Source organism: Salvia splendens, chromosome 12 (assembly GCF_004379255.2).
Source record: "Salvia splendens isolate huo1 chromosome 12, SspV2, whole genome shotgun sequence".
NCBI lineage: Eukaryota > Viridiplantae > Streptophyta > Magnoliopsida > Lamiales > Lamiaceae > Salvia > Salvia splendens.
The window spans coordinates 8,176,122-8,286,134 of record NC_056043.1 but is presented as its reverse complement, the minus strand read 5'-3'; the positions used below and the strand labels follow the sequence as shown (position 1 = coordinate 8,286,134).

At 40.6% G+C, this 110,013-nt stretch overlaps 10 protein-coding genes across 11 annotated transcripts; 4 read left to right on the top strand and 6 right to left on the bottom strand.

The window, feature by feature from the left end:
- Positions 1-8,439: 8,439 nt before the first annotated feature.
- Positions 8,440-29,339, bottom strand: LOC121758654 (MAP3K epsilon protein kinase 1-like). Of its 2 annotated transcripts, XM_042154031.1 has the most exons (24): positions 29,086-29,339; positions 28,851-28,985; positions 28,668-28,688; positions 27,797-27,870; positions 27,609-27,699; positions 27,441-27,524; positions 26,984-27,085; positions 24,691-24,822; positions 24,383-24,454; positions 23,684-23,787; positions 22,522-22,606; positions 21,966-22,355; positions 20,905-21,225; positions 20,769-20,813; positions 20,006-20,185; positions 19,821-19,904; positions 19,122-19,213; positions 18,955-19,038; positions 11,718-12,589; positions 11,056-11,444; positions 10,846-10,980; positions 9,829-10,235; positions 9,198-9,312; positions 8,440-8,838 (listed from the first exon to the last, which is right to left on the bottom strand). In XM_042154031.1, the coding sequence occupies exons 1-24, from the start codon at positions 29,143-29,145 to the stop codon at positions 8,662-8,664; spliced, it is 4,251 nt and encodes a 1,416-aa protein (XP_042009965.1). In that variant the 5' UTR covers positions 29,146-29,339; the 3' UTR covers positions 8,440-8,661. The 2 variants fall into 2 exon arrangements, with proteins under 2 accessions (XP_042009965.1, XP_042009966.1); XM_042154032.1 differs by lacking the exons at positions 27,609-27,699; positions 27,797-27,870; positions 28,668-28,688; positions 28,851-28,985; positions 29,086-29,339 and having other exon boundaries at positions 26,984-27,066; positions 27,441-27,487.
- Positions 29,340-38,536: 9,197 nt separating this feature from the next.
- Positions 38,537-40,650, top strand: LOC121759422 (glutamine synthetase N-1-like). Its single transcript, XM_042154993.1, has 4 exons — positions 38,537-38,727; positions 38,882-38,969; positions 39,788-39,892; positions 39,983-40,650. The coding sequence occupies exons 1-4, from the start codon at positions 38,696-38,698 to the stop codon at positions 40,073-40,075; spliced, it is 318 nt and encodes a 105-aa protein (XP_042010927.1). The 5' UTR covers positions 38,537-38,695; the 3' UTR covers positions 40,076-40,650.
- LOC121759421 lies at positions 40,593-41,574 on the bottom strand. The gene is made up of 3 exons (XM_042154991.1): positions 41,091-41,574; positions 40,922-40,955; positions 40,593-40,786 (listed from the first exon to the last, which is right to left on the bottom strand). Exons 1-3 carry the CDS (start codon positions 41,295-41,297, stop codon positions 40,593-40,595), a joined length of 435 nt encoding a protein of 144 aa, XP_042010925.1. The 5' UTR covers positions 41,298-41,574.
- Positions 41,575-43,521: 1,947 nt separating this feature from the next.
- LOC121757483 (serine/threonine-protein phosphatase 7 long form homolog) lies at positions 43,522-44,895 on the top strand. The gene is made up of 3 exons (XM_042153022.1): positions 43,522-43,661; positions 43,915-44,744; positions 44,848-44,895. Exons 2-3 carry the CDS (start codon positions 43,920-43,922, stop codon positions 44,893-44,895), a joined length of 873 nt encoding a protein of 290 aa, XP_042008956.1. The 5' UTR covers positions 43,522-43,661; positions 43,915-43,919.
- Positions 44,896-45,207: 312 nt separating this feature from the next.
- LOC121759420 lies at positions 45,208-46,477 on the top strand. The gene is made up of 3 exons (XM_042154990.1): positions 45,208-45,460; positions 45,545-46,272; positions 46,348-46,477. The coding sequence occupies exons 1-2, from the start codon at positions 45,287-45,289 to the stop codon at positions 46,259-46,261; spliced, it is 891 nt and encodes a 296-aa protein (XP_042010924.1). The 5' UTR covers positions 45,208-45,286; the 3' UTR covers positions 46,262-46,272; positions 46,348-46,477.
- Positions 46,478-46,827: 350 nt separating this feature from the next.
- LOC121759419 lies at positions 46,828-49,927 on the bottom strand. The gene is made up of 3 exons (XM_042154989.1): positions 49,818-49,927; positions 47,053-49,662; positions 46,828-46,970 (listed from the first exon to the last, which is right to left on the bottom strand). Exon 2 carries the CDS (start codon positions 49,655-49,657, stop codon positions 47,111-47,113), a length of 2,547 nt encoding a protein of 848 aa, XP_042010923.1. The 5' UTR covers positions 49,658-49,662; positions 49,818-49,927; the 3' UTR covers positions 46,828-46,970; positions 47,053-47,110.
- Positions 49,928-53,439: 3,512 nt separating this feature from the next.
- LOC121757481 (putative late blight resistance protein homolog R1B-16) lies at positions 53,440-55,613 on the bottom strand. The gene is made up of 4 exons (XM_042153020.1): positions 55,377-55,613; positions 54,547-55,176; positions 53,813-54,472; positions 53,440-53,760 (listed from the first exon to the last, which is right to left on the bottom strand). Exons 1-4 carry the CDS (start codon positions 55,611-55,613, stop codon positions 53,440-53,442), a joined length of 1,848 nt encoding a protein of 615 aa, XP_042008954.1.
- A 26,419-nt stretch (positions 55,614-82,032) lies between these two features.
- LOC121758291 lies at positions 82,033-92,755 on the top strand. Its single transcript, XM_042153703.1, has 7 exons — positions 82,033-82,393; positions 82,466-82,899; positions 83,134-83,319; positions 83,648-83,755; positions 84,130-84,333; positions 84,407-86,307; positions 92,178-92,755. The coding sequence occupies exons 1-7, from the start codon at positions 82,318-82,320 to the stop codon at positions 92,719-92,721; spliced, it is 3,453 nt and encodes a 1,150-aa protein (XP_042009637.1). The 5' UTR covers positions 82,033-82,317; the 3' UTR covers positions 92,722-92,755.
- A 182-nt stretch (positions 92,756-92,937) lies between these two features.
- LOC121758292 (glutamate-1-semialdehyde 2,1-aminomutase, chloroplastic-like) lies at positions 92,938-95,841 on the bottom strand. Its single transcript, XM_042153704.1, has 3 exons — positions 95,571-95,841; positions 94,600-94,773; positions 92,938-94,175 (listed from the first exon to the last, which is right to left on the bottom strand). The coding sequence occupies exons 1-3, from the start codon at positions 95,745-95,747 to the stop codon at positions 93,108-93,110; spliced, it is 1,419 nt and encodes a 472-aa protein (XP_042009638.1). The 5' UTR covers positions 95,748-95,841; the 3' UTR covers positions 92,938-93,107.
- An 8,283-nt stretch (positions 95,842-104,124) lies between these two features.
- On the bottom strand, positions 104,125-106,098 carry LOC121757480 (pentatricopeptide repeat-containing protein At1g50270-like; the record flags this gene model as incomplete). Its single annotated transcript, XM_042153019.1, has 1 exon — positions 104,125-106,098. A coding segment is annotated over exon 1 (1,974 nt), but the record flags the coding sequence as incomplete, so codon positions are not given.
- Between the last annotated feature and the right edge of the window lie 3,915 nt (positions 106,099-110,013).

The window sequence follows — 110,013 nt, the reverse complement described above, 5'->3', positions numbered from 1 at the left end:
AGAAAGACTTATTAATATCTGTATCAAACACTTCAAACGTCTTTATTCAAATATCTGTTTTGCTTGAGCCGCTCTACCATACTCTACAAATTGTAGAAATAGTCAATGACTTAAAGAAATATCCTTCTACACTGGGCTCTTGCGCTTTCAAAGATGGTTGAAATCTTGCACTCAGAGGGATTGGATTGGATTGGATTGGATTGGATTGGATTCATGCCCTTTGATTTTGTTGAGTGAAGTGAAGTGAAGTGAAGTGAAGAAATAGGAGAATTGGAAGAGATATAAGAAACAAAAGGGGTGACCAAAAAAATCGAAAACCGAATATCCGAATCGAACCAAATCGAAATTTTGAAATTTGGTTCGATTTTTTCGATTTTTCGGTTCGGTTTTTAAAATACAAAAAATTCGATTTTTCGGTTTGGTTCAGGCGAAAAAAAAAACCGAAAAATTGAAAAAATGAATTATATTTTAATTATAATATTATATATATGTATTCTATTAATTTAATATATTATATAATACTCTATTTTATATAATATGTATTATATATATTCTATTAATTTTATATTATATATATATTTATATTCTATTAGTATATTATAAAATAAAATATACTATTATATAAATATATAGTCCATATTTTTTTCGGTTTTTCGGTTTTTTTGAAAATTTCAGTTTTTTCGATTTAGTTCGGTTTTTGAAATTTGGTTTTCGATTTTTCGATTTGGGTTTTGAACTAAATTCAGTTTTTCAGTTTCGGTTCGGCTTGGGCAAAAAATCGAACCGAAACCCGAATGCTCACCCCTAAAGAAAACTAGAGGAATTGATGAGATGTGAGAAATGAGATAAAGGAAATATTTATAGAAGGTTGAAATATATAAACAGAAAAATAATCAATAACATTTGCTGTTGGGATTTACGCACACAAGGCTTTCACACCCTCAATAAGATCACACACACACTCACTGTTGTATGAGATCACACAATGCAGGAAACACACACACTCACACTTTGAGTATTGAAGATGATAATCTTGGAGAGAAAACTGGAAAACTCTTTATTGATAAAACTCTATCCTAAACTACATACATGGTGAGCTATTTAAAGCTCTATAATCACGTAGCAACTGCTACTAACTAACTACAAGAAGAATCAAGAAAGCAAGAAGAATAACCGCTACATCTCAGCTAACTAACTGCTGCTCCAACGGCTAGTTCGGCTAGGTTGCTTCTACCTTCTCGGTTCAAGACCGAGCTCCTTCCTCGGCTCAATACCGAACTCATTCTCGGCTTACAACCGAACTCTTCCTTCTCGGCTCATTCCAGCTCAACGCCGAGCTTCCATACCGAGCTTCCTTACCGCTGAGCTTACCGACTTCTGCCTTCTTCTTCTTCTTCTTCTCGGCTAGTTCCAGGCTAGTTCCAGCTCGGTAAGCCGAGCTTACCGAACTCCTTTCTAGCCGAGCTTCTTCCAACTGAAATGAGCACTCCATTATTACAATTCTCCACCTGAGGGCTCATCTCAGTTCTTGCACAAACATTGATCCATTTCTTGCAATGATCAAACTTGTCTCTACCTAGAGACTTTGTTAGCATGTCAGCCGGATTGTGCAAGGTGTTAATCTTAATCACCTTCACTCTCCCCTTTTCAATCTCATCTCTAATGAAATGCAACTTTATGTCTATGTGCTTGCTCCTTTCATGAAAACCCGGATGTTTAGCCAAGCACATAGCTGAGCTGCTGTCACAATGAATCACCATTGTCTTTTGGTCAAAACCAAAGTCAGAAATCACTCCCTGAATCCAAAAACTCTCCTGTACAGCTGCAGTGAGAGCTATATACTCTGATTCTGTTGTTGAGAGAGCAACAACACTTTGCAACCCTGACTTCCAGCTGACTACAGTTCCAAACATGGTGAAAAGATAACCTGTTTGGGACTTTCTGTTGTCCAGGTTTGCAGCATAGTCTGCATCACAATAGCCCTGCACAACCTCCTCAGATTCACCTTCCCAGCCATTGAACACAATCCCCCAGTCCTTAGTTGACTTCATGTACCTCAATATCCACTTAAGGGCATTCCAATGCTCCTTTCCTGGGTCTGCCATGTATCTGCTAGTCACTGAGATAGCATGAGCCAAATCTGGTCTTGTACAAATCATAGTGTACATAACACTTCCAACCACACTAGCATAAGGGATAGCCTCCATCTCATCAGCCTCTTGCTTAGTTTTAGGGGCTTGTTCCTTTGATAGCTTAAAACTCTGGGACAGAGGAGTTGATGCAGCTTTTGCATTTTCCATTTTGAATCTCTGCAACACTTTCTCAATATAATCAGTTTGCAGCATCCACAGCTTCTTGCAGCCTCTATCTCTCTGAATATGTATGCCTAGGATCTTCCTTGACTCTCCTAGATCCTTCATTTCAAAGCTTGACTTCAGATCTTGTTTAACTTTCTGAATTTCTGTCATAGAAGGCCCTGCAAGTAGCATATCATCCACATAGAGTAATAGGTAGGCAATGGGAGTCTTGCCTGCCTTCTTGATGTAGATGCAATCATCATATTCTGACTTGGAGAAGCCAATCTTCTTCATCTGTGCATCAAACTTCTTATTCCACTGTCTAGGACTTTGCTTAAGTCCATAAAGACTTTTCTGTAACAGGCACACCTTGCCTTCTTCTCCAATCTTCACATAGCCCTCTGGCTGTTCCATGAAGATAGTTTCCTCTAGATCTCCATTGAGGAAGGCTGTCTTCACATCAAGCTGTTGTAGCTCCCAGTCAAGCTGATTCACCACAGCCAATAGAATCCTAATCGAAGTGTGCTTCACAACAGGTGCAAACACTTCATTGAAATCGATTCCCTCCTGCTGTGTAAAGCCTCTAGCCACCAGCCTTGCCTTGAACCTGATTCTGTCTTTATCAGTGGTTTCTACCTTCTTTTTAAACAACCACTTGCAACTGATCAGCTTCCTCTCCTTTCCATCTGTATTCAGCTTGGATTTGTCCACCAAAATCCATGTTTTGTTCTTGAGTAAAGACTCTATTTCCTCATTCATGGCTTCAATCCATCTTTCTCTATCTTTACTCTGCATAGCTTCTTTATATGTGAGTGGATCTGCACCATCAATACCTTCAGCAGCACACAGAGCATAATACACAACATCAGAGAACTTTGTTGGTGGCCTTGTTTCTCTTCTAACTCTGTCCCTTGCAAGCTGATAGTCTCTGATAGAGTCTGATATAGACTCACCAGCCTGGTTGCCCTGAGTTGGAGCCTCTTCTTTATCTGAATCAGACTCACTCCCTGAGTCAATAACTCCACCTGCTCCTAGGCCAACCCCCACAGGCTCCACCTTGAAGAAATCACCCTCATCTTCATTGGAGTCCGGCTTATCTTTCAGGAATGGCATCTGATCCTCCAAGAACACCACATCCCTACTCACCAAGACCTTCTGCTTACCGGGCTCAATGCACCAGAGCCTATACCCCTTAACACCTCTCTGATACCCCAGCAAGATATATTTCAGAGCCCTAGCTTCAAGCTTACTTTGCCTAGCATGAGCATAGGCTGCACACCCAAACACCTTGTATTTTGAGTAGTCACTATGAGCTCCATACCACATGTAATCAGGAGTTTCAGGTTTCAGGGCAGTAGATGGGCATTTATTGATGAGATAGGCTGCTGTATACACAGCCTCACCCCAGAATCTGCTGCTCAAACCAGACCCAAGAAGTAAGCACCTCACCCTCTCTAGGATTGTCCTATTCATCCTTTCCACAACACCATTTTGCTGAGGATTACCAGGAACAGTCCGGTGCCTCTTCATACCCTTCTCTTTACAGAACAGATCAAACTCAGCAGACAAGAACTCTAGGCCATTGTCTGTCCTTAAGCATTTAACACTTCTACCCTTCTCTAGCTCAACCTCCTTACACCATATCTTGAACTTTGTGAGTGTTTCAGATTTTTCTTTAAGAATATATACCCACAACTTTCTTGTATAGTCATCAATGATAGCTAGATAGTACTTTCCTCCACCAATTGAACACACCGGTGAAGGCCCCCAAAGATCACTATGTATGTAGTCTAAAGGGGCTGTAGAAGAGTGAATACCTGTAGGATAGGGTGCCTTCTTAGCCTTTCCAAGTATACATTGCTCACAGGGGTCCATCTTGTTGAAATCTCCAGAGATCAGACCCTTCCTGATGAGTTCTTTCAAGCTTCCTTCGGCTGGGTGGCCCAATCTCTTGTGCCATAGCATTATGGAATCATCTGACACTGCATTGCTTTCTCCATCAACAGCCTTAGCCTTCAGATAATAGAGAATATGCTATCTGTCAGCCTCCATCATCACTGCATCTCCAGATTTCACAAACAATTTTCCTTGACTCATCAATATGGTGAACCCTTTCTGTTCCAGCATTCCCAATGAGATGAGGTTCCTCTTTACTTCTGGAATATACCTTACCCCAGTTAGGATCTTTATAGAGCCATCTTGTAGGCTTAGCTTTACCTTCCCTATTCCTTTGATCTGACAAATGTGGTTATTACCAAGAACAACCGTACCCGATGCTTCTTGAAGATCATGAAACCAGCTTCTATTGGGGCACATATGGAAGCTGCACCCCGAGTCCATTATCCACCTATGACTGACCCCACTGTCACTGATATTCATGAGTTGAGCAGGGGGATCAGCACTCTCCACACAATCAGATTGATTGTGTCCCTCTGAGGCCATCTTTCTCTTCCATGCATGACAATCTTTCTTCAAATGTCCAGGTTTCTTGCACCAATAGCAAGCTCTGGTTTCCTTCTGAGCATCTGAACTTGAGGGTTTAGGGCCCTCAAACTTCTTCTTGAAGTTCTGCTTCTTGAACTTCTTCACATTCAGGGCCTCTGCAGCTTGAACATTGGAGCTTGCAGAGCCTCTGTTGGCTGTCTTCTGGAGTTCTTTGGCCATCAAGGCTGAATAGACTTCTGCATAGGTGATAGGTTTATCTCTTCCATAGATAATTGCATCACTTAGCTGGTCATACGAGCTAGGCAAGGCATTCAATGTGAGAATGGCCTTATCCTCATCTGAGATCTTGACATCAACAGATCCCAGGTCATCAATGATCTTGTTGAACTCCTCTAGCTGCTCAATGATGGACCTATCTCCAGAAAAACTATAGGCATACAGCCTCTTCTTGAGATACAGCCGGTTTGCCAAGGATTTGGCCAAGTAAACTTCATCTAACTTGTCCAAGATCTCCACCGCAGTCTTGGCTTCTTGAACTTCCCTCAAGACCTTATCTCCAAGGCACAGAATCACTGCAGAATGTGCCTTGAGCTGCATCTCCTCCATCTTTGCCTGAGCCTTTTCATCAAGCACTGGAGCCTTTCCTTTCTCATCCGGTTTTGCAAGAACTGCCGCCAAGCCTTGTTGAATTAAAACCGCCTTCATCTTCATCTTCCACAGGCCATAATCATTCTTGCCTGTGAACTTCTCTGCATCAAGCCTTGCTGCCATCTCTGAAACCGTTTGATCCTCTGCAAATCAGCTTCAATATCCCTTTCCCACAGACGGCGCCACTTGTTGGGATTTACGCACACAAGGCTTTCACACCCTCAATAAGATCACACACACACTCACTGTTGTATGAGATCACACAATGCAGGAAACACACACACTCACACTTTGAGTATTGAAGATGATAATCTTGGAGAGAAAACTGGAAAACTCTTTATTGATAAAACTCTATCCTAAACTACATACATGGTGAGCTATTTAAAGCTCTATAATCACGTAGCAACTGCTACTAACTAACTACAAGAAGAATCAAGAAAGCAAGAAGAATAACCGCTACATCTCAGCTAACTAACTGCTGCTCCAACGGCTAGTTCGGCTAGGTTGCTTCTACCTTCTCGGTTCAAGACCGAGCTCCTTCCTCGGCTCAATACCGAACTCATTCTCGGCTTACAACCGAACTCTTCCTTCTCAGCTCATTCCAGCTCAACGCCGAGCTTCCATACCGAGCTTCCATACCGAGCTTCCTTACCGCTGAGCTTACCGACTTCTGCCTTCTTCTTCTTCTTCTCGGCTAGTTCCAGGCTAGTTCCAGCTCGGTAAGCCGAGCTTACCGAACTCCTTTCTAGCCGAGCTTCTTCCAACTGAAATGAGCACTCCATTATTACATTTGCAAATCGGTAAAAAAGAAAAAATAAAACAAAAATTAAAAAATATACCATGGCCAAAAAAGAAAAAAAAAAGTCAAAAGGAAGTCAACGGGCGCACAGTGACAGACGAGCCTCACACACACGTGATTGGTCGAGAGGCCATGCGATTTCGCACATGTGAGTGCGGGACAAATTATCCACCCATAGCTATGATTTGTCCCGTGGCTCATGCCAGCAACCCTTCCCCCAAGGGTATGGCTCCATTTTTGCACCGTTGTGGGTGCCCTTGATAACATGATTTTTGAGGGGTAATTACACCACATGTACAAAATGTTTTACCATTGTTTTAATTTAGTACAAAATGTTTTAACTTAATATAAATCATACAAAATGTTTTACTAATGTTTTAAGTTTATACATTCAGTTAAATCCTTCTTAACACCGTTAGTTTCTTCTCTATGTATCATCTTTACTATATATATTATGTCATAAAAGCATAATATTCTAAGGAAAAAATTTGTAAAACACAGAGAAGTAGGAAAAGCTATGGGTCTGAAATTAAGAAGCAAATCGTGAGATCTCCTCCTCCTTTCGAAATCTTCACAGCAGCCATCCCCAACCGGTTCTGTGATTTTTTTTCCAACGTTCCCTACATAGATGTGTCCAAACTCTAAACCATATTTGTTGACTTTTCTGATGAATCCCTCGGAAAGAGAAGATGAGAGGTTTGTTGATTTTTGGAATATATGGGTGAAGAGTGGTTGGAGCATGTTCTGTTGTATTCCGGCGAAGAAGTAAGGTGGATATCTTGTTACATTCCTTTTAAAACCAATAAATTGGAACACAACTAAATAAGCAACATATAAAATGAGTAAAAAGAAGTCACTGTTGTACTAGTTTTCCTTGGAATATTAGTATGCTTTTTATGTAATAGATGTAGTAAGATGATACATAGAGAAAAACTAACGGTGTCAAGAAGGATTTAACGAGACGTATAAACTTAAAACATTTTGTACTAAAGTGAAACATTGGTGAAACATCTTGTATGTGTTGTGTAATTTTCCTGATTTTTGAAGTATGAATAAATGATATTAGGTCTGACAATTTTGACACGACGCGATAATTCAACACGAATCTGAACGAAATTAATAGGTATGGATCAAGCCTTATTGGGTTTGTGTCCTTATCGTATAAAAATTGAGTTTGCTGTTATTCAGGTTGTCACATAATGAGCAAGCTAAGTAGGTTCTTTTGAGAATACTCCCTCCGTCCAAAAAAAAGGACATTTAGGACAACACGAGAATTAATGTATAATTGGTAAAAATAAGAGAGATGAGGAAAATGGTAGTTAAAATAGTGTTAGTGAATAGTGAGATCCACATTATTGTTAGTGTTTTATGGTGAATCCTAGTGGCATAAATTGCAAATAAATTGAAGTATATGAGTGACGAGTATGAGAAAATTTCCATAAATGAAAATGGGATAATTTTATGGGACGGACGAAATGGGAAAGTATCCTTGGAGGGAATATATAATTATTTAGAAACAATATACTTAGTTTAAATTAAATTTCTAATAAACTGTATTTATTACTCCATATGATAATAAATATATAAATACACTCAACTAAACAGATGAGCTTTTAATTATTTGGAATAAGGAAGCTCGAGACCTAGCTTTGATTAGGGCCGGGGGAAAATATCGAAAAAATGATATATCGCTCGTATCGTATTGAAAAATATCGAAAAATTATTGAATTTTCGATATATCGTAATTTTCGATACGATACGATACCGTATCGTAAGTTTTCGATACGATAACGATATGAATTTCCTTATATCGCGATATATCGTTTTATATCGAATATACGATATATATCGTATATATAGAAACATATTGAAATTCAATACATATTAAAATTTAAAATTATAAATATATATAAATCCATTTAATTGTACTTGGCTGTGTTTTTTTTTATTATGGAGATAAGAGTGTTGAAGTTTTATTAATTTTTGTGTGAATTTTAAGTTTTGAAATTATAATTTTCGACATACAGGTATTCGATACGATATCGATATTGATATTATCCATATCGAAAGTTCGATATATCAAAACTTTCGATACAATAACGATATAAAATTCTTTCATATCCATATTTTCGATACGATATACGATACAACGTTTTCAATACGAAATCTCGTATCGACCCACCTCTAGCTTTGATTATACATCCAATATGGACGTAAGTGTCAAATGTTATTAAGCTATTGTATCGGCAATAAGAAGTAAATTTCACATTTTGCATTTAATACAAGATGATAAAAATACACACACATTATGTTGCTTTGTCACTTCCGTTTGCAGAGAGTAATTACAAAAAAATTGACATAGATAACAATTTAAAATTAGCAAAAACATCGAAAAGGAAAATACAGCAAAAATGCGAGGGTTGGGAATAAGAGAAACTCTACAAGCGAAAAAATTTAGTAAAACAATTTACATTACAAAACGGTGTTGATGTGAAGAGCTTTGAGAAGTGAAGTAGCCATTTGTTTAACCAAAACTTGGCCTCCAGAACTCTGTCCATCTCTCCTCTCCTCGATCAAATTCTTAAGTTTCTGAGGCAGATCATTCTCCACAATCAGTTGCTTTGGACGAGGGTGGTGCTCGTATACCGCCTGAACACAAAACACTACATCAAAACCAACCCCTAACAATACAAGCTTAGCCACAGATACTAATTCTACGTATGACTGGTCTTTCAAAATCTTTGATAACTGAAAGCAGTGGAACATGAGAGCGCTCGATTGGGATAGCATTTTTTTTCATGATAACCGCTATGTACAACCCCATTACATTGGTCAATGACATACATGGAAGTGTTAAGAGTTCTGTCTGATGCTACCTTCACAATTTTTAGTTTCACACAAATTTCCCTACAGCGCCTAGTAAGAAAATAACATAACACAGTTTTCCTAGTATCAAGGCATTTTTAATTTTTCAGGATATAGCACAATATGGCATATAAAAGTCACACCTTTATTAACTTAAGCAAATTCAGACGAGCTATTGCATCTGGATGATCAAGTCTCGAGATAAGCAGTGGTGTCAGCCCATTAACGGCCAGAGTGGTGTTTATTCGAGAAGATTTCCTGCATCATAAACCGTTGTGAGATGCACAGAATAAAGCCAGATGCAATTGTCTGTTACATGAGTAGCAAATCAACAGAAGGTGCATATATGGCGACTAAACCACTTCCCGGATTTCTTATATCCTTTTCCCAGACAGGAATGCTATAACCCACATAAAGTTAGCTGCTCCCATTATATAATCCAGAGAATACTAGTTTCGCTATAAAGTGAGTTGGCCATACTCAATCTGGAGAGAACGGAGTGCCATTCACCAAATAATTCTAATTCATTCTCTATTCTCTTAATGATTCTTATTTTCTACAGAAAGAAATTCTATTTCAACCTATTATCAAATTAATAATTGTTTTGCCAGAAACTCAAGTCAATATAGCAAATTCCAGAATACCCATGAGAAGTTATGCATCACTTAGTAGATCTTAATCAAGCTAATGTTATATCTTTAAGAATACTATAAAGAGCACGAGGGAACATAATATATAAAATACAGAAGATACATGATATCAGGATAGACGTACGTGATAATTTTCAAGAAGGGTTCTAATATGTGCAAGAAGTGTTGTTCCGGACAGCACTGGAAGAACTTAACCAATTTCTGGACGGCATCCTTTTTGAGCAAGGCTTGTTCTACTTTCCTATTCTCATTGTCGTGCGCCAAGCATACAGCAATAGAATCTAGTGAAGTCACAGACCAGATATTATCTTCAAGAAGGCTAAGATACACATCCAGTCCTCCATGAGCTCGCAGCTGCTCCCTCGAATTTCTTGATGCATGAGCCATATCACACAGCAAAGGCAATGCACACTGTCTTAGAGGAGAATCTGACATGATGAAATGCATTAAGTGGGGAATGATCCCATTTTCTGCAGCTTGCTCCTGTCTCCTCTTGTTAATCTTACATAGGTTGAATAGAGCATTAAGGACCTTCAGCAAACAAAAGAAGCCGGACAATGTCCAATGAGAAAGATCAAGTATACTGGAAAAAAAATGAAATAGTTCAAGAAAATTAAGCGCTTAGTTTAAAAGACAATAAAATAGAACCACATGGTTTGGTATTTGGTCAACTGCATGTACCGAATCATATTGAGTCTTTATCAAGTAAACCCAACTACCTAAGACACCGCCTATAACTATGACTATACTTCACGTTCAAGCATACTCAAGAAATAAATTTTAAATGCAGAGATGGGCGAGAAATTTTATAAAGATGTGTTTCTTTCTCTGCTTTATTCTGACAAAATTGCATCTGATTGGAGCTCTTTTAGTGGCCAATTTCTGGATTCCTTTATGAGTCTCGTATATCCACTAGAACTACAACAGGAACTGACCCATAAGCAAGCCCTGCCATCTCAGGTAAGTTGCTTCAATTATATACAGAAATACTAAAAGTAATAGCACCCATTGCCTATACTACAGCACTTGAACCATGAATTTAATTTATCCAGAGTAGCCATTCCCACGAGTTAGTAAGAGGGTTGAGTATAATCACCCTACAGTAGAACATAAGTAAAAAAGAATACAAACAATGTCTCACCTCATGATGTATTTGTGACACAAGGGAACCTTCTTTGAGATCAAGATTTGGGATTAAATATTTGATAGCATCAGCTCTTTGAAGATGTTCTAAGCAATGTGGGTCCGTCGATAGATGGTTTATACACTTCAATAGCTGAAGGAACATGATTATGAGAACATTTCACCAGAAACAGAACAAATGCTAAGAGAAGAGAAACTTTTACTATACCTTTAAAAGAATCGGGGGTTCTATCTTATTAAACATTTGGAAGAGACGACTAAGCAAACTTTGGCTACACATATAAGATTTTACTGCTGCGTCTGCTGCAGCAAATTCAAATAGAAGGTCTGCAACCTTTTCCAGATACTCCCGAGCAACATCAACATTCCATGGTGAGACCATATGGGTAAGTAGTCCGGACGATGTCGCACTCCCTGGTCTGGCATTCAGAACTCCTGAACCAGATAGCACACCAGATGCTCTCTGTGATGCGAGTCCAGAAGCAGCAACAGTTCCCCCGTTCGATGTCAGAGGTCCATGTTTCTTATTAGCTACTTGAGGTGAACTTCTAGGCAACGAATCCACATTAGAATTTTCCCTTCCTTTTCCAGAGACCTCTGGAAAGAAACTAGAAACTATTAGGGTCGCAATAAGTTAGTGCTTATAACTGAGAGAAAGCTACAATGGCTAAAATGACCATTCACAAAGTAAAACTACCAAGCAATATGTCCAAGACTCAATTCTCACAATGAATCAAAACTAAAAGATTCTAAAGCAATTTATCCTTCAGGCATGTAATTGTGGTACTAGTGTCGGGTATAAAAGAGTAAGTCAGAGAGCGAATCTCAAGACAAGTAGCCAACCATGCAAAATGAGCATATATTGCTCACCTGCAAATTCAGCCATCAAAAAGTCAAGACCATTTGTTTTCTTGTCAGTTGATCCATGTAAAAGAGGCAAAATACTTTCGTGTTTCTCCATGTGTTTCTCCATCCCTGTAAGATGTTTCACATACTCAAGCTGCCCCGAGAAATGGCGTGATGGAGGTTCTTTATCCAACAAACTCAAAAGGGGTTGAATGCTCTCTTGCTGACTACCAGTGTGAGCAGCTGATCCATTTGTTGCGACATCCATGGATTTTGGAGCCTTATCCATGGATATTCTTCCAGTTGCTACATTAGCTCCTCTTTGCTGCTTTAGGTCAACTTCAGCTCTCGAAGGCTCATTCTTCCACCTGTCTACACTTTCCCTGTCTCTAGTTGGAAGGTGATCCTTTATTGCCGAATTGGATAATCTGTCCAAAGACGCAGGATCTGTGACTCTTGAACCACCCAATGCCTCTACATTAGAAACACTGGATCGAGGCCTATCAGCATCTGAAGCAATAAATCTCAATTCAGGAGAGTGTGATGCAGATGCATGCGAAGGTTCTAACATTCCAGTTTGTGAAATATGATCTCCATGCTTGACTTTAAGGTGATCAGGCAGGTCATTCCCATAAAATGCAGAATCTATTCGCGTAAATGGACTGTTGGAATCCAGAGCATCAGATCTTGGTCGTGAACTTAAACCATCTGGAGCAAACCCACCACCAGAAGCTATAGAAGCTAGACGGGTTGCCTCATTCAAACTATAAAGGGTATTAATAAGTCTGAGTAGTATCCCATTCTTAGCAGCTATACGACAAAAATCATTTCTAGAGGTTGACTTTTGAAGCTTAAAAACTTGCCACATGCCATCAATAGCCATATGAACCATTTCCCTGGAATTGAGATAACAAAAGTAATTAGCATACCAATAGGTAAACCAAGACGAGTACCTCTTTCACAATAATATAATGACTCAAAAATATGGACGAGTTCCAAAGATAATTTACTAAATGGCTATAGTACCCCATAGCTAGTCTAGATGAAATACTAAATGTCTTTTACACAAACCAAGATGAGTACCTCTTTCATAAGTGCATATCATGTCATCAGTCCAAAATAAAATGCCAGTACCATAACTGTTTGGCAACAGATGACATACAGTCACATTTTCCTAACTGACATCTTATTAGATAATTTATCTTTGTTTACTACTCATTTGGTAGCCCAGATAAGTAAACAAAGAAACCCGTTGTAGCAGCCAGGAACGTCCTCATCCGTCTCGACCACCAGCCTCCTTCATCATTCTTCCCTTCGTCGAACACAAGAAAACAACGATGGCCACCGTGAGCCATTTGAATCGAATCGGAAAGCACAAGACAACGACGAATCCACTGTGAGCTCATCTCCTTTACTCTGGTGATCTCGTTCCAATCGAAACGGCTGCGGTAAGACCCACCATTCGTTGAGCATACAACAATACCACAACAAGCGGAAGCAGAAGCAGGTGGAGGCTGAGGTGAGGAGATAATTGGAGGGATAGGAAGAGCAGAGAGAAGAGTATACAAGAATACCACCACAAGAGCAGAAGCAGGTGGAGGCTGAGGTGAGGAGATAATTGGAGGGAGAGGAAGAGCAGAGAGAAGAGAGAGTGCAGGGAGTTCGAAGGTTATTTTAGCCTTAACGGATTATTGTAAGGCCATTTTTAGTATTTACTTAGGTTAATCTATTCCAAAGTGTAAACATTTACATTGCCAAACAGCTTATTTTATTTAACTTGGTTTTATGACTAGGCTACCGGTAACATAGATATACAAACTATCACAATTTTTAAACTTGCTTTATACTCACTACTCTATCAAACACACCCTTAAGTGATTAAAAATGCACCCTAACTACTCTACCAAACTGTAATAATGGAGTGCTCATTTCAGTTGGAAGAAGAAGAGAAGAAGAAGGAAGCTCGGCTTTGAGCTCGGCTTTGAGTTCGGCTTTGAGCCGAGAAGACAGTTGGTCTTGAGCCGAGAAGCAAAGGAGTTCGGTTTGTGTACCGAGAAAGGAGTTCGGTTGTGAGCCGAAGAGAGTGCTCGGTTGTGAGCCGAAAAGAAAGTTCGGTCTTGAGTCAAGAATAGAGTTCGTCTTGAGCCGAAAAAGAAGAAGCAACAGTTCGGTCTTGAACCGAGAAGGAAGTTCGGCCTAGAGAAACTAGCCGTTGGTGCAGCAGTTAGTTAGCCGAGATGTAGCAGTTATTCTTCTTGCTTTCTTGATTCTTCTTGTAGTTAGTTAGTAGCAGTTGCTACTTGATTGTAGAGCTTTAAATAGCTCAAAACCATGTACGTAGTTAGTAGTGAAAAATCAATAAAGAGTTTTCAAGTTTTCTCTCCAAGATTACCATCTTCGATACTCTAAGTGTGAGTGTGTGTTCTTCTGCATTGTGAGTTATCATACAACTGTGAGTGTGTGTGTGATTCACCTGAGTGTGTGAAAGTCTTGTGCGTATTGAATCCCAACAAGTGGCGCCGTCTGTGGGAAGGGGATATTGAAGCTGATTTGCAGAGGATCAAACGGTTTCAGAGATGGCAGCAAGGCTTGATGCAGAAAAGTTCACAGGCAAGAATGATTATAGCCTGTGGAAGATGAAGATGAAGGCGGTCTTGATTCAACAAGGCTTGGCCGCAGTTCTTGCAAATACAGAAGAGAAAGGAAAGGCTCCAATGCTTGATGATAAAGCTCAGGCAAGGATGGAGGAGATGCAGCTCAAGGCACATTCTGCAGTGATTCTGTGCCTTGGAGATAAGGTCTTGAGGGAAGTTCAAGAAGCCAAGACTGCGGTGGAGATCTTGAACAGGTTAGATGAAGTTTACCTGGCAAAATCTTTGGCTAACCGGCTGTATCTCAAGAAGAGGCTCTATGCCTATAGTTTTTCTGGTGAAAAATCTATCATAGAGCAGTTGGAGGAGTTCAATAAGATCATTGATGATCTGGGCTCTGTGGATGTTAAAATTTCAGATGAAGACAAGGCCATTCTTACATTGAATGCCTTGCCTAGCTCGTATGACCAGTTGAGTGATGCAATTATCTATGGCAGAGATAAGCCTATCACCTATGCAGAAGTCTACTCGGCCTTGATGGCTAAGGAACTCCAGAAGACTACCAGCAGAAGCTCTGCAAGCTCCAATGTTCAAGCTGCAGAGGCCTTGAATGTGAAGAAGTTCAAAAAGCAGAACTTCAAGAAAAAATTTGAGGGCTCTAAACCCTCAAGTTCTGATGCTCAGAAGGAAACCAGAGCATGTTTTTGGTGCAAGAAACCAGGGCACTTGAAGAAGGACTGCCATGCCTGGAAGAGAAAACTAGCCTCTGAGGGCCACAACACTTCTGATTGTGTAGAGAGTACTGATCCCCCTGCTCAACTCATGAATGTAAGTGATAATGGGATCAGTCACAGGTGGATAATGGACTCAGGGTGCAGCTTCCATATGTGCCCCAACAAATCTTGGTTTCATGATCTTCAGGAAGCATCAGGGACTGTAGTTCTTGGAAATAACCATGTGTGTCAGATCAAAGGGATAGGGAAAGTGAAGCTAAGTTTGCAAGATGGTTCTATAAAGATCCTAACTGGGGTGAGGTACATTCCGGAAGTGAAAAGAAATCTCATCTCATTGGGAATGCTGGAGGAGAAAGGGTTCACCATATTGATGAGTCAGGGAAAGATGCTTGTGAAATCTGGGAATGCAGTGATGATGGAGGCTGACAGAGAGCACATTCTCTATTACCTGAAGGCTAAGGCTGTTGATGGAGAAAGCAATGCAGTGTCAGATGATTCCATAATGCTATGGCACAAGAGATTGGGCCATCCAGCAGAAGGAAGCTTGAAAGAACTCATCAAGAAGGGCCTGATCTCTGGAGATTTCAACAAGATGGACCCCTGTGAGCAGTGTATACTTGGAAAAGCAAAGAAGGCACCCTATCCTACAGGTATTCACTCTTCTACAGCCCCATTAGACTACATACATAGTGATCTCTGGGGCCCTTCACCTGTAAGCTCAATTGGTGGTGGGAAATACTACCTTGCTATTATTGATGACTACACTAGGAAACTGTGGGTGTATATACTGAAAGAAAAATCAGAGACATTCACAAAATTCAAGATATGGTGTAAAGAGGTGGAGCTAGAGAAGGGAAGGAGTGTTAAATGCCTAAGAACTGACAATGGCTTGGAATTCTTGTCTACTGAGTTTGATCTGTTTTGCAAAGAGAAGGGTATGAAGAGGCACCGCACTGTTCCTGGTAACCCCCAGCAAAATGGTGTTGTGGAGAGGATGAATAGGACTATCCTAGAGAGAGTAAGGTGCTTGTTACTCAGTTCTGGTCTGAGCAACAGATTTTGGGGAGAGGCTGTGCATACAGCAGCCTATCTCATAAACAAGTGTCCATCTACTGCCCTTAAGTCTGAGACTCCTGATTACATGTGGTATGGAGCCCATAGTGACTACTCAAAATACAAGGTGTTTGGGTGTGCAGCCTATGCTCATGCTAGGCAAAGTAAGCTTGAGGCTAGGGCTCTAAAATGCATATTGCTGGGGTATCAGAGGGGTGTTAAGGGGTATAGGCTCTGGTGCATTGAGCCTGGTAGGCAGAAGGTGGTGGTGAGTAGGGATGTTGTGTTCTTGGAGGATCAGATGCCATACTTAAAAAGGAAGCTGGACTCCAATGAAGTCGAGAGTGATTTCCTCAAGGTGGAGCCAGTGGGACTTTGCCAAGGAGCAGGTGGAGCCTCTGACTCAGAAAGTGAGTCTGAACCAGAGGATGATGGTGCTCTAGCTCGAGGTAGAAAAATTGATGAGCCTACAGCAGATTCTGCCAGAGAATACCAGATAGCAAGAGATAGAGGCAGAAGAAATACAAGACCACCTGAAAGGTTTTCTGATGTGGTCTACTATGCACTTTGTGCTGCTGAGGGCATTGATATTGCAGATCCTCTCACATATAAAGAAGCCATGAAGAGTAAAGACAGAGAAAGGTGGATTGAAGCCATGAATGAGGAAATGGAATCTTTACTCAAGAACAAAACATGGATTTTGGTGGATAAATCCAGACTGACTACAGATGGAAAAGAAAGGAGGCTGATCAGTTGTAAGTGGTTGTTTAAGAAAAAGATTGAGACCACTGATAAAGATAGAATCAGATACAAGGCAAGGCTGGTGGCTAGGGGCTTCACACAGCAAGAAGGAATTGATTTCAATGAAGTATTTGCTCCAGTTGTTAAGCACACTTCGATTAGGATCTTGTTGGCAGTTGTGAACCAGCTAGACTGGGAGCTACAACAGCTTGATGTGAAGACAGCCTTCCTCAATGGGGATCTAGAGGAGACTATCTTTATGGAACAGCCAGAGGGCTATGTGAAGACTGGAGAAGAAGGCAAGGTGTGCCTGCTACAGAAAAGTCTTTATGGACTTAAGCAAAGTCCTAGACAGTGGAATAAGAAGTTTGATGCACAGATGAAGAAGATTGGCTTCTCCAAGTCAGAATATGATGATTGTATTTACATCAAGAAGGCAGGCAGGACTCCCATTGCCTACCTATTACTCTATGTGGATGATATGCTACTTGCAGGCCCTTCTATGACAGAAATTCAGAAAGTTAAACAAGATCTGAAGTCGAGCTTTGAAATGAAGGATCTAGGAGAGTCAAGGAAGATCCTAGGCATACATATTCAGAGAGATAGAGGCTGCAAGAAGCTGTGGATGCTGCAAACTGATTATATTGACAAAGTTATGCAGAGATTCAGAATGGAGAATGCTAAACCTGCCTCAACACCCTTGTCCCAGAGTTTCAGATTATCAAAGGAACAAGCTCCTAAAACTAAGCAAGAGGCTGATGAGATGGAGGCTATCCCTTATGCTAGTGTTGTTGGGAGTATCATGTACACTATGATTTGTACAAGACCAGATCTTGCTTATGCTATCTCAGTGACTAGCAGATACATGGCAGACCCGGGGAAGGAGCATTGGAATGCTCTTAAATGGATATTGAGGTACATGAAGTCAACTAAGGACTGGGGGATTGTGTTCAATGGCTGGGAAGGTGGATCTGAGGAGGTTGTGCAGGGGTATTGTGATGCAGACTATGCTGCAAATCTGGACACCAGAAAGTCTCAAACAGGTTATTTGTTCACCATGTTTGGAACTGTGATCAGTTGGAAATCAGGTCTGCAGAGTGTAGTTGCTCTCTCAACTACAGAATCAGAGTATATAGCTCTCACTGCAGCTGTACAGGAGAGCTTTTGGATCCAGGGAGTAATTTCTGATTTTGGTTTTGACCAAGAAACAATGGTGATTCATTGTGACAGCAGCTCAGCTATATGCTTGGCTAAACATCCGGGTTTCCATGAAAGGAGCAAGCATATAGACATAAAGTTGCACTTTATTAGAGATGAGATTGAAAGGGGAAGGGTGAAGGTGGTTAAGATTAACACCTTGCACAATCCGGCAGATATGCTAACTAAATCTCTAAGTAGAGACAAGTTTGATCATTGCAAGAAGTTGATCAATGTTTGTGCGAGAACTGAGATGAGCCCTCAGGTGGAGAATTGTAATAATGGAGTGCTCATTTCAGTTGGAAGAAGAAGAGAAGAAGAAGGAAGCTCGGCTTTGAGCTCGGCTTTGAGTTCGGCTTTGAGCCGAGAAGACAGTTGGTCTTGAGCCGAGAAGCAAAGGAGTTCGGTTTGTGTACCGAGAAAGGAGTTCGGTTGTGAGCCGAAGAGAGTGCTCGGTTGTGAGCCGAAAAGAAAGTTCGGTCTTGAGTCAAGAATAGAGTTCGTCTTGAGCCGAAAAAGAAGAAGCAACAGTTCGGTCTTGAACCGAGAAGGAAGTTCGGCCTAGAGAAACTAGCCGTTGGTGCAGCAGTTAGTTAGCCGAGATGTAGCAGTTATTCTTCTTGCTTTCTTGATTCTTCTTGTAGTTAGTTAGTAGCAGTTGCTACTTGATTGTAGAGCTTTAAATAGCTCAAAACCATGTACGTAGTTAGTAGTGAAAAATCAATAAAGAGTTTTCAAGTTTTCTCTCCAAGATTACCATCTTCGATACTCTAAGTGTGAGTGTGTGTTCTTCTGCATTGTGAGTTATCATACAACTGTGAGTGTGTGTGTGATTCACCTGAGTGTGTGAAAGTCTTGTGCGTATTGAATCCCAACACAAACATTCCCTTAAGTAATAAAAAAAAATGCACAATTATGACAAGAATAGCATCCATGTAGATTTACCTGTACTTTGCGTAATCAGCCTCTAGAAAGCCCACTAATATAGGTATACCACGACAAGCAATAAACATTTGCAATGTCAGAGAGCTGGAATACAAAAGACCAAATATCACACATCGAAGCAGAAGAATATAGATCAAGAGAATAATACTCAGGAGATAACATTTAACCTTGATTGGCAAAGTTGTTGGAAAAAAAATGCTGCTTCCATGCGCACCTCCCGTGGCCGATCATGCACAGCAAAGCTCATCACAATGGGAATCTGGAACATTTCTTATATAAGTACATTACTCATCACAGAGTCTGTACCAGCAATACAAAAAAATAAAAAGCTCTATAACAGACTTTATTTATGTGATTCTCCTCTCTTTAGAAGGGGACCAAGCAAGTTACAAGTTGGAAGAAATTTTGTGATCAAGATATCAGTCATCATCATTACAATTTGATAAAGAGGAGATCATTTATGGTCTAAAACTATCCATAGTATGCCATCACCCACCAGATATCAAGTGATTTCTATAAATACCATAACCAGTCCTAAGTAGGTAACTTGACGAAAATAATGGCTAGTGTCGGAATCCTAATATAATCAGAATACTAACCAGTTATCCTAAGTAACTCAAATCAAAAGTTTACAGTCACAGAGTGAAGCCAGCGTACATGGATAAGCATCAAGAAATGAGTTGGTATTTAACTTTAAATCAGAAGTTTGTAACAAAATATAATGCTTTATGCACCTTTATTGACCCTCATCATAGTTTAAGTGAACCTAAACACTACATATTCCTCGGATTACATTGACTAACATCTTCAAACTTTGACCCACACAACCCAAAAGAGAGAAGTAATTAAATTTGCAGAGCACTTACAAGACCCACAAGACAAGCATTCTCCTGAAATTCAGTATTATCTTTAATTATTTGATTCAGAACTTGTAGAACTGAGCATATAACCTGAAATGAAAGAAACAGATCAGCCACACAAGAAGGTACAAAAGCACATGCATATAAAGCAACAAGGTAACGGACTAACGAACTTCATGCAAGTTACATACGCGAGTTCTTGGAACCTCAAGCAGTTCCATTAGAGGGAGCAAACCATGTTGTGTAATGAAAACAATCTTCTGCTCTGGTCGCTGATGAAAGAAAGTGGTCAACTTCTGACAAGAAGATACTATCACATCTTCTGGTTCATCTGGCCTCAACAAGGACACCAATTTGTTGAATTCAACAGCCTGTGCAAGAGAAACGACATAAGAGTTAAGGAATTGCATCTATTTCTGCAAGAGAGGAACAGAATCACAACAAAAATTGAAAAACATATGAAATTTGGCCACACCACAAGTAGGACCAGGATACAAAAAACTAATTCCATATCTAACAAGTAGATCATTAAGGTAACCCACATTAATTTCTCAAGAGATACATTATGCCTATGGTCCAAGAAGCAGAAAGGAGTTTTAACACTGGGGAAAGCATCCGTCAAAACTCTTTTATCAAACCCATAGAATATAGCAGCCATAATCATCAGTATGCGACCCATTATGTCGATATATTTAAGCACAATAATGACAGAAAAATAGGAACACAAAACATAGACAGGAGAAAAGTTTATCAAGTGAAAACTGGTGCTCAAACCAAGTCTCTCTCCCTTTTTAACGCAATCGTGTCTAGTAAGCCACTGTGAAGCAGTACCCATCAACAAATAATCAGGACAACCTTGTAGCAAGTTTTAACACAATGTTGGCATTTAACTTGGACAAGAAGAGAGCATATAGAATACACAATGAAAGCAATTCAGCAGGAGAACAAATGTACCTGTAGGTGAAAAAGATTTTCTGCAGGCAATTTATCTTCAAATACCTGACAAGCATGTTAAGCATAAGATAAAAGCCAAGGGGGAATTTAGATAAGAAAGTAAATTCCATTTTATATAATATATAGTCAATCTTACCAGAGTATCAATATCAATTACATCTTCCTTTAAAACGCCCATCATTAAGCGAAGGAGGTCGCCACTAGCCTGAACAGATTCATTCTCCATTTGTTTCTGTGCAATTGTAGCCCTTAACTTTGTTGCCAAGTCATTCTTACCACCATCAGATACTACATTTCCTTGAATTACATTTGAAGATGATGCAGAGGTAGAGGCTTCAGCTACCCGGTCCTCCAGATTATCCAAGGGATGAAACAAATCCTCCAAAGAAGCATCACCTGGGGAGTCACTGAATTTACTAAGTTCATTGCTTCCTGAAGTCATTGGTTCCTTCACAGCCTGCACAGGTGGGAACCAGAATAAATTAGAGCCATTATATCAGTATGCCTAAAGCCCCGGTAAATTGGCATTACTGACAAAATTATAACACTATTAAGGGAATGAAGAAGCAAACAATTGATTAAAAGAGCAAGACTAGGAAAAACTAAATTACAGGAAAGAATACAAGAATGTATCACGTTTTAGCACAACCAACATCCTTTATGTCTTCACTGCCAGTCTGCCATGAGCATGCTGCATAACCAAATAACCATACACTCATTCAACAATTACAGATTCAAGGTGTTACAATTTATTGAATATCGCATTTCTGATTACAGATTCAAGGTGTTACAAGCTATTTATAACCCATTTCTGCTACTTTCTCTAATATAGTATGTAATTGTATTCCGACCTAGAATAATATTCATTTTTAAGTTGCTGTGGCTAAGGAAATAAGCGGTCTTAAATTACCAGACAGTCAATTACTCCATACCAAGCAGACAAATACAACAGTGTTCAGTCTCACGTGCTGCACATAAGTAATTTACCGGGAACTCAAAAGAGAAGCAAATACAATGACCTCTGAATCTTCAAATTTACAACTATAAATATGAGAGTACTGAAAGCTTAGAAATTTACAAAAAAATCCACCCACACAACTATCCCTATTCCACATAGCCCTGCGCCAAGAAATCACTTCCAGCAAAAAAAAATGTGCTTAATCAAAAGGTGCAAAGGATCTGAATGGTCAAATTTACCTTCCTTGGACTAGATTCTTGGTTCTTTTGACCAAAATTAAACTTCCCATGAATGATACCAACTGCACTTGCTTTTTTTTCAACTTTTTTGGCCACGACAGTTTTCTTTGTAGACTCAGCACCTTCGACCTCACCATTTGTCATCACTTCACCCTGCTGATTTAGGTTAGGTCTCTGGTCTTCAATCTCTGAGTCATGACTACCCAAAAGTTTGCTCGAGCTGGTCTCGATGGGTGATTTCTCATGGATAACAAATGTGGGAACTTGATCTGAAATAGTATCTTCATCAAGGTTGTTTGTTCTTTCCTCAGTAAGATTAGTTTTTGAGCTGTCATCGTCGTAAGACTTGCTGACAACTGAAGTCTCCGAGGATGACATCTCTGTTTTATCCTGAAAGCAAAAACAGGATTTTAATATAAAATTATCAGTTAAAGCATCATCTTCAGAACAAGCAAAATTAGGCAAATAGGACAGAGTACTCAGGGTCAGAGGTTCAACTAATAAGAGGATAAATCAAGCCACATAACATGAAAACTTCAAACAATAATTACTTTACTTTCTCAGCGGAAGAGGCTTCAATATTATGCCCTTGTTCACTGCTACTTATACTAGCACCCCCAGCTCCAACTTCATCAATGTTCCTGCACAGATTTCACCATTTATGCTTAAAATTTGCATCCTTTCAATTTCGACAGTCAAAAGATCTATGACAGATTGAACAGAAGGAAAATAAGAACATGGAAAAGAAGGCATTTCCATACGTCAGTGAAGAACACCAATGTAAAGAAATGATGTGCTTCAACTGAACCACAAACTCATAGCTACATGCAGAGGAAGTAAGAGTGTCAGAGACAAGATTTCTCCCAAGTCCCAAGCACTATAGTGTACCCCCTCGGTCCGCGATATAAAGTCCCATTTTGTCATTTTGGTACGTCCGCTTAAAATCCCCATTTAGTATTTAATTTTGGGTAAGTGGACCCCACACTGCACTAAATTTCACAATCACATTCCATTATAAAACTAATACTAGTATATAAAAGTGGGAGCTAGATTCCACAAACTTTTTCCACCCGCTTTCTTTCACATTTCTTAAAACCCGCACAAGCGGGACTAAATATCGCGCACGAACAGAGTAGAACCTAAGTCCATAGATACAACAATTAACAATAGTTTCGTGCATTAGAAAATCAGGTCAATCCAATAAACCAAAACATCTCCCAACAAGCTATATATACTAAGGTCATAATATGAACTATAAGGCCCTTAAGGCCAACTTTCCGAGATTGTAGATCCTGTGAAGCACTACAATAGAAGAGAATCTATTCATACAGAGCAAAACAGTTTAAAATTCACCATAGCATATAGTATTTTCCATACAGTGTTACAATTGATAGACATAGCATGGTGATAACCCAACTTGGGTAGCTTAAACACACATCAATAACATTCTAGACAATATTCTGAGCATCAAAACTTAATAACCAAATTCATGGAATCAATTACTGAAGCCTCAAGACAACAAATATCCACAAAACTTCAAGTTGATAGACTAAATTCCAAGGATGACCTAATGGAAGCAAGCATGCATTACCTATTGCATTTTCGTTGAGTTAACTCAATCAAAAAAAGGAGAAAGACCTTTTTTTGAGTTTTCCTATGTCAAAAAATTATCATATTGGTGCTTATCCTCAGGGACAAAGAGAGAACTAATAGACTACCTCAAGGTTCCACTATGACGAAGAGTATTTTGTAGAGCACGCCTTGAGTTTTTAATCCAAGGGTGTGAAAGTAATGTTTTTGCATCTGGCCTCTGTCCAGCATCCTGAAATGTAAAATTAAATGTCTGTCACTCTAATGGCACTAACATGTAGTTGTACCCTCCATATTAACTTCTCTTTCCTGCTAACAAAGCCATCAAAATCCGAAAACACTTCTTGAATTAATCATAATCGTGGCAAAATCCAGTATACCCACCCACCCCCCCAACAGTCCACACACGCAATTTGTGAGACAAGTGGAGTGAAAAAGTATAAAGCAAAAATTTTGTGATCTAGGCCTTTAAGAACGCCTTATTCACTAGGAGACACAATAATCTGTCTCTCCAGAGATCAATATAATCTTCAAAAGACAATACCCTGCATATGATTAGCTCTATATACTCAACATAGACTCTCGTTTGCTATTTCATATTTACTTCAGAACAGGTTATGTTTTGATGGAATCATGGAGACAACAGATATATTAAAGTTTTAAACAAGGAAAAATATAGTATATGGAAGTGCAGTAAAGTGATTAACAGAAAGAAAAAAAAAAGGGACCAGTTTCTAATCCAAAATGGTAAGAACTTCCCCGCAAGTAAACAGTCAGATAATGTCAAGGAAGGCCATATTAGATATATATAGTGATTTCCAGCTGACCTTTTTAAAGCATTGACGCAGGAAATCCGTAATAGCTGGAGATAGGCTATCTGGAATCGGAGGATTTTCATCCTGAAACAATAAATGAAGTGCCAGCTTGAGTAAAGCAACAGTAACAGAGCAGATATATGAGTCCATATAAACAGTTTTCACCAGTACTATAATTTGCATTTGATAGGGTTACTGCAAGTTAGGATGGGAAGGAGAATAGATAAAAGTAGGAGAATAGATAAAAGTAACTATACTGACCAGAAACCATGAACTTCGATTCAAAAGAAATTGGTAAGAACTTCTGCTACCTAACCTACCTGTACAATCCTAAAGAGGGCAGGCATTGGCTGCAGATCAAAGTATGGTGGAACACATGTAAGAAGTTCAATTACAGTGCAGCCTACACTCCAAATGTCAGATGCAGCACAAACTCCTGACATTTCAATGACCTGAAATTGGCAAAGACAAAAAGTGTTCTTTATCATGCATCGACTTCCAGAAACTGTGAAAATTTGCATAAAACATATACTACCTATTTACAACAAAACCTCTGTTGTTCTTAATAGAAAGACAGTAAGCATGTGAAGGTATTTATAAAATACAACCAAGAAATAACACCAAACAGAAAAGATTGAAAACATTCATAAATTGCAGAGCTCACATCTTATTGTCACACATTTGTTCTTTTCCTAAATTAAGATGGGCTAAACCACAATTCTACAGATTTTAATTCAGAAGCTTCCACAAGGGAGCACTGTGTTGCAAATCGTGTTCACCAGAGGAGGTCGAAGGCACAGGATGCCCTCACCTAGGGTCAGGCTTTCCTGAGTCTCTTGAATTATTTCTGATTCAGACTTTATTATTGTTTGTCTAGTTGGTTTTTTGTCCTCCAGGCTCCAAGCGAGGGTTCTATCTAGCAAATAAAAGAGGTTACTCCGTTGCAGGAGAACCTGTCTATGGTTTTCTTTGATCAGAACAGAGTGCTTGGTGCTTGGGTAGAAAAGGGTTCTCTTCTGAGTTCATTATTCTCCTTGTTAGTCTTATTATTAATCATCATTCTTCAAAGATTTGAGCCATTACAGTTGGTTCTCTTTATCTCTAAAATACTGTTCATCAAACTCATCAGGAACGGAAGAAATTAACGGATATGTCATCAAATCGGTAATCATTTAAGAAAACAGTGGTTTCCGTCACAGCAATTGCAATTCCATCAACTTGTATTCATTAACATTGTAAAAATACAATCAATTTGACAACAGAGCAGTTCAAGCCTTCCACTAGCATTCATAAAGATAAAATTGATTTCTATGTTACAATTACATATAGGTCCAATTACTTTATCAGCAACTAAAATCATGGAACACGATAGACAGTACTATCAAACAGGCAAAAGCAGGTACAACTTTAATGCAATTTCACTGTGATCACCATAATATGAACTACCATCAACTGATAGTGCATTAGTTTCAGTGTTGTTAGGAAGGCGCATAGGGTGATTAAGTAAAAATCCAGGGCGCGGGATGACAGGACGCGACCCCCACAAATCTTGGCCCACTAACAGATGCAGGTTCTTCTTTTCATGATACTCACGAAGAATTTGAATTGAAGAAGAAAGAAGATTTAATTGAGAAGGAGAGCAGAAGAAGGATTATTTAATTTTCTTGAGAAGAGGAGAAGAGCTGGAACATTCATTATTTTGGAGGAATGTGAGAGTTATTATATTTGGCAATATTTTTGGAGATGAAGGGATTCAGATCAGATATGAAGGGAGAAGATCTGTCATTAATTATATTCAAGTTATTTTAGTAAAAAAAGATTTGAAGACTTCAGGATTTAGGGATTTGAAACCAAGGCCAAGTCACCCCAGGCTCGCACTATGAATATCCCTCGCCCCAGACACCTCAGGGCGACTCCCCTGGAACCGGGCTTTTGATAACACTGATTAGTTTATTAACGAAAAGTTTCTCCTAACAAAAAATAATACTCCCTCAGTCCCCGATTAATTGTCACTCTTTGAGCGGGCACGGGTTTTTAAGAAATGTAAAGAAAAGTTTGTTGAAAAAGTTATTGGAATGTGGGACCCACTTTTTTATATTGGTTTTATAATAAAATGTGAGTGAAGTGAGTTAGTGGAATGTGGGACCTACTTACTATTTATGGTAAAAATGAAGTGTGACAATTATTGAGGGACGGACCGAAATGGAAAAGAGTGACAATTAATCAGGGACGGAGGGAGTAGTTAGCTACTCTGTTCTAACATTTTACGACCCTAATGTTCTAGTATACCTAACAATAACATCCTAGTTTCTGTGTAAACTCAGACTTGCTTTATTTCTGTGGCCTACTTGGGTTAGATTTCGCAACACGAATCTTTGAGCACTTACAATTAACTCACAAGCCTCCCATCTTTCTTTCCGACTTTATATTATTTACTACAAACCCCTTACCCGTTCTACAATAAAACAGTTTATATGGTGGATTAGAATCATTAGATACCAAAGGTGTATATTACTAAGCTTTCTTAACATAACATTAGTAGAAATTAGAAAAGAAATACCAAATGCAGAGAATGAAACTAAACCTCAAATGCTAAGAAAGAGATTAATATACCTCAGGGGCCATCCAATAAGGTGTTCCAACAACAGAATGAGTGTTAACATCTGCTTCAGTAAGTTTTGTAGCAACCCCAAAATCTGCAAGTTTGACAAGGCCCTGAAATTTCAAGTTAGATGAAGGGGATACTGGTTCAACAGGCTTTAATTTTAATGTCATAATCTATTCCGATTGGGAGAGGGGGTTATACTGATACATTTGCATACAAGTATAAGCACATGCCAAAGCAAACAAAGGCACAAGATTTAGAGGAAGCAAAAAATGTCAAAAATCAACGGCCATATATTTTTATCAATGAAAAATAAAAATCCCCAAACAACATGCAATAGCTAATCAAATTTTCAAAGCTTAGCTAATTTCCAAAGCAGCACACAGAGAAAGCAGATCGGTTAAACAAAAAATTTGAGCAAATTAAGTGACACAAGTCACGAAAATTGAACAAGATTAGGTGTACCTCTTTTGTTGTCAGTATATTCGCCCCCTTGATATCACGATGAATCACACCTTGTTCATGCAGGTAAACCAATCCTTCTAACACCTGATTACATCATGCTAGTAGATGTTTATGACCGAAACATAACAACACAAACCAACCGATAAAGGATGAGGTTTGTTGTGAAACCTGAGCTATGTAAACAGCCACCAATGACTCTGGAAAAGGCCCAAATTTGTTTGGCTTTATTATGTTTGCAAGAGATCCATTCTCCACATACCTTTTAGCAAAAAAAACAAAAACTAGCAGGTTATGAAAAATTGTGGCCGTGAATAGGCAAGTAAGTTGCAGAAATATATGTCTGCGTCGGTACTTACTCAAGTATTATGTGAAGATGAGATTTCGTCTTCAAAGATCCCAGATATTTCACAATATTCTTATGATTAAGATTCTGGAAGAGAAGGACAAAATCAAACAATATAAGCAGGAGACAATGGCACAGCATTTGATCTATTTTCAATTTTTTTAGAATAAATAATGAAAAATCAAATTGTGAATGCGGGGAAGCACACTCTAGCACCATCAATAGCACCCTTTTTACCATCAAGGCTTTTGCCTCAGCCCCTGTCAATCTAATTATCGGTGTTTAGTTTTATAATTTAATATATCAATCTATTTTAAGATAACTATTGATATTAATTTGCAGTATTTCAGATTTAAATAATACTTTCGCGTAACAATAAAAAAATATAATTATATCTAGACTCTATTCCAAAGATCCGAGCGCCTTGTATCTCTCTGTCTTCTCTATCTTCTTACATAATTTTAAGTGAGCTCTCAAGGTGGGTATTCACATCCGATAGCTGCTAATGCGGTAGCAACACTTGTTGATTTTAAATTTTTATATCAGAAAGCTGGAAAATTACATGATAATTAATGCGCTACATTGCATAGTAACCATGTCATTAACTAGGTGCCACTTGTCAGAAAGTTCTAGTTCGCACGCATAAATTCTGAAGAATCATATCTGTCAGGGGTAACCATAAAAGCAAACAAACATTAGAGCCAGTCGTTTCTAAGCAAACGGCCCGAAAACTATGCATTCTGGATAGGACCTGAAACACGTAAGCTAAAAGCGCCAGTCGCCACCATGCACGCATTAAACAGAAAGTTAATTGATGCGACTGAATACACTTTATTTTAGCAGGGAGATTAAAAAAAACGGAAGAAGATGCGGATTAAGTTTACCTTAAGCAGATCAATCTCTTGCTGTCATTTTTGTACCATCACACGAAGAATGAAGTCATGCAATGGAAAAGAAAATCAGCAAAGAGTCCGAATTCATAGAAGTCACAAGCAAAGGATCAAAAAAAGACCAAGTTTAGTCACATTAACTAAATAATTTGAGTATTTCAGAAGGAGAATTCAGACCATGATGATGTTGAGATCCTCCTGAGCAATGTTCTCGAGGGAAACTTGCTTGATTGCAACAAAATCTCCATTCTCCAAATCCAAACCCTTGTAGACTCTTCCATAAGCCCCTTTCCCTATCTCATCTCCAAGCATCTACAATCAAAATTAAGCCAGAAAAAAAATCTATAATTTACCTAGAAGAAAAGAGCATAAAATCACAAAATTGAGCTCAAGAGAGATTGTAACAGCTTACATATTTGTTATCAAGAGTTTTTGATTTGTGGAAAGCGGAAGAAGTCATTTGCCGCGCCATGTCCGCGAGTTCTGACTACAATGGAACCCTAATTCGCGGAAAATTCTGCTTTCATTTGATAATCATAACAATGTGAATATAATTGTAGGTGTGGGATTCGGAAAAGCAACCCACGACGAATTGATGAGAAAACAGCAGACAGCAGAGTGATTTATCATGAGATTCTTGGCCGTTCAGATCAGCGGCGGAGTACGTAGGAGAAGATCATGTACTTAATTTCTTATTTTCACATTACAATAAAATAAAGGGTAAATTTGTCAATTAGCAAAAGTTTGCTGAGGCCAGCCTGGCAAACACTCATATTCAATTGCTAATCCGTTAATTTTTCCGTTACTGCACCGACCTATACGAATGGGGAAAAAAGTTCCCTCCAAAATTCGGACTTAGCTTCAGTAATAGTACCATGGGATTAGGGCACCCACAACCGTGCTCGCTGGGGGATTAGGGCACCCACAACCGTGCTCTTGCCAGCGAGCACGGTTGTGGACTCGACCCCACTTTTTCTATTTGCTCTCTGGCAAGAGCACAACACCCACAGTTGTCCTCTTCCGCAAGGAAGAGCACAATTCAATTTAAAATTCAATTAAACAAAAACATTTCCATAAAATTAAAATTCATTACAAACCACAATAAATATTACAAATTACAAATAAAATAAAAAAGACATAATTAAAATCCTAAAAGTTAAAAATTACATAATTAAAATACTAAAAATACCTAATAATAAAAAATTACATAATTACACTCCTAAAAATTACATAATTAAAAGCTAAAAATACCTCCGTGGACGACTACTCATCCGGCGGCACTACCCCCAATTGTCTTTGGAGGCCCAATATCATGGCCTCGTGCGATCGAAGTTGCGAGGGGGTCATAGTGGACCTATCGGCCATATTGAGTTGGGCCAAAAGCTGCCACAACGAGTTGGTGGGGGTGGAGGTGGCGCATATAGAACGGGAGCGGGAACTGGAGCATCGGCGGTTGCAGCCGCGGCTCGACGGCGGTTGCAGCCGCGGTTCGACGGCGGTTGGCCGCCGCCTTCTTCCTTCTTTGCGGTCGGCGTTGGGAACCGCTCGGGCCGGCGTCGGGGCTACCCAAGTTAGCTCCAGCGAGTTGGCTAGCCACTTCTTCAGAGACGACGTCGGATAGGAATACCGACCTTGACCGTTTGGAGGAGCCGCTAGAGAAGGATGTTACGCCTCCCATATACTTCGGGTGCGTCCGCGTCTCCTGCCAAACGTTGAGTTACTTGAACGACTTGTAGTTCATGGATTGGTAGGTGCTCAACGCGGCAGTGATGATGTCGACCTCACTCCGGCCGTTCCCCGCATTCCGCTCTTCCTGGAGGAAATAGCCATTGAACTTGCCAATTTCATCATTGGCTCGGTAGATGGCGTTGCGCACCATACTCTCGTTGCGCTCGATTGTTCCCGACGGCCGGTTTTCATTGTACCGGCGAGCGATGCGCCACCAAAAGTGATTGCCGGATTGGCTCGTGCCAACCACTGGATCTTCGGAGATTTCCAAGTACGCCGTGAGCAATTTATCCATCTCCGTCGGAGTGTACGGTGTGCGGACACCGCGAGTAGGAGGAGTCGGAGTTTGGGAAGAGGCGGTCGGCCTAGGCTCCGGTGTCTACCCGTATCGCCCTTCGGGGGCACCTTGGTCGTCGATTGGGTATGGCCGGTAGCCACCCGGAATGCCCGAACTTTGGGTTTGAGGAGGGGCCGAATATTCCGTTTCCGGACTAGAAAACGGTTGTGAACCGAACCATTCGGGGTTCCAACCTTGGGAGGGCGGTGGGTCATCGCCTTGGCCGACATTGTTATGTTGTAGGAGTGGAAGAAAGATTGAGAATGGATATGAGATAATGAAGATGAGAATGAGAATGAGAATGAGAATGGAAATTAGAGAGTGTAGATGAGAATTGTGTAGTGTGTGGTGAATTTTTTTGTGTGAAAGTGGGGTATTTATAGATGAAAATGTGTATTTTTTAGGAAAAAAATTAAAAAAATTAAAAAATGATGGAAAACGGTAAAAAACGGATATATATTTTTTGGGAAGTGGATTTTTTTAATCGGTTTTTTAAATTAAAAACCGATTTTTAATTAAAAAAAATTAATTCAAAGGCAACGGCTATGCCGTTGCCCAATCGCGTGCCGCCACGTCAGCTGCTCGCTGGCACAGACGTGCTCGATGCATCGAGCAGTGTCTTGCCAGCAGTGGAGCTCGTCCTTGCCAGCGGCACGGACGGACGAACGGACGCCGTCCATCCTCCGTTGCAGATGCTCTTACGGATTAACCATATGGGGACTTTTTTCTGTCTATCTCCTCGTTTCTATACTATATATGGGAAAGCTGAAAATTGGTGAATTAATTCGATTTGAATGGTATTATAGGAATTTAAATAAAATATGCTTTGTTTTGTTGATGGATTAGTCCATCTTAACTAAGTATTTTGTAAAGATAAATATTTTTGAATATGTGATTTAGCTTGCACGAGTGTTTGGCATAATGTGATAAAAATTTTGAAATTTGATTGTGTCATTGGTATCGTGACAATTCAGTAGTAATTCAGTAGTATAAGTATTGTTACCTTTTAAATATTTATATATAACAGTTATGTCGGTTCATTTTATTCCCTATCTATTTCACCTGGTTTTTCTACCATGTTATACAACAATTATTTTAATTCTGATCAATTCTAAACCTCCAACAACGAAAATAGGCAAAGGAAACTGATTCTTGCACAAATTCGCAAAGATCGAAAATTTATTAGTTAAACTTTCAATCGAAAATAATCTTTATTTGGTGACTGTTGTACAATAGAAACGATGACGGCGTGCAGCAGAGAACGAAACAACATATAAGTAAGTACAGGTAAGTTGGAAAGCACAAACACCTACGCTAATTTAATAGTACTTCCCCATCAATCAAGGTTGGAGAGAAAGATGCGCGAGTAAAAAAGAGGAAAAAAAGTGGCAGCACAACTATAAATGAACGAATATGGGCAGTGACGGCTCCGGCAACAACAAAGAACATGAACAACAGTGAGAATGAGCGGAAAGAGAGAAAATATACATATATAGTATTTGTTTATGAATAAATATGTTTCTATGTAATTTGATAATATTCTACTGATATGTTAGTAATATACTCCTAAGGCCATCCACGATAGGAATAGCCCAGCAATAGCCTAGCCATAGCCTAGCCACTGCCACATCATCAGCACTAAAAATCCTCCTATCACATCATAAATAGCTCAGCCATAGCCTAGCCACATCATAAATAGCCCAACCACATCAATAGCCACATCACTAATAACAATTGTATAAAATGACATAATTAACAATCACACAATATACGGAATTTAATTTACGAGACATATACGGAAAACATTAATAATACTATTAAAAATTTAAAAAGTACAATAATATAAAAATATTACAATAATTAAAAAAAGTACAATAATTAAAAAAAAGTACAATAATTCACTCCTCGTCGCCGCCGTCGTCTCCTCCGTCGTTGTCGCCACCATCGCCTCCGCCTCCGTCGCCGTCGCCTCTACTTCCGGCAGCTTCCCTCCGTGCCGCCTCCAAATCCTCCTACATGCTCAGGAGCAATGTTTGAAGCAAACTCTTCTCCACGGGGTCCACCGCCGCCCGCCATTCGGCCATCGTCTTGACCATCTGAGCGCGCGTTTGTTGACGCGCGAAGAATTTGAGATCCGCTGTGGATTGGCCAAGGGGGGATGCCGACTGGACCTCCTGTGAACCCTCGGCGACCCCTATCGCCTCCCGTTGAGCCCGCCTGTGCCCAACCGGGCGAGTACGGCGAGCAAACGAACGAGGGGTCGGGACCTCCTGGGCCGTCTCAGGGAGGTCGTGGGAACCACCGCTACTGCCGCTGAAATCACCGGAATAGTTCAACCGTTGCTTCTTCGGCCAGCCAGAGTCGACACCTACTCGGAACTTCTCGGAGTCGTTCAGCACAAGATAGCAGTTCCAGTAGGTGAAGTCCTTGTACACCCCCCTTCAGGGGGAAAGCTTTCTCCGCTATCCTCCTGCAGTCGTCCTCCGTTTGCCCACTGCTCATCATGCGGAGGGCGTTGGTGTACAAGCCCGCAAATCGGGAGACCGCAACCCTGATTCGGTCCCACGCCTTCCGCCAATCCTCCCCATTGCGTGGCCTCCCCTCCGGGCAAAACCTCTGGTAGGCTGCTGCTATCTTGCCCCACAAGTTGACGATCCTCTGGTTGTTCGAAACGAGAGGATCGTCGCAAACACTCACCCACGCCTTGAACAGCGCGACGTTCTCCGCGTCCGTCCACCTCCTCCGTACCGCGTTGTCGTCCTCACCCGGTTGCGAGGACTCGCCGACCCTTTTCCCCTTGCCTTTCTTCTTTGGGGCGCCCCGACCCCGCCCTGCGCCCCCCGTTTGAACGGGAGCATCCGGAATACCGGAAAGATCTATCCCCAAGTCATCGAAGGAGAAAGTGTCAAACTGGGCCGGAGGCGCAGCCTCCGTTGGCGTCGATGTGTGCGACGAACCAGTCGAAAAATCAACACTGGGGCGATAGACGTCCCCCGGCGTCCCCTGTGTCGCCGGTACCCCCCCGGGCATCATCTGCATTCCGGGTGCCCACCCCGGCATCTGGACACTGGGTGCCCACCCCGACATCGCCGGAAACGCCCCCGGCGGACTCCCCCCCGCTGGTATCCCGGGCATCATCTGTTGCCACAGGTACATGTTGTAGTATGAGTGCATCTGACTCGGGTGCATCTGACTCCATCCACTACCCACGGGGATCGGGGGAGTTTGAGATCCGCTACTCCCTGAAGTAGGCTCGTTGTTGAGATTCATTTACCGTTGTTAATCTTGTACAGAAATTTAGATAGAGAGTACTCGTTAATACAAGTGGTGCGAATGAAAATGACAGGCAAGTCGCGTATATATAGTGTTTCGTAATAAAAAAAAATTAAAAATTCGCGCTAGGCGATCCGGACGCTGCAATAGCGCCTAGCGGATCGCCTAGCGCACCGCCTAGCGCCGCGGAACCGCCGAGCGCTAGGCGGTTTTTTTCCGCGAAATCGGCTAGGCGGTTGCAATAGTTCGCCTAGCGCACCGCCTAGCGCCAGCGCTCGGCTAGGCGGTGCGCTAGGCGCTATTGTGGATGCTCTAACAACTTATCTATTCGTCTTCGAGCTCGAACAAATGTACGATAAATTCAAACGGTCAATTGCTTACCTTATAAGTAAAAATAAAAATACTCCGTATACAAAAGTCTACTGCCATTTATAAGGACGCTAAATTAGAGACGAAATCAGTTGCGTCGTAAATTTTTCAAGAATAGATTAAATTTAAGACGCAACAAAATTGCATCCCTAAATTAGAATAATTGTGTCTCTAATCATTTTAGTTAAGGACGATGCGTCTGCAATAATAAACATTTATCCCTAAATTAGGGACATATAAAATAATTGCGTCCGTAATCATTTTAATTAAGAGCATCAGCAGTGGCACGGAGCTCCCGGAAGAATTCCCAAAAACACCTCCTGCCACGTCATACGGACTTCCCACTGTACAGTGGCGGAATTCCTCGCGGAATTTCCGACGGACTTCCCACAATAAAAAAATTCACAAATTCACAAATTAAACCATTTCCGGAATTAAACAATTTACGGAATTAAAATTTCGACGCGAATACGGAGAAAATGCAAACATACTTCATTATGAAAAAAATACATAATAACTAAAAAAAAGTACATTATTATTAAAATAAAAACCAGCTTCTCACTCCTCGGATTCCCCGTCGCCGTCCCCGCCGTTGCCCCCCTTCTTGTCGTTATCCGACATCTCGCCGAACCCCAAATCACGCCGCATACTGTTGAGGAGGGGTTTAAGCTTCCGCTTGTAATGGGGGTCGGTCGCTTGGCGCCATTCAACCATCGCACGTGACAAGATTTCATATGCCGCGATGCGGGCGAATGAGGGGTTCTCGGGATCGTTTTGGGGTGCTGCCGATTGGGCCTCGGCAGATCCGCTGGTGCTTCCCCTCGACATCCGCGCCGCAAACTTTTGCCCAACCGAGCGACGGCGGCGGGCCGACGATGTGGGTGTGGGAAACTCTGCCTCGGCGGGGGGAGTTCCGCGGAACCAGCACCGCTACTGTACTCTCCGGATGCGCTGATCTTCGTCCGCTTCGGCCAGCCAGATTCAACACCCGCATTGAACTTGGGCGAGGACTGTACCACAAGATACACCTACCAATATTTGAATTCCCCAAAGCCCTTGTCAGCGTCGGGGAACTGCTGATGAGACAACAGCTTCATATCCTCGGCAGACATGCCGCTAGTTGCCGAGCAGAGGTTGTTTGTGTAAATGCCAGCAAATCGGCTGAGCTGCCTCTTCAACCGATCCCACTGTTTCCGGCATTGCTCTGAGTTGTGAGGCTCCTCCCCTGGCGGTTTGAATTGGAGGTAGCTTTGGGCCTTTGGCTAATGCGCCACCACATCCGATCGATGTGCTGGTTCGCCCCGACGTATGAATCCTCTACTACACTGATCCACGTCTTCGCCAACGCAACGCACTCGTCCATGATCTAGACGGTATTCCTGTTCCCGCTGGATCCCTCCCCCACCTCACCACCGTACACCGGGACGCCCCGTCCCCTGCCCCTCCCTCGACCGGTCCTCCCACTCCTCACTGTCGCCGATGATGCGTCGGTGGGAGAATCCCGGATCGGAGAAAGCCCCAACTCCTCGAGCGAGAACGTGTCATTGCCAGTGAACTGAGTTTCGAGATGAGAACTCGTCGGGTTGTCCGTCGACAGTAGGTCCATATAAGGCCCAATAGACGTTGTCCACCGGCGATTGGGGGACCCCCTGCCTACTCCTCCCGCAGCGACAGGCGATCCCTGCATCATCCCGGGCATCATCATCCCCGACATCTGGGGCATCATTCCGGTACTCGCCCCAGGCATCATCTCATACCACTGCGGGTACATGTTGTAGTACTCGAGCATCATTCCCGGTGGCATTTGAGATTGGGGCATCATCCCCGGCATTTGAGGCATCGCAACGGACATCGGCGTACTCCCGTCGATAGGAAAATGTGGCGCCGGTGACTCGCTCGAGGCGGGGGAATCGCTATCATGGTGCTCCATTGTTCTTCGAAAGAAATGTATTTTTAGAGAGACATACTCGTTAATACAAGTGGTGCGAATGAAATTAAGTTCAACGGGACGTATTTATAGAAATTAAAAAAAACATTTAATGCAATAAACGGGAATTCCGCGCGGCCGTCCGTGGGAGTCAACGCAATAGCGGACGTCAGCACGGAATTCCCCGCGGAATTCCACGGGACGCCGCGGAACTGCGAATTCCTCGACGGAATTCTGTATCCGTGCATGCCATGCTCAATGGCGGACGTCCGCCACGGAATTCCCGCACGCCGGTGGAAATTCCGCGGTGACGTCCGCTACTGCTGATGCTCCAAGGACGTAATACATGCGTCTCTAAATACAAATGCAATAATAAACAAACACAACCGCATCTCTAATATTTCTTCGGCTCTATCTCAGATTACAACAATCCACTCGATTCTCCTATTTTCTGCTCCGGATCCGGAAAGGATTACCTCATACATTTGCATACTACATTTTATAATACACCATTGAATAGTTGACAAGTGGATCCTATTTAAAGCTTAAAAAAGTTATTTCTAAAAATTATTTCCTTCACATTCGTGCTACCATATTTAATCAAAATAATTTTGTTAACTCTGGTTAAAATAATATTATAGATCAAATTTTACTTTTTTAAAAAGATTTATATAAAAGAGTGTACGTTTACGTATTCTAAAAAATATAAAAATGACAAAATTTTCCTTTATTTTTTATTTTATTTTATTTTATTATGATGATTTACTTTTTAAAAAGATTTATATAAAAAGAACGTCTCTCTTATATAAAATAAACTAGAGGTTAACCAAATTTTATGTTTTATATAACTATTATCTTAATATAAATAATATAAATATATATTCTATAAAAATAATTGTACATTTTTATTGAGTTAAAAAAGTTGACATAATTAGTTGACTATATTTTTAAAAATCCGGTCTCATTATACTAGAATCAACCAATTATGTCAAACTTTTTTTAATTAATTAAAATTTTACAATTATTTTTATGGAATACTATATTTTGTATATTATTTTGTATTTCGACAATAGCTATATAAAATATGACATTTGGTCAAATTCTAGTTAATTACATTTTTATATAAAATCGACATCTTTTACAAATATTAAAAATTATATAATCCCCATAAAATTAGAAAATAAATAGTAATAAATCAATTCTTAAATTTTTTGGAATACATAAAAATTTAATTTTTTATATAAATATTGTGAAGTAAATAAAATTTGACTTATTAAATATTTTTAACAACAGTTACGTAACTTCTTTGATTAAATATAATAAGCAAAAGTGCATGAAATAACAAAACTACTTTGATTAAATATGGTAGTAAGAAAGTGGAAGAAATAATTTTTAGTAATAACTTTTTTACCATAAAATGGGATACACTTGTCAAATATTTAGTAGTGTATTATAAAATGTAGTATGCAAATGTATGAGGTGATCCCTTCCAGTTAACTTGTAGCTGTATTCCAAAAATATAAAAATTTATTTATTACTATTTATTTTCTAATTTTATTCAGATTATATAATTTTTAATATCTGTAAAAGATGTCGATTTTATATAAAAATGTAATTAACTAGAATTTGACCAAATTTCATATTTTATATAGCTATTGTCGAAATACAAAATAATATACAAAATATAGTACTCCATAAAAATAATTATAAAATTTTAATTAATTAAAAAAGTTTGACATAATTGGTTGATTCTAGTATAACGAGACCAGATTTTTAAAAATATAGTCCACTAATTATGTCAACATTTTTAACTTAATAAAATTACTATTATTTTTATAGAATATATATTTATATTATTTATATTAAGATAATAGCTATATAAAACATAAAATTTGGTCAAGCTTTAGTTTATTTTAGATAAGAGAAACGTTTTTTTATATAAATCTTTTTAAAAAGTAAATCATCATAATAAAATAAAATAAAAAATAAAAAAGGGAAAATTTGACATTTTTATATTTTTTTAGAATACGTAAATGTACACTCTTTTATATAATTTTTTTTTAAAAAGTAAAATTTGATCTATAATATTATTTTAACAAGAGTTAACAAAATTATTTTTATTAAGGAAATAATTTTTAAAAATAATTTTTTTAAGCATTAAATACTGTCTACTCGTCAACTATTTAATGGTATATTATAAAATTTAGTATGCAAATGCATGAGGTGAGAGGTAATCCTTTTTCGCTCCGGATCCCCTGTCGCGTAGAACGTCCCTTCTCATGGCGGCTCCCCTGCCGCCGCTCTCACCGGAGAATCTCCGTCTTTCTCAGAAGCAATCCACCCGAATTCCTCTTTGATTGGCTTCGCCGAGAAATTGATAGGAATTTCATGAAATTTTGTTTTGTTGGAATGATTTTCCGGTACTTCTGTGACCTATCTATTTTCCATTTTCAATAATTCTCCATAAATCAATCGAATGAACTTAATTATTCAGATTCTCTGTGTTTTCATGACTCTCGCATCGAAAATTTTCTCTATAATTGCTGGATAAAATTGTAGAATCTACTATCGCAGAAATTGGGAAAAATCAAGTCTGCAAAGCGATGCAGAGATCTTGGATTGCTCGAGCTCCGCCGTGCGGAATGAGGTTGAAGATGGCATGGTTCGTACCCTTCCATACTGTATATTTTAGAGCATATTCTGATTTTTTTCATATTAGATGTTGATTTAAGGAAGTTGGTTGATGGAGATGCTAAACATCATGATAATTTGTGATATAATTATTAATTGAATCATGTTTTAAAAATAAATTAGTTAAATTGACTTCGAAGGACTTAGATTACAATGCGTAGTGCTAAACTTGATGCTGAAAAGAGTTTTGTAGAACTGATATTAGCTGGAAAAATTAGTATGTAGTAGCATTTATGGAGAGGATTGTTAGGGTTTTGGAAATCTTGAAGCTATGAGCAATGACTCTTGCTCAGTTTGAGGTTGTGTTGAACAAAAAAATAGGATAAATCTGATTCAGATTTGGGGTTATACATAGTTCAGTTTTCATTTTCTTTGTTAATTTTTCGACGAGCTTGTTAATTGCTAAAATCCATCTATGATGAGCTTGATCTAGTGGAAAAAGAAGAAAAACACTACATACTAGCTACTTACTGTTGGTAATGAGCAAGCTTTAATTTGTTGATGTCATTTGAGTTGAATGCTCTACATGGAAAATCGATAATGTTGGCGCTGGAAAATGATTTCTTGTTCAAAAATCTATATCCATTAATAAAGTAAGTATCAAATTGTCGTTAGATTTCTATGGAAAGTACAAGGTTATTCTGTACATGAATTTTGACACCTTGATCCCTCCATTTTGGTGTACCTCTAAACATGATCAACTTTTTCCATTACTTAGGAACATGCTGTATGAAACTTTGCATTATGCACTTGAATTGTTTTCAGAATGAGACTTCCTTTTTATTGTAGGTCACGTGCGATGCGCACACGCCTACAAGTCACCCAATCCCTACAAATAACAGATACAATGCAGCACAGATTTTCAGCAACCCTGAAGCTTGCAGAAGAACCATGGTAACCTACCAACAGTTCAGTTCTATTCTGGTGCAGAATACATTTTCGCATAGCATGCTTATTCTGATGTTTTTCTTTTCTTTTTGATAGCATGGTAATGAGCAAGAGAACACACTATTGCATAAGAATGTTAAGTGGCCTCTTGGATGGCAATCTAGTGGTTATCACCTCAACCTCAGGTGATTGTCACTCAAATAGTTTTGCCGGTTGACCTCTTGCCAGAAAACAAGTGTTTTGGTTTGAGAGTAGGTATGACTCTATCTGCTGCTCCTCTACGAGCTTCTTTGTTCTGGTTTTTACTGCACTTTTAGCAATCTTAATAGCCTTCTTTTTATGAGGAGAATCTTTGAAGCCCTCTCCAGGGACAACTTCACCCGCTGGTTATTTCCGCCACTAATTTCCCTTTTTTTGTATATTTAAAAGCGTCCCAAATGTTTTAAAAGCATCCCAAATATATTGGAGACACGTTTTAAAAGCGTCCCAAAAATTTATTCACTGACGCTAGTTAAAAGCGTCCTTGATTAGATTTGGCACGCTCCCACTGAGGACACTTTTTAAAGCTCCCACTAAGGACACTTTTTAAAGCGTCGTGATTTATTTAGATACACAAAAAACGTCCTTAATCAATTTAAAAGGCGTCCTTAGAACTCTTTTTTCTTGTAGTGGTGGTAAGTTAATTTATGTACAAACTATCGTATGACTAATTATAAACATGAACATTATACATATCATTCATATCTATGACACTCTTATGATGATGAAGTGCATGCCAATTACATCTCCATCTTTGCCATATTGGATATTCATCAAATCTATATATGAGTTCGTGACTCTTCTTCAATTCCAAAAGCTTGTTCCACCGATCGATCGAAGGTGCATTCATTGCACCTATATCTGATATGGTATTTCATGATATCATTTTATTAATATCAATCTCGATATATGAAATTTACCTTACAAGCATTACTTAGCTATAGCACTACATTTTTAGGGGATATAAACTATAAACTGTGATTTTGAAGTACTTACGGTGTAATTTGGGTTCGGCTTTCTCGCAAGTTTCCTGAAAAACAGAACATATTTTCCAAGTTACAATCACTCCAAACAAAAATCGTTGTACAAATTATTAGTTTGTTAACATCATATATATACAAGATTAAATTTTATGTCATTCTTTGTATCAAGCTTTAAAAATTACTTTAACTGAAGTGGCAAGTCGAACTGTGTCTTGTATTAAAGAATCCAGATCAGCTTCATATCCAGGCCTCACATAAATAACCTGTAAATACAATCGAAATGCATCCAATCCAATCCAATCCAATCCAATCACATATATACATAGTCCGTAGGATTGTATTATATGCAAAACACAAATCCAGAACACCGAGTTCATCACAAAGATCATTATTAGTGAATGTTTAGTTCATTATAGAAATTTTGGATTTTTAAAAGCACAGAGTTCATTTGCATGTTTTAAAAATATGAATTTTTTGTAATGAACTATACTAAGAAAAAACTAATAATGAACTTCATTTTTTCTTATATAAACCCCGTATTTTGGTTCCACCTTTTGCATTTAAAATTAGTTTGAAAGTATTAATAATATACTCCCTCCGTCCCAACTTAATTGTCACTCTTAGAGTGAGCACGAGTTTTAAAAAAAGTAAAGAAAAGTTTGTTGGAAAAGTTAGTGGAATGTGAGATCCACTTTTTTATATTAGTTTTATAATAAAATGTGAGTGAAGTGAGTTAGTGGAATGTGAGGCATGCTTATCATTTATGGTAAAAATGAAGTGTGATAATTAAGTTGAGACGAACCGAAATGGAAAAGAGTGACAATTAAGTTGGGACTGAGGGAATATATTTATAGCAAATTACTTATACCAGGAGTACAACTAATAAATAAGTAATTGAAAACTTAGGGAAGGATCATCTCCTCCAATATCAGGAAGTTGATTAGATGATTCCCTAATTGTTCTCGTTGATGGGAGAATCCACGCTTTAAATGTCGCGTTAATCTGTCGGATAATAGTTAAGTATCGAAATCTTTCAATTGTGTGTATGTGTGTGAGAGAAAGCAAGAGATGATACATCTCGGAGGTAAGGAGAGCAGCAATTGCAACATTTTCTGGTGAATGACGTGGTGCTCTGATTCAGGGTTTAGAGATGGCTATGGAGCTCTTTACTCACATTTGGATAGAGCTGGATTCAGCGGCTCTGGTTAGGTTGTTATCAGCTGGATATCTTGGCTCCGTAGATTTTTGACATCATATGGCTTTGATCCGGAGCATGACATCTCAGCGGCACGTTCGCTTCTCACACATCTTCAGAGAAGGGAACTAGGCTGCCGACTTTCTGGCAGGTAGGGGGGTCCAGACCCCTGCACTTACATACTTTGACCCTATCTCTGCGCCTCGGTACTTAAAGACACTCGTTAGGATCGACCAGCTGGGATATCCTAACTTTCGTTTTCGACGTAGAGATGTGGATTGAGCGTGAGCTCACGATGGTTTACCTTCCTTTTTATCTACCTCTTCCTTTTGTTTATTTAGCTTTTCTTTGCGTTTTGATATCATGGAGGATCCCGGCTTGTTGGACCCCTGGTTTACATTTTCATGTTCTTATTTTCGATCTTAGTCACTTTTGGGCTAAGATCATGTTGTTGGAATATTATATTTTGATCTTATTTACGGGTTGGGGGTCTGCTTAAAAACCCCGCTCACAAGGGGCGTTTTTTTTATTTTGAAAAAAAAAATGTGGTGATCCTTCCTTGTAAAGATAGCCCAAAACCAGCATGCTATGCCACAATAATCAGATACAAAATCATGTCATTTCCATGAATTGATTAATTAATCAGATCCAATCGCTTAATTGATAGCAATCTGTATGCATTAATTACCTTTTGAACGGAAAGGTTTATAGAAACATTAGTATCTTTGTGGACACCATCGTCATCTGAAAGATCAAGCAGTTGTAGGTCTCGCAGGGAAAATAAATACTCTGAATTCCAATTTCCATGCCATTTTGCTTCCGCCGTTGATATCGCGATCAAACGCGGCTTACTCTTCTTCTTCTTCTGCACATTTACATTACAAATTATGAACGAAGAAGATGCAGATTTGGTGAATTATAAATGCGAGAAAAAGAATTAATTAATCATACCGTTGGAAATTAATTAATTTCTGCTGGCGGAATTGGTACGGAGATGAGTTTGGGATTATCAGATGAAAATCTGTTGATTATGTTAGCGGAAAATGAAGAAATCCAACTACAACTATCTCAACTCTCTTTCCCTCTCTAACAACCCCACTTTCATAACCGGGTTTTTTCTTCTTTAGTTCTAGAGTACATTAATCATTCCTCGTTTGTACTGCGTTTTTTTTTTGTTCCGGATTTGGGAGAGACGCATGACCCTCATGCGTCTCTTTTTAATGAAACGCATGACTGTCATGCGTCTTTTATAGAGACGCATGAGGGTCATGCGTCTCTCATTTTTTTTCCGTTTTATTTTGATGACGCATGAGAATCATGCGTCTTAAAAACAGACGCATGACGCTCATGCGTCTTTTTTTTTTTTAAATTTGACTAGAGACGCATGATGCTCATGCGTCTTAGAAAGAGACGCATGAGCGTCATGCGTCTCTACTTCGAATTAAACCAGCGGCGAAGGCAGTAGCTCCTCACTTACGAACGCAGACAGCAAACACTCACGGAGGCGGCGATTTCTTCCTAGATTCGGCGAAAGAAGACGATTTCGACTTGTTTTCCGGTAAGTTTCGTTCAATCATTCTACTTGCCTTCCTTATTTGTTGTTAATTTGCATAGATTATTTAGATTTCCCCTAATGTTTGTAAATTAGGGTTAAAAACGAATAGCTCCAATTTGGTTGATTTTTTTGTTGTTTAGTTAAATGTCTACGATTTTAGTGGCTAAATTCATTCTATTGTATAATATTGGTATGTTTTTGATGATTGTCGTTGTGATTTTGTATGTTTTTTGGTTGTGATTTTGGTTGTACTTAGATTAGATGGCGACTTCAAGTTCTACTGGACATTTATTGTATGGACCCGAAGACCCGTCCGTGTTAAATATGCAAAAAAATCACATTTCAAATAAACTGATGAAAGGGGGAACAACCCAAGTATTTAAAGTCCGAAGGACTGAAAGTAAGACTTGGGACGCCGTGATTCACGAGAATGTAAGATATTGGCTTGACGTCTTTGGTTTCAAAGGCGTGATCGATTGTGGGAAGCCAATGAAGGTCGACAATGAGCTGATCACGGCGTTGATTGAGCGTTGGAGGCCGGAGACACACACATTCCATCTACCGATCGGTGAGACGACGATCACCTTGGAAGATGTGCAAGCCATCTGGGGCTTGAGGGCGGATGGCGTCGTTTTCACGGGTCGTGACTATCATGACAACTTTCCAGATTGGACCAGCAAGTGCCGCGATCTGTTGGGATGGATACCAGATTCTTCCACAGAGACAAAGCAAGGTGGTTTGCTGATGACCGCGCTGATCAACCAGACAAGGATGCCTCTGGGTGATGACCTGCCTACTTACGTATACATCCAAAGAGCACGTATCCATGCCCTAATTTTATTAGGAGGTCTCATTCTACCGGATACCACGGGGTGTAAGGTGCCATTTATGTGGTTGAATGGGCTTGGGGATCCGGAAGAGGTGAAGAATATAAGTTGGGGAAGCGCGGCATTGGCCTACCTTTATCATTATCTATGTGAGGCTTCCATGGATAAGAGAAAAGAGTTGGGCGGCCCTATGATCCTCCTGCAGCTATGGGCGTGGGAAAGAATGCCCACATTGAGGCCTGCGTTCATAGGACCAAAGGTGCACGAGCCATATACACCATGTGGCGCCAGGTATATATCGAAATTTTTATTTATTAATGCATATTGGGTGAATTTTTTTCTTACATCAATTTTATGTATAGGTGGAGAGGAACAACGCAGATAGGAAATGCTCCAAGACACTCGGTTGAGCATTACCGTGACCAATTATCTCTGATTAGACCTGGCCAGGTGAATATTCTTTCGGTTTGGACTTCGTTTATGAACTTATTATGAAATTAATTTGGCATTTGCAATGTTGTTTTGTAGTTTATCTGGACGCCGTACGCACCTTTCACACTGCCTGACTACTGCAATGATGTGAATGGATGCTCTTTGTGCGAAACCTACTTGGTATGTTGGGCCTATGTCGAGGCCCATGAGCCTGGAAGAGTACGCCGACAGTTCAATCGGTACCAGGATATACCGCAGTCCGTAGACAGGATGCTAAGGAACGTCGATCATTTGGGCAAAACTGATCGGCGTGGCAAGAAAGGCAACAACTGGGCAAACACGCATCAGTTCTACATTGGGGAGTGGGACATGAGGTTCGAAAGGTTCCAAGCTGCCCAGTATGCCGCATCGATGTCCATGGATATCCCCATGAACCCGGGGTATATGGCGTGGTATAACAGGATTACCGTGACGTACATGACTCAGCCGGGGACACGGGCCACTACTGGGATGAACGAGTCGGCTGCTTCGATGAGACTATTTGTAAGTTTGTTATATTAAAATATATGCTTTCATGTGATATAGATTGTTTAGTACTGATAAGTGTGTGTATCATTTTGTGTCTAGGTTGAGGGGTTTCAGCAGGTTTTCCATTTAACTACGGAAGACGAAATGGACCCACGAGTGCGCCAGATTCGGGAAATTGTTAAGAATGTCCTCGAATCTACGAACAACACGGATGTCATGGAGTACCCCGCTTCTCAACATCAGGATGTGGTCATGCCTTATGAACCAGAAGTAGTTCCACGGCGTCGTGGAGTGCCTGGTGTTCGGACTGGGGGACACGGCTACACAAAGCAGTTCAGGATGTCCCAGCCGGTGCCCGATTATGTAGCACCAGAGACGCAGTATCAAGTTCATGACCCACCCCAGTGGTATTCATACCCGGCGCATGAGTCACAGTCACAGTGGGAGCGTCCCCAGTATTCTCCTAGCCAGCCTGAGCCCGATTGGCATCGTCGCCCATATTCACAAAGCCAGGACGCGCCGCAATGGAGTGGGGCCCGAGCCTCGGTCGATTCATTCTTCCAGAATTATCAGGTAGTGCCTCCTGTACAAGCTGAAGAAGAGGATGATGATGAAGGAGTAGAAGAAGATGACAACATTGTCGAGGCACATGAGGAAGAAGACGTTCAGAGCATCGGTATCCAACCTCGACCTGCTGCAGAGGGTTCATCACGAGGCGGGGTTGGGAAGCTCGTGAGCAAAGTGTACAAGAGGTTGTCCTCCAGGAAGAATAAGGGAGTTGAACCGTCAAAATATACTCCATCAGCGTATAAGTAGCAATTTTTCAGGTACTTTGTTTATTTAAGTTTTCATATCTATGAATCTTCAATTGGTTACTAATTTCATTAGTATCTCCATTCCAGGAAGTCGGGCAGTGAAGAATGAGGGTGGAATTGTCCCAGGCATGATGGTGGAGTTGCTCGAATTGATGTAACTGATTGTGCATTTGTTGCATATAACATGATATTTGGATATGTATGTTATGGTTTGGTGCTCAAATTCATGTTATTTATGTTTATCTTATATTCTTCATCAAATGGAAATTATTTATATCAATTCCACTGAATAAAATAAAAATGGAGGTATAGTTGAAGTATAATCGGGCGATCGGGCGAATTCTCTGTACTCTGCCTGCTGAAAAGTTAGAGACGCATGAGCATTATGCGTCTCTGTATAAGACGCATGACCCTCATGCGTCTCTGTATAAGACGCATAATGCTCATGCGTCTCTAACTTTTCAGCAGGCAGAGTACAGAGAATTCGCCCGATCGCCCGATTATACTTCAACTATACCTCCATTTTTATTTTATTCAGTGGAATTGATATAAATAATTTCCTTTTTTCAATACAACCATTTATTTAGATTGCAAACTCAATCAGTACAAAATATGTCCAAAGTTCAGTTAATACAAAGTCTTCAATTCATTCCAAAGTCTTCAATTTCTAACACGCTTTTTGTCCAACACTGTCTTCACGTACACAAGCCCTGTTACAACAGAAAGAGTACGATTTCTCATAGAACGAAAATATAAAATATACAAACATAAAAAAATAAGGTACAAAAATACCTGCGCTGCAAATGTGAATAACCCCTACATAACACGACCGACTGTGCAGTTTCTTCGGTCATGTCCTTCTACCGCAATTCCTGCACTTGCGGGGCGCTCTCGGTTCATCTTCCTCGCGGATATCCATTTGATTAGGAATCCTCCTTGTTCTGCCTCGTCCGCGCTTTCGAGGAAGCAACTGCTCAGGGGTGATACGCAATTTCCATCCAGGATTTGCCCAATAGTCTTGGTGTCTTGGGGCTTGAAATGAGACACCATAGTACTGTGCTTCCCATGTAGCTTTGTGGTTGTGTTTATCAATGAGTTCAAAAATAGAGTTACCTCGATCTCTGGCAACGGTGCACGCATGTGAACAAGGGACTCTCCACATCTGCCACTTCCCACAACTGCACTTTGAATCCATAAACTCGACTTCTTGTCTGTTATCGCCCTTTGCCTTTCCATTTTCAACACGTGGACGACTTCGAATTTGGTAATGACCTAATTCTCGGGCGACTACTGAACAGTAATGCATTTGCCCCTTCGCATCATTCGCAACAAGTTTGTCCCTCGCCCAGGGGGTCAACCGACCTTCGGTTTGTTGTATTTCTGTCTTTCTATCTGCCCACCATTCAACTGTTCGCCAAAATGTCAGATCAACCAAAGCTCTTATTGGCAACTCTCTTACACCTCTCAGTACGTTGTTGTAGCTCTCTGACATGTTTGTCGAGGGCACCCCCCATCTCAGTTCATCATCGTAGCAAAGAGACCAGTTCTCTTTTTTGGCTTTGTTGAGCTCGTGTATCGCAATAAGACTTTCCTCCCGTAGTGCACGTCGCCTTCTCACGTACTTGCGTACTTGAGTTGTGACACCCAATGCCCATATCATGCCTTTTGCTTTTCCTCCCTTACCCTTTAGTTTTGTCAAGATATTTTTCCTCACATGGATCAAACAAAATTTGTGGTGACATATCGGCGGCTTTTTCCATTCATCTGAACGCATAGCCTTGAGGATTCCTTTGTGCCTATCCGAAATGATGCATACCTCCCTTTCGTACTTCACCACATGAATTCTGACATGATCCAAAAACCACTCCCAGCTGTCGCCAGTTTCTTCATCAACAATAGCATATGCAATAGGCAGACATTTCTTGTTTGCATCAACACCACAAGCAACAAGCAGCTTACCTTTAAATCTTCCTCGGAGGTGAGTTCCGTCTATTGTCAAAACTGGTTGGCACTCCTGGAAAGCATGTATAGCAGGCCCAAGTGCCCAGAACACGTAATAGAAGACTTTAGTACGGCCCTGGCTCAACAACTCGTTATGCCTCCACTCAACAATGGTGCCTGGATTCCTATACTGCAGTTCAAGCATGTAGCTTGGCAAATCCCTAAATGACTCCTCCCATCCACCAAATACAATCTCTAAAGCCCTTCTCCGTGCATACCATGCCTTCTTATAACTGACTACCACATGAAATTTGTCATGAACAAAATTTCTTACGGCGGCGGCACTAAACTCGGCATTTTTTAGCAACTGATGGCGAATACACAAAGCAATCATTGGTGATGAAAAGTTAGCATGTCCTCTATCATTACGATGACCTTCACAACTATGGCGTCCCCGCCACTTCCTAATCTCCCACATATCATCATGGGCCATGTGTGTAACAGACACTTCCCACCGACATTCATTTGCTTTGTCAGCGTCGGTCTCGCTGATAATAGCTGTCCCATCTTCTGTCCTCCCATTTGGATATTTGCACACGGCATGCCACCTTCTTAATTTACTCTCAACCACCCTAAATTGCCGGTGTTGCCTCAGACTCCACATAGTAATAGCAGTCTTCACATGCAGCTTGCTATCAAATTTTGTTCCACCATTAATCCGATATGGGTGTTCTTCATCCCAGTACATGGTACTGCGTTCATTACCAACTTCAGGTACCTCAGTACGACCACTTGGCAGTTTGCGAAAATATTTCAACCCAGTGTGAACATATTCTGGAAGTGGTTGTTCACCTTGTACGACGGGTTTATACACTACCTCCTCATCACTAGAGTCAGCACCGGAATCATCACTTAAAATATCATCAGACGATGATGACGATAATTCTGGATCTGCAAGGTCTCCTCGTACAACATCAACATCAGCATGTTCTTGTACATTCTCTTGAGTATTCAATCCAACATCTGCAACGTCTGTTTGCTCATTCATACCGCAGTCGATGCTCATAGGTTCAAACCTCGTAGATGAACCAACACCATGATCAACAATTGGTGGGATTAAGGCATTTCCAACAGACGAATACTCAACAAATAATTCAATATGCCGAGTAGAATTTAGAGCCGCATTGAACATATAAAACACACTTTGATCACTGTCAACCGCAGTACATACATAACTCGTACCGGTACCCAAGAAACAATGCCTCCAAGATATTTCGATGAAGTGTTGGTTGGAATCTATTCTTATCTTAGCACATATCATTCCTACTAATTCAGATAATGAAACACATGAATCCAATACGATGGAAGCTCTCGCACGAGGAGGATCATAACAAATGCCCACATGAGGAAGTTGATATATTCTACCACCCCAATATAAACTCACGAATACTTGCATGATTTCTGCAAAAATAAATATACAAACCAACAACAATTAAAGATAAATTTTTTCAATAAACCCTAAAATAGTAAGTTTACATAAATTTTTCAAAAACCCTACTAATATGCAAATAAACAACAAATAATGGAGCAGTGTTGAAAGATTGAAGGAAACTTACCGAAATATGACGGGAGTCGCCAAGAAATCGCCAAGGAAATCGCAACCTTTGCTGTCTGCGTGCGTGAATGAGGAGCTACTGCCTTCGCCGCTGGTTTAATTCGAAGTAGAGACGCATGACGCTCATGCGTCTCTTTCTACGACGCATGAGCATCATGCGTCTCTAGTCAAATTTAAAAAAAAAAAAGACGCATGAGCGTCATGCGTCTGTTTCTAAGACGCATGATTCTCATGCGTCGTCAAAATAAAACGGAAAAAAAATGAGAGACGCATGACCCTCATGCGTCTCTATAAAAGGCGCATGACAGTCATGCGTTTCATTAAAAAGAGACGCATGAGGGTCATGCGTCTCTCCCAAATCCGGAACAAAAAAAAAACGCAGTACAAACGAGGAATGATTAATGTACTCTAGAACTAAAGAAGAAAAAACCCTCCACCGTTGTGGACACCATCGTCATCTGAAAGATCAAGCAGTTGTAGGTCTCGCAGGGAAAATAAATACTCTGAATTCCAATTTCCATGCCATTTTGCTTCCGCCGTTGATATCGCGATCAAACGCGGCTTACTCTTCTTCTTCTTCTGCACATTTACATTACAAATTATGAACGAAGAAGATGCAGATTTGGTGAATTATAAATGCGAGAAAAAGAATTAATTAATCATACCGTTGGAAATTAATTAATTTCTGCTGGCGGAATTGGTACGGAGATGAGTTTGGGATTATCAGATGAAAATCTGTTGATTATGTTAGCGGAAAATGAAGAAATCCAACTACAACTATCTCAACTCTCTTTCCCTCTCTAACAACCCCACTTTCATAACCTTATCTTCCTGCAGCCTCGGTGGCTGGCACCAAAGGCTCCATTGACTCTCGAGCGTCTAGTTATAAAGTTTTGTAACTATTGTTTACATTTAAATAAATTTAAAGATGTAGTTCCATTTCTAATTTTGTCATGAAATCTACTGGTCATTTTAAATTGTTATCCAGACTCCACGTAATTTAATTTTGTTGGAATACTTAATCGTCAAAAATTGACTACACATAACAGGTAATGTATTTTTTCGGCGTGTTACAAAATCCGAATTAACCTAATGAACTAATCAAAATTTGGAATATGGATGGTTATATCTACGGTCCTATTTGGAGTAAAAAATTTATGATCCTTCCATATTAAGTTGGCATGACTTAATGTATCTTACCAATAATTCCTTGACAAATGGAAATTAAAACCCTCATGCCACATTAATTAAACATCAATTCAATAAAACTAGGATATTGACACCTAATATCATGAAACTTTTAAAAAGTTGGGTTTTTCCCAAGAACTTTGAAATTGACAAATAATATCACGAACTTTATCCCGAGTTTGTGTTATTTCCTACCAATGAAAAAATTCCGGCAAATAATGTCATGATGCAGATTTTTTTCATAATTTCTCGATAACAACTTCGAGAGTTTTAAGATTTTCAATCTTAGAGAATAGTTTTTCTTGAAACACACCCTCCAAATTTGTTCTTCAATCTAATATAGTCGAAATTTTTTCATTGGTGGGAAATAACAAACTCGGGGGTAAAGTGCATGGTATTTTTTTACCAATTTCAAAGTTCATGGGAAAAACCCAACTTTTTGAAAGTTCCATAATATTAGGTGCGAATATCCCATAAAACTAACTGCACAAAATAGACATCCACTAATCATGAAAAGTAGCATTATATTACTACTGCTATTAAATATGGAAATTGTCATCATAGAATAGACGTGCAATATACTATAAGACATGTGTATGTATATATATAAAAAAGTAATCATATTAATATTCTTTTCATAACAAGAAAAAAAATTATTCCTTAATAGTACTAGTTTGAGATTTTATTAGTGAGACTTTTTTTTTCTTATTTTTTATTTGTATATATACAAAAATTTTATATATATAAAAATTATGACTATAATATTATATTTTGTTATCATACTCTTAAGTAACTAATTATAAATTTTAATATTTTCTTATATATTTTCAATAACTTTCAATATATTTCTTGATTTTTTACATGGTAATAAGAAAATATTCAAAATCATAGTTTATTACTTAATATGCTAACAAAATATATAAGTTATAGTCATAATTTTTATTTGTATAAAATTTTTGCATATATAAATATAAAATAAGAAAAAAAGGTCTCTTAATAAAATCTTAAAATAGTACTACTATCAAAGAGTTGTAATATGATTTTTTCCTTGACATGTAACGTAATATGATTACTTTTTTATGTGAAATGTTATTACATTAAGAAGTCAATATACATATATATTGTAGGAGTAGTATATTACACGCCTATTATATGAATGCATCCATATTTAATGGTAGTAATATAATGTTACTTTCGTGGATGTCTATTTTGTGCAGTTAAGTTTTATTGAATTATATTTAATTGACGTGGCATGAGGAGCTTTTTTATTTCTATTTGTCAAGAAATTATTGGCAAAGTACACCAAGTCACTATGACAACTTAGTATGAAAAGATCATAGAATTTTTACTTATTTATTTGACTTTTTATAGATCTTTATTAAAAATAATATTACTATTGTTAGGAAATTGTCACGCTATGAGTTTGTAGTGATTAAAATGAGGCTTCTGAATGCATATTAAATAAACTGGTAAACAACTACTACCTCCGTCCCCAAAAATTTGTCTCACTTTGACCCGGCACGGGTTTTAAGAAATGTAATGGAAAGTGAGTTGAAAAAGTTAGTGGATTGTGAGTCCTACTTTTATATATTAGTTTTATAATAAAATGTGAGTAAGAATGAGTTAGTGGAATATGAGGTCCACTACAAAAAATGGTAAAAAGTGAAATAAGACAAATTTTGAGGGATGAACGAAAATAGAAAAATGAGACAAATTTTCAGGGACGAATTTAGTATGATAGTACTAATTTTAGAATAGTATAATCAGGATGCAACATCTTAGGAACTATACATAAATGATGACAAGATTTGTAACAACACATGATTTATTTCATGTTTTAATTAAACCTAGATACTTAGGTACTGCTAATATGAATATTCACCTCATCCTCGTCCTTCATTCCGGCCGCCGCTACCAGCTCTAGTGCGGGCAGGATGGTGGCCTAGTATGAGGAAGTGTAGAACGAGGCAATATATATATGGATCTCCAGGTGCCACTCACTCTTGTACCTCCCATTGCGAAACACCTCAACTCGATAACAATGGCATTCTTGATAGGCCGCACATCATCTTTCAAGATATGGAAGAGGAGGACCACCCCTCCCCAGCATCCGTGTGGGCCCGAAGCCCGTTCGCCTTTTTCCGGCAGGGGCTGACCTTGGTGCCGAAGATGGCTGCATGCATCTACATCTTCACCAGCATAGAGAGGGCTCCAATGCAAAGATAAATGTTTAATTAACAGACACACATAATTTATTATTGTGTAGGTTGAAGCAAAATAGAAACTCAATTTACTACTAGTATAAAAATGAGTATATTTGTATAAAAATTATAAATATAATCAATGCACATGATATGCATATTGATATAAATATAAAACCACTGTGCATTCATTCAATTAATCTTCAAGTTGCAGAAAATGGAAGTGCGATCAGATCACCATGGGTCCGTGTTTGCAATACAGAGTTTGAGATCGTAGTTGCCGTTGTCAGATTGTTCCTCCTCAATCCTTTTTGCTGAGGCCACTACGGATCGGCTGCATTCTTTGAACTCGATTAGTTGAAGTCTTGGAATTTCTCCAATGCCGTTAGGGATTTCCTCTACAACTTTAAAAAGATATAGAAAATGCAGTGATGGGAACTCATCTCCATCTGCTGCCTCCCACTCTTCATCACATGTCTCCTCCTCGCTTTTAAACTCGCAATCACTTATTGTGAGCACTTCCTGCTTATGCAGTGCACACAGTCCTCGACACTCCTGAATTTATCCCACAAAAATAGTTTTTTTATATTACAAGGAAATATATAACTTTGGAACGACAATCAGGAAACTTTATAGGAGTAGTTCTCATAAAATAGCATCTCAATATTTCGAGCTTGTGAAGATGGCAAAGATCAATTGCCATGGTTGTAGATCGGAAGTCATCATCAATTGCCAACTTTTTTATATTCGGACCATCCTCTTTAGTTAGAGTTGTAATTGAAATCATTTGCATCTTCTTCATAACACTATAGTTCATTAATTCCTCATCTTTTAACAACTCAAATTCACGCACCTTGAGATTTCTTAACTGAGAGAGTTGCCACAACTCAGATGGCACATCAAATCGGCAATAACCAATCAAGGTTTGCAAATTCCACAATCTAGATATTCCTCTAGGTGTTCTTGACATGCAGTCGAGACCTAAGAAGCGTAGGTTCACAAATTCAAATATTTCAGTTGGGAACACATTAAACAACATATGCATTAAATCCAACACCCTTAGCAATCTTGATGCTGAAAAGACACCTAATGGAAGATCGTCACTCATAGAACCAATGCATATAACAGATCGAGTAAGTGCTGTAGACTCTTGTGAAACATTAACAACTTCCATTACAGTTGATGTGTCGAAACTCACACGGCGTGGGTTAGACAATGTGACCTCTGGACCATTCTTCACATATAGATACTTGTCTTCATCAGATTTCTTATGCACAGATCCCTCAACATATCATGCATGTGGTAACTCTTTGGTTTTCCACACTTGTTGTATTCTCTAACCATTAATAGATTTCTATCTACTAGAGACTTAAGCCAATCCTCTGCCTCTTCCTCCAAACTTCTTTCCCCGTTTGATTTTACAAATCCTTCTGCCACCAATAAACGTACGAGGTTGGAGCCTCTAATCTCGTAGTCTTCAGGGAAAGCTCCAATATATAAAAAACACGGTTTCAAGTGATTTGGCAAGTGATTATAACTTAAAGACAATATACTAGAGCATTGCTCGTTTGATTCAGCAATTGCTGCTATTACATTGTTCCCAAGTTTTTCCCAAACATGTTTTGATCTTTCGATCTTAGATAGTAGCCCTCCAATCACACTGATAGCTAGAGGAAGCCCACCACAATCATTGGCAATCTTTCGACCAATATCTTGCAATACAAGAGGACAATTCTCTTCTCCAAACGCAAGCTGGTGGAGTAGATTCCAACTTTCAAACTCGCTAAGCAATTTAACCTGATGATGCGAACTCAAAGAGTCAGCATAGTTCGCCACAGTAGATTCCCTAGTGGTGATCACAATGCGACTCCCGTTGTTGTTGTTGTCCTGGAAGTACATCCTTATCTCATCCCAGAAATTCGTGCTCCATATATCGTCTAATACAATCAAGTACTTTCTACTGAACAAGCTCTTATGTAGCATAACTTTTAACTTATCATTATTTTGATCACATTCTTGTCCAGTTATGCAACGAAGAAGGCTTAAGATAATTTGTGGCATATTGCAATCTTGTGAAATTGTGGCCCAAGCACGATAATCAAAGTGATAAGCAATCAATGGATCTTCAGAAAGCTGTCGAGCAAGAGTGGTTTTACCTACTCCACCCATACCAACGATGGGGATAATCTCCAGCTTGTCTGCATGCTGGTCAGCCGTTCCCTCAGATGCATCATATCAGCATCAATTCCCACAACAATACTCGAACTCGATGGAAGCAACAGATGAGCATCAATTCCCACCACAACATTCGACCTAGATGGAATGCTATCCTCCATCTCCACGAGCTTCACTTGTTCCATAGCATAATCAAGTTCTTGAAGCTTCTTCTTATCCTCCACTTGCTCCATAACAGAGTCAAGTTCTCGTATTACTTCCTGCAAATCTGGTGTTGTGATACGATCATATCCATATCCCAATTATTTAGTTGCATATTTGATTTACCATATCTTTTCCATATTTGTTTAGATATTTGTTTCTTGTTCATTAAGTTAGTAGCATTATAAATAGGAGTTATTGTTATCACTTTATTCAATTCAATGAATATATTATTTTCCACAAACTTGTCTTGAGTAACAAGAATATCATATTTCGTTTCCCAATTGTTGTTCGTCGGAGAACGTCCGAAAATCAGCAATCCGTGGTCTATCTTTCGAGAACGTCGAAGGTTCGATCACCTTATCTCTCCGAGAAGTTAGCCATCCGGCCTCGTTACGGAGGACGTCCGTAACAACTGGTGCTTTCATCCCGTACTCATCCTCCATATCAAAAAAAAAAAAAACAGTCGCAGCACCACCATCACAGCCACGCCTAATCCTCCACCTTCTTCATCAATAACCTATTCACCACCAATATCCTTAATAGAAGTAGCTCAATGACAATCTCCTCGAGGGCCTCCTAACATGAGGACGTCCAGCGCTGGATCGGATGAACGTATACCGCCGACGGGGTTCCTCACCGGAGGCAATGCGCAAGTCACAATCAGAGACTCTTCGCGCCGCGCGTCCACAAGCGCTTCACGCGGCGACGATCAGTCGCGATATCCGCGGCGCGATTTCCAGGCGGCCTCCGAGGCGCCGCACGATGTGGCAGGAACAACCGCGATTTTCTCCACCGGGTTGGAGAAGATCTTGGCGCGATTTGACAGAATGGAACTCAGGCTGGAGAAGTTGGAAGCGCCCGAACCTGATCCCCCCTATTTCTCGGACGAACTTGATGACGAAGGGTATCACTCCCCGCGCGACGCTTGGGCGGCAGAAGACGATGTCCACCGGCCTTTCATCCACGGACAACGAGACCGTGGTGGGGATATCCATCGTCGACGAGGCGCTGCCCGCGCATTACATTGACGCGACGGCCGTTTTCCGCAGCAGAACGTTCATCGGGCGTCGTACCGCGATCGCCCCGAGCCTCGGCACCGCACGTGCTGGGACAGGCCGCAGGACCGGTACCTGGGGATGGACGAGTCCGAACAACAACACTATGTGGACTTCTATTCCGGATCGAGGCGTCGCCGGACTTGCTGGGATCCGCCCTCCCGCACATCCGGTGGACGTGTGGAAGAGATTCGCGCTCCTCCGCTGTCAGAACCACCGCCACAGCCTGTACCAGAACCAGAACTGTTCTATGGCCCGACGCATCGTGGAGCATCTGACACTCCCGCGTCAAAATACACGACGCGCCCCTCTTTCGGCCCCCGGGGCTTTCTTCACGCTGATTCAGACGTGCCGTCGCGATTCCCACCTAGCTCGTATACTGGACAGCAGCGAGAGCAGCCCCAAACCTGGAACCGGCACCTGCACCCCACATTCCCAAGCCCTCGTACCCCCGCACATCCACAGCTCGTTCTCGACCAGAAGCCACCGCTGCAGCACGTGCTCGACCAACAACCACGGCCAAGTCGCCACCGCGCTGCACCGCCCCCGCCGCTGCACATGGATCAGCAACGATCGTCATCCTGCGGCCATCCTACGACTCACCTCCGTCAAGCTGCGGCCTACCTCGAATTGCCCACTACTGTGAAGCAGCCCCTGCTCCAACGCCCGCCCTCCTGCCTGCGTTCCCCGAGCCTCCACTCCGCTACGAAGCTTGTTTCTTGTGAAGAGAAATACTTGGAGAGGGATGCAAAAGTGTTGAATCAAGTTGACTTGCGGCTCAATGAAAAGAAATTAGTAGATGATGAAGTACGAGCTATAGAGGTGGATAAAATTGATGACGATGATGGTCTTCATGATTCAAGTAAAAAGAATGAGGAAGAGGCATATGTAGAGGAGGACGATTCCATAGAGGAAGTGCTGAAGGTCATCTCCTCATTCCCTGTTGTTCAAGTGCAATCCAAATCTATTGTTGAGAATTGTTGGGGCAAGAAAGGAGATAATGCTTACGCCGGTTTGTGCATAATTGTTGGTGTCTATGTGGATTTGAGTATTAGTGATGTTACAAGTATGAATCATCGATCAACATCGCCCGATACCGATGCAAGGTTGATCCCTCCGCGCAATGACATGTTGGATTCGAACATTCTTGGAGGCGTGAACAACCTTTTCGATTTGGCAAGGAATTTTTCCAAAAAAATCGGGTCTCCTTTGTTGATTTTTGACAAAGGTGATAAATGGAGATATTCAGTTGTTCGATATGTGTTTGATCCAGGAGGAGACGCCTCGCCAAAGCTTTGGCTTTCAACTCTCATAAGTGGTTCGTGGTTCCCACCTTGAGGACAAGGTGTATTTCAACCGTGGGGGAGTTGATACGATCATATCCATATCCCAATTATTTAGTTGCATATTTGATTTACCATATCTTTTCCCTATTTGTTTAGATATTTGTTTCTTGTTCATTAAGTTAGTAGCATTATAAATAGGAGTTATTGTTATCACTTTATTCAATTCAATGAATATATTATTTTCCACAAACTTGTCTTGAGTAACAAGAATATCATATTTCGTTTCCCAATTGTTGTTCGTCGGAGAACGTCCGAAAATCAGCAATCCGTGGTCTATCTTTCGAGAACGTCGAAGGTTCGATCACCTTATCTCTCCGAGAAGTTAGCCATCCGGCCTCGTTACGGAGGACGTCCGTAACATGTTGACAAAGTGAATCTCACGCAATTAGATCCGGAAAGCATTTGATCAACCATGTGGGATTCAAGAATGTCTTCTGCTCTCCAAACTGTCTATTTTGGTGAGTGAAGATTTATCAAGGATTTGTTGCAGAGAAGTAGCTTTATTCAGGAGGTAATGGAGTTGAGGGTTGTTTTCATCAACAATCCATCGTGTTTGGTCATGATTTAGGATTCCTTCAAGAATGACGATGAGGGGTTGCAGATTGTAAGCCATTTTTCAGATATCTTCTCGCTTAGAAAACAAAGCTCTTTGCAAATTGCAATTGCATCTAATTGTTCATTAATTACAGTGGGGAGCATCTCATTTTGGACCTCAAATAATTCAGTGGACTCCAAAGACTTACAATAGAATGATAGATAAATGCATGAATAGACAGAGTCATTCATATCTTACATTGTTTTATCTTATAAAATATTAAAATACATTGTTAAATCCAAATATAAAAAAATCGTAAATCTCATGTCTCAAAGTCTCAAAGCAGGGACGGATCTATAGTATTGTGAGAAATGCCCCACCTCATTGTTCTTATAGCATGTATATATATATATATATATATATATATATATATATATATATATATATATATATATATATATATATAAAAGGGTGTGGTAAACTACAAACCCCCCTAAGATACAAATTATGCAAACTTTAATCCTACACATTTATTAGAAATAATCAACGGTTAGTATAGATTGTATACATAATGTCAACATTACCTATATAATTGTTCACTAAGGGTAATTTAGTGATGTAACTAAGCAGCCCACATAATTAGGCGTTAAGTTGTGATTGAGAATCCAGTCAGTTACTCCTTTTCAACACCCACCCCTTAATCACGTTTCTTTTCTCCCCTTTCCTCCATTCGAACCCTTCGATAATCTACTGCAATCAATCGCGTTTCTTCAAGGAACCAAGCCTCCAGCAATCGTTCGAATAATCGGTGTTGACGCGACCTCTGCTCCGGTGACATGAGTGCTAATAATCGGTGTTGACGCGACCTATGCTCCGGTGACATGAGTTCTCCGGTGACCTTTGCACCAATTTTAATCTTCGTGATTTCAATTCGATTTTGAAAGTTAGGTAGAGGAATAAAACATTATCATGTCAGTATCATATTTGTAAATTATGCGTGCAAAGTTCAACAGCAACATACCTGAAATGTACCAATTCTCTATACATAATCTCATTAGCCATCATAAAAAAAAGTTCAATGTCAGCAGTGGATAATGTCAACAGAATATTTGGGTAGTGTGTTTACTTTGCAATGTTAACGCCTAATTATGTGGGAATGTCAACAGAATATCAGTAGAACCACAATGTCAACAGAATATATATATCATGGGCAGTGGATAATGTCAACAGATTATTTGGGTAATGTCAACGGAATATCAGTAGAACCACAAAGGCACCACACAAATGGCAACACGAAATTGGGAACATATCTGGAACAGATCAGTGAAATGTTATTGACAAAGTTAAGGAATGGTTGGAGTGAAATGAGGGCTTTTTGTAACCGATGCATGAATCACATTCCATAAACACCCCCCGTGACATAATTTGTGTTAAGCGTTGACATCCCCATATGCATCCCAAACGTGAACCGTTGATCAATTACAAGGAGTGTGTAGGATTAAAGTTTGTAGTTTGTATTTGAAACGAGGATTTTCTTCTTTTATCGAGTGTGCACAGAAATAGATCACTGCAAGCGCTTGGTCAAGACACCACGCTCCTTAAATCCACTAGAGCACAAGGTCTAGGAACTTAAGAGAACATAAAGTGCTTGGTCGTTGGACACACATCGACTCCCCTTCAAAAAAATATAAATCCCTCAACCCGAATACTATGAATTAGTATAGGGAAGTGGGGTCGATCCCACAGAGATGGACTCGCAAAGTAGTGCTCAGAGACTTTGGACAGACAAATGGCTGCTGCCACGCAACAAAAGGGTTGAGAATTTTAAACTAACTCTAGACCTAGGCAGAAAATGTAAATGCTAGACCTAGGACATGTTAAACTTGTAAATTCAGACTTCGACAACAAGAAACATAACCACTTCCTAGACAGTGTAAACAACTACCTAATCTAGCTAAACAGAATATGACTGAAAGTGGGGACCATAATTCCAAAAATGGCAAGTACGGAAAGAACTGCAGATTAACAAACTCTGACGCTAGCTCGCAGCAAAATGCATCCTCTCAACCAAATTAAACTTGCAGATGAACAAACAGAGCAAAAAGCGAGATTCGAACAGAATATAGAGATTTGGTCGTCGTTATCTTGCTGCAACTCGGAAACACATCAGATCTGCGTACACTAGACGGAATGAAAGAAAAAACACGTAAACTAAGCATGAAAATCAGATCGAAACTACTCAGATTCACGTCAGAATGCTTGATCCACTCCGGATCTAAGACATCCGAACCCAACAACCAACAAATCCAGCAAATCCAACCAAAATTCCTCCACAATCCAACTCCAATCTCCCAGATCTGACCATTAACCTGCAATAACTCAGTAAACAGCTGCGAAACGCATCCAACTCAGACAAATTAAAACTCCAAAATCTCAATAAGCGAAACGATCAAACCAGAAATCAACACAATCGCCATAACGGAAAATCAAACTTGCATTTAAACCAGAAACTATTCGGTGAAAACAGCGAACCGAGCTTCGAACAACGAAGCTCGGCAGAGTAAGCAAAATGCGGAAAGCGGAAAATAAATTGTTTCTTCGCTCCTAACAAGAGCGGTGTTACACCATATCGGAAGCTAAGATGAAACCCGAACGTGCGAACTGAGATCTCCTCAAAACTAGTATCAAGTGTGTGTGTGGGAAAGTGAACTAAGCAACAGGCTGTGGTGAGGTCTCCCCCGGGAAGATCCCTCCAGCTTGCATGCTTCTGCCTTTTATAGATGCGGACATAGCCCTTGAGTCTTCGTAGAAATCTCTATTCTACCCTTCAACTCTGGAGCTTCCTCCGTCGAGCAATTCTCTTCATAATCGTTCACTAAATCGCCAGTTCCTCGACCTTGTGATTTTTTGGTCTTCTTTCCTGGACCTGGCGAATTCCTTCACACACCTGGCTTAAAACGTGCGTTAGTCCTAGTAAAATCACGAATTAAATCCCTAGACCCATGCATGAAATTAGCCTTATCAAACTGCTCACACTTAAACCATGCTTGTCCTCAAGTATGAAAGACAAGAAAAAGAAATAAGGCGAATTTCAATGCACGGCCCCCCCCAAGTACTATTCTACAAACAAAACAGACTCCTAGACCTAGACAACTACAACACGAAACACATAAAAATCACAAAAGAAAAGAAAACACATAAGCGCATAAACTGGTATTTTCCTAGCAGCCATCCCCACAAGTTTAAGGTCAATCCAAGCGTTTACAGCCTCAGATTCCTCCCCTTCCCTTCTTCTATCTAGTCGAGTTGTCAGTTCGTCAAGATAGCCTTCTGACTTCCCAATTGTTAGATTCACTCGATCACTCATTCCTCACCAGGGATGTTAGGATCGGATCGCTCTTAAGTTAAAGTTACTCCACTGATGCATCGGGTTATGAGAGTTTCTCCTTCCTACCGTCTCCTTTTTATTCCTGGGTCTGGTTACTACTGCTTCCTGCCCTTAAATTTTTTTTTTTGTTTTTTTTTTTCCTGGACTTCGTCCAGCTTATACCTCCGGTTTTATTATTTTAACTCCTCCCCTGGACTTCGTCCAGCTTATACCTCCTTTTCCTGGACTTCGTCCAGCTTATACCTCCAGAAACCCTTTTTTTTTCCGTCAGACTCTTCTCCCTAAGCATCAAGTGGTAGCCCATTCTTTTTACAAGTTAGCTCAAAGTGTATAGGCTTATAACTCGCTCTTATAGTAGGGCTGCACAACTGGGTTATCTAAGGCATCCTCTATCGTTCTCACTTCATCCAACTGACTTTGATTTATTAAGAGAAAAGGATTCACAATTTAGCATGTATTTTCTCTTCAATTACTCTCCCTAAGGGGCTTTTTGCTATTCATTTTACCAGTTATGCAAACACGAAACCTAAAAAAAACTTCTACAAACTCCTAGACCTAACAGAATATGTACAAGACACTATCTGCACTAACTGCGTCCCCCCTCCCACTTCATTTATGCTTGTCCCCAAGCAATCCGTATGAAGTGGAAAGCAGGCCAGTTAGTGGCGACATGAAACGAACTCAACAAAACACAAACTTCTCACACTTAGACCAAGCATTGGGCTAAGTGGGAGAAGGAACAACATACAACACAAAACATGTTATGACATATAACCCCTTCTCACACTTAGACCAATGCCTGGTCTAAGTGGAAGGGTTCAACACATATATACAGAACCTAGCATGCTGACAGGTAAAACAGAAATAAAACGAAAGAACTGTTAAATAAAAGAAAGAAAAAGTTACTTGGGATTGAGGGGAAATTCAATTCGGTGTCTGGCCCCCGTGGGAGCCAAACTTTGGTGGCACCGTCGGCTGGGTCACCTTTGCTTTCTTCCTGGCCGGCATCTCCGGCTTCTCTGGTCTGTCATCAGTAGGTCGGGGTATGGCTGTCCTCAGGACCACGGGTCTAGCGGAAGAGGGGGTGATGTGAGGCCTCGGGCCTTGTGATGGCTTCTGCGCGGATACACTTCCTGGACTTAGCGTTGTAATGTTGCCGCTAGACCCAGGAATAGTTTCTGATGCATCCGGGAACTTTTTGTGCAGCCATTTCAGCATGGTCGTCATCAAAGCAACACCCTCCGCCATCCTGTTGGTTTGCTCACTTGACGAAACCACCCAATCGGTGATACGTCCCCTCAGGACTGCGGCCTCTTCCCTGCTTTTTCCGAATTCCATTCGGATCTCAGTCATTTCCTTGCGTACCCCGTCGATTCCTTTCCTTACCTCCTCAACTTCTTTCTGAACTCCCTGAACCATCAGCCTGACTTCGTCCTCAGTGGCTTGATCCTTTACCTCCACACCATCGGGTTCCTGCTTGACTTGTGCCTCTGACTTACCGACCTCATAAAAACACACCTCCTTCCCTCGGGCGATCAGCAACCCCTTGTTGAAAAAAAAGTCGAAATTGAAGACTTCCGGGGCTGAGCACATCTTTACTACACGGCAGGCCTTGCTGATTTTAATTACAATGTTGCGCTGCAAATAGGCCCCGAGAAGATGGCACGTGTACAGATGCCTGGACGGGTTGGAGGTGACGTGATGGCAGGCTTGGGCTAACCAATAACCCAAATGAACTCGTACTCCCGTGGCCATGCACCACGTAAAGTATAGGTCGGCGGTCGTCAGGGCGTTGTTGGCAGTGCCCATCAAGTTGTAGCTAACAAAAGTTTGGGCGAATCGCAGGACCCGATTTTCTATATGGTGTGCCTTCGAAAAACTTGTTTTAAATTGACCCACTCTTGAGTGAGTCAAGAACTCCCACGCACCTTGTGCCTGAAATCCTGGCGTCAACTTCGGCGGACCAACCATTCTGTCGTTCCACAGGCCCTCATCATCTTCTGTTCTCGTTAGCAAGCCCATCCGCAGCGTCCACTCCCGGATACTCATCCTATGTTCTTCATTAAAAAGCCTGAAAGCTATGGAATCCGCATCCAAATCGGCGGTGGATTTGAACCGGAAGGTGGAAAAGAATTCACGGGCCGCGTCGACTGGAACTTCGAAAGTGCTGTGCTTTAGTAACCAATCAAAACCGATTGCATCTATATACCCCCTGAACTCATCGTTAGAGCTAATATGTTTGAGTTCCGCCGGGTGGTACATTTTTCCGGACTTCGCCACCTTTCCCTCAGCACTCTTTTCCTTGTATATGGCCACACGTTTTGGATCGTCAAATCTTCTCATATTGTCTAGCAGCTCGTTTGTAATCCAAATCTCCGTCGGCTCAAAGTTCAGTACATCCTCGTCTTGCTCCTCCTCTGAATCACTGGACCTGGCAGGATTCTCGGGGTCCGTGGCGTATGGTACCTTGGCGGGTGGAGGAAGTGGAGATTCAGTAGATTTCCCCCTCTCCTTCTCGGTCGAGGAGGAAGCAATTTGTTTCCCTTTCCTCTTCTTAGCCCTCGCGCGGCGCCCCTCTTCGTCACTCTCCCTTCCACTCGGCCTGGGGGAGTCTTCCTGCGCAGACACGGCTGTCGCTAGGTCCAGCGTATCCTTTTCCTTTTGTTGGGCAGAAACGGCAATGTCATCAAGAATACTCCGACGTGTCCGTCTCCTTGTTTCCCTTAGATTAAGCTGCGAATCGGCCTCCTCAGAGACCTCAGTTAAATCCACTATCATGTTGAGTCCTGCATCGACAGTTTCTTGAGCACCCTCAGAATCGAGTGCTCCACTTTCCTCTGCTAACAATGGGGTTGCCCCCGTGATATAAACAGGGGTTTCTAACCCCGTAAGATTTCCTTCAGGTTGGGCTTCAGTGCCCACAGATTTTTCGGGAGTCCTTCCCGCATCAACATCTTCCTCAGTAAATTGGGCTTCATCGCCCCCAACTACGTCTAGGGTTTCCTTTTCTACATCCTTCTCAGAATTTAGGGCTTCTCCGCCCACTTGAACATCATCATCATCAACAACGGCATCCCTCTCAACAGACGCCTCCAGAACAGGGGTTTCCCCCTCAGCCCTACTAACAGTAATGGCGGTGTCTTCAACTACCGCAACAAGAGCATCTACCCCCCCAACAACACTCTCCACCAAATTCACAGCAGAAATATCAAGGTTTACTCCCTCTGAAACACCATCACCTCCAAACTTTAAAACAGGGGCTTCTTTCTGAGAATCAGAACCTAACCTGGGTTCACTTACGGCCAATAACGTCAGTCCCGCGGCCAGATCTGTCTCTACTTCGCGAATCTCCGTAATGGGTGATCCTGGAACGTCGGGCACTGCATCGTCCTCCGGCCTGGTGGCGGTTTCTGGGACTGTGTCCTGGGCAGAGGTGGTTTCTTCTGGAATAATGGTAGCAGCCTCCGGCGCGGTTTCTTGTACAGCAGTGGGTGGTGTCTCGACAACCTCCGGTTGTGTCACGGTGGTTGTTGGAACGGCTGGCATGGGTTGTCCCATTGCAAACATCGCGAACGCTTGCATCGCTTTATCGGCCCCTCCGAACTTCTGAAATAGTTCATTCATGAACTCCGCCGCACTCTTCTCGGCGGATCCAGAAGCGCTGCTAGTTCCTTGTTGGTTATCCATGGTATTCTGCAGAAAATTTTGAAAAGAGCTTGGGCGAAATTTTCAGATTAGGGTTAGAGAGAGATTGAAATTTGGGGTTTTTGATTTGGGAGAGAGAATATTTGGAGAGAGAATGAGTAATGAAAAAAATAAAAAGGCCAAAACCGATCATAGTGTAGGCATTGGAGAGGACAGTTCCTTTTGCAGGCGGGTGCAGGTGGTGACGCTAGCGACCGTACGCCTCCCCATAAAGTGCTCTTTGAAATCCGGACCGGTGCCAACTCCCTCCAAAACTCTTTTACCCCACAATTCCTTGCTCAAGTAAATTCCTTCTGCCAAAACACACTAAAAGAAAACATCAAACTAAAAACAAATATGAAACGCCGAACTCCCCGGGTCTAGGATATGACAGCATCAAAAACATTCCCGATGGGTCTGGTGTTTCGAAAATATTTTTGGAAGAATAAAATTTTTTATTTGTTTGGATTTTTCTTGATTTAAAGAAAGCAATTAAATATTTACAAAATTGTTGTAAAGTGTTCTCAAAATTTCCTGGATCAGGGTATAGTCAAACTTTTAATTACTAGACCCAGGAGATATTTTAAAAACACTTCCTTCCTAGACTGGTTAGGTGATATCAAAGAGTGCGCGTAGTGGCACTTCGTCCACTACACACAACTCTGAGCTATCCCTAAAGACCTTTATCCTATGTCCATTGACAAGAAAAGGTATGGAATTTAGTGCACTTCCCTGGATTTCAACTGCTCCGTTTGCTCGAAGTCCCATGATGATGTAAGGCCCAATCCATTTAGACTTTAACTTTCCAGGCATCAACTTGAGCTTGGATTGAAACAAAAGGACTTTCTGTCCTACCCTGAGTTCCTTGACCCGGAGATTTTTATCATGCCAAAGCTTAGTTTTTTCCTTATACCACATGGCAGATTCATAAGACTCAAGCCGTAACTCTTCCAGTTCCTGGAGCTGCATCTTCATCTCTTCTTCACAAGCCTGCGGATTCATGTTGATCTCTTTGATCGCCCAGTATGCTCTGTGTTCGATTCCCACGGGTAAGTGGCACATTTTTCCGAATACCAACCTATATGGTGACATACCAATAGGTGTCTTATAAACTGTCCTATAAGCCCATAATGCATCATCCAGTCTCTTACTCCAATCCTTCCTAGACGGGTTCACCGTTTTTTCGAGAATGGCCTTTATCTCCCTATTTGATATTTCTGCCTGGCCGTTGGACTGAGGATGATAAGGTGTAGACAACCTATGGTGGACTCCGTATTTCTTCATGAGAGCCTCTATTGTACGGTTCTTAAAATGGGTTCCTTGGTCTGAGATGACAGCCCTAGGGATCCCGTACCTGTTGAAAATGTTAGACCGCAGAAATTTGGCTACTTCCACAGCTTCGCAGGAGGTCGTAGCTTTTGCCTCTATCCATTTCGAAACGTAGTCCACCGCCACAAGTATGTATGTATTCCCATATGAAGATGGAAATGGACCCATAAAGTCCATACCCCAAACATCGAAAATCTCACAAACAATCACCGGAACTTGTGGCATTTCGTCCCTTCTAGAAATTCCTCCAATCTGCTGACACCTTTCGCAATTCTGGCAGAATTCGAATGCATCCTTATGTAATGTAGGCCAGTAGAAACCACTGTCTAGAACCTTCCTTGCAGTCTTCCTAGGTCCAAAGTGACCCCCACAAGCTAAAGCATGGCAATGATTAAGCACATCCCTTTGCTCCCACTCCGGAATGCATCTCCTAATTACCTGGTCAGCTCCCATTTTCCACAAATACGGATCGTCCCAAAAGTAGTATTTGGCTTCACTTTTTAATTTCATCTTCTGGGCCTGGGAAATTTCGTCGGAACTGGGCACTTCTCTAGTGACCAAGTAATTTGCTAGATCAGCGAACCATGGCTCTGCATTCGCCTGGCATTTCCTTTTTTCAGCATCTCCTGGACCTGTTGCTGCCATTACTTCTTCCCAATTGATAGGTCTAGGAGAATCGTTAAAATAATAAAGATGTTCTTCCGGGAACGCATCAGGTATTGCTTCATCCGTCTCACCTTGGTAAATGCGACTCAGGTGATCAGCCACCTTGTTCTCCGTCCCCTTCTTGTCTCTGACTTCCCAGTTAAACTCCTGTAACAGTAACACCCATCGGATCAACCTTGGCTTAGACTCCTTCTTTGCCAGTAAGTACTTTATCGCAGCGTGATCTGTGAAGACTATCACCCTCGACCCGAGCAGATATGGTCGAAATTTTTCAAAAGAGTACACGACTGCCAACATTTCCTTCTCCGTGGTGTCGTAATTTTTCTGGGCTTGATTTAGCGTTTTTGACGCATAGAAAATCACGTAACTTTTTCCATCAACTCTTTGACCTAGCACCGCCCCTACTGCATAGTCACTCGCATCGCACATGATTTCAAACGGCAAACCCCAATCAGGTGCTCTGATGATGGGGGCAGATACTAATCTGTCCTTCAGCAGCTGAAAAGCCTTAATGCACCCCTCATTAAAAACAAACTCAACATCGTTATGCAACAGATGAGTGAGTGGCTGAGCAATTTTGGCAAAATCCTTTATAAATCTCCTGTAGAATCCTGCGTGACCTAGGAATCCCCTCACTTCCTTTTGATTTGTCGGGTGGGGCAGTTTTGATATCACGTCCACTTTTGCTTGGTCCACCTGTATGCCCCTTTCCGATACTACATGCCCCAGGACAATTCCTTCAGGGACCATGAAGTGGCATTTCTCGAAATTCAAAACCAAGTGCTTCTCTTGACATCTTCTCAGCACTACATCCAAGCTCGCCAGACATGAATCAAATGAATCCCCGTATACAGTGAAGTCGTCCATAAAGATCTCGATGCAATCTTCCAGCAGGTCTGAGAAAATACTCATCATACATCGTTGAAAAGTGCCTGGTGCATTGCAAAGGCCAAACGACATTCTCCGATATGCATACGTTCCAAACGGACACGTGAAAGTTGTCTTCTCCTGGTCCTCGGGGTCCACGTAAATTTGGAAATACCCACTATATCCGTCCAAGAAACAGAAATATTGCTTGCCTGCTAATCTCTCCAGCATCTGGTCAATGAACGGAAGGGGAAAATGGTCTTTCTTGGTTGCCTCATTCAATTTTCTGTAGTCAATGCACATCCTCCAACCGGTGACTAGCCTGGTCGGTACCAACTCATTCTTGTCGTTCTTGACAACCTGGATTCCCGACTTTTTGGGTACCATGTGTACTGGGCTAACCCATTCACTGTCGGGTATGTAATAAATGATTCCTAGGGATAACAACTTCAATACCTCCTTCAATACCTCTTCCCTCATATTGGGATTCAATTTGCGTTGAGGGTCTCTGCAGGGTTTCGCTCCTTCATTTAATCGAATGTGATGCATGCACAGATCAGGGCTAATCCCTACCAAGTCAGAAAGTGTCCAACCAATAGCGTTCTTGTTCCTTCGGATGACTTTCAGCAGCTCCTCTTCCTGTTCCTTGATCAAGTTGCTGTTGATAATCACCGGAAAAGTCTCATTCGCCTCAAGGTAAGCATACTTTAGGCCTGGAGGAAGTGTTTTCAACTCCTTCTTGGGAACATCTTTTTCCTGGGGCAGGGGGTTCTTTTCTGCTGCTCCAGTCGTCATCCCCTTAGTCGATCCAGGAAGATCTTCCTTGCTTGCCCCATAAAGTGTCTCCCTCGATCTGGCTAGCTCGGGCTTGGTGCAAAATTCCAGAATTGCTTCTGCTAGCTCTTCATCTGACAACTTGCTCGTATTCATTGCTTGGCACCAACTGGCCACCTCCTTATCAACAGCATGACTCATCTCTGAGTTCTCAATCTGTCCCTGCATTAATTCAGTCTCGAGGTATTCCTGGACCAAGGGGTTAATGATATCTACAGAATGCATATTTTCAACATCAAGTGGCTTCTTCATTGCCTCATCTATGCTGAATGTATATTTATCCCCATTGTAATCGAGACAGATAGTACCATCAAAGACATCAATGATAGTCTTAGCAGTTCGTAGGAAAGGTCTCCCCAATAATACTCCGCCAGACTCTACAGACTCATTATCGCTCATCTTAATCACATGGAAGTCAGCCGGGTACAGGAAGTCGTGTACCTTGACTATTACGTTCTCGAGCACTCCTTCAGGGCAGATGCATGACCTGTCCGCCAATTGGATCACAACCTTCGTATCCACCATACCTACTCCCACTAACCTCTTGTATATGGACAGGGGTAACACATTTATGGATGCTCCCAAGTCACACATAGCATGCTCAATTTTTACATCGCCGATGGAAATAGGCAAGGTGAACATACCTGGGTCATTGCATTTCGAAGGCATCCTCCGCTTCTGAATTACCGCGGACACATTCTCGCCTATCAAGATTTTTCCACTAGGTCTAGCCTTCCCAGCTATAAACTCTTTGATGAACTTGCTGAAAACTAGCATTTTCAAAGCCTGTAAGAAGGGTAGATTTATCTCCAGTTTCCCGAAAATATCCATAAGATCCACTGGCTCATCCTTCTTTTTCTTTGCCTCTCCTCGATTTGGGAAAGGTTTTGGTCGTTTCCCGGTTCCGGAACATTCACCTGCTGAAGATTCATCGACTCCTTTTTTCTCTACCAATTTCGGTTCTGGATCTAGGAAAAATGGTTCGATTGTCCTGGGCAGCCGTTTCTCTAAATCTCCTGCCTGAAGTTCATCTCTAACTGCAGGGTTGCTTTCAACCGAGTTTCTTGATTCAGTGGTTTTTTCCTCTGTTTCCTTATCCTTAATGGGGGTCGTGACCTCCCTGTACCTCATGACCGGCCCTTCGTACTCCTTCCCAGATCTCAGCGTGATCTGGCTAATATTGGCTTTGTCAGGTGGTCTTACCGATGCAGGAATCTTGCCCTCGTTTCCCCGCATATCACTCAAGGAAGTAGCTATTTGAGACAACTGTTTGGCCAACATATCCATTGCCGCCTTCTGTTCTTGCTGCGCATCCTGAAGCTTGTGGACCACATCATTGTTCGACTGTAAATTGTTCTGAATGTGCTGCTGGGAACTAACGAGGTCGTGAACCATCTCATCAAGGTTCCTTGGTCTAGAGCTTGGCTGACTAGGGCCTGGCCCTATATTTTGGTTTGTTCCACTTCCTTGGCCTGGGCGAATGTGCCCTTGACCTCCTGGATTGTTGTTGAAATTGCTTCCTTGACCTGGGTAAGGTGCTTGGAAATTCCTTTGATGTGGTGGTACATAAGAATTCCCTTGATAATTTTGATTCTTGTTTCCCCAGGTCGAGTGATCTCCTTGATTACGGTTGTTCCAATTTCCTTGCCCCTCATGATTTCTCCAGTTACCCTGCCTCTCGGGCTGCGGTGCGGACTGTATACTCAGTTGGGGTGCTGGCTGGCTTTGCTCGTTTTCAGACCATCTAAAGTTCGGGTGATTCCTCCAGGGTGCATCTCTTTGTCTTCCTTGGTTCCAACTTCCATCAGGATTCCAACTTCCCATCGCGTTCGCCTGGGCCTGGTAATCACCTTCCTGAGGTCCGTAATATTGCTGGAGTTGATTATCTACTGGACCTAACAACTTAGCAGTTTCCCTTGGTGCGGTTGTATTAGTTTTTTCGATAGCATTCAGCAAGGCTTTCTCCAGCCTATCAATCCTTGCTTCAACTTTGTCATCCTCCTGCTCCCTCAATGCATTCACAGAGCCTTTTCTCACAGCATTCCTCGTACTGTCATACGTCTTCTTGGCGTCGATTAATCTTCCCAAAATCTCTCTTGCCTCACTTCCTCTCTTTCTTGTAAAATTCCCCCCGCTCGAGGAGTTCATCAAATCCTTAGACTCGGGAGTTGCCCCTTCATAAAACAGAGAGTAGGTCTCTGCCTCTATCATCCGATGATTCGGGCATGCGTCCAGCAATCCCTTGAACCTTGACCAGTATTGGCTCAATGACTCATCGTAATCCTGCTTGCATTCCACTATCTCCTTCTTCAGAGCGTTCGTCTTGTTGGATGGAAAGAAGTAATCTAGGAACTCCAATTTAAAGTCCCTCCACGTGCGGATAGAATCCGGGGGTAATCTCAACAACCATGTATTTGCCTCCCCCTTTAGAGTGAAAGGAATCGCGCGCAAGCGATAGTCCTCCTCTGTCGCATCATTAGGCCTCCTTTGAATGCCACATAACTTGCTAAACTCGTTCAAAAACTCGTACGGGCATTCACTCCTTCGCCCAGAAAATGTTGGCAAGACACCTAACACATTCGTTTTGATCTCAATAGATCTCTGACGTGGGTTCATCACTATTGCGTGTGCTGGTTCTCCATCGAGATGAGCCGTTAGTGACCCTATTTCTGGATCTGGGTCCGCTACGTGTGCCATCTCAACTTCCTCTTCCTCCCCTGTTTCTGACTCTGTTTCCGATTCTGGTGGGGACTCCGGATCTGTTCGTCCTGAAGATTCCCAAGATTCGTCACTCAAAAACTCAGTCGGGAACGGATCTCCCGTCGTGAACCCTGATCTGGTAGTCACAGTGGAGGCTGTATCCTTGATCTTCCAAACGAACTGACCGTATTTCCAACCAGACGAGTTACTCCGGTGGAAGCTCCTGCTCATGTACTACAAAGAAAACGGAAAGAAAAAGTAAATTAAAATTATTCACACCAAAAACTCTAGGCACTAACACAAAGTACGCCATCCATCCCCGGCAACGGCGCCATTTGAAACGAGGATTTTCTTCTTTTATCGAGTGTGCACAGAAATAGATCACTGCAAGCGCTTGGTCAAGACACCACGCTCCTTAAATCCACTAGAGCACAAGGTCTAGGAACTTAAGAGAACATAAAGTGCTTGGTCGTTGGACACACATCGACTCCCCTTCAAAAAAATATAAATCCCTCAACCCGAATACTATGAATTAGTATAGGGAAGTGGGGTCGATCCCACAGAGATGGACTCGCAAAGTAGTGCTCAGAGACTTTGGACAGACAAATGGTTGCTGCCACGCAACAAAAGGGTTGAGAATTTTAAACTAACTCTAGACCTAGGCAGAAAATGTAAATGCTAGACCTAGGACATGTTAAACTTGTAAATTCAGACTTCGACAACAAGAAACATAACCACTTCCTAGACAGTGTAAACAACTACCTAATCTAGCTAAACAGAATATGACTGAAAGTGGGGACCATAATTCCAAAAATGGCAAGTACGGAAAGAACTGCAGATTAACAAACTCTAACGCTAGCTCGCAGCAAAATGCATCCTCTCAACCAAATTAAACTTGCAGATGAACAAACAGAGCAAAAAGCGAGATTCGAACAGAATATAGAGATTTGGTCGTCGTTATCTTGCTGCAACTCGGAAACACATCAGATCTGCGTACACTAGACGGAATGAAAGAAAAAACACGTAAACTAAGCATGAAAATCAGATCGAAACTACTCAGATTCACGTCAGAATGCTTGATCCACTCCGGATCCAAGACATCCGAACCCAACAACCAACAAATCCAGCAAATCCAACCAAAATTCCTCCACAATCCAACTCCAATCTCCCAGATCTGACCATTAACCTGCAATAACTCAGTAAACAGCTGCGAAACGCATCCAACTCAGACAAATTAAAACTCCAAAATCTCAATAAGCGAAACGATCAAACCAGAAATCAACACAATCGCCATAACGGAAAATCAAACTTGCATTTAAACCAGAAACTATTCGGTGAAAACAGCGAACCGAGCTTCGAACAACGAAGCTCGGCAGAGTAAGCAAAATGCGGAAAGCGGAAAATAAATTGTTTCTTCGCTCCTAACAAGAGCGGTGTTACACCATATCGGAAGCTAAGATGAAACCCGAACGTGCGAACTGAGATCTCCTCAAAACTAGTATCAAGTGTGTGTGTGGGAAAGTGAACTAAGCAACAGGCTGTGGTGAGGTCTCCCCCGGGAAGATCCCTCCAGCTTGCATGCTTCTGCCTTTTATAGATGCGGACATAGCCCTTGAGTCTTCGTAGAAATCTCTATTCTACCCTTCAACTCTGGAGCTTCCTCCGTCGAGCAATTCTCTTCATAATCGTTCACTAAATTGCCAGGTCCTCGACCTTGTGATTTTTTGGTCTTCTTTCCTGGACCTGGCGAATTCCTTCACACACCTGGCTTAAAACGTGCGTTAGTCCTAGTAAAATCACGAATTAAATCCCTAGACCCATGCATGAAATTAGCCTTATCAGTATTATAGATACGAGTTTGTATTTGATCACATCTCTCTCTCTATATATATATAGAGGTGTAGGGGAGTGTTATTCTCCTATTCATCCCTTAGATCATTTATTCTTCTTAATATGGGCCGTTAGATCTCATTCATCAACGGTCCAGATGATCTGCATTATTACACTATAATGGTGCATTATTAGTCGGTGTGCATCATTCAACTGAAAATCAACATTATTACACTATAATGGTGCATTATTAGTCGGTGTGCATTATTCAACTGAAAATCTGCATTATTAAATGACACGTGGCACCAATCTAACCGTCAGATGACAAAATCGTGGGGCTGAGATTAAAAAGAACAAAGAACAAAAGATACAAAAACGAAATGAATACATCCATATATATATATATAGGATAGTGATCAAGATATAACTAATCTTAAAGGTATAACTAGAGAACAAATCTCAGCCACACATCTTAATGGAACAAATATTGATTATTTTAATAATATAAAATATGCAAAGGGTACTTTTGGAAATTACATTATCAAATTTAAATCAAATTATGCAGCCCTATCAGCAACGAGCAGGAGAAGTGCGACAAGGCCCAGGCCGCCAGCTCCTCCGCCGACCTCCTCGGCGCTGCCTCCGAGTACGGAAAGCTCGACTCCACCCAGGGCGTCGGCAAGTACGTCGACCAAGCTGAGGGCTACCCCCAAATCCACCCCGCCACCGCCGCTGAGGACAAACCCGCGGCCGAGACCGAAATTCCTTCGAGCGGCGACGTGAAGAAGGCGGAGGAGAGCTGCGAGGTTGGGGACTACGCGAAGAAGGCATGGGAGCTGCTCGGCGGAACCGGTGAGAAGAGCGGGGGGGAGGGTTTGTTGAAGGCTGCCGGCTAGATCAACCCAAATGTTATAAGGATATATAACATAAAATAATCTACAGATACAGTAAAGAAGAGAGATTAAGAGGAGAAGGGATGCTAGAGATTGCATGGTTGTTGGATTGTGTTGAAAGAGGTGATTTGAGTGAGATTGAAAGCAGTCATAGACATGGAATCCCTTTTATAGTAGTCGGCTGAGTCGGTTATCATGTTTGAATTTTTCAGTTTGAATATTTCCCCGGAGAAATTTATGTTGTTTCGGATATTTCAAGAGCAATTCTATTTACTGTTGCATTAGCATATATTGACTGTTGAAAGTCAGATCCCCTATGCCCATATCACAACGACGTGAAGAAGCCGGAGGAGAGCGGCGAGGATGGGGACTACGCGAAGAAGGCGTAGGAGCTGCTCGGCGGAACCAGTGAGAAGAGCGGGGCGGAGGGTTTGTTGAAGGCTGACGGCTAGATCAACCCACGTGTGATGCGCATTTACCTTAATCAAATGAGTACATTGTACACACATGTATTATTAATAACAATTAGCGAATAATTTTAGTAGAATTTAAATTGATTTATTTGCTTGAAATAAAGTTACATCTCTACTCATTCTATTTTTACAAAAAATGATTATGTCATGTTTAATATAGCTAATTGTCACAAATATGGTACGCAATCCTAATTTAAGTTGGCTGATATTATCCACAATCATAGTTATTTTCTCCCAAAAAATCCCAAATATAACGGATTAGTTACACATCACTGTTATTGTGATTTTACTTCACTCTTGTTTACAAAGTACATCACTCTTATTGTGATTTTACTTCACTCTTTTTACAAAACACATCACTCTTATTCTCATTTTACTTCACTCTTGTTTACAAAACACATCACTCTTATTCGCATTTTACTTCACTCTTATTCTGATTTTACTTCACTCTTGTTTACAAAACACATCACTCTTATTCTGATTTTACTTCACTCTTGTTTACAAAACACATCACTCTTATTCTGATTTTACTTCACTCTTGTTTACAAAACACGTCACTCTTATTCTGATTTTACTTCACTCTTGTTTACGAAACACATCACTCTTATTATGATTTTACTTCACTCTTGTTTACAAAACACATCACTCTTAGCTTGATTTCACTTCACTCTTGTTTATGAAACACATCACTCTTAGCTTGATTTTACTTCACTCTTGTTTACAAAACACATCACTCTTAGCATGATTTTACTTCACTCTTGTTTACAAAACACATCACTCTTATTATGATTTTACTTCACTCTTGTTTACAAAACACATCACTCTTGTTTACAAAACACATCGCTCTTAGCTTGATTTTACTTCACTCTTGTTTACAAAACACATCACTCTTAGCATGATTTTACTTCACTCTTGTTTACAAAACACATCAATCTTATTATGATTTTACTTCACTCTTGTTTACAAAACACATCACTCTTGTTTACAAAACACATCACTTTTAGCATGATTTTACTTCACTCTTGTTTACAAAACACATCACTATTAGTATGATTTTACTTCACTATTGTTTACTAACCAACTAATTTTTCACTGAAACGAAATAGATCAGAATTTAATTAAAGTTCACTATTTTTCAAGTTTTTGCCTTATTGTTCATTCCATGGTAACAATTACTATAATTAATTGTGTGAATTTGTTTTGGTAGTCGTTTTTGTATGGTTGAAATTATCTGTTTTGGATTTTGTCGATTTCGGTGTAAGGTTATTTGTAGGTAATCTGTGTTTCATTATTTTCAGAATATTTGGGTAGTTTATGATATACATCTCCCTAATAGTCCAATCCAATGTAACCACACTCCATTACCAAACTCTTCTCTCCTTCTTCACTGCAAAACAACATCACCATGGATCCAAACTCACACAAACCTCTCCACATCTACTTTCTTCCGATGATGGCCCCCGGCCACATGATCCCCGCCGTACACATCGCCCAGGGATTCACCCGCCGCGGTGCCAAATCCACCATCATCACCACGCCCTCAAACGCATCCAAATTCTCCGAGACCATCGAAGCCGACCGCAGAAACGGGTTTGACTTCTCCATCTCCCTCGTCAATTTCCCCTGCCGCGAAGCCGGTCTCCCCGATGGCTGCGAGGATCTCTCCTCCACCACCACTCTCGAGATGTTCCACAACTTCATCCATGCCCTCGACCTCCTCCGCCGCCCGGTCGAGGACATCCTACAGCAAGGTGACCCCGACTGCATTCTTCTCCGACGCCGATCATGACAGCTGCGATCGGCATCTCAAGGATCATTCTGCTCCTATTTCCAAATTTTGTAAATGACTATTTTGCCCCCACCTTATTATAGTGAACCAATTCAGCCCTTAATTTTCTTGATCATATGTTGAATGTCAGCCCTTAATTTTCTTGATCATATGTTGAATGTCAGCCCTTGATTTTCTTTGATCTAGTGGCTATGATTTGTTCTCTAGTTATTTGGTTAAGGGGTGTTTGTCATAGATCACTACCATATATATATATATGTGTAATGATAAAATACAAACTCTAAATACTGTACAAACTCCAAACTATGATCTGGACCGTTGAAAATTGTCAACAGATGATAAAATTACATCAACACAAAATGTCAACACAATGTCAACGGTTGATGCTGTGTTGACATTGTGTTGACATTTTTTGTTGATGTAATTTTATCATCTGTTGACATTTTTCAACGGTCCAAATCATAGTTTGAAATTTATACAGTATTTAGACTTTGCATTTGATTACATTCCATATATATATATTTTTTATATTTATATTTATTTATTTATTTATTTATATCTTAATATTTTTGCCCCTCCTATTATAATTTTCTGACTCTGTACCTATCTCAAAGGTAAGAATTTGAAATGTAATAACAACTGCTCAAATAAAATGAACACAAGCAATGATAATTGCGAGGTTAATGACTGCGCAAACTGTGATAAGGCCACACAAATATCATTATAATCTGAAACATGATGGTCGTCAGATTTTTAGAAATGCAATTCGTACATGATTAAATTTATTAATGAAAACAAAATTAAACCTAAACGTAACCTTTGTCATCATAGTTTCCATATGCGTAATAATCCTCCGCAAAATTCTTGAAAGGTCATCCACATATTGTTTCCACAATCGGTCAACTTTTTTTGCCCTAACTAAATAAAATAATAGAGTATATTAAAAATATTTACGAGATTTGGTTTTAGAATTGTGACTTTTTTAAAATATGAGTATTTTGTTTATGGGAAATATTTATATATGAAAAAATTAAAGAGATCTGATTAAGATTTTATTTCTTTATTTTTTATTTATATATACAATAATATATAGTGCATAAAAAATATCATCAAGTCAAACCCAAATATGATATGGAAATAAATATCATACGAATCATCAAATTACAATATTATATGGTCTTTAAGAATAAAGAAATAAAAATATCATACAAATCAATAAAATTTCATTTTAAAAATCTGCTAATTATTTAAAAAAATATATTTTGATTGATTATTTATTTGTCCACATTAAATTTCATTGTTGAAAATTTGAAATCTCTAATTACAGATAGTTAGAATTATGGAAACAATATTGTGCGATTTCAGATCAATATGGAGTAGAAGTTATGGATTGATTATATACTCGTTGATTTACTTGATTTGGTGTTGTGATATCACTGCCCAATGTTGCTTTTCCATACCAACGGTGCTTTCGACGTTTTCTAATGACATAGATCATGTATTTCTTCTATCTCATAAAATTCGTCATTTATTTCTATCGTTCATCTTAAAAAATTTGTGACTTTTAAGTTTTACTATTTTTATAATGGACCTCATATAAAAAGTAAACTCAAATTCAACTAACTTTTTTAAAATTATTACGCGAGTTTCAATTTTTTATTTTATCAAAATTTCAATTTTATTATTTTACAGTTAAATTTAATTTGAAATATAGTATTTTAAAAATATCTCGTTTATGTTTAATATATACAATTATGACATTTGAATCTATTAAATAGTTAAAATGAATAAGATTTTTGAAGTTTTTGAAAAATGTTATAGCTAATGAGGTAGCAACATGTTGAAAAGAAGATGGAGCATCACAAAAGTGGAAGTCCTTAGATCATTCATAGCCACATTTCTTAAATTGTTCATTTCATTCACTATTGATCTACATGAATTCTAAACGTTTTAGAAACTATATACTTGATTTGATTTAGCATTATTTTATTTCAGCCTGCTTAGTCTATATTTCTATTAATTAATTGTTTGTCCATTTCATTAAGTTTTCATAATTATGAATGCAAAGTGCAAAATATTGAGTCGAAGCTGCAAACAGGATTATGCTAGAACCATTCAAAGGAACATAGTTCTGAATGGTTCTGCTGGAACCATTCGAAGGAACGTGAGCAAGTCCGTCGGAAATACACTGAGATTCCAGAGACATGTAAGTAGACTGCCAAAAGTGAGCGCCGATTTTGAGAGAGAGGTTAAGCTTTAATTTTTCTTGTTTCATTCTATTTCCTAATATAAAGAGTTGTGTGGATCTAGGTTAGTGACTTGAGACACTTAGATATGTGCTTATTAAATTCATTAACTCATAATTTATTACTATATCCAGTGTTATTTTGTGTCACACTATAAAATAATATTAATTTTCTCTCCAATCCCAAAATCCCAAAATTAAGAGTAATATGTGATGTCATTTTGATTTTTAATATTTCTCATGTCTAAGATGTCATATCCATTAATTAATTCTTAGTCTGCTATTAAACTGCGAATTATATTAGTAATATTAATCCCAAATAGGTTTTTAATTAAGAACCTTATTTATTACTACTATTTACTAAATAAATTCCTTTTTCAAACACTTAATGGAGTTGTTATCAAACCACACTGACACACAATTCAATGTAATAACAAAACTACCATCATCTAGTAATTAATTACTACTCCTTTCGTCCCTCTGTAGCTGAGTCGTATTCCTTTTTGGGTTGTCTCACAGTAGCTGAGTCATTTCCTTTTTTGGCAAAAAGTACTTTACTCTCCCTTCATCTCTCTACCTTTTTCTTTTCTACTTTATTCTCCTTTTACTTAGCTCATTTAAAATATTTTTTCTTAAATCCCGTGCCGAAAAGAAATGTCTCTACTACAGAGGGACAAAGAGAGTACTATTGATACGATCATTGAAGCCGTGCATTGAGGATTTTACCTACAACTGGATTCAACCAGTGACCAACCTATCAAGATGACGTCCAAATGCTCTGAAAATGTCACCAATGTATTTGGCTTCGAAAGAGTTTCGCGTGGGTACCTTGCACGCCGGTGGAGAGAGTTATGGCCAATTTACTAAAGCCACGCAGAAGAGAGGGCGAGTCCAGAGAAAACGCGCGGCCGGGCGAAATGAGGCATGGAAAACGCCCGGACGGGCGTTTTGCACGTTTTTGCACATTTGGGCAGAAAGTTTGCCTGGGCGGGCATTTTGCGCCGAACAATTCGCCCGACCAAGCGAATCACGCGGACTTAGATTTTGTGGGCCATTTCCTTGAATTTTGGGCTTAAACAATAAATAGCACATTTTCCATTTTATTCCTTAATTGATGATTGAATTAGAAGTTTGAGAGATTGTTTCCCCTTTAAGGGTTGTATCCAATTCCTAGTTTTCTAGGTTGCTTTCCCTATCAATTACTAGTTCAAGTATGAAATTTCCATCAATTGCTAGTTCAAGCATGAATCAAGTAGAGATATACTTTGAGGCTTGTGGATTCCTTGAAGGTTTAGCCATGTATACTTGTTAGTATGGTGTGAGAGTGCCTTTTGCTTATTCCATCAATGACATTTATCTTTCTTTCCATATTCTCCATTCCTTATCTTCCATCATTTTAGCTTAGATTCAATATTTGTCGTTGAATCTATTTTTATCTTTGTTTGCTTTGGGAAATTGAAAATTGCATTAAAAAAGTAAGATCAAACATCAATTTGAGTTTTCCTTGGGAAATGCATCTCACAATACTTGGATCCTTAACAACTATCCAATATATCAGGTGTATTGGATTGTGAAACACACATCTTTGATAGATCAAAGTACGTATGATTAACTGTCGTATGTCCAATGTTGTATACAAAGATTAATAAATACTAAAATGGCATCTTTAAGTAGATGACAATAAAAATTTATCTTAATTTAAATTATGTTTAGTGTTGTACCACACTAAATGTTAGTTCTTTTACATAAGAAACACTTCCATATTAACACTACCACCTTTCGCCAAATAATATATCCCTTTCTGTAGGAGAACTGCACGTCTCCACCAATGGCGACAATTGCAAGTGGCAAACCACAATACTCATAGGCTATATATGTCTTCCATGTTTTACTAATACATCAAGGCAAGAGTAATTCTCCGAACCACCTACGGCCCTCCTCTACAACAATATCCAGTTATGTAAAAGAAGCTTTGAGATCAAAGCATTAGCAAGATGCAATGAGAAAGGAAATAGAGGCGTTGGCTCGGAATAGTACTTTGGAAAAGTGCCAACTGCTAGAAGGAAAATACAATCTAGTATAGGTGGGTCTTCACCATGAAACAATGATCGAATGGATCGATTGAGAGACATAAGACCATATTCGACTATTCGTAGCCGAAATGATACACAAATAAGACAAATAATTTCATTTACTATTTTAATAAACAAATATTTATGTAGTTGATCTAAACTTTAATAATAATAAATACAACAAAAATATTATATACTAATATTGATAAAGATTTCATTTTAAAACTTGCTATTTATTTTTTTAAAATATTTTTTGATTTATTATTTCTTTAGCTACATTAAATCTTATCGTTGAATTTTCTAATTAAATATCGTTGAAAGAATTATAGAAATAATAGAAGTTATGAATTGATAGAAAAAAAAGAAGCCATATAGTTGATTTACATATTAACTTGATTTGGTGTTGTGACGCTTAGTTGTTTATTATACTATAATTATTATTGTCCACTTATCCGATATTGACTGCTCTTTCGAAGTCGCCATTGTTTCTACCATATAAACCATGCATTTATATCACTTATCTAAATGTTTCAATCTCATTATTTGTATATTTCATAGCACTGAAAAATACTCATAACCGTTAAAAGTGGCTTGGGCTCCATATCAAAATCTCGATTCAGTCACTGCATAATTTAAGGTTCGTTGTTTTCAATCGTCTCAGTAACGGATCTGGGATTTGAAAACAGAGGGAGCGGAATATATATTAGTATTACTAACTTGGTTTATGACACACATGACTATTGTTTTTGCTTTCAAGGCAACATCGAAGGTAAATTGAGGGGGCGGCCATGATAATTTTATGTTTAAATAAGAAGAAATTAGTCGCACGGAGGGGGCGGTCCCCTATGGTCTCAAGCGCCCATAACCCTAGATTTGATAATTTAAACGGTGGCGCCGCATAGCCCGTTTACCCAAACGCCCCTTCTTTTCCCTCCTTTCAGTTTCAATCAAAGCGAGAAACATTTGAGAAGCAGGGCAGCACCCATTCTATCATAGGATTAGCGTTCATCACTAATTCAAAATCACGATGGAGCGAACCCCAGCAGCTTGTGCTATGGACTGGAGCATTCAGCTCCAAAAAGACCTTCGTTCAGATATACCAGGTAACTCCACTCACTTCACATACATTTATAAATTAATTATCTGCAACAATTGATTGATTTGTTATGGTTTAGGTAAACCTATTGATGCCCTAGAAGAAATCGGCAGGCGACTTCAGCGGTGGAACAAGGAGCCAAAACTGACGATTGCAGAGCACACGATGTTCGGCTTAATCCCGGAGGAGGATAAGCTGTTCCTCAATGCTATTTTACTGTGTCTGGCCGATGCGTTTAGTTCAGGGGACAAACAAACTAAAAAATGTGTAGTTCGAATTTTTATGAAAATTAAGAGGAGGGGAAATAGAGATGCTGAGGGTATTTTTAGCAAGGAAATGTTTGAGAATCAATTGGAGTTGTTGAGCAGAGTGAAGGAAGTGTTTGATGAAGGGGATACTGAGGAAAGAGCACTCTCTTTGCGGCTGTTTGGTTGCTGGGCTTATTTAGCAAAGGATTGCCCGGATGTGCGGTATATTGTGCTGTCAAGTTTGGTTACTGGTGATGTTCTTGAGGTATGCTATGAAGCATTATGTATTATCTAAGGGATTTTAGCTTTCATGTGCAGTAGTAACAGTTTAGTTCTGTATGTAGGAACTTCCCGTTTATTGATTTTGTTTGTAAAATAATTCCTAGTTTTTGTTGCTCATTTAATGTATATTGTGACTGATAATGTTACAAAAATTCTTCTTGTTTAGTTAAATTTTTTTATTTCTATGGTTTACAAAACTTTTTACTGCTTTCTGCAGGTGAAGGCTGCTTATTTTGCTGCAGGTTGCTTGTCTGAGATGTCGGATGACTTTGCAATTGTTTTCTTGGAGATGCTTAGGACAACAGTCTCGTCACAGGATAGTTCAGAAGACATAAAGTTAGCTGCAGGACGTGCATTCGCCAAACTGTGGTGCTCGTTTTCAATTGCAGAGAATGCGTACAAGGTTCAACATCTTCCCACCTCTATCAGATGCATTAGTTGTTCTTTATGCTGTGACATGGTTTTTTTCTCACATATCTAAGCATGTTTTGGCCAACTAAAACATAAAATAACTAAGAAACGAGTGAGAAATCCTATGTGGAGCTATCACTTTTTGACATAAAATAACTAAGAAACAAGTGAGAAATCCTATGTGGAGCTATCACTTTTTGGTTTACATGAGCATAACTACGTACAGTTTGTGCATGTTTTTGAGATATTATGTGTTTGTATTTAGAGCTCACTTTTATATTGCAGTGCAAGTTTGCAACTTCTAAATATACTTCTTATAGTTAGGTTTGAAGCTTCTCATGGATTCTTTGGGAGATGACTTCTCAGCTACCATGCTAATTTCACTTTCCAAAATTGCTTCTCGGTGGATGCTTCTAATTCCTACTCAGGTACCTTTTTCAGATGACTTGAATGTATCTTATCAATTACTTGCCTATAGTTTTTTATTTTTATAATTTTTTGAATATCTGGATGTCAATTTCTATTTTTTCTTCCTTTCACAACCTATAAATGAATTCAAACTTGTCTTCAAGAAAAGAGACTAAGCTCAATGTACAGGAATGATTTATTTGCATACTTTATGATCCATGGAGGGGGGGGGGGATGTCAATATTCAATCATACTCAACTCAATGTACGGGCAGGATTTATTAAACTGGTTGTACGAATTTGATATACAATAACACTATTAGTCTGTAAACTGATTGACTTCTATATATTAGTATCTTGCATTTGAGTTCGTAATTTCTTATTTCTTGTTGTAGATAGAATTGCTTACACTGTTTCAAAGTGAAGATAGATCTTTGCGCATGCAAGTGACATCTTTGAGATGCTTCTGCTTTTTATTAGCAAGAGAAGTTTGTATGTTTCCTTCAAATACAAGCACAGTCCATAGGGTATTCGGCATCCTACACAGATCTGAACTTCAACCGACACTGCAGCTTGAATCTCTAAGACTTTTATATAAGGTATGGTTTGCTTCATTACTAAAATATGGCCTCAGTATATTCATAGAGTCCCTCACAGTATCATATTTTGCAGATCCTTCTGATCAATTTACCCATTATTCCGTGCATGGAGATTCCTGAGCTTTTCCAGAAGCTGTTTGTAGTTGTTAAAAATATGCTAAATTCATCTGTGCAATCAAACAGAGTTTTTGCTGTTAATGTTCTAGCAGATCTTTCGGGAAAAGTTTTGGGAAGACAAGATATGTGGTCAGGCGGATCAGGTTGCACTCTGGCATCCCAGGTGATCTCTTTCATCCTAGATCAAGTCATATCCCTCGTGACACCATTAATTGGTAATAATATGGCTGACTTTGCTGTGGAGTTTGAGGTTAAAAGCTTGCTGAAAACTTTATTCAACTTGATTGAGAATTGCCCAAAGCTTCATTGCCTAGTACTCAATAGTGCATGTTTATTTGTATGTAATTTGATGAAGATGATCGACAGAAAAAGAGGATCAGAGAAAACAGTCTTGTCAAATCCCCATATGACAGTGTATGTTAGCAATGGAAAAACACTGGTTGAATCAAATATCATTCTCACTATGTCAAAAATCATGGCTTTTTGTTTGGAAAACCTTGAATATACAAATACTGAAACCAGCCACACCTTGGATTTGGATGCATTGAAACTTCAAGTAGAAATTGTATGCCGTTGTAGCTATATAGGTAGCTACACTAGGCTGATGAACTTTCTATTATTGCACTTACATTCTGCCTTTATCTGCATGAAGAATTTGACAGAGGACTTGTTGTCACCTTGTAAGAGTTCTAGTTTGTCGTGTGCTTCTGCCATTCTTGAGTTTGATAAATCTACCTTGGGTTGTGCAAATGAGATTTTAGAAGGAAATAATTACTGGTATGCTTATAAGGCTGGAAAAAATGCTGCCTGTCAGGGTGCATGGTCCACAGCTGCTTTCATATTTGAGCAGCTTATGAAAGCAGTTAAATCTCCTTCCTGTTGCAGTTGGTTAAAATCTCTGTCTTGGTTCTCTACCTCAGAAAAAACGATTCAGCTGTTCTTTTTATCTGGCCAAGGCACATCTATCATCCCAGGTGGAAGTGGTTTACGTGAAATGGGTGTCAGTGCATTGAGGACCCAAAGTTACAAGTATAGGGAAATTCTTCTTAATGGCCGTGATGAAATTCTTTCTGCTGAAGAAATTCTTCGAGCCCCTGATATGGGCCATATATTCAGTTTCCAAAGATGGTTTTTGACCCTTAGAGCAAAGGTTTTAAAAAAAGTTGCTGATATGATGCAGCTACTTGATTCTGTTTCATTTATCCAGGGTGGCACTGGGTGTGGTGGAGTGTTAGATAGAGGTACTCTTCTTTTGCCCACAACCTCTTTGAAACTTGGCTCCTTCATTAACTCTCTTATGGAGGCATCATGCCACATGAAGAAATTAGCTGAAGAATCTGATATGCTTTTGACATCTTTCATGGGTATGGACAGACAAAGTGTAATGAGTGTTTCTACACTTGCATTGAATTGCTCAGCTATGGCCTTTACTGCTGGTTTTGCTTTTCTAGTTCCAGACTGGTGTTCTTCTGAAATTTATAAAGTTTCTGAATCTAGATACCTAGATGAGACTTTGCATGCCTTGCTCATTGAAGATCTTCTTGGGCGATTTAAGCATATAGGTCGCAAGACTAGGGAAAATCTCCTATTCCTTCTGAAGCCTTTTCGCAACTGTAACAGGTGTTCTTCATCAAGGTTTATTACTCAAACTTGTTCTTATGAGACAGTAATCTTACACAAGCTTTGTGAGTATTCTGTTCGGGAGATTTTTAACTTGTTCAATGAGGCATCCAGGAGGGAACGAGATGCTGATGCATTGCATCAAATTATTAGTAGGGCTTCAGAAGTGCTAAGGAATGTTATCTCAAATTTGATGTTAGTTCCTTTCCACACTCCTCATCACTTCTTTAAAGTGAGGTATGTATAATGGATCTTTTCTAATTGGTTCTCAAGATATTCTTTTTCCTATACATTCTTATTTTTATTATGAAATACTATTAATTTCGTAATAGGGATAATATCCATTTAAATCACGAAGTTTGATCAAATTCATAACGTTTGAAAACATCATATCAAATCCCAAAGTTACATACTTTCTCAATTGTCTATACAAAACAGTGCCTTTAAATAATGTTTGAAATGATGTTGTTTCATCAAAATAATTATTTTTTTCTTTCTTTTCATTTCCTTTATGTTGGGATTTACGCACACAAGGCTTTCACACACTCAAGAAGATCACACACACACTCACTGTTGTATGAGATCACACAATGCAGAAACACACACACTCACACTTTGAGTATTGAAGATGATAATCTTGGAGAGAAACTGGAAAACTCTTTATTGATTAAACTACTCTAAACTACATACACGGATTTGAGCTATTTAAAGCTCTACAAACAAGTAGCAACTGCTACTAACTAACTACAACAAGAATCAAGAAAACAAGAATGAATAACCGCTACACCTCGGCTAACTAACTGCTTCTTCCTTCTCGGCTCAGACCGAACTGGTTGCTTCTTCCTTCTCGGCTCAATACCGAACTCCCTTCTCGGCTCAAGACCGAACTCTCTTCTCGGCTCATTCCAGCTCAAAGCCGAGCTTCCTTACCGAGCTTCCTTACCGAGCTCCCTTCTAGCCGAGCTTACCGAACTCCTTTCTAGCCGAGCTTACCGAACTCCTTTCTAGCCGAGCTTACCGACTTCTGCCTTCTTCTTCCAACTGAAATGAGCACTCCATTATTACAATTCTCCACCTGAGGGCTCATCTCAGTTCTTGCACAAACATTGATCAACTTCTTGCAATGATCAAACTTGTCTCTACCTAGAGACTTTGTTAGCATGTCAGCCGGATTGTGCAAGGTGTTAATCTTAATCACCTTCACTCTCCCCTTTTCGATCTCATCTCGAATAAAATGCAACTTTATGTCTATGTGCTTGCTCCTTTCATGAAAACCCGGATGTTTAGCCAAGCACATAGCTGAGCTGCTGTCACAATGAATCACCATTGTCTTTTGGTCAAAACCAAAGTCAGAAATCACTCCCTGAATCCAAAAGCTCTCCTGTACAGCTGCAGTGAGAGCTATATACTCTGATTCTGTTGTTGAGAGAGCAACAACACTTTGCAACCCTGATTTCCAGCTGATTACAGTTCCAAACATGGTGAAAAGATAACCTGTTTGGGACTTTCTGTTGTCCAGGTTTGCAGCATAGTCTGCATCACAATAGCCCTGCACAACCTCCTCAGATTCACCTTCCCAGCCATTGAAGACAATCCCCCAGTCCTTAGTTGACTTCATGTACCTCAATATCCACTTAAGAGCATTCCACAGCTTCTTGCAGCCTCTATCTCTCTGAATATGTATGCCTAGGATCTTCCTTGACTCTCCTAGATCCTTCATTTCAAAGCTTGACTTCAGATCTTGTTTAACTTTCTTAATTTCTGTCATAGAAGGCTCTGCAAGTAGCATATCATCCACATAGAGTAATAGGTAGGCAATGGGAGTCTTGCCTGCCTTCTTGATGTAAATGCAATCATCATATTCTGACTTGGAGAAGCCAATCTTCTTCATCTGTGCATCAAACTTCTTATTCCACTGTCTAGGACTTTGCTTAAGTCCATAAAGACTTTTCTGTAACAGGCACACCTTGCCTTCTTCTCCAATCTTCACATAGCCCTCTGGCTGTTCCATGAAGATAGTTTCCTCTAGATCTCCATTTAGGAAGGCTGTCTTCACATCAAGCTGTTGTAGCTCCCAGTCAAGCTGATTCACCACAGCCAATAGGATCCTAATTGAAGTGTGCTTCACAACAGGTGCAAACACTTCATTGAAATCGATTCCCTCCTGCTGTGTAAAGCCTCTAGCCACCAGCCTTGCCTTGAACCTGACTCTATCCTTATCAGTGGTCTCAATCTTTCTTTTAAACAACCACTTACAGCTTACCAGCCTCCTTTCCTTACCATCTGTACTCAGCTTGGATTTGTCCACCAAAATCCATGTTTTGTTCTTGAGTAAAGACTCTATTTCCTCATTCATGGCTTCAATCCATCTTTCTCTATCTTTACTCTGCATAGCTTCTTTATATGTGAGTGGATCTGCGCCATCAATACTTTCAGCTGCACACAGAGCATAATACACAACATCAGAGAACTTTGTTGGTGGCCTTGTTTCTCTTCTAACTCTGTCCCTTGCAAGCTGATAGTCTCTGATAGAGTCTGATATAGACTCACCAGCCTGGTTGCCCTGAGTTGGAGCCTCTTCTTTATCTGAATCAGACTCACTCCCTGAGTCAATAACTCCACCTGCTCCTAGGCCAACCCCCACAGGCTCCACCTTGAAGAAATCACCCTCATCTTCACTGGAGTCCAGCTTATCTTTCAGGTATGGCATCTGATCCTCCAAGAACACCACATCCCTACTCACCAAGACCTTCTGCTTACCGGGCTCAATACACCAGAGCCTATACCCCTTAACACCCCTCTGATACCCCAACATAATACATTTCAGAGCCCTAGCTTCAAGCTTGCTTTGCCTAGCATGAGCATAGGCCACACACCCAAACACCTTGTACTTTGAGTAGTCACTATGAGCTCCATACCACATGTAATCAGGAGTTTCAGATTTCAGGGCAGTAGATGGGCATTTATTTATGAGATAGGCTGCTGTATACACAGCCTCACCCCAGAACCTGCTGCTCAAACCAGAACCAAGAAGTAGGCACCTCACCCTCTCTAGGATTGTCCTATTCATCCTCTCCACAACACCATTTTGCTGAGGATTACCAGGAACAGTCCTATGCCTCTTCATACCCTTCTCTTTACAAAACAGATCAAACTCAGCAGACAAGAACTCTAGGCCATTGTCTGTTCTTAAGCATTTAACACTTCTACCCTTCTCTAGCTCAACCTCCTTACACCATATCTTGAACTTTGTGAGTGTTTCAGATTTTTCTTTAAGAATATATACCCACAACTTCCTTGTATAGTCATCAATGATAGCTAGATAATACTTTCCTCCACCAATTGAACACACCGGTGAAGGCCCCCAAAGATCACTATGTATGTAGTCTAAAGGGGCTGTAGAAGAGTGAATACCTGTAGGATAGGGTGCCTTCTTAGCCTTTCCAAGTATACACTGCTCACAGGGGTTCATCTTGTTGAAATCTCTAGAGATCAGACCCTTCTTGATGAGTTCTTTCAAGCTTCCTTCAGCTGGGTGGCCCAATCTCTTGTGCCATAGCATTATGGAATCATCTGACACTGCATTGCTTTCTCCATCAACAGCCTTAGCCTTCAGATAATAGAGAATATGCTCTCTGTCAGCCTCCATCATCACTGCATCTCCAGATTTAACAAACAATTTTCCTTGACTCATCAATATGGTGAACCCTTTCTGCTCCAGCATTCCCAATGAGATGAGATTCCTCTTCACTTCTGGAATATACCTCACCCCAGTTAGGATCTTTATAGAGCCATCTTGTAGGCTTAGCTTTACCTTCCCTATTCCTCTGATCTGACAAATGTGATTATTACCCAGCACCACAGTGCCGGCTGCTTCTTGAAGGTCATGAAACCAGCTCCTATTTGGGCACATATGGAAGCTGCACCCTGAGTCCATAATCCACCTATGACTGACCCCACTGTCACTAATATTCATGAGTTGAGCCGGGGGATCAGCACTCTCCACACAATCAGATTGGTTGTGTCCCTCAGAGGCTATCTTTCTCTTCCATGCATGACAATCTTTCTTCAAATGTCCAGGTTTCTTGCACCAATAGCAAGCTCTGGTTTCCTTCTGAGCATCAGAACTTGAGGGTTTAGAGCCCTCAAACTTCTTCTTGAAGTTCTGCTTCTTGAACTTCTTCACATTCAAGGCCTCTGCAGCTTGAACATTGGAGCTTGCAGAGCCTCTGTTGGCTGTCTTCTGGAGTTCTTTGGCCATCAAGGCTGAATAGACTTCTGCATAGGTGATAGGTTTATCTCTTCCATAGATAATTGCATCACTTAGCTGGTCATACGAGCTAGGCAAGGCATTCAATGTGAGAATGGCCTTATCCTCATCTGAAATCTTGACATCAACAGATCCCAGGTCATCAATGATCTTGTTGAACTCCTCTAACTGCTCAATGATGGACCTATCTCCAGAAAAACTATAGGCATACAACCTCTTCTTGAGATACAGCCGGTTAGCCAAGGATTTGGCCAAGTAAACTTCATCTAACTTGTCCAAGATCTCCACCGCAGTCTTGGCTTCTTGAACTTCCCTCAAGACCTTATCTCCAAGGCACAGAATCACTGCAGAATGTGCCTTGAGCTGCATCTCCTCCATCTTTGCCTGAGCTTTATCATCAAGCACTGGAGCCTTTCCTTTCTCCTCTGGTTTTGCAAGAACTGCGGCCAAGCCTTGTTGAATCAAAACCGCCTTCATCTTCATCTTCCACAGGCTATAATCATTCTTGCCTGTGAACTTTTCTGCATCAAGCCTTGCTGCCATCTCTGAAACCGTTTTGATCCTCTGCAAATCAGCTTCAATATCCCTTCCCACAGACGGCTCCACTTGTTGGGATTTACGCACACAAGGCTTTCACACACTCAAGAAGATCACACACACACTCACTGTTGTATGAGATCACACAATGCAGAAACACACACACTCACACTTTGAGTATTGAAGATGATAATCTTGGAGAGAAACTGGAAAACTCTTTATTGATTAAACTACTCTAAACTACATACACGGATTTGAGCTATTTAAAGTTCTACAAACAAGTAGCAACTGCTACTAACTAACTACAACAAGAATCAAGAAAACAAGAATGAATAACCGCTACACCTCGGCTAACTAACTGCTTCTTCCTTCTCGGCTCAGACCGAACTGGTTGCTTCTTCCTTCTCGGCTCAATACCGAACTCCCTTCTCGGCTCAAGACCGAACTCTCTTCTCGGCTCATTCCAGCTCAAAGCCGAGCTTCCTTACCGAGCTTCCTTACCGAGCTCCCTTCTAGCCGAGCTTACCGAACTCCTTTCTAGCCGAGCTTACCGAACTCCTTTCTAGCCGAGCTTACCGACTTCTGCCTTCTTCTTCCAACTGAAATGAGCACTCCATTATTACACTTTATTTTCCTAGTTTAATTAGCAATGCCGTTTTGAGCATCACCAAAGATGTTGTTTTGTACATGGATGGGACAATTGAGTAAATTTGAAACTTCATAATTTATTCTCTTCTCAAACTGACCAGAATTTGACCAACCTACATGATTTAAATGACTATTATCCCTTCTTAAATAACATGTCTTTAAAGCCATCAAGAACCAGAAATACCAACTTATACATGCTAAAGATGACATGTTGGAAGTTGGGGTAGTAAATAATTGGCTTCAAATCCTTATCTTTTTGTTAATTTCAGTCTCTTTTGGTAAGCATTTTCTATCTGTAATGGCTAATTATCGTCAAAATTGGGAGAATTTTGGAGCCTGTGCATGATGAATATGCAATTTCAATCATATTTCTTGATTAACGTTTTCATTGAGCTGCTTTGGAGATTTCTTGACCTCTTTAATTCTCAAATCTCAAAACCTTGGTGTGAATGACTTTCTTGATTTACCCTTTATCTTTAACATGCGTTGTCGACTCTTTTCTAGTTTCCTGGATTTGAAACCCTTTTGTTATGTTGAGGCTTGTGACAATATTGAAACACTCTCTTTCTGCATTCCAGTGACTGACTTGTGTATTTCATTTGGTATTTTACCATCTCATATTTTCTTACATGAATGTTGATGCACCTTTCAGGTCTGCTGTTTCCACTGAGCTCTTTGTCATGAATGAAGATGGGCAAGTTTTAGATGGATCGTCCATTTTGTTAGGGTCCTCTCTCTCTCTGAATTTGAGCTTTCAAATGAAAAACATGACAACTGGTCTGCCAAGTCCATCAAACAAAGTGTACTGCATTCTTGGTTGTAAACCCCATTTGGTAACAACTAATATTAGAGATTCTAAATGGCAATCCCAATTGAGGAAGGAGGAAGATGAGATGGATGATACGATGGAGTTGAATAAGAAGCTGTTCAGATATGTCACTGGCTCTGTGGAGACCGAAGGACACTGCAGAAGACGAGACAATGATCGTTTTATGGTAACTGAATATGTGCGTTTTGAACTTAATGAGCGTGGCCAAGGTTTCTCTACTTGCTTTCTCGATATCTCTATTTTACCTGTAGGAGCTTACAAAATCATATGGCATAGTGGCTACGTTGACAGTGAAGGTTCTTACCGGAGCCTCCTTCCTGTGAATGCTGGCCCATCAATCATTGTTAAGGTTGTAACGACTGTGTAATGAGTTTTGGTAAAAGATGTTATTCTGCTCTTCACTCGTCTGGATTATGTCGAAAAGACTAATATTACAGTATAGTTGTGTTTTGCACATATTTGATGTGAAACCACAAGTGCGTGGGGAAATTTTCATTAATGTATTTGAATATACTAGGTTTATTTGTAAGTCTAGGAATTACTTCGCTAAAACGAAAACAAAAAACAAATAGAGAGCAAAAGGTAAAAATTAAGCCAAGTGCTGAACTGAAATCCATCAAGCAGAAGTGAGGACATAAATGGTACACAGGCTTTAGTTATTGAACATCTACAATCCGAACTCCACTTAACTCTCCACACACCAAAATTCTACATTACAAAAGCATGCTACAAACCCCATTAAATAAGAGAGACCTAAAGCGTCTTAAAAACCTTGTCAGCTGCAGCGATTGTCTGTTGAATATCCTCAGGAGTATGCGCCAAGCTCGTAAAACCAGCCTCGAATTGAGAAGGTGCGAAATATACGCCTTCCTCCAGCATTGCTCGGTAGAACTTGCCAAATTTTGCAGTGTCGCTTTTCTTTGCATCCTCAAAATTGTAAACCGGGCCATCGGTGAAGAAGAAACCAAACATTCCATTTATGTATCCGCCGCTTATTGCATGACCAGCTTTCTTCCCAGCATCCACAATGCCTTGTACAAGTTCACCAGTGATCTTGTTCAAGTATTCGTACGTACCTGGTTGTTTTAGCCTCTTAAGCGTGTGAATCCCAGCAGTCATTGCCAATGGGTTTCCACTTAGTGTGCCAGCTTGATACATTGGTCCAGCTGGAGCAACCAGCTCCATTATCTCCCTCCTTCCTCCGTATGCACCAACTGGCAGACCACCACCAATAATCTTTCCAAGAGTTGTCAAATCAGGAGTCATTCCAAAATATTCCTGAGCACCGCCATAAGATAGACGGAAACCAGTCATAACTTCGTCAAAAATGAGCAGCGCACCATTGTCCTTGGTAACCTTGCGGATGAAACTGAGGAACTCAGGTGTTGGTGGAATGAAACCAGCGTTCCCTACTACAGGTTCAAGGATGATAGCTGCAATTTCTCCTTTGTTTGCCTCGAAAAGGCTTTCAACAGTAGAAATGTCGTTATAAGGGGATGTCAGTGTCGTATAGGTAGCTGCCTTAGGAACTCCAGGGGAATCTGGAAGCCCCAAAGTTGCAACTCCACTTCCAGCCTTAACAAGGAATGGATCAGCATGGCCGTGGTAACAGCCTTCAAACTTAATGATCTTTTCTCGGCCAGTAAAAGCACGAGCCAATCGAAGAACGCCCATGCAGGCTTCGGTGCCGGAGTTGACAAAACGAACCATTTCAATACTTGGAACAGCCGAGATTACCATTTCTGCCAGGACATTTTCTAGAAGACAGGGTGCCCCAAAGCTGGTTCCTTTCTTCATTGTTTCAGCCAAGGCAGCAAGTACCTGCAGGTTGTCAACATACAAGAACTTTCAGTTCAGATTAAGGAGCCGACACATAAATGGTTAGTACTAAAATACATGTGCACAGCAACAAAAATTATATCTAGACCATTCAACAAACACAAAACTAAAACTTCTCTAAACCAGCTAATCTACAATTTCTTTTCTCAAATCAAACATAGACATTACTTTTCGGGAGGTAGATTACTCACGGCCACTATCTTTTGATGCACATCTTATGAGACCTTGAAATTAAGATCGCTCATTCTGAAAATTAAGAGAAGGGCAGCACTTTCTTCCTTAGGTGATTGATTTGTGTTTCAAACATATCATCACAAAGGTTCCATACATGTAAAAAGTTCCATACATGTAAAAAGTTCCTGACAATATGATGTCAACTAGGTAAACATAGATACAAGTGACGGACCTCATCATCCGCATGACCAATAATCGCTGGCCCCCATGATCCAACGTAGTCAATGTACTCATTACCATCAATATCCCACATATGAGAGCCCTTGACAGAATCAATAATAATTGGTTGACCCCCAACTGATTTGAAAGCACGTACAGGTGAATTCACACCTCCAGGCATCAATTCCTGTCAACAATCAGAAAATGATATATTTGTATCATAAAACCAAGCCATGAAGATATTATAATATATCAAGAGAAATAACAAAATGCAAACTCTCTCTCTCTCTCTCTCTCTCTCTCTCTCTCTCTCTCTCTCTCTCTTTCTCTAATACCACGTGCGAGGCATGAATGCAGATACATGTGCATATAGCTAAATAAAATGAAGGTCCATAAGGAGTACTCAGTTTCAGCATACTTATCCAGTGCTCCATTGTAATACAGGTGAAGAAAAATGGTGGTATTGCGTTGTATCAAACAACTATCTGATCCTCATATATATAAAGCAACAGCTGCCCTAGCATTATCATCAAGAAAATCCAATACAGAACACTTTAACCTTGTAGACTTTCTTTCTTTTTTCTTTTTTTTTGAGAAAACAGCCTTCTACTTTGTTGGATTAGGAAAGACTGCTAGAAATTGTTCAAAACGATTACTTTGTCTTGATTTTTGATTGGAGGCCTTTGATTAATTTGGATCTACGCGATTAATCCAGTAAACAAATAAAATCATAAATCCTAAAAGTAACAAGCTTTTTGAGCTCTAATCTATGATCATCCGATAACCACATTACCCTCACAGTAGTGGAAATTAAACCTCCCCGAACCACCACAAATAGCATTAACTAAACTAGAAGAAGAAATTCAACACCTCAAACTCGAAGGCACTGAAATGAAGAGTATTACAATTCCAGTCCAGCAACAAGGCGAAATTGGTAGCGCAGGGAAAATAGAGAATTAGTTGATGAATTGATGATAATAGTACCTTGGCGGCCTTGAAAGCCTCTTCGGATTTGGTGAGAGTGTAAGTTTTCTTCTCCTCCCCAACCAAAGTCATCCGAACGACGGAGGCAGAGCGCCTGCTGAAGCGGCGGTCGGAGACGACAGCTTGAGTCAATAATGAGGGAGAGGAGAAAGCTAGACCGGTAATTGCAGCCGCCATTTTGGTGGAGGCGATGCTTGGTTGGTGAGAGAGAAGAGAAGAGGAGTTGAGTTATCTTCTGTAGCTGATGTATTATTGTCTTGTGCTGCAAGAAGATAAGCAATTCAGATAAAATTACTTCTGCATTCGTCGTTGCAAAAGATGGGCCTGGCCCACATTTTACTCTTTCAACATTTCAAATACTCAAATTTTATAAAATCATATTTTCAATTAAAATGTTTGATAAATTTTAAATCCAGTCCTGTTTTTTATTATTTTACCCTATAACTCTTGAGGGGTACATTTGTCTATTTAATTTGATTTTGAGGATCAAAAACTTGTTGAATATTTCTATATTTTTTAATGATTTTTTAAGGACCAAAAAATATTTGTGGTATTATTTTATCTTTATATATTATCTCAAAACAAATTATTTAAATCTTTATAGTTTTATCTAAAAATGAATTATTTAAAACTTTATAGTATTATTTAAATTATTGCATTACAATCAAGAAATTAATATGCATTTGTATTATTTAGAAAATATTGAATGGTTATTTTTAAAGCATTCATTTTTAGTTTAATATTGATTGCAACAATAATTTATAATTTATTAGATACCGATTGAGTTATAGTTTATTTTATTTAAATGACTTTATTAAATTATTGTTACAATCAATCATTAAACTAAAAATGAATCCTTTAAAATAAACCATTCAATATTTTCTAAATAGTACTACAAATACATATTAATTTCTCGATTGTAATGCAATAATTTAAATAATACTACAAAGATTTAAATAATTTATTTTGAGATAATATACAAAGATTTAATAATATCACAAAGATTTTTTGTCCTTAAAAATCACAAAAGAAGTACTAAAACATTCAAAAATTACAAGTTTGATCCCCAAATCAAGCTAAATGGACAAATACGTCCCCCAATGACTAAAAGGTAGAATAGTAAAAATCTGGACTAAATTTGAGATTTATAGAACTTTTTTTTATTTAAAATACTTATGATTTTATAAATGTTGGGATACTAAAAAGGTACGGACCCTCTTTTCTGAGTATTAGTTTTGTAGTTCACTCAAAAGGTAAGATCGGATTTTTTTAATTCAATTTTCTAAAAAGACGACTGCTTTGATCAAAGTAAGGGTGAGTTTTTATAATTCAATTTTCACTAATCGGTTCGAAGTCACTTATCTTCTAGTCAAGATTGATAAATGCACAAGATAGCATCCAATTTTTCTGATTCAATGATTCAATCACTCCCTCCTCCTCTGTGTCTCATTTAAAATTAGCATTTTCTTGAATAACATGTAGTAATGATTTTATATGAAATTATTGAATGTAGTAGTAAAATACAAATATCAAATCTGGAAATCCAGCTCTAGCGCATCTTCATTCTTGAGGCATCAATGAATTTGAGACACCTACTCTCGTTTTTTTTTAATAAGATCATCCACCTTTGGCAAGAGTATGGATGTGGGCCCGGACACACTTTTATTAATTTTATACTCCCTGTTCTTTCCCAAAGAGCACAACACCCACATCAATACTCTTCTACAAGGACATAATCAAGGGTCGCACCATTCTATTATTCAATTTAAATAAAAACATTTCTACAATATTAAAATATATTAAAAATACTCGAAATACTATTGCAAATTACAAAAAAATAAAAATACATAATTAAAATCCTAAAAAATAAAAATACATAATTAAAATTCTAAAAAATAAAAAATACATAATTAAAATCCTACAAATTAAAAATTACATAAATAAAGGCTAAAAAATACTCCCGTGAAAGACTAGTCCTCTGGCCCTATCCCCAATATTTTTCGGAAACCCCGTATCATTGCCAAATGTGAATCAAGTTGCTCGGGAGTCATCCGAGACCTATTGGCCAAATTGAGTTGAGTCAAAAGGGTCCACAACGAGTTTGTGGGGGGTTGAGGTGGCACAAAGGGAGCGGGAGCGGGGGCGGATGGAGTCGCGGCGCGACGGCTGTTGGCCGTCGCCTTCTTCCTTCCTTGCGGCCGGCGTTGGGAACTGCTCGGGCCGGCGTCGGGGCTACCCAAGTTAGCTCCGGCAAGCTGGCTAGCCACCTCATCCTCGCCGGCGTCGGATAGGGATACCGACCTCGACCGTTTACTGGAGGAGCTGAAGGAGGATGATACGCCTCCCTTATACTTCGGATGATGGAGCACCTCCTGCCAAGTGCTGAGGTACTTGAACGGTTTGCAATGTTGGGATTGGTAGGTCGCCAACGCGGCACTGATGATGTCGAGCTCGCTCCTGCCGCTTCACGCCGACCGCTCTTCCTGGGGGTATTACCCCTGGAACTTTTGGATTACTTCGTTGGCTCTGAAGATGGCATTGCGCACCATACTCTCATTGCGCTCGATGGTTCCATTCGGGCGGTTTTCATTGTACCGGCGAGAGACGCGCCACCAAAACCTATCCCCGCTTTGGTTCGTGCCAACCTCCGGATCTTCGGAGATAATCAAATAGGCTTTAAATAACTGATCCATCTCCGCTTGAGTGTACGGGGTGCGGATATCATGAGGAGTAGGAGAAGAAGTAGGAGTAGGAGTAGGAGTAGGAGTGGGAGTAGGAGGAGTTTGAGAGCCTCCGCTCCCTCCCTCCCGATCCGGGTTCGGGTGCCCACCCGTATCGCCCATCCGGGGCATCTTGGTCGCCACTCAGAACTTGAGAACCTTGGGTTTGAGGAGGGGCCGAGAATTGCGTTTCCGGACTAGGGAATGGTTGTGAGCCGAACCATTAGTAGTTCAAACCACGGGAGTCTGAGGGGTGATCGCCGGAGCTGGACATTTTTTTTGTAAGAGTGAAAGATTGAGAATTGATGAGAGAATTTAGATGAGAGAATCTAGATGAGAATTGTGTAGCATGGTGAGAATTTTTTGTGTGGAAGTGGGGGTATTTGTAGATGAAAATGTGAATTTTGGAGAAAAAATTTAAAAATAAATTAAAAGTAGAGAGAAACGAATATAATTTATTGGGAAGTGGGAAAATATTTTTTTTATCTTAAAAATGATTTTTAAAATTAAATTCGATTTTTTTTTAAAAAAAATTTGAAACTGCCAACGGCTATGCCGTTGGCCAATCCCGTCGCGCCACGTCAGCCTGCTCAGCGGCACAAACGTGCTCGATGCATCGAGCAGCGCCGTGCCAGCGGCAAGAGCGCAGCAGCGGACAGCGTGTTGCCGTGCCAGCGGCACGAACGACGTCCGTCCCAGCGATCACAGCGGCGGATGCTCTAAATAGCTTGCTTACAAATTAGATAAAGAGTATCACTGCTGTGGAGTGTAGACAATTCCTCAAATTTTTCAACATAAACATTTAAATAATGACAAATCAGTAATTTATTTGAATATCTAAATGCTAACTATGGAAAATGTGAAGGTGTGTCCTTGCAGTTCACTGATTCAGTCAAGTGACAGAGCCGTTGAAGCTCGGGGCAGGGATCAAGAAGGAAGCTCGGCTTTGAGCTAGAACTAGCCGAGAAGGGAGTTCGGTTTTGAGCCGAGAAGGGAGTGCGGTCTTGAGCTCGGTTTGAGCTGCCGAACTGGAACTAGCAGGGAGCTCGGTTTGAGCTGCCGAACTGGAACTAGCAGGGAGCTCGGTTTGAGCTGCCGAGCTGAAACTAGCCGTTGGTGTTTAGCGGTTGTAACTGTTTTTGGAAACAAATTAGTTAGTTTGTTTTTCTTCTTGACTCCCATATATACTTACAGCTCGATTGTAATCAGAGAGAGAGAGAGACGCAGAACACAGATTACGCACACAATTGGAAGAGAATTCTTGCACTAGCTAGCGTTTGCTTAGAGTGATAGATTGTGAGTGTGAAGTTCTTGTATTAAGAGTTCCATCAATAAAATTCCGGTCATCTTCTCCGTGGACGTAGGTGATTCATCACCGAACCACGTTACACCTTTGTGTGTTTTATTTTTCGATCGTGTGCGTGTGAGATCGGCGGCAACACGACCCCAACAAGTGGCGCCGTCTGTGGGAAGACTTCCACGATTTGCCGATTGATTGGTTTCTGGGTGAGTTCGTGTCTAGAGTTTCCGTTGTATAAGCTGATCTTGGCGATTGCCCACCGCTCGTTTTGAGAAATGTCTACAGCCAAGTTCGAGGTGGAAAAGTTCACCGGGAGAAACGATTTTGGGCTGTGGAGACTGAAGATGAAGGCCATCTTGATGCAGCAAGGCCTATGGGATATCTTGAAGAATGAAGGTGACGCTAAAGAAGGCAAACCTGATACTGATGACAAGGAGAAGCAAAGGCTTCAAGATATGCAGTATAAGGCTTATAGCACCCTGATCTTGAACCTCACGGACAGGGTGCTAAGGGAAGTTTCCAAGGAGGAGACGGCTGCAGCAGTATGGGGGAAACTTGAGTCATTGTATATGACCAAGTCTCTGGCGAACCGGTTACATTTGAAGCAAAGGCTTCTTGCTTTCAAGTTTTCAGATGGAAAGAGCATTTCTGAACAGCTTGAGGAGTTTGGGAAATGCATAGATGATCTTGAGAATATCGATGAGGTCATTAAAGATGAAGATAAGGCATTGATGTTGCTCAATTCCCTGCCTAAAAGTTATGAGCACTTCAAGGATGCAGTGCTTCTTGGAAGAGAAACCAAGGTCACCTATGAAGAGATTCATTCTGCATTGAAGATGAAGGAATCTCAGAAGGCTGATAACAAACAAACTGATCCAGTAGCTGAGAGTCTGCATGTGAAAAATAATCAGAATAAAAGGGGTTCCAAGAAGAAGTTCCAGAAGAAGGAAGAAGGTGGAGTATGGAAGGAGAAGAGAAGCTGTCACTACTGTAAGAAACCGGGCCATTTAAAGAAGCATTGCTTTGCTTGGAAGAAGAAACAAGAGCGAGAAAAGGCTGGGAACATAGAGACTGCTGATCTGGCTCAGGATGTTGAAGATAATGAAGCTTTGAATATCCACTCAGGGGCCAAGATTGAGGAATGCTGGATCATGGATTCAGGTTGCTCCTTCCACATTTGCTCACACAAATCTTGGTTCCAAGAATTATCAGCTTGGGAAGGATCAGTGATGCTAGGAAATGATCAAGTGTGCAATGTCAAGGGCATTGGGAACATCAGATTGAGGATGAAGGATGGGAGTATGAAGACTCTCACAGAAGTCAGATTCATTCCTCAAATCAAGAGAAATTTAATATCTCTTGGAATGCTAGAGTCAAAAGGGTGCAGATTCAACTCTGGTGATGGGATCCTCACAGTAACAAAAGGCACCAGAATTGTGATGGAGGCTCAGAGAAAGAACAGCCTATACTATTTGCTGGGTGAAACCGTGGTTGATGCTGTGAATCTTGCCCAGACAGAAGACCTGTATCTATGGCATGCCAGGCTTGGACATGTGGGTGAGAAAGGCATAAGAGAGCTGGCTAAACGAGGAGTGATGAAGTTAAGTGCATCAGACAGCCTAAAGAAATGTGAATCTTGCATTCTAGGAAAGGCAAAGAAGCTGCCATTTTCTGGTGGGAAACACACTTCATCAGCCCCATTTGTGTATGCCCACAGTGACTTGTGGGGGCCATCCCAAACTGAATCCATAGGTGGAGGCAAGTATTTCATCTCCATCATAGATGATTACTCAAGAAAAGTGTGGATTTACATTCTAAGAGAGAAGTCCCAAGCTTTTGAAAAATTTAGAGAATGGCATGCTAGATATGAGAATGAAAAGGGCTCAGTGCTTAAATATCTAAGGACTGATAATGGCATGGAGTTTCTGTCTGCGGAGTTTGATAGTTTCTGTAAAGTGAAAGGGATAAGAAGGCATAGGACCGTGCCAAGAAATCCTCAACAGAACGGGCTGGCAGAAAGAATGAATAGGACATTGCTAGAAAGGGTGAGGTGCATGCTATTCTACTCTGGAATGCCAAAGAGATTCTGGGCAGAGGCTGTCTCTACTGCAGCTAATCTGATCAATAAGTGTCCATCATCTGCTATATCCAATGAGACCCCAGATCAAAGATGGTATGGAAGCCTAGGTGACTACTCAGCCTTGAAGGTGTTTGGGTGTGCTGCTTATGCACACATTAAGCAGAGTAAATTGGAGCCAAGGGCAAAGAAATGTGTGTTGTTGGGATACCAAGATGGGGTGAAAGGATACAGATTGTGGAATTTGGATAGAGAAGGCAGAAATATCATTGTGAGCAGAGATGTGACATTCAATGAAGAGGAGATGCCATTTAAAGATGATGGGAAGCCCTCTGGTGGTGGCAGTAGCTCTGATATGCAAAACCTTGAGTTTGGTGGAGAATCTGCTGGAACAGACACTGATGAGGATGTTGTGATCACAGAAAATCAAGAAGAAGGTGGAGCAACTAGTTCTCAACATACTCAGAACACAGGTGAGCAGGAGTCACCAGTGCAGCAAGCTGCTGCGGCTCAAGGGGCCAGAAGAAATCCAAGAAGAAATGCAGGCCTACCTAGCAGATTCTCAGATTATGACATGAGCTTCTTTGCTCTATGTGTAGCAGAAGTACTCATGTTTTCAGAACCCTCAACCTATGAAGAAGCCATGAGTTGCAAGGAAAGTCAGAAATGGATCAAGGCCATGGAAGAAGAAATAGAGTCCTTGCTGAGAAATGGGACTTGGATTTTGGTGACTGATCCAGGGACTCAGAAGCTGATCAGTTGCAAATGGCTGTTTAAAAAGAAAGTTTGCCTGTTAAAGAAAAGCCTATATGGGCTCAAGCAAAGCAGCCGGCAGTGGAACAAGAAGTTTCATGAGCAGATGGAATTGATGGCATTTGAGAGATCCAGTTTTGATAGCTGCGTGTATGTCAAGAGAAGTGGAAATCTAATACTGGCCTATCTACTGCTGTATGTGGATGATATTCTGCTGGCAGGATCAAGCAAGAGTGAGCTGCTGTCTGTGAAGGATGAGTTGAAGCAGAGATTTGATATGAAAGATCTTGGGGAAGCCAAGAGAATCTTGGGTATGGATATTGTCAGGAACAGAAAAAAGAAAGAACTGAAATTGGTTCAGGCTGATTATATCAGAAAGGTGGTAGAAAAATACCAGGTAAAGAGTGAAAAGTCAGTATCCACTCCATTGGCTAGCTGCTTCAAACTCAGTAAAGAACAGATGCCAAAGACAGCTGAAGATAGAGAAGAGATGAGCAGGATACCCTATGCAAATATAGTGGGAAGTGTGATGTACTTGATGATATGTACAAGGCCGGATGTGGCTCATGCCATAAGCGTTGCAAGCAGATATATGGCTGATCCAGGTAGGGATCACTGGGCAGCACTAAAGTGGATTCTGAAATACCTGAAAGGGTCTGTCATGGTTGGCTTGAAGTTTGGTGGTGGAGTTTGGTCTGAGGAGAGGGAAGTCCTAGAAGGATTCTGTGACTCGGATTATGCGGCTAACTTAGACAACAGAAAGTCTCAGAGTGGTTACATCTTCACACTATATGGCACAGCAATTAGCTGGAAATCAAATTTGCAGTCTGTGGTTGCACTGTCCACAACCGAAGCTGAGTATATTTCTCTGACTGAGGCTGCAAAGGAAGGGAAATGGTTGCAAGGAATCTTGGAAGATTTAGGAATGAAGCTGGGAGCAGTGAAGATTAACTGTGACAGCAACTCGGCTATATGTTTAGCAAAACATCAAATGTTCCATGAGAGGTCCAAGCACATTGATGTGAGGAGGAACTTCATTAGAGATGAAATTCAGGATGGAAGGATTGATGTGGTAAAGGTTCCTACTGAAGAAAATGCATCAGATATGTTGACAAAATCTCTACCGGCTTCAAAGTTCAAGCATTGTTTGAAGTTGGTTGAGGTTGTGGAGTGCTGAGGTATGAAACAGGTTTTGAGAAGGGAATTTAGATGTTGATGGAGACTTGCAAGGACAAGGTGGAGATTTGTGAAGGTGTGTCCTTGCAGTTCACTGATTCAGTCAAGTGACAGAGCCGTTGAAGCTCGGGGCAGGGATCAAGAAGGAAGCTCGGCTTTGAGCTAGAACTAGCCGAGAAGGGAGTTCGGTTTTGAGCCGAGAAGGGAGTGCGGTCTTGAGCTCGGTTTGAGCTGCCGAACTGGAACTAGCAGGGAGCTCGGTTTGAGCTGCCGAACTGGAACTAGCAGGGAGCTCGGTTTGAGCTGCCGAGCTGAAACTAGCCGTTGGTGTTTAGCGGTTGTAACTGTTTTTGGAAACAAATTAGTTAGTTTGTTTTTCTTCTTGACTCCCATATATACTTACAGCTCGATTGTAATCAGAGAGAGAGAGAGACGCAGAACACAGATTACGCACACAATTGGAAGAGAATTCTTGCACTAGCTAGCGTTTGCTTAGAGTGATAGATTGTGAGTGTGAAGTTCTTGTATTAAGAGTTCCATCAATAAAATTCCGGTCATCTTCTCCGTGGACGTAGGTGATTCATCACCGAACCACGTTACACCTTTGTGTGTTTTATTTTTCGATCGTGTGCGTGTGAGATCGGCGGCAACACGACCCCAACAGAAAATAGGATCCATAAGAAAAGAAAGATCCTCCCCCTCCATGTGAGGTGTAAGGTTGTCCAAGGTGGTATACACAGCTTGTGAAGCAATATGTGATGTATCAAACGCCACAAAGTGATGCAGTTTCCCATTAGACTCAATCCAACTACACCCTGCTGTCTTCTCCACTCCACCTTCCTTCATCCTCCTCCTCACACCACCTGCCTTTTCTCCATCACCACTTTTCCCATACAAATTCGCCAACGCAGCATATCTCCCACCACGATGCGGCTGCAGCTCAATCACCTGATCCCCGACACATCTCCCCACCTCCACATCCCCATGAATCACACACGCACCGAGCAGAGCACCCCACACCTCCCCACTCTCCTCCGGCATCCCCTCCATCACCTCCACCGCCTCCCTCAACCGCCCCGCCCGCCCAAGCATATCAACCATGCACCCGTAGTGATCAACGCCAGGCCGCACCCCATAGTCACGCTCCATCGCTTCAAACACCTCTCTCCCCTCCGACACAAGCCCCCTGTGAGAGCAAGCGCTCAACACTGCGATAAATGTGACCTCGTTAGGTCTCACCCCGCTGCTTAACATCTTAGAGAAGAGACTCAAGGCATCCATGGCGTCCCCGTTCATTGCCACCCCGTGTATCAAGGCCGTCCATGGGTACACATCCTTCACGCGTGTCATCTCAAAGACACGAAACGCCTCCTCCACGCACCCACACTTTGCGTACATGTCGATCAGAGCAGTCCCGAGCACTGAGGTTAGCTCCAGTTTCCGCGTGCCTATGTAGCTCTCGAGCCACATTCCCTTCTCCAATGAGCCGAGATGAGCACAAGCTTTGAGCGCGGTTGCTAATGTAGCTTCACTAGGTTCGACTTTTTCGAGCAGCATTGCATCGAAAAGAAGCAACACGTCCTTAAACTTATTCAACTGCACGAAGCCAGCAAGCAAAGCATTCCAAGAAACAGAGTTTCTGTAAGGCATATCATGAAAAGCTCTCATTGCATCATAACAGCAACCGCATTTCAAATACATGTTGACAAGAGCTGTGGAAACATAAACATCTCGCACCACTCTCCCCGATTCGACGTAAAACCCGTGCATCCACCGCCCCAGCCAATCGCAGCAGAGGATTCCGGCAGCGGAAATGGCGCTGACAACTGCTACCTCATCCACCGCGACACCCGACGCTCTCATCTCTAGAAAGAGGTTTAGAGCTTCTCGAGCTCGACCAGTCCTAACATACCCATCCATCAACGCTGTGTAACCAACGACGTCTCTTTGCGGCATTTCGTCGAACAATTTGCGACCACACTCGATGAACCCGCATTTCGCGCAGACGCTTAGCAAAGTGTTGAGGAAGAAGTGATCAGAGGCGAAACCGAACTTGGTCGAGTGCGCGAAGATCTGGAAAGGGATGTGGGTTTTGGTTTTGAGGAGGAGAGGGAAGGTGTGCTTGTTGGGGGAGACGCCCTCGCGGTGCATCTTGGCGTAGATGAGAATTGCGGTGTTTGGGTCGGAGGTGAAGGCTCTGAAGAGGGCGTTGTAGGTGTAGACATCGGGGCGGCGAATCTGGTTGAGGATGGAGAGGACGTAGGCGAGGGGGAAGGAAGGGAGGGATATGCAGTGAAGGAGGAGTGGTGTGATGAGTGAAGAATGGTTGGAGAAGCCGGAGACGATGAGGAGAGAGTGGATTTGCTGCAGTTTGAAGAATTCCGGCGAAGAATTGATTTCTCTGGGAAGGAATTTCTGCGACAAGTAACGCACTGCAAAATTCAAATTCTTGAAATTGGGGGCAGCCAGCCCAGCATTGAACTCAAAATATTGCAGCCTCATGCCTTCTCATACTAGTACTGTTCGGTTTAGGGTCATTTGACTTGCGTTATTGTTTGGGCAATAAATTGTTAATCATAACTCTGTCAAAATGTAATATACTGAATTTTGGGGGTTGAATTGATATCTTAAAACACCGTACCATATAAAACAGAGTAAATGTCATTTTTGGTCTTAAACATATGACGATATTTTGATTTTAGTCCAAAACATTATCTTTTGAATTATTCGGTCTCTCACATTTAAAATCGGATCAGCCCGAAATGGACGGAACTGTTAAAATTTAACGATCAACGATTTTTAATTCGATTTTGACCAGATTAAGAGTTAATAATTATGTTTTATTAATGTCTAATATCTAATTAACCCAAAACTAAAAAATTTAAAATATAAAATAATTTAACAAAAATCAAAACATAAATCTGGTCGGAGAAGTTGTTCTCCGCTAGATTGAGCCGCACCAGCGAGGTGAGGGAGAAGAGGGTTTGGGGAAGCTCGCCGGTGAAGAAATTGTGCTGCATGTAGAGATTGCGGAGGGAGGTGAGGGAGGTGAAGAGGTCGGGCGGGAGGGGGCCGGGGAGGGCGTTGTAGCGGAGGCTGAGAGTCTGCATATTGGTCACGTTGGAGAAGGATTTGGGGGGGAGCTCGCCGGAGAGGGCCATTCCGGGGAAGTGGAGCTCGACGACGGAAGAGTTGTCGGGGGAGCAGTTGACACCGGGCCAGGCGCATGGGGTGGGGCTGGAGAGGTTCTAGGACGCGGCCGCCCACGGCGGCGCGGAGGGCGAGGAGGGCGGCGTGGTCGGAGGCGATGCCCGGTGCGGCGAAGGGAAGAGGAGCACCGCGACCAGCAATAGGATGACATGGCGGATGCTCATTGGGTGATTCATACTGGGCGAATTTTTATAACCCTTAATCCGGTCAAAATCGAATTAAAAATCATTGACCGTTAAATTTTAACAGTTTCGTCCATTGCGGACTAAGTGTGATCCGATTTCAAATGTGAGGGACCGAATAATTCAAAAGATAATGTTTTGGACCAAAATAAAAAAAATCGTCATATGTTTAGGACTAAAAAGGACCTTTAGTCTATAAAATACTACATACATTGCACCAACATTCGGTTCGACAGATAAAATAATAGTGAGATATAATATGAAATAAGACACAAAAAAATGTTGTCAGTAATTAAATTAGTTAAAGAGGTAAAGATGAGACTAGTTAAACATGAGATAGAATCTAATCTTGACATTATAGATGTAGATCAAAATATATTATCATTAGAAGCTTTTGAGAAAATGAACTTGAATAAAAATAAAATTAGTCATGGATTTTGATCACAAATAACTATAGCAACGGCAATCCCTAAGTAAAGATAGTCCCATAGGCCATAACCATATAGTAAGCCTCAATGTTTCATAAAAATATAACCTATCCACCATTTAGAAAACGTAACACTTGAATTAATAGTAGTACTCAATAACATTTTATACTTAGGTATACAAGTAAAGTAAGTAATCAACTTTTCAGCGTAATATAAAACTTTCCCGGAATTTAGGACAATTTTGAAAAATCAATCCGAAGCCATAGAGGTGAAATCAGTGGCCAATTACAGCTATACATGCCTATTTTAGAATATTTAAATTTCAAAATCCATTTCAACACCATTAGAACTTAGAAGCCAGTTTGTATTTTGGTATAGAGTGAGAAATTCGTCATCAACATAAACTGCACGTCATTTTGTAAAAATCCTCACCTAGGGTTTCATACAATGTTTCATTCTAACATCCTAATCCCTAAGCTATCAATTAAAGTTTCAAAAGCAATATATAATGATTTGAGTGGTCTGATGTGTCTCGCTATTTTCTATCGACATGAAGAGAATTAGCACCAAATTAGGCTTAATATGACCACAAATTCCATTCTAGAAACATAGAATATATTAAAAAAAAAATACTTTCTCGATCCCATAAAAATAGTCTTTTTTTATCCGTCCCAACATTTAAGAGCACCCACAACCGTGCTCGCTTTTATGCGAGCACGGTTGTGGGCCCGACCCCACTTTTTCTGCCTGCTCTTAGGAAAGAGCACAACACCCACAGCTGTGCTCTTCCGCAAGGACGAGCACAATCCAATTTAAATAAAAACATTTCCATAATATTAAAATTCATTAAAAAAATTGAAATAATATTACAAATTACAAATAAAATAAAAAGACATAATTAAAATCCTAAAAATTAAAAATTACATAATTAAATTCGTAAAATTAAAAAAATCCACTACACGTTGCCGAATTTCGCCCACATGTGTTTGATTAGGTCTTCTTGTAGCTCAACGTGGGTTCGGGTATCGCGCATTGTGTGCCTTGTTTCGATCCTCTCACCCACCGTCGTATGCACACCTCGGCGTGGGGGAGACCTCACGCTTGAGCTTCCGACTTCATCCTCTGTTGGTTTCTGGATTACAAGAGATAAAAGCAGGGCGTAATACAACCCAAAGAAGAAATACAAAAGAAGTAACTGAACTAGAATGAGATTACAATTGGAAAATCGAAATAGTAACCGTAAAAGTGTTTAGCCGAGTCGAGGAGGCCTCTTTCCGCAAGACGAGATACGCCCCGGTAGTGCTCTCGGTTTGGCGTGTCGTCTCCAAAGATAAAACGACTACGTCTCTGGTGAAGCAGCACCGCAATCAACGGAGCTCTGGCGAACTGGGCGGAGGAGAGGGCAGAGCTTTCGACAGAAAAACAATGCAGGAGATGGAGAGCTTATGATGTAGAATGCTTGTGTATTATGGTGTAGAGATGCATGGAATGGCTAGCCTATTTATAGGCTCAGTCCACTGCTGGGGGGTCAACAGCCATGATGGTTGTCATCATTGCGAGAGTGTAACTGCCGAACGTTACAAACCGTTACGAGAGCTTGTGGCAGGAGTGTGCCTTTCGCGTGTGGAGCGTGTGGATTTCTCACGTGTCAGCCGTGTAGGCTTTGGCTGTGCCACGCTTGACGATGTGTCAAGCCACTTGGATTGTTGACTCAACGGTGGTCTAAAAAGATTAAGTTTGGGCCAAGCACCAAGCCCAAAGACCACCCAAAGACCAAGATCCAAGTCCAAGTCCAAGTCCAAGCCCAAGATCGAGATCGAGATCGAGACCGGGACCGGGACCGAGCCCGAGGCCCGCGGCCCGCGACCGCGACCACGACCACGAGCACGGGCTCGGGCGGGCGGGCGGCGGCGCGCGCGTGTGAGCTCTTTCACCCATCTTGGTCCACTATAATTATTAAGTAACATAAAATCACTTAATTTAAGCGCATTAAAATATGTGTTACTTCTCCTATGTGGGATAATTAACACTAGTTAATTATTCCCTAAACTCAAACTCCAAGCTTTAATTAAAAGCTAATTATGCCCAACTTTAATTCACTATTTCTCACTCACCGGAAATCGGATTTGAGAAAGTGAATATACTACATTTATCTACGTAAAATGTAGATCGACGCTATATCATTTAATTTTACAAAATTAAATGTCTCGTCACATTTATTATTTTTTCAAAATCCATTGACCGGACATATTTAATCCATGATTTTTACAATCCTCCACATGAGTGGAAATAGCCGAATGCATATGCATGCAGACATAAGCTCAACCCTCGAGAGGTATATAAGCATAATGATAGGTAATTGTTGGCTTTGAACCCTCCATAGTCGACACCATCGGATACACATGCGGCTTAGTAGCGCGATGCTTTGAACTAATCCCCCACGGCGTGCACCGAGACAATGGTGTCAACGCTTAAACACCTCAACCTCATCCGTTCTCACGTTTTGTGTCCATTGCGGTCTTGGACACCACTTTGGATTCATAAGTGCGTTTTATGAAGCGACCACACTTCGCACTTACATAGGTGATTCTTAGTCA

What these genes read in the sequence shown, in the direction of transcription:
- LOC121757481 (XM_042153020.1), bottom strand. Translation starts at nt 55,613, where the DNA reads ATGGAGCAAGTGGAGGATAAGAAGAAGCTTCAAGAACTTGATTATGCT. An exon ending in TAGATAGAAATCTATTAATG is followed by an intron (nt 54,473 to 54,546) that starts GTTAGAGAATAC and finishes TCTGTGCATAAG; the next exon opens with AAATCTGATGAAGACAAGTA. An exon ending in TTCCTGATTGTCGTTCCAAA is followed by an intron (nt 53,761 to 53,812) that starts GTTATATATTTC and finishes GGATAAATTCAG; the next exon opens with GAGTGTCGAGGACTGTGTGC.
- LOC121758291 (XM_042153703.1), top strand. Translation starts at nt 82,318, where the DNA reads ATGGAGCGAACCCCAGCAGCTTGTGCTATGGACTGGAGCATTCAGCTC. An exon ending in TGCTTCTAATTCCTACTCAG is followed by an intron (nt 83,756 to 84,129) that starts GTACCTTTTTCA and finishes TTCTTGTTGTAG; the next exon opens with ATAGAATTGCTTACACTGTT. An exon ending in CATCACTTCTTTAAAGTGAG is followed by an intron (nt 86,308 to 92,177) that starts GTATGTATAATG and finishes TGCACCTTTCAG; the next exon opens with GTCTGCTGTTTCCACTGAGC.
- LOC121759419 (XM_042154989.1), bottom strand. Translation starts at nt 49,657, where the DNA reads ATGCAAGTATTCGTGAGTTTATATTGGGGTGGTAGAATATATCAACTT.
- LOC121759420 (XM_042154990.1), top strand. Translation starts at nt 45,287, where the DNA reads ATGAGGTTCGAAAGGTTCCAAGCTGCCCAGTATGCCGCATCGATGTCC. An exon ending in CTGCTTCGATGAGACTATTT is followed by an intron (nt 45,461 to 45,544) that starts GTAAGTTTGTTA and finishes TTTTGTGTCTAG; the next exon opens with GTTGAGGGGTTTCAGCAGGT.
- LOC121758654 (XM_042154031.1), bottom strand. Translation starts at nt 29,145, where the DNA reads ATGGCGCGGCAAATGACTTCTTCCGCTTTCCACAAATCAAAAACTCTT. An exon ending in AAGAGATTGATCTGCTTAAG is followed by an intron (nt 27,871 to 28,667) that starts GTAAACTTAATC and finishes CTTCTCTTCCAG; the next exon opens with AATCTTAATCATAAGAATAT. An exon ending in AAGCCTCTTCCGCTGAGAAA is followed by an intron (nt 22,356 to 22,521) that starts GTAAAGTAATTA and finishes TTTTGCTTTCAG; the next exon opens with GATAAAACAGAGATGTCATC.
- LOC121759421 (XM_042154991.1), bottom strand. Translation starts at nt 41,297, where the DNA reads ATGATCTTTGTGATGAACTCGGTGTTCTGGATTTGTGTTTTGCATATA. An exon ending in GACTTGCCACTTCAGTTAAA is followed by an intron (nt 40,956 to 41,090) that starts GTAATTTTTAAA and finishes TCTGTTTTTCAG; the next exon opens with GAAACTTGCGAGAAAGCCGA. An exon ending in AGCCGAACCCAAATTACACC is followed by an intron (nt 40,787 to 40,921) that starts GTAAGTACTTCA and finishes ATACCATATCAG; the next exon opens with ATATAGGTGCAATGAATGCA.
- LOC121758292 (XM_042153704.1), bottom strand. Translation starts at nt 95,747, where the DNA reads ATGGCGGCTGCAATTACCGGTCTAGCTTTCTCCTCTCCCTCATTATTG. An exon ending in AGGCTTTCAAGGCCGCCAAG is followed by an intron (nt 94,774 to 95,570) that starts GTACTATTATCA and finishes GATTGTTGACAG; the next exon opens with GAATTGATGCCTGGAGGTGT. An exon ending in TTGGTCATGCGGATGATGAG is followed by an intron (nt 94,176 to 94,599) that starts GTCCGTCACTTG and finishes GACAACCTGCAG; the next exon opens with GTACTTGCTGCCTTGGCTGA.
- LOC121757483 (XM_042153022.1), top strand. Translation starts at nt 43,920, where the DNA reads ATGGCGACTTCAAGTTCTACTGGACATTTATTGTATGGACCCGAAGAC. An exon ending in CTGCGTTCATAGGACCAAAG is followed by an intron (nt 44,745 to 44,847) that starts GTGCACGAGCCA and finishes TTTTATGTATAG; the next exon opens with GTGGAGAGGAACAACGCAGA.
- LOC121759422 (XM_042154993.1), top strand. Translation starts at nt 38,696, where the DNA reads ATGAAATTTTGTTTTGTTGGAATGATTTTCCG. An exon ending in TTTGTTGGAATGATTTTCCG is followed by an intron (nt 38,728 to 38,881) that starts GTACTTCTGTGA and finishes CTACTATCGCAG; the next exon opens with AAATTGGGAAAAATCAAGTC. An exon ending in ATGAGGTTGAAGATGGCATG is followed by an intron (nt 38,970 to 39,787) that starts GTTCGTACCCTT and finishes TTTTTATTGTAG; the next exon opens with GTCACGTGCGATGCGCACAC.